Source organism: Triticum aestivum, chromosome 4A, assembly GCF_018294505.1.
Source record: "Triticum aestivum cultivar Chinese Spring chromosome 4A, IWGSC CS RefSeq v2.1, whole genome shotgun sequence".
Classification (NCBI taxonomy): Eukaryota; Viridiplantae; Streptophyta; class Magnoliopsida; order Poales; family Poaceae; genus Triticum; species Triticum aestivum.
In genome coordinates this window covers 243947433-244091611 of record NC_057803.1, presented here as the reverse complement: position 1 = coordinate 244091611, position 144179 = coordinate 243947433, and the positions used below count along the sequence as shown (strand labels likewise).

General features: G+C 47.5%; 1 pseudogene; it reads left to right on the top strand.

The window, feature by feature from the left end:
- Positions 1-63907: 63907 nt before the first annotated feature.
- Positions 63908-64624, top strand: LOC123083788 (pentatricopeptide repeat-containing protein At4g01400, mitochondrial-like; annotated as a pseudogene).
- The last annotated feature ends 79555 nt before the right edge of the window (positions 64625-144179 follow it).

Below are 144179 nucleotides of genomic sequence, written 5' to 3'. Positions count from 1 at the left end.
GAGGCGTGTTGGGCTGCAAAGAGAGTGGGGTTTCGGCGGTCACATGGTTAACCGTTGGGGCATCCAACGACCTCCAAATGGAACGAAATTTGACAGGCGGTCTACCGGTGATGTACCAAGGCCACTCGACAAATCTTGGCCCATTCCGAGAACATTTTTCTCCGGCTCATGAAACAAGATCAGGGAGGTGCAACGGGTGTATGTGTGAGTGTCAGATTCTGGTATGGACAACGGGGGAAACGACCGGATGCATGAGACGAACACAAATGCAAATGAGATGCACATGATGACATGATATTAAATGCATGACATGAACAAAAAATGCAAAACAAAGATAAAACCCAACCACGGAGGATATAACATATAACATTGCCGGAAATGGCAAGAGTTGGAGTTACAATTATGGAATGTTACATCCGGGATGTTACAACTCTCCACCACTACAAGAGGATCTCGACCAGAGATCTAGGACTGAAAGAACTCCGGATATTCGGAACGGAGGTGATTCTCGCGCTCCCAAGTAGCTTCTCGGTTAGAATGGCGAGACCAGTTAACTTCCAAGAATTTGATCGATTTGTTGCGAGTTTTACACTCGGTTTCTTCAAGAATGGCAATGGGATGCTCATGATAAGATAAATCTTCTTGGAGATCAATCACTTCAAAGTTGATAGTGCCCTCGGGCGTCTGGAAGCACTTGCAAAGCTGTGACACGTGAAACACATCGTGCACATTTGAGAAGTTGGACGGAAGCTCAAGATGATAGGCGAGGTCGCCTCTTTTGACAATGATCTTGAAAGTACCCACATATCTTGGGGCAAGCTTCCCTTTGATGCCGAAGTGTTGAGTGCCTTTCATTGGAGAGATGTGGAGATAGATGTGCTCTCCAATCTCGAAAGCCAAGTGATGGTGCTTGCTATCATAGTAACTCTTCTGGCGCGATTGCACAACTTTGAGGTTTTCACGGATGACTTTACACATTTCTTCAGCTTCTGTGATCAAGTCATTGCCAAGAAGTTGGCGTTCATCAGTCTCGGACCAGTTGAGAGGAGTACGACACTTTCTGCCGTAAAGAATTTCAAATGGGGCCTTGCCTGAAGTTTCTTGGTAGCTGTTGTTGTAGGAGAACTCCGCATATGCAAGGCAATCTCTCCACTTCATGCCAAAAGAGATGACACAAGCTTTGAGCATGTCTCCAAGGATTTGATTGACTCTCTCGACTTGGCCACTTGTTTGAGGATGGAAAGCCGTGCTGAAGCGAATGTTGGTGCCCATGGCCTTTTGGAAGGAGTCCCGGAACATGGAAGTGAAAATGCTTCCATGGTCTGAAGAGATCAATTGTGGAATTCCGTGCAATGAGATAATTCTGGAGGTATATAGCTCTGCCAACTAAGCTGCCGTGATATATTCTTTGATTGGAAGGAAATGAGCCTCTTTTGTAAGCTTGTCTATGAAAACGAAGATAGCATCATTCCCACGCTTGGACTTGGGAAAGATAGTGACAATGTCCATTTCGATATGATCAAACTTCCATTATGGAATAGCAAGAGGTTGGAGGAGACCAGCTTGTCGTTGATGCTCTTCTTTCACCCTTCGACAGACATCACATTCATTCATGAATTGAGCAATCTCTCGCTTCACTCGAGTCCATCAATACGATTGCTTGAGGTCATGGTACATCTTCGAACTGCTTGGGTGAATCGATAGAAGATAATTGTGTGTTTCATTCATTATGACCATCCTTAGATCACCTTTAGGAACCACAATCTGGTCCTCGAAGAATAAAGTGTCTCTGTCATCAATGCAATAGCACTTGTATGTGGATAAGCCCTTGGCAACACCCTGTTTCACCTCCCAGATCACAATTGAGACATCTCTTTTTGAGTGGACATTTTCACTGATGAACATGGAGACATCTCTTGTTCAGTGAAGATAAATTTAGGCTCTTGTGATCGGTGAAAATGTCCACTTGCCTTCCAAACAAGTGATGTCTCCATGTTATTAATGCATGGATAACTTCCGCCAACTCAAGATCGTGAGTGGGGTAGTTCCTTTTGTTTGGCTTCAACTGTCGAGAAATATAGGCCACAACTTTCTTCTCTTGCATTAAAATGGCACCGAGACCTTGCAACGAGGCATTGCAGAAAACTTCGTATGGCCTGGACTCATCAGGAGGAGTAAGTAGAGGAGCTATGACGAGTTTCTCTTTGAGAGTGTTGAAAGCAACATCACACTAAGGAGTCCAGGAATACTTGACTTTCTTCTAGAGGAGGTTGGAAAGATGTTTACTTGCAAGCCCAAGGAAACTGTGGAGATGCTTTACATTCTGAGGAGGCTCCCAGTTCACAATTGCGGAAACCTTCTCCGGATTAACAGTAATACCCTTGGCGGAAATGATGTGACCAAGGTAAAGAACTTCATCAAGCCAAAACTCATATTTGGAGAACTTTGCATAGAATTGATAATCTCTAAGCTTGTCGAGCACCAATCAGAAATGTTTGGCATGATCCTTCTTATTCTTGGAGAACACCAAGATATCATCGAGCTACACCAAGACGAAATCATTTGTGTAGGGGTTGAAGATGAAGTTAATCATACGAGAGAATGTTGGAGGGGCATTGACAAGCCCGAAAGACATGACAATATATTCACAAGAACCAAAGCTTGTTCTGAATGCTATTTTAGGGATATCTTCTTCATGATTGCGAATCTGATGATAACCCATACAGAGTTCAAGCTTGGAAAACACGTTTGCACCTTTGAGTTGCTCGAATAGCTCATTGATATTGGGAAGTGGATACTTGTTCTTGATTGTCTTCTTGTTCAATGGACGGTAATCGATGCAAAGTCGGTCTGTGCCATCCTTCTTCTGGACAAAAAGAACACCACAACACCACGGAAATGAACTCAGTCTGATCAGATCCAGACGCTCTTGCTCATCGAGTTGTTTCTTCAATTCATTCAGCTATTTTGGCCCAAGCTTGTAAGGGCGCTTGCAAACGGGTTCTGTGCCAGGCTCAAGATCAATAACTAACTTGACTGGTCGGTGAGGAGGCATACCTGGAAGCTCTGTTGGAAAGACAACTTGATACTCACAAACAACTGGAATCTGAGAAATTGCGTCGATCTGGCCTTTCTGATTGAGAGAGAACAACCGAATGGTTTCATCACGAGCGGCAAAGATTATCACACCCTCAGAAGGGTGCGTCAATTTAATCTCCCTGGCAGCACAATCAAGGAAGGCCTTGTGCTTCGAAAGACAATGCATGCCGAGAATGAGATCAATATCAGGGTCGCCGAGAACAATTGGGGAAGCTAGGAATTTATAGTTGCCCATCTTGATACCGACATTCGGAACCAACATACTAGAGCTCAAACGCTTAGCTGGAGAAACAACTTGCAATGCTCTAGGTAATGCCTCTGTGTCAAAATTGTGCTTAGATGCAAATGGATATGACATGAAAGAATGTGATGCACCATAATCAAATAAAACTTCTGCAGGAATATCATTAACTGGGAGATTACCCATGATCACTTCTAAAGAATCCTCTGCTTGAGCTGAAGTCATCATGTTCACCCTTGCCGACATGGGATTGTGCTTGACAACTGCATTGCATGAAGACCTCATAGGAGGAGGAGGCGGAAGGCGCCTTTGGTTGAAGCACTTGTTTGCATAGTGACCTTTCTGATTACACTTGTTGCAAGTAACCTTTGAGAGCGGATGATGATAAGGAGGATGAGGACCACCTATCCTCGGGGCCTGAGTCTGAGACTTGTTCTGATAGTCTGGGTTGGGTGGGTGGGAAGATCCATGGCCACCTTTGTTCTTCTACTGGTAGGGCTGACGAAACAGAGGCCGCGGAGGAAGCTAGAACATCTATTGCTTAGCTATCACTCGTGATGAAGAAGAAGACTGGACTGCATCCCCGATTCTATTCTTTGAAGCCTCACACTTGAGCTGAGCAACTTCTTGCTTGAGGGCCATGTTGTAGAACAGATTGAACTGAGTAGGCTCAACAAGAACGAGAGCTAACTGTAGATCCTCTTTGAGGTCACCCCTGAAGTGATAGATCATGCTCTTTTCATCAGGAACGTCTTGCCTTGCGAAGCGAGCAAGCTTCTAAACTGGATGTTGTATTGATACACGAACATGCTTCCTTGCTTGAGATTACAGAATATCTCACGCTTGCTCTCGACAACACTTGTTGGAATGTGATGAGCTCGAAAGTCTCAGCAGAAGTCAGTCTAGGTAATCTCTAGACCCCCTCTAGAATCTTTGTACTGCTGATACCAATCAGCTGTTTGGTCCTTGAGCTGAAAATAAGTGAACTTGACGTAGTCCTCGGGCCTCACATTGCTACATTCAAAATACTTGTTGATGTCCATGAGCCAATCATCTGTGTCCGTGGCTTCGGCACAAGCGCTAAAAGACTTTGGTTGATTTGCAAGAAACTGGTTGAGGGTAGCAAACTGAGGCTAATTGTTGAATTGTCCTTGACCTTGATTTCCTTGGTTTCCTTGGCATTGGTTGCGCTCTTGCAAGAGTTGCAAAAGAATCTGAGTATTGTCGTTGGTGGCTGCCATCACAGCTTGCCATGCCTCCGGAGGCAAAGGAGGTGGCGGAGGTGGAGGGTTCGCCTGATCCCCATTGTTGCGGTCCAGATTCAGATGCGTTGGAGGAGCCATCCTGAAGAGGGTGACATCTGCTAGAACCATGATAGACAGATAGAGAAGCTGAATCAATGGATAGAAATTGCAGCATACAATCTTCACAGTAAACATTCAAACAAAGATTGAACGAATGAATTCCAAAGTTAATATTACACGACCATTAAGGGTGAGAAGCCACTTAGACAAAGGTTGATGAATGAAACAACAAGGTACGACTAGAACAAATAAGTGGTAAGTATTAACCAACCCCGTACCAATTATCTATTGGAAGAATAACTAAGAGCTACTTGAATTCCCACCTATAAACTCCCGGAACTTTCTGGTTATGCAATCCGGTGTTGGGGATACATGGAGGCACAATATATATCACACAACTAACAATCCCTACGCTCCAACTGCATCCATCCGTCAACACATAACCAAGAAAACTCCGGAAATCATGTACCTCAACCTTCGAAAAGAATCCATTATGCGAGCTATGGCAATACTCCCGAACTCCCTCCCAAGTACTGGGTGGCGTCGAGGTTATCTCACCACTAACTACATAAAAGAGATTTTCAATGTCGGTGAACTCAGGTATTCTAGAACTGCAACGATAAAATTGTGACGTCAACACCTTAGAGCTCAACTCCCCGGGAAACTGCCACAACCCCTAAATGTCAGGAGGTACCAAGAACAATGTTCTCGTCACAAGAATATCGGAATGATCCCAAGATACCCGCGTGATCCTAATTTTTTTTAGTGAAAATGAGGAGAGGAAAGTCAAAACATCTACATCAGGAGACCTCACCAGAGCGATGAAGGGGGCTGAGGAGTAAAAAGAATCCTACTCTCCCATATATATAATCCTAAGACTCAAAATAGTTTTGTTCTAGACTCCACAACGTCAGCGATTCGATCAAGCAGGGGGCTCCTAAGTCGGGATGGTTCCGATTACCAACTTGTAATGCCCAAGATGTGGCTATATCTCCCACGTGTCGAGGCGCGACTTAGAGGTATAATCGCATTTTGGTATTGTCGCAAGAAGGGTCATCTTCACACAATCCCATTTAAATGAACAAGGAAGTAAATAGTTGGCTTACAATCGCCACTTCACACAATGATCAAAAAAATTCATACATCATTTGGAGTACACACAAAGTACGACCACAGACGGATCTAATAGAAAAGAAGACAACCCCAAACGCTGAATCCCGATTGTCCCAACTAGCCACCACTACTGATCATCAAGAAAGGAAACATAGTAATGTCCAAGGTCTTCATCAAACTCCCACTTGTGGTCGGTGGCATCACCTGCACTGGTATCATCGGCACCTGCAACTATTTTGGTAGTATCTGTGAGTCACGAGGACTCAACAATCTCAAAACCCACGAGATCAAGACTATTTAAGCTTATATGTTGTAACAGCCCCAAAATTGGGTTATCAATTTTTGTGCTGTTATTCTCTCCTGGCACTCATTTTCAAAATCTTTCTCCTGAGTTTGTTGGATGACTCTGAGACTTCTTGTCATTTTTAACCTTTTAAAACCTTGCTTCTGTCTTTGTCAGTGGGCAAGACCTCATTTGCATCAGCTCAAACCCTCTCAAAACCTAATTCCAAATATTTGGAATCTGAATATGGCCTTTGTGATTACAAAGGATCTATCATTTTCCTTGAGCTGTTGATCATCCCATCTGTTCCCAGAGACCCTCCTATCCTTGTAAACCTTGGATATGCAAAAATATTGCAATGTCCCATGCAATATTTTTGAATTATGATTTATTCCTTTTCTTGCCTTTCTTAGGAATAAATTCCAAAGGCATGGCTAGCCATCTCCTAAATTCATGTGAATTGGTGGAGTTTATATTTATGCCTACTCCAAGCTCTCGGAAGGAGATTGGCCATAATTAAATAAGGAAATTATCTTTTCTTATTTTATGCCAATATTGCATTTATGCCACTTTCTAAAGGAACTATCTTTTTATAGCAAAGAAAATTCCCACATAAATTGTGGAGCTTGTTCTTGCTATATAATCACCTGTTCCATTCTTGTCTCATGTTCCATAGATAAAAAATTAGGCACATGATCCAATGTAAGTTTATGCCTTCTCTGAAATTTTGCAAAGGAAGTGCCTTATTCCTAATTCCTATTGAGCTGCAATTTGGCAGGGTAATTAACATTGATAAATCACCCATGGATACTAAAGATGAGCTCAATCCATTCATCTTAGATCCCTATGCAATTTTTCCAAGTTTCTTATCAGAATGCAACTTTGTGAAGGAAGTACCTTCATAGAGTTTCCAAATGAGATGAAACATTGCCATCCTCTCAAGTATCCAAATCATTAGCCTCCACCCAAATTCAGCTCATTTCATTGATCTATGTGAGGACAGGAGCAATTCTTGTTTGTTGTCCAAATTTTCAGTTTGTGAAGCAAGTATATTTTATCTTGCTCCATTATGGCTGAAAATATTTCCAAGCCTTCTCCTATCCATATAACCCACCTACCCAAGAGTTTGTCTCATTTTATGCAGCAAATATTTTCCTGGAATTTTCCCAAGTTTCTGGTTAGAAGTGATGTTTGGGAAAAAATACCAATTTGGCAAGTCCATTTGGTATGATCTTTTCGCAGCATCTACATATGACCAAATCATCAAGATTTGCCAAGTGGTAGCCTTTTCCAACACTCCTAGTGAGTGCTCCTTCCTCATTCGTTTTCTGGTCCATATTTGACAGTTGCCCTACAGCTATGTTAAATACTTTCCCTAATCCCTTCCCACTTTCCAGGACTATAGTTTTTGTTTCCCTAAGCATCCCAGACATCAAGTTTAGCCCTTAAGCTCACCGTGTTGATCACCAAGATGTGGCCAAGTTTGCAACAGAACACTTGTCGAGCTTGATTCCCTCTGCTCCCTACACTTTTGCCTGTGCCATTACCTCATTTTTAATGAGCCTTGGAAGGACTCCTCTGCTGACAAGGTTTGGCACTAAGAAGAAGGCCAGAGCGTGTATTGTCCATGGTGATCATGAGTGATGCCGGCCAAAACGGTGGTCTCACCACTGTTGGCAACAGCAGAGCCGCTCCGGCCGGTTCTGGCTTGTCCCCGAGTGTCAAATAGCTCAACATCGTCGTCTCCGTTTGTCTGGATCCCTCGCCCCCTCTGTTTTCTTCTCCGACGAGCCGTTCCAAAGACCGAACAGTGTGCGCTCGTGAGATCGTCTTCTTCCTCGCCCCTGTCATCTTCCTCCTGTCGTCCGCGACCGTTGCTCGACTCCGTGACCCCCTGGCACTCATCCGCATCCTCCTCATCACCTTCCCGCCACTTCTTGTGAGCTTTGGCCGCGCCTGCCGACACTGCGCCCATCGCCGGCGCGCGGACACATAGCCGCACGCGTGCCACCTCGCCCCCTCCTTCTCGAGCCTTCCCCGCGGCTATAAGTAGCCTTCCCGAGATCTCTCACAGTCTACAACCCCTCCCTGAGCTCTCACTCCTCTTGGGAGCCCCTCTTCGATCCCCACCATCGCCATGGCAGCTGCCTCAGGTTCCTCTTAATTCCACCAACCCCGAGCGACCCTCGTCGTTTCTCCACCACCACTTCATCACCTCAGGTACGGAGATCCTCTTCGTGGCCTTGGCCCCCTCCTCTTCCCCACCATAGTGCTATGTCCACCGGCGGCTGAAGCCTCCCTCCACTACGGGCCCTGATGCTCTCTCCCCGGCACCACTCGGTGGTAGCAACCACCTCCATCGGATGGGCCTCTCCCTCCCGATCACCTGGATAGGCCGCACACCTCGTATGGTGGCCGGAGTCGCCGGTGCTTGCCGTCGGGACGAGTCACTCCCTCCACCAGGCGCACTCCGCGCGGGAGGAAGAAGAAGACCAGCCGGGCGGGTCCCACCCTACATGGGCCCCGCTTGTCATTGGCCAAAGAGGTGCCCAGTCAGCGTAAGTGGAGACGTATTCCGCGAAGTCCGTTTTCATTTAGTTGAAGATGTATTCCCCGTAGTATGTTTTCTGACAACTGAAAACATATTGCCTGAATTACGCTTTCTATTCTCTGGAAACATATTTTCTCAAAGGCGCTTTCTCTTTTTCAGCCCCGCCTGATGAAATGCTTATATTGTGAATGTTAACTATTTAAGCCACTTTTCCCTAAGTAGTGAACGGCCACAACTTTGCAACCGTAACTCCGATCGAGGTAATTCCAACGCTCACGTGCTCTGTTCGTCGAGCTCTTTGGACTATTTTCTTGATGTTTGCACATTCTGAAAATGCCCATTTTTCCCTAATTTAGCCCCTTTGAGAGAGAACCGTTCTCCAGCAATTTTTTCGAGAGTTGACCAAACTCATCCCCGTAGTATTTCTCGAACCCCAGGCAACCCAACCTCTTATCATCAGCCCCGAACATGCATGTTGACTTTGCTGGTACCTCATGTGTGTGCTTAGTTACAGTAGTCCTCGTCTGTTTTGTCTGCCATGTTTTCAGTTGTGCTTTATGTTAGTACTGCTTTCCACGTCATGCTTTCCTTTCATGATAGCACTTGCCATGCTAGTTATATCGTTGTTAATACCATACTTGTGTTTGGTTAGTTTCATGCCAGTAGTATCAATGCCATGATGATTTTGGTTACACCGTCGATAAGCTAGTACTCGGTATTGTCATGTTTCATATGCTATACCTGCTCACTCGAAAAGCCTGATATTTGTTAATGCATGTGTTTGTGGCATGCTCATTGTTGCATCTATGTTAAATATGCTCATAATGTTAATGATGGTGGAGAAGTTAATAACATGACTTAATAATAAACGTCCTCTGTCATCAATGGGATCGAGTCATAGTGCCGCCAAATCGAGCTTTCTCCAGTGCAACTACATTTACCTTTATGGGAGTCCTAGCTGGATCTATTTTCATGCCTCTCTCCGGTGCCTCCATCTAGGCAAGGTTATGGGTGCGCGCTACCCTGATCAGGTAGGCGGACATAAGCCTTGTGAGCCCGAGTTTCGTTATGTGCACATGTCCCCATTTGGGACCATTTTTGTTTTTCCACGACGGTGGCCATTGGTGCCTTTGGTAGGCATGGGGCTACCCATGACTTAGCCCAAAAGGGGGGGTTGGTCAGAGTGGCCGGGAGAGTGCCATGGCAGTAGGTCGGTTTTGTCGGAACGATGTTGGTCCACCCGAATGGGAGTGCGAGGCCATGGGTTCTCTGGTGTGGGTAAAGTGCGCTACCTCTGCAAAGTGTGTGTGTGTCTAATCTATTGGTAGCCGCGTCCTCGGTCATGGGCACATTTCGTAGTAGGTCACACTATCGGGTCTTCGTCAAAATGGAGGATAAATCTGCTAATAACCATTGTGATAAGTAAGATGTATAAACAATGTGGTGAGTTGGACTATGAGCAAATCGTGAGGGGTCACAATGATGTGTTGATACTACCCTGAGACGAGGTCTCGGTAAGTCATGAGTTTGCTCTGAGGAGCTATGGCAGAGTATGTGATCTTGCATGAGGTTAATGCAATATGTCATCTCGGGAGGTAACTGGTAGTTTATTTGTTAGCATACTTTCATGATGCCATGCCATGTTTTGATATGCTATGCTTTGCTATTATTATTTTAGAAGTACGTTTGATATGCCATGCTAGTAGATGATATGATGTTGTTCATGCTTAGTTTGATTTAGGATTCTTGTTAATATTATGCCATGCTTAGAAGTTGCGTTGGAGTAGATTGTTGCATATGCTTGGTTCTTGCTTTGTCATCTGTTTGTTTGGATGCTATGTATTTGGTTGTCTTGCAAGTATATTTCATATATTGACCTGGCGTGTCATGCCAGTTTTGCAGATCGTGCCCAGGTTATTCACTTGTTCCGTTGTGCTAGAACGTAATCTTGCTAGTCCTTTGAGTTGTGGATCCTAGCCAGAGTTGTTATGCTGTCAAACCAAGACTTCAGCCGCCATTTAAATAGCCTTAGGGCTATGCCCGACAATTGTATTCATCAATGATGTAATCATATACACATGTGTTTGATGAATAATCTTGTACCTGAAATGTTGTATCATGGAACTATCGTGCGTCAGGTGTTATCCTGGGCTGACGTGTGAATGCCCCCTCCTCCATGCGGATCAGGGTGCCACAGGAGATGGTATTAGAGTAGCCAGGCTGGCATAGGTTATCCTAGCATTAGATCACCGCTACCATCAACCCGTAATGACCCTAAGGGGTTTAACTCATCCCTGGCATCTGGCATGGCCACTGTTAATCAACAGGTGGCACAGTCAGGACTGACACATCCTCACCTCGTTATCCCCGCCTAGTTATCCGTGGAACAAATAGCAACCCTATCCTTTCTGGTCGGCCGCACCACTCACCCTTTGCCATTAAGGGAATGGAGCCACACCATGCGTGCATGTCCCGCATAGCTACCTATAAATCCCTTTCCGCTAGCCGTATCGCTCACTCCTCAGTCAGCCATGTCCCTACAGAGAAGCACAGCTAGCAAAACCCCAGCCATTGCTAGCGCCCTCAAAGCTCCCAAGTTTTACACCCGTACCTTTGCCGTCAACCACCCTGGCTTTCCACCTCTTCTTGCTGAGATGCTCACCAATGTTGGCTCTAATACTAGCCCCAATTACTTGGTGTTCCAATCGACACCCGTCCCTCACCTTCACCGCTATGATGCAAGAGTGCACATCCTCCCAGGTCCCGCAGTAGATGGCCAGCCTTTGGTTTTTCAGGGTAGAGCCATGCCTACCACTGATTTAGCCTTTCAGGCCACTGCTGTGGAGGCTATCCTATACCTCCGAACCAAGTTTCCGCGGGTGGCAGAAAGGCGGGAGTTTTTCTTTTTCCCCATTGTGGCAGAAGCCGGAATTCAGCCTTCTCCCGCTATCCAAGGAGATGACCCCGTAATCGCTCACCTGATCCAATATATCATTGCCCAGGGGATGGTGATTTCAAAGATGCTTGCCAAATTTAGAAGCCTGGACAATGATGCGGTACGAGTTGTCAAGGAAGCTTATCGTGAGGCTCGTAAATTCGCATCTCAAGCCGTTTTCCCAATGCCATCCAAACTAGTGCTACCCTCTTAGCCTGTGCTATGACCTAAGCCAAACATCATCACCCTCGACAAGGGTCTTTTCTTGATCCACCAGCAGTATCTGCTTGGATAAATTTTATCCACACCTCCAGCGGAACAGCCCCAACCCATAGTAGTGTCGATGATGAAGATGGAGATTGGCTCAGTCTTCGTCCTCCAGGAGAGCCCCAGCATGGCCAGTCTTCTGCATGACCTCAGTCACGCAGTCAGGTGTTTCTACGAGTAGGTCGGTCTGTCGGTTCATCCTCGATATGAGGATAGAACCATTTATCCCAGAGTGCGTAGTTTCAATTAGCGCGTAGCACATTCGTGCTTGGTTGTATGATGGTACTGTTGTAACCCGTATGATGTGGTTTATGTATGCTTGCTTGCTTTTGTTTGTGTCTTTGTGTTTGCTTGTCTCTCTGTCAAGCAGAAATGTTTGATAGGGTTGCCAATGGTTGCTAACAAGATTTTAATCAGTAGAGCACATACACTAAAAATGACATTGACTCGTTACGAGTCTATAATAAAATGCACGCTAGTGTAGGTATATGTATACCAGGAGTACATATACCCACTGGCATTAAAACTCCTTAGTGTGATTTGTTTGGTGTGTTTTTCTGTTTGATGTATGTTGCATCTGTTTGTTTGTTAGTTTAGACTACACTGCATCCTACACGCAGCCCTGGTTCACTCACGAGTAATTTTGCGCAGTACTCGGGAAATGCAAAGTCACATCCCTATCTCTATCTGTGCATTCCCGTGTGCCAGATTTTCAAACCCAGAACCTCGAGGAGACATTTTCATCTGGCCATTTCTCATCCGTAATTCTTTTTCGTTAACCCAATTGCGTTTCCGGAGAAACATTGCCAACTTTATTTCCCTCGATCCAGTACAACTCCCCGATACAAATTTCAACTCCGATTCTACCTCGACACCTACATTTCGTGGAGCTATCCGTGAAATTTTTCCCGTGCCCTAGTCTGACTCCTGAGTTGGCGCAGCCACCTCACCCGCATCCGAACCCCATCATCATCACCATCACTACCTTGCGTGTTGTCGACCAGCCGCCACCACTGCTCCACCGCAGCGTGCGATTACTCCGTCGGCATGAAGAGGAGGAGGATCAACCTTGGCGGAGGACCACCCCGTGCACCATCTTCTTCCACACCTTGATCCACCACACCCAGCCGCGCATTGTCCCAAACCTGATCATTCCTGATGAGAATCAGCAAGCGGATCGAGGAGCCGATCAGCGTGCCTAGCAGTGCCATGAGGAACAGCCATAGCGCCGCCAAGAACATTTCCTCGCCGAAGGAGCTCGGCTCGATCTCGTCCAAATGAAGAGGTAGTAGAGCGGCGTCGTGTTTGTGCATTGAAGGAGTGCTGCGCTGCCGTCTTTTATAGCCCAACTATAGTGTATGGTGAGCGAGGTCCAGGAGAACCGCTCGTCGCTCGATCACCGGCGTCTAGGAGGCGAATCCGCATGCTGTGCCGACAAGGTGTTGGCCCACGACGTGAGTGCTAGCTGCACCGGCGCCATGCACGCCGTGCACTACATCACTGGGGTCCTCATCACCCTAGTAGATAGATGCGCGATGCGCCAAGCCGCATGCAGAGCAGCAATGTAGGAGAAGCAGCAAGCCGGAGGTATAAGAAGGAGGCTGCCAGTGGGCCCTGGACCCATGTGTCAACAGGTGAATCCACTCTTCACTAGGGTGCATCTAGCAATTTTTCTCGAGAGTTTGATCTCGAGTGCCCTTAGCCATGGATAACCATGTTTGCCCATATCTCTCACTGGGTGTACCAATTATCGGTGCCCCCAACTCGTTCGAATTTGACCAAAGGGTTAAGATTAACCCAGAGGTTTTTCCCTAGAGTGGTTATCTTTTCGATTGTGCTGTAACCCTAAGAATCTCGAGGACGAGATTCTTTTTAAGTGGGAAGAGTTCTAACAGCCCCGAAATTGGGTTATCAATTTCTGTGTGGTTATTCTCTCCTAGCACTCATTTTCAAAATCTTTCTCCTGAGTTTGTTGGATGACTCTGAGACTTCTTGTCATTTCCAACCTTTCAAAACCTTGATCCTATCTTTGTCAGTGGGCAAGACCTTATTGGCATCAGCTCAAACCCTCTCAAAACCTAATTCCAAATCTTGGGAATCTGAATATAGCCTTTGCGATTACAAAGGAGCTATCATTTTCCTTGAGCTGTTGATCATCCCATCTGTTCCTAGAGACCCTCCTGTCCTTGTAAACCTTGGATATGCAAAAAATTGCCACGTCCCATGCAATATTTTTGAATTATGATTTATTCCTTTTCTTGCCTTTCCGAGGAATAAAATCCGAAGGCATGGCAAGCCATCTACTAAATTCATGTCAATTGGTGGAGTTGATATTTATGCCTACTCCAAGCTCTAGCAATGATATTGGCCAGAATTAAAGAAGGAAAATTGTATTTTCTTATTTTATGCCAATATTGCATTTATGCCACTTTCTAAAGGAACTATCATTTTCATAGAAGAAAAACTCCCACATAAATTGTGGAGCTTTTCCTTGCGATATAATCACTAGTTCCATTCTTATCTCATGTTCCACAGATCAAAAATTGGGCACATGATCCAATGCAAGTTTCTGCCTTCTCTAAAATTTTGCAAAGTAAGTGCCTTACTATTAATTCCTATTGACCTGCAATTCGGTAGGGTGATTAACATTGATAAATCACTTATGGATACCAAAGATGAGCTCAATCCATTCATCCTAGCTCCCTGTGCAATTTTTCAAAGTTTCTTATGAGAATGCAACTTTATGAAGGAAGTAACTTCATAGGGTTTCCAAATGGGATGAAACTTTGCCATCCTCTCAAGTATCCCAAATCATTAGCCTCCACCCAAATTCAGCTCATTTCATTGATCTATGTGAGCAGAGGAGCAATTCTTGTTTGCTGTCCCAATTTCCAATTTGTGAAGAAAGTATATTTTATCTTGCTCCATTATGGCTGAAAATATTTGCAAGCCTTCTCCTATCCATATAACCCACCTACCCAAGAGTTTGGCTCATTTCATGCAGCCAATATTTTCCTTGAATTTTCCCAATTTCTGGTCAGAAGTTATGTTTGTGAAACAAGTACCAATTTGGCAAGTCTTTTTGGTATGGTCTTTTTGTAGCATCTACATGTGACCAAATCATTGAGATTTGCCAAGTGGTAGCTTTTTCCAACACTCCTAGTGAGTGCTCATTCCTCATTCGTTGTCTGGGCCATATTTGACAGTTGCATTGCAGCTATGTTAAATACTTACCCAAATCCCTTCCCACTTTCCAGGACTATAGTTTTTTTTTCCGTAAGCATCCTAGAGATCAAGTTTAGCCGTTAAGCTCATCGTGTTGATGCCAAGATGTGGCCAATTTTTCAACAACTAACTTGTCGAGCTAGTTTCCCTCTGATCCCTACACTTCTGCCTGTGCCATCACCTCATTTTTAATGAGCCTTGGAAGGACTCCTTTGCTGACAAGGTTTGGCACTAAGTAGAAGGACAAAGCATGCAGTGTTCGTGGTGATCATGTGTGATGCCTGCCAAAACAGTGATCTCGCCACTGTTGGCAACAGCAGAGCCGCTCCAGCCAGTTCTGGCTTGACCCCGAGTGTCAAATAGCTCAACATCATCATCGCCGTTCGTCTGGATCCCTCGCCCCTCTGTTTTCTTCTCTGATGAGCCGTTCCAAAGACCGAACAGTGTGCGCCCATGAGCTCGTCTTCTTCCTCGCCCCTGCCCTCTTCATGCTCTCGTCCGCGAGCGTTGCTCGACTCCGTGACCCCCCCCCCCAACACTCGTCTGTGTCCTCCTTGTCGCCTTCCCACCGCTTCTCGTGAGCTTTGGCCACGCCTGCCGACACTGCACCCATTGTCGGTGCGCGGACACGTAGCCGCACGTGTGCCTCCTCGCCCCTCCTTCTCGAGCCTTCCTCGTGGCTATAAGTAGCCTTCCCGAGCTCTCTCGCAGCCCACAACCCCTCCCCGAGCTCTCATTCCTCCCCGGAGCCCCTCTCTGATCCCCACTGTCAGATTTCAGGTTCCGGCAAAACCCTTGAGGTTCGAACACTAGGGTGCGCACAATGATCTCCCCCCCCTCTCTAGCTCGCACACTCTACGATCTCAGGGCCTAGCTCGACGTACCCAAAGAACATGAGACACAAGATTTATACTGGTTCGGGACACAGTTGTGGTGTAATACCCTACTCCAGTGTGGTGTGGTGGATTGCCTCTTGGGGTGAGGATGAATAGTTACAAGGGAAGAACAGCCTCGCGAGGAGGGGCGTTCTTGTGCTTGGTGAACTTGAGTGGTTGGGGCGATATGGATCCGGTCTAGGTCCGAATGAGATGCCTCCGTATGGTGGTGGCTAGTCCTATTTATAGAGGTCCTGGTCCTCTTCCCCAAATATTGAGCGGGAAGGGATCGCAAAACGGCCAAATTCGAAGGGAGACAACTAGTACAAGCTATCCTGACAAAAGTAGTCTTCACCTGCCAAAGGCTCTGGCGGTGACACCGTCTTGGGCTCCAGGTGACCTCCATCCTACCATCCTGCTGGTCTTGGTCTTGTTGCACCGATATGGAAATATTTGCCTGATGCCTCGGGACTCCTCATCTGCGCTTGCCCCTTTAGCACCAAAGAGGAAACGAGGACACTGCGCTCTAGCACCCGCCTGCCTCCAGTCGTCACGGCTTGCATCATAGAAACCTCGTGAGGCGTCCCTTGCCTTGATATCTCCGCCCCTCATGAGCCTGCCTGGTGAGGCCGCCCCTGAGGAGGTCTTGCGTCATCCCTCTAGCAAGGCTTGGCCCCTCGCGAGAGTCTTGGATGTTTGCTGGTGAAGGTGGGCCGTACAGGGCCGCTAGTGGATCCACGCTGCGGGCCGCAGGAAGGCAAGTCTGGGGTCCCCCGTTCCCAGAACGCCGACAGTAGCCCCCGGGCCCATGGCGCGCTCGGCCATGGCTTCGAGGTGAAGCCAAAGGGCAAGCGCGGAGTGCCGCGGGCCCCAATAGCCTACGGCCCTGCTTCACATGTGGTGATCGATTGGACGTGGGCGTCTCCGCTTCCCCATGCTTCCTTGATATCCGCTTGGCTAGGCGGCCACGGCGTCCCGAGCTTTCGTCGATACGACAGCCACCGAGGTACAGTTCTTCGTCGATGCCCTGTGGGCCTGTCTGGTTCCCCCCTTCTCTGCCTTCTTCAACACCGTGATTTCGCATTACCAGATTCATCTACTGCACTTAGATCCCCAATCTTTCGCTCTTCTTGCCGTCTTCGCCTTTGCCTGCGAGGCCACGGTGGGCATCGCCCCCTCCGTGGCCCTTCTGTGCCATTTATTCTCGCTGCACCTGACCGACCCCCGCTCTTGAGGGGCTCGCGAGGGGGAGGCAGAAGGTGCGAACTCAGAGTCGGGCAAGCAACCAGATGGCAAGAAATTGAACGAATGAGAAAAGTCACCCCCACGCATAGCAATGAAAATCCAACTTCAACTTAAATCCAAAGCAAATGGTCGCGTCCGGCACCTAGTCTAGTCTTCTTGTCTTCTCACCTGCGCGGAGCTAAGTGCTGCCACTAGGCATGGGAGGGAGCCCCCGAGGCTCGAGGGTGGCGCTCCTGACACTCCAGGGCGTGTACAACCCCACTCATTATTACGTGAGAGTGTCACGAGCGGAGATCTTCACAGGCGTGAGCCTTACTTCATATCGGCAGACGAGGGGCCTGCCTTGTGCCGCCCTCGACTACCGTTGGTTCGACCGAAAACTAGGACGAGGCCAAGGGGCAAAGGGGATGCCAGCGGCGGCCTCGGCGACCACGGGTCCTTTGTCGGGGGAAGGCTCATCAGCACCTCCCCGAAAGAGGGCCTACCTCCAGGGGGAGCCTTGCTCCGTGCGATGCAGGGAGGGACCTGGCTCCCGGCCTCTCCCCTGCAGCCCCAAGTGCGCTCCGCCGTTGAGCTGGGGCCGCCGTCCGCCGTTGCGACCCGATCCTCCTGCGACCCATGGTTAGCATAAGCTTGCTCCTGAGAGATTTGTGGTACCCCGTAGCTGTCGTGGTCGGCATGGTTGGTGAGGCTCACGGTGCGCTCCGGGGGCTCCTGGAAGGCCTCAGCTTCCAGCACCTCATCCTCCCAGCCCGGCTCGAGGAACGAGCCAGGGTCGTCTTCCAGTGCATACTCCTGGTCTATCATGCGGGGCATGTAGGCCTCCGAGGCCACCGCCCCGAAGACCTCGCCAAATTGCCCCACACTCCATGTTGCTCTGCCCTGAGGATGGTAGGGCGGCACTTCGTCGAGGCCGCAGGTGGAAATGCTCGTGCCCGCGCCCATCGGAGGTGGCGCGGGCGCGAGCGGGCGCCCATCGCATCTGGTCACGCCGGTGTCGATGAAGCCTCCTGGCGCACCTAGGGGTGCGCGGGCGCAGCGAGGCCCGCCATGCGATCCGGTCGTGGCCTGAGGCGTGAGCAAGGAGCAGAAGGGCGGTGTTCCCAAGGCCGTGGTGTCTAGTAGCTTGGCTACGCGCTCTAGCAATGCATCCCAACCGCTCTCCATCAGTCGGCATCGCAGCAGCTCCCGAGCCACCGTGAGTGCGGCCCTCATGTTTGCTTGTTCCCGTCGGGTGTGCGGCGCCGTGGCCGCAACATATCTTGAGGCCCTTGTGCCCGCCCACACTTGTCGTGGTGTCAGGGTGGATGGCGTTTGACTGCACCGCACGCGCCCCGCGGCGCTTGGCGGTGCACGCGCCACCTGGGGCGCTGGGTTGAGGTCTTCTTCGGCGGATGGCGCTTCCCGGGCCGGCCAAGCTGCCCATCGGTCGGTGTTGGTCCTCGGGGTCGCCGGACATTGGACCCACGGGGCGTTGGTGGATCAACCGGGGGAAGAGAAGCTCTGGTGCACCCCTACATGGTGCGCCAAATATCGGATTTCGGGTTCCGACAAAAACCTTGAGGTTCGAACACTAGGGTGCGCACAAAGATCTCTCCCCCTCTCTAGCTCGCACACTCTACGATCTCATGGCCTAGCTCGACGAACCCAAAGAACGTGAGACACAAGATTTATACTAGTTCAGGCCACCGTTGTTGTGTAATACCCTACTGTAGTGTGGTGTGGTGGATTGCCTCTTGGGGTGACGACGAACAGTTACAAGGGAAGAACAACCTCACGAGGATAGGTGTTCTTCGTGCTCGATGAACTTGAGTGGTTGGGGTGATATGCATCAGGTCCAGGTCCAAATCAGATGCCTCCCTATGGTGGTGGCTAGTCCTATTTATAGAGGCCCTGTCCCTCTTCCCAAATATTGAGCGGGAAGGGATCCCACAATGGCCAAATTTGAAGGGAGACAACTAGTACAAGCTATCCTGACAAAAGTAGTCTTCACCTGCCAAAGGCTCTGGCGGTGATGCCATCTTGGGCTCCACGGTGACCTCCATCCTGCCATCCTGCTGGTCTTGGTCTTGTTGTGCCGATATGGAAACCTTTTGCCTGATGCCTCGGGACTCCTCGTCTGCGCTTGCCCCTTTAGCACCAAAGAGGAAATGAGGACACTGCGCGCTGGCGCCCCCCTGGCTCCAGTCATCACGGCTTGCGTCACAGAAACCTCGTGAGGCACCCCATGCCTTGATCTCTACGCCCCTCGTGAGCCAGCCTAGTGAGGCCGCCCCTGAGGAGGTCTTGCGTCGTCCCTCTCACGAGGCATGGCCCCTCGCGAGGGGTCTTGAATGTTTGCTGGTGAAGGTGGGCCGTACAGGGCCGCTGGTTGAGCCATGCTGCGAGCCGCAGGCAGGCAAGTCTGGGGACCCCCGTTCCCAAAACTCCGACACCCACCATCGCCATGGCCGCCAGCTCGTGTTCCTCTTGATTCCACCAACCCGGAGCGCCCCTCGACGTTTCTCCACCACCACTGCATCACCTGAGGTCGGGCGAGCCTCTTCGTGGCCTTGGCCCTTCTCTTACCCACCATAGCGCTGTGTCCACCGGCAGCCGTAGCCTACCTCCTCCACGGGCCCTGCTGCTCTCTCTCTCCGGTGCCCCTAGGTGGCAGCAACCACCTCCATCGGATGGGCCTCTCCCTCCCGATCACCTGGATAGGCCGCACGCCTTGTATGGTGGCCGGAGTCGCCGGCGCTTGCCGTCGGGACGAGTCACTCCCTCCACCAGGCGCACTCCGCGTGGGAGGAAGAAGAACACCAGTCGGGCGGGTCCCACCCTACGTGGGCCCCGCTTGTCATTGGCCAAAGAGGTGCCCAGTCAGCGTAAGTGGAGACGTATTCCGCGAAGTCCGTTTTCATTTAGTTGAAGATGTATTCCCCGTACTACGTTTTTTGACAACTGAAAACATATTGCTTGAATTACGCTTTCTATTCTCTGGAAACGTATTTTCTCAAAGGCGCTTTCTCTTTTTCAGCCCCGCCCGGTGAAATGCTTATATTGTGAACGTTAACTGTTTAAGCCACTTTTTCCCTAAATAGTGAACGGCCACAACTTTGCAACCGTAACTCCGATCGAGGTAATTCCAACGCTCACGTGCTCTGTTTGTCGAGCTATTTTCGATGGGACTATTTTCTTGATGTTTGCACATTCTGAAAATGCCCATTTTGCCCTAATTTAGCCCCTTTGAGAGAGAACCGTTCTCCGGAAATTTTTTCGAGAGTTGACCAAACTCATCCCCGTAGTATTTCTCGAACCCCAGGCAAGCCAACCTCTTATCATGAGCCCTGAACATGCATGTTGACTTTGCTGGTACCTCATGTGTGTGCTTAGTTACAGTAGTCCTCGTCTGTTTCGCCTGCCATGTTTTCAGTTGTGCTTTATGTTAGTACTGCTTTCCACGTCATGCTTTCCTTTCATGATAGCACTTGCCATGCTAGTTATATCATTGTTAATACCATACTTGTGTTTGGTTAGTTTCATGCCAGTAGTATCGATGCCATGATGATTTTGGTTACACCGTCGATAAGCTAGCACCCGGTATTGTCATGTTTCATATGCTATACCTGCTCACTCGAAAAGCCTGATATTTGTTAATGCATGTGTTTGTTGCATTCTCATTGTTGCATCTTTGTTAAATATTCTCATAATGTTAATGATGGTGGAGAAGTTAATAACATGACATAATAATAACCCTCCTCCGTAATCGATGGGATCGAGTCATAGTGCCACCAAATAGAGCTTTCTCCAGGGCAACCACATTTACCTATATAGGAGGACCTAGCTGGATCTATTGTCATGCCTCTCGCCGGTGCCTCCAAGTAGGGAAGGTTATGGGCGCGCGCTACCCTGATCAGGTAGGCGGACATAAGACTTGTGAGCCCGAGTTTGGTTATGTGCACATGTCCCCGTTTGGGACCATTTTTGTTTTTCCATGATGGTGGCTGTTGGTGCGTTTGGTAGGCACGGGGCCACCCATGACTTAGCCCAAAAGGGGAGTTGGTCGGAGTGGCCGGGAGAGTGTCATGGCAGTAGGTCGGTTTTGTCGGAACACCGTTGGTCCACCCGAATGGGAGTGCGAGGCCATGGGTTCTGTGGTGTGGGTAAAGTGCGCTACCTCTGCAGAGTGTGTGTGTCTAATATATCGATAGCCACTTCGTCGGTCATGGGAACAGTTCGTAGTAGGTCACACTATCGGGTCTTGGTCGAAATGGAGGATAAATCTGCTAATAACCATTGTGATAACTAAGATGTGATAAACAATGTGGTGACTTGGAGTATGAGAAAATCATGAGAGGTCTCGATGATGTGTTGATACGACCCCGAGACGAGGTTTCGGTAAGTCATGAGTTTGCTCCGAGGAGCCGTGGCAGAGTAAGTGATTGTTGCATGTGGTTAATACAATATGTCTTCTCAGGAGGTAATGGTAGTTTATTTTTCAGCATACTTTCCCGATGCCATGCCATGTTTAGATATGCTATGCTTTGCTATTGTTATGTTAGAAATAATTTTGATATGCCATGCTAGTAGATGCTATGACGTTGATCATGCTTAGTTTGATTTATGATTCTTGTTATTATTATGCCATGCTTAGAAGTTGTGTTGGAGTAGATTGTTGCATATGCTTGGTTCTTGCTTTGTCATCTGTTTGCTTGGATTCTATGTATTTGGTTGTCTTGCAAGTACATTCAATGTACTGACATGGCGTGTCATGCCAGTTCTGTAGGTCGTGCCTAGGTTATTCGCTTGTTCCGTCATGCTAGGCCGTAATCTTTCCAGTCCTGTGAATTGTGGAGCCCAACCAGAGTTGTTATGCTGTCAAACCAAGACTTCCGTCGCCATTTAAATAGCCTTAGGGCTATGCCAGATAATTGTATTCATCAATGATGTAATCATATACACATGTGTTTGATGAATAATCTTGTACCTGGACTGCCGTATCATGGACCTGTCATGCATCAGGAGTTATACTGGGCTGACGTGCGAAGGCCCCCTGCTCCATGTGGATTAGGGTGCCACATCAGTAGGATGTGGTTATAAGGTGGAGCTGCAGCAAGCACTAAGCAAATATGGTGGCTAACATACGAGTACAAGAGTAAGATGAGAAACTACGGAACGGACGCAAAGGCTAGAAGTGATCCTGAACTACTTACATTCATACATAACCCAACCGTTTTCACTTTCCGAACCTCGTCGAAAAGAGACCATCACAGTTACACACGATGTTGATGTATTTTAATTAAGTCAAGTGTCAAGTTCTCTACAACCGGATAGTAACAAATTCCCATCTGCCACATAATCGTGGACATGGCTCTCAAAAGTTTATATCCTGAGGGGTGTCCCAACTGATACCATCACAAGCTCTCAAAATCAACGAAGGATATTCCTTCTCCCGGAATAACCCGATCAGTTTCGGAATCCCGGTTACAAGACATTTCGGCAATGGTAAAACAAGACCAGCAAGACTGCCTGAATGTGCCAACAAATCTCGATAGGAGCTGCACATATCTCGTTCTGAGGGCACACTAGATGGGACAAGCTACGAGTAAAACCAACCCTCGAGTTTCCCCGAGGTAGCCCCACAGGCTGCCCAGTTCACACCAACACTCAGAGGAGCACTGCCCCCGAGGGGGTTGATTAAGAAATCCTCTAGTTAATTACTCCCTATGCAAATTTTAGTTGTTATTAAGAAATTGGTAAAACCAATGTTGGGCCTTGCTGGAGGAGTTTTATTCAAAGCGAACTGTCAAGGGGGTCCCATAACCCCAACCGCGTAAGGAACGCAAAATCAAGGAACATAACACCGGTATGACAGAAACTAGGGCGGCAAGAGTGGAACAAAACACTAAGAAAAAAGGCCAAGCCTTCCACTCTTTGCCAAGTATATAGATGCAATAATTAAATAAGAGATTTTGTGATATCCCAACATATCCATGTTCCAACCTGCAAGGCACCTACAACTAGCAACTCTATAAGAGGGGCTGAGCAAAAGCAGTAACATAGCCAATGAACGGTTTGCTAGGAAGGTGGATTAGAGGCTTGACATTGCAATACGGAAGGCTTGATAAACAAGTGGTAGGTAGCACGGCATAGCAATAGAACGAACAAGTAGCAAGCAAAGATAGACGTGCTATCGGGGTAATGATCATCTTGCCTGGAAAGTTTTCAGGGTTGGAGAATGCTTGATCCTAATAAACATACTCGACAGGATGCTCGTTCACGAACTCGTATCCTGGGTCTACCCAAAGAAAGAACAGAAGCAACGGAACGAAAATCAATCATGGTGCAATGCACAAGTGTGACACCCCAAGACCAGAGCTTCAGATGCCTCCCAGGGTTTCCGAGATTCGTTGTGTGATTAGTTTTGTCTGTTGCATTCATCTTTGCATCATGTGCATTGCATCATGTCATCATGCCATCTTTTCTCAACAATCAAACCGTATGGACCTTTGGTCCATTTAAACCGAGGAAATTCACATGGTGATTCTATTTATAACATATTCACCCAATATATTAGGGAGCTATTATCAAATATTCCATTTTTTGGAATCACCCATAAACACACTTGCAAATATTCCGCGGGCCTTTTCTATTTCAAGTTTGTTCCCCAAACCTTGCCATATTTTTCTTTCATCATATTCCAGAGCTTCCCCAAAAATCCGAACATTTTGGGACCTTCCCAACCCTCACTTCCTATTCAAATCATTTGAATTTAAATCAAATATGTTTGAATTTAAATATCTCAATCTTGGCATTTTCTATTTTCTCGGAACAAGCACATTTTTGCGAGCTCAAGAAAATTATCTGTTGCCCAAGTTCCTTCCCTAATCTTTCATGTCTCTCTTTTATTTCTTTCTTTCCTCTGCTAAAAAAATAAGATATTTTAGAGAGAGAGAGATAGCAGCAGTGCCCTTGGGCCTCGCTGTCAAGCACAGCAGCCTGGGTTTCCCTCCCTCTCGCGCCGACCCAAGGCCAAGGCCAAGCCAGCCCCACTACGTAACCCTAGCCCGACTCCACTCTCTCCCGATCGATCTCTTCCCTGCTCTCCTCCCTTGTGCCGCCACTCCCTTCCCTCGATCCCATCTCTCCCTCCCGCAGAACCCACTCCTCACCTCTCCCACTCGCGTTGCACCCCTCACCCCGATCCCCTCGCCTCCTTCCTCCCTGATCTGGCCTGCCGCCGGCGCCCTGCAGCCGCCGCCGTCTTGCCACTGTGCTGCGCCCCCACCTCCTGCGATTGATCTTGGTTCATTGTTGCTTTGCTGCTGGCGACCTCGCCTAGAACCATCTAGCCCCGACACCCAGCGGAAAGATCATGTCCCGGCCTTCCCCGCCACCGGCTTCTTCTCTGCTCGAGGAGCTCCGCTGCTAGGAATCCTCATCGCCTGCGCTGCTCCCCTGCATCACCACCACCTTCTATTGCATCCCGTGCACACCTTTTTTTCTTACAGTCTTGGAGGCCTAGATCACCTAGTAATTATTGGACTCAAGGACCATCAAGACCGAGACCGCCCCAAACCACGTCGTCTCACCGGATCATCAAGACCATCTCTGTTTTTGCAAGTACCTCTACGCCCGAAGGCATTGGATGCACCAAGTTCCACTACCATCACAAAAACCTGAGATGAAGTACCCCTACGGTTCGTCGAGACCGGCAAATCACAAAATCGTCCTGGATATCGTCAAGTACCACGACGACCCTCGAAGAGTTCGGGTTCATCAAGTTCAACTATCGTGGCGTGGACTACAACTCCCACGATGACGTATGTATCACTACCGTCGACCCTCCAAGACCTCGTGGACGTCAAGTTCCTCGTCGTGACCCCGAACATCTACGAAAACTTGTGTGACTAAGAACATGAACAACTACCGTCGCCATGAGAAGGACTACTTCCCACAATGAACCGTGAACGACTACTTCCACTACGACTGTCCCGAGAACGGCTACTTCCTCTACATTGCATCGACCCCAAACCGTCCCGTTATGCATGCTTCAAAGGTATAGCCGCCAAGAACGGCCGTCTGAGAACGAATGCTTGTGTTGTATGAGATGCACCCTTTATTTGCACCGTGTCCGAATTGTCACTCGTTTCCATGCCAGTAACCCGTGGGAACCCGGTAGTCGGGAGCACCCCACCATCTTGCTCAACTCTCTCACGCCCTATCTTTTCCACCGGCATCTCAATCGAGTTACCGGAACCGGAACGTTTCCGTGGCACCGTTTTCGTTATCATCGCCGTGGCACCCTTTCTTTCCACCACGGTGACAAATGCTTCATATAATGCTCTTATCAACATTTTCATAAAACTTGCATAAACTTGCACATGACATTCGCATCATGATAATAACATTTAAAATGTTTAAAATTGTTGTTTGCATTAAATTGCTAAATGCCTATGGGGATTTACCGGAATTGTTGTTTGATGTTTCCGGCCTCACTTGAAATTGCCTAAAATGTGTAGTTTACTTTTGCTTCACCACTTGCCATGTTAAGAACATGTATTTTTTGTTGAGTAGTTTAAACGAGAGAGAACTAAATAATCCAACATGGTGTTTTGTCAATATGCAACTCATTGCATATTGAGCTGCACTTAACTTGTAGTTTTTCTTGTTGCACTTTGCCTTTCCTCTTTAAACCGGACATGCATCATACTTGGTTGTGCATCATGCCATGTTTATGTGATGGTTGTTTACTATGTTGCTTGCTTCTTTCCGGGTTGCTTCTCTCGTTAGCTTCGGTTTCATTCCGGAGTTGTGAGTATTCGTTCGACTACATCCGTTTATCTTCTTCATGGACTCGTTCTTCTTCCTTGCGGGGTTTCAGCAAGATGATCATACCCTCAAAATCACTTCTATCTTTGCTTTCTAGTTTCTCGATCTATTGCTATGCCGCGATAACTACCACTTGCTTTATCATACATCCCATATTGCCATGTCAAGCCTCTAACCCACCTTTCCTAACAAACAGTTGTTTGGCTATGTTACCGCTTTGCTCAGCTCCACTTATAGCGTTGCTAGTTGTAGGTGAAGCTGAAGTTTGTTCCCTGTTGGAACATGGATATTGTTGGGATATCACAATATCTATTATGTTAATTAATGCATCTATATACTTGGTAAAGGGTGGAAGGCTCGGCCTTATGCCTGGTGTTTTGTTCCTCTCTTGCCGCCCAAGTTTCCGTCATACCGGTGTTATGTTCCTTGATTTTGCATTCCTTACACGGTTGGGTGTTATGGGAACCCCTTGACAGTTCGCTTTGAATAAAACTCCTCCAGCAAGGCCCAACCTTGGTTTTACATTTGCCTCACCTAGCCTTTTTCCCTTGGGTTTCCGGAGCCCGAGGGTCATCTTTAGTTTAACCCCCCCAGGCCAGTGCTTCTCTAAGTGTTGGTCCAACCTGAGCGATGTCCGGCGCCCCTGGGCAACCAGGGTCTATGCCAACCCGATGTCTGGCTCATCCGGTGTGCCCTGAGAACGAGATATGTGCAGCTCCTAATGGGATTTGTCGGCACATTCAGGCGGCTTTGCTGGTCTTATTTTACCATTGTCAAAATGTCTTGTAACCGGGATTCCGAGTCTGATCGGGTCTTCCTGTGAGAAGGAATAACCTTCATTGACTATGAGAGCTTGTGATGGGCTAAGTTGGGACACCCCTGCAGGGTTTTGAACTTTCGAAAGCCGAGCCCGCGGTTATGGGCAGATGGGAATTTGTTAATATCTGATTGTAGAAAACCTGACACTTAACTTAATTTAAGATGCATCAACTGCGTGTGTAGCCGTGATGGTTTCTTCTCGGCGGAGTCCGGGAAGTGAACATGGTTCTTGTGTTATGCCTGAACGTAGGCGGCTTCAGGATCACTTCTTGATCACTTCTAGTTCATGACCGTGCTTTGCTTATCTTCTCGCTCTTATTTGCGTATGTTAGCCACCATATATGCTTAGTGCTTACTGCAGCTTCACCTCATTACCTTTTTCCTACCCATAATCTTAAATAGTATTGATCACGAGGGTGTGAGATTGCTGAGTCCTCGTGACTCACAGATACTTCCAAACAGTTGCAAGTGCCAATGATAGCAGTGCAGGTGACACAACTGAGCTCAAGTGGGAGCTCGATGAAGACCGTGTTCGTTGTGTTGTTTCTTTTCATTTAGATCAGTAGTGGAGCCCAGTTGGGGCGATCGGGGATCTATTGCATCAGGGGTTATCTTTCTTTATTTGGTTATATAGTCGGACCTTGATTGTTTCTGGATGATGTAATGCTATATTCTTGTATTGTGTGAAGTGCCGATTGTAAGCCAACTCTTTATCCCTTTCATATTCAGTACATGGGATGTGTAAAGATTACCCCTCTTCCGACATGCCTACTATGCGGTTATGCCTCTAAGTTGTGCTCCGACACATGGGAGATATAGCCGCATAGTGATGCAAGACATGGCATGGGATGCAAGATATGATGTGCAATGCATATGGGTACTCCGGAAGGGAAAATATGATTGTCGGTGTACAAAAGTAGGGGCTCTTCTTTTGACCCCTTTACTTGTGCATGGGCAATCAGAGCTGCGTGCCATGGCCACACTTAGGAGGGCAGAGAAGGGAAGCTGGAGAGAAGCCGAAACATGAGGCAACGAAGGCAACGCCGAGACCAGAAGCGCAGGAGATCAAGAGGGCGAGGTGGACTCCCTCGGCAAGATCCTTGCCGAGGCAGCCTCCACAGCCCCGGCAAGAGCCTTGCCGGGGCAGCTTGCCAAAAATCAGCAGAGCGAGCCACCCTTGAGCCCACAGGCTCCAATCCAACCAACTACATTGAATCAAGGCTCAGGAGGTGCCTCTGCGGTGGCATGCAAATCTTCGTCAAGATCATAAACATGTGAGATTAGATGAGGACCAGAAGACGATGACCCTCGGCGGGAACCTAGCCGAGGAAATCAACAAGACCCCCAGCAAGACCCTTGCCGGGGACGACTGCAATGCCACAGCAGCACCCTTGCCGGGCCCCGGCAAGACCCTTACCGAGGGCATCAGCAGGGCCACTACCAGGCCCGCACCAGCCAATACTCCACCACCATCCCCAAGCAGCTGCTAGCTCAACCAGCTGGGTAGGCACTTGCGTGGCGATAGGCGGCCTCTACACCGACTCACCAAGCACCTGCGTGGCGGCATGCGACCCTTCATGAAGGCTCCACCACTGCACCGGCCCAGCAGCCAGCCAACGTGGCACGACGATGCCTCATCAGCTCGGACGCGTGTCGAGGCCAGGCGAGGTGGCGACAACTGGGACGTGCTTCCCTGGCACCCCCGATAAAGCAAGGAGGGCACGTTGGCAGTGCATTAAATACGTTTGTCCGACGGTCCCAGAGGTTAGGCTTTTCAACTGTAGACTTTTGCACCTCCTGTGTGCCACTGTGGCAACCCCTTTTTCCTATAAAAGGAGGCCCGAAGCGACCAAGAGAGGGATTCTGCTCTTTTGGGCAAGTTGCATCCCGTGGCTAGCCCTAGAAGACAAGAACACTCAAATACATCCACCAAAGTAGGACTAGGGTATTATGCATCTTCGCGGCCCGAACCTGGGTAAATGATCCATGTGCTCCCTGTCAGACCCGCTCTTCACACAACCTTGCGCCCTCCAACCGTAGAAGGGATCCTAGTGACCCCATAGGTGTCGTTTCCACCGACATCTCTGGCGCGCTAGGTAGGGGGTGCAGTTGTGAGAATCTAGTCTGATCGGGGCAGCGGCTTAATCGTGGCCGTCGTTCCAAGGAAGAACACGACCGAGCTTGGCGGACCATCTGCGGATGCGGTGGACGCCCGTGCAACGACAGAAAAGCTAAGTCATGCGAAACTTTAAGCAATTTCTTTTTATATATATGGTTATTATCCTCGAAGGTCCTGCCCTGTGTATGGAAAACCTGCATGCAAGGGGGCCCTCCCGCAATTGGCAACGCCCTTGTTCTGCTTCGAGTCCGCTCAATAGCTCAAGTGTCCGCATCGAGAATGGCAGGGTAGCCTTCCGCAATCAGCAACGCTCTTGATTCTGACTCGAGTCAAGCTCGACAGTTCGAGCGGCCGCATTGAGAGCGGTAAGGTGGTTCGCCTGGCAGCAAGCATACCCGGCAGGCTATTGGGGATCCGTCCTCGAGGCACCGTGGCCTAGGTTACGCGCCGGCAAGCTTACCCGATTAACGTAGGGTGGACATACAAAGGGGGATCAAATAGGAAAATAACTTGCATTGTTTTCAAAAGTACTGTAGAGTTATATTACATCAATTGTTGCCGTGGTTCTAACTAAAGATATAAATTGTCTTGGCCATGAACCTGCAACGGCAATGAGAAATGGGGTGCCTAATCCCGGCGATGGCCTTCCACCCTCTCGATTCCGCCGATGCGGTTGATGATGGTCTTGATACGCTCCTTGAGCGTCGCGAGGTCTGCATCCTCCGGCAAGCTCTCCAGCGCGGCGTCTAAGTAGAGGTTGGGGTTCCAGTGCGCCACCATGGTTAGAACCTTGGTCATGGCAACCCGGAAAAGCATCCGGGCCTCATCGCGCAGGGAGGCCGCCCGATTGGAGTGGAACTGCTCCAGGGCCCCGAGGACGCCCTCGAAGAAGATGGTCAGCTTGGCATGGGGGCTCGCGTTGTGCTCCGGGGTATACCTCACATTTGGCATCCCCATAGTAGCCAGCTACATGGTGATCCTGCCGGCGACGCCTTCGAGGCGCCTGATCCAGTGGTTCTCGCCTTCCAAAAAATCCTTGTGGTTGGCGGCTTTGTTCTTTCGTAGCTGCCTCCCGGCCTCAAGATACTTGTCGAGGGTCTCCTCCCGTGTTTTGGCCTCTAAGAGCATCCCCTCGAGACCCTCCAGCTTCAGCTTAATTGAGGTCTTTGATGGAGTCGTTGGCCTCAGAAAGCTGCCCGGCCTTGTCGAGGACTGCACCCTACGGCTCAACCAGGGCACCGTTGAGCATGTCCTTCCCCTTGGACAGCTTCAGGACCTGATCCTTCAGCTCGTCCCGCTCCAGCTCCAGCTCCTTCGCCTTGCCGGCGTGAACCAGAGCATGGGCATCGAATGCGTCCCTGTGCCTCTGCTCCAGCTCCTGGGTCTGCTACACGATGAGCTTCTCCACCTCCTCGTCCTTGCCGCGGAGCGTTGCGGCAAGCTTCTCCTCACGCGCGGCAAGGTCCTCCTCCTTGGAGTTTAGGGCGGCATGATGCTGGGCTCGAGCGGCCTCGGCTGCGGCGGCTAGGTTCTTTGTCGTCTCCTAGGCCTTCTCGATCTTGGCCTGCTCCATGGTGAGCTCCACCTCATGCTTGTCCAGCATGCCTTGGGCGGCCTTCAGCTCCTCACAAGCTTGGCGGAACCAAGTTTGTGCCTCGGCGAAGCGTCCCTTGAGGTCCGCCTCCTCCTTGTCCACCGTCGCCATCCTAGACTTGGCCTTGTCCAGGTGGGTGCCTGGAGCATCTGGAGCTTCCGAAAGCTGGCGCCCATGGCCTAGAGAAGCCGCTCCTCCTGGGAACCGTCACCATCGGCGCTTGGCTCATCAACGACCTCGAGCCCGGCGGTGGCAAGCACCTCCTCGTCGAACACCTCTCCCTTGATGGGCGCCCTAGAGCTCGACGCGCTTGGAAGGTGGACGAAAAGGTCGTCGCTCACCTTCAGATACCTGCCGGAGCCAGAGGCAGCGTAGGAGGAAGGCTGGTCATCAGCCATCTCCTCCTCGGCAGCGGACTTGCCGGCACCCCGGCAGGTCCCTTGCCGGCCTCCTCGGCAGTAGCCTTGTCGGGCTCCCCGGTAGGCCCCTTGGCAGCGTCCTCAGCAGCGCCCTCAGTGGCCACCTCGGCGGCGATCTTCTCGGCCTCCGCCTCCTCGGCCTTGGCAACATCCTCGATGACGGTGTCTATGTCCTCCTGGTCTGCCGACGGAGGATCTGGATATCGAGAAGGGGATGAAGCAAAGCGAAGCCAAAGATTCAGAAAGAAGGAGAAAGTGCAGGGATGCGAGGCAAATGATGTACCCGTGTCGGGCTGGGAAGAAGCAGCCCCTTCCTCACCAACATTTGGCGACAAAGTGGAGCCGCCGGCGCCCAAGTTCTCCTCCTCCTCCTCCATGTGCATGTGCGTGGTGCTTGGTGCCCTTGCCGGGGATCCCCCTAGGGGCGGCGTGGTTCACGGAGGCGGCGTGTTGGGGGTAGCCCTCAGTGGCTCCCCTTGCTGCTATCCTCCTCCTACGATCACAGCAAAGTCAACACCAAGGATCGTGCCCCCGACACACATTGACGAGGGGCGAGTGGCGAACTTACGGTGGGGGCTGCTGTCCGGGCTACTCATCACCACCAGCGGTGTACCGGAAGTGCCTGCCGAGGGCTGGCCGCCCGCCGAAGACCTGGCCCTCTTCACCCTCTGGGCCTGTGTTTCCGTATCCCTGCCAAGATTAAGACAAGTCAAGAAAATAGGTACGGCCCGGAGGGACGGAGATGACAAAAGTCGAAGCACTTACTCATCCTTCACATCTTCTTCCGCTGCCTTCCTCTTCCTCCTCGGGCTGAGAGACACGAGGTCGAAGAAGACACAGGGGGTAAATGAGCAGCGCACCCACGGTCGTTCCTTTTTACGGGGAAGGCGCGGGCTGCCTCTTTACCACGATGTGACACATGCATGCAGAAACCGCCCCACGGATGACCCCCACGTCACGCACGACCCTCCATGTCGCGCGTTCAACACATAGCGGGGAAGCGCAGCGGACGAGAAGTTACTACGGTAAAATCCGCCATACCTGCCCGCGCACCATTCTGGGCCTAGCCCAACAACGCAGCGTGCTTATGTGTGGCCCAGGCCCGGGGGCTCTTGTCGGTGTACAAAAGTAGGGGCTCTTCTTTTCACCCCTTTACTTGTGCACGGGAAGTGAGAGCCGCGCGCCACGGCCACACTTAGCAGGGTAGAGAAGGGAAGCCAGAGAGAAGCTGGAACACGAGGCAACCAAGGCAACGCCAAGACCAGAAGCGCAGGAGAGCAAGAGGGCGAGGTGGACTCCCTCGACAAGATCCTTGCCGAGGCATCCTCCGCAGCCCCGGCAAGAGCCTTGCTGGGGCAACATGCCCAACACTAGCAGAGCGAGCCACCCTTGAGCCCACAGGCTCCAATCCAACCAACTACATTGGAACCATGTGACACCCCAAAAATTTGGCCTTGTTTTATTAAGTTAAAATTTTGCCAGGAATTAAAACTTTGGATTTCTGAGCTCCATTTTGATTTTTTAAGTCATTTCCTTCCCTGTTATGATGAGTTTTTCCCAAAGAGAAAACTTTTCAAATATGTTATTGGACTTGTTTAACCTCTCAAGAAAAACTTTCCTTTTATCAGTATAACTAATTAACTAAATTAATTGCTTGATCTTTACTTTCTTGAAAATAGTTTTTCAAGGTTAAATGGCCATATTTGAACTACAACCATTTGATAGATTCACTTAATATTTCCACAAAAATTTGGAGATGTCAGGTGATGTTTTTAAATCACTTTTATGCAAAAATATATTTCATTCATGAAATATTTTGAGCCCTGCACTCAATTTTTCTTCTCTGGTCCAGAGTGCATTTTGCACTACAACCTATTTAAATATTTCTTTAAAACTTCTACCAAAATTAAGGGAGGTCAGTAGGAGCCTATTATTCCACTTTGTGCAAAAATCCAGGGTTGTTCTTTGAAAATATTGAGTGTATCAACCTCTTTTCCATTCTGGTCCAATTTGATGGTTTGTACATCAACACCCATTTTAGTTGCTCCTATATCCATGGTTATTTCTCCTACTTGTAGTCCTCCATGTTAAACCCTTAAATCCAGGAGCATGCACCCATTAGATTAATTTTGGTTCATGAAATAATGTCATTTATTTCCTGTCCAGAATTGTAGTTTTGCAAAACTTGCACTAACAAGTTTGTGCATTTCACCAACTAACATCACCACCCTCTCTTTCATCCACAGAGACCCCCATCTGGAGTTTTTGGCCACTCCAAGACTTGCCTAAGTGCCTGTGGCATTTTGTCAAACACCTGGAGAGCATGACCAGTTTTGACATAAGTTTTGGCATTGCACTGTGAACTTGCACCTTTGATCAAACTAGCATGTCCACTAGACTCCACGTTGCTCCTAACCTCGATCTGGTAAACCCCACCCTCACCTGCGACCTATAGCATGCCGCGGCATTGTGTCGAACATCTGGTGTGCGTGCACTGGACGCGCCCAGAGCGCGCCAATTGCAGCCACGCGCCCGAGCCGACACGCTGGCCCCACGGCTTTGGCCCGCTCTGCAGCACCACGCCACGCGCTCCCCTCCTCGCAGCAACGCGCCAAGCAGCCGCCGCCGCCCGACAGTCCTGCGCCGTTCAGCCCCGCCCAAGCCTTCCCCGCTCGCCACCTGGCCCCTGGAACAGCGCGTGCTCATCCGCGAGTGTGTCCTCTAGCGCTCGTCGCCGCCACGATGCCCTGCTGCTACAGAACGACGGTTCGCCGGCCGCCCTTATCCACCGCCGCGGAACCGACCTCGGCGAGCTATAAATGGAGGCCCCCGAGCCTCCCCGAGCACGCAGGCGACCTCATGCTACCCCCACGGCGCTCCCCTGCCTCGCATTCGACCCGGGGAGGCCTCCTTCCTCATCTCCGGCAACTCCTGCCGCCGCCACCGCCCCGGCCAATCCGGCACCTCCAGTACCTCCCCCTCTCCGTTCTCTTCGCCAGTAACTTCCTCATTCCCCTGCGAACCCAACCCCCTACTTAATTTTGATCGGGAGCCATCGCCGCCAACAAATCACTTTGTCACCGGAGCTTCCCTCCGCCGCGGAGCTCGCCGCCGGCGATTTCCTCCACCTCCAACGACCCTACGACCACCGGGAGAACCGCCCCAGCCATGCGGATCCATCCCTACCCTCGGGGGCCCGCGAGGAGCAGCCAAACACCGGCGACGATCGCCGGAGCCCCGCTCCGCTCGGGCAGAGGAGGGAGACGACGCGCGGCGACTGGTCAAACCTGACCAGTGGGCCCCTGGACCCACTGTCAGCGACCCCGCGCCGTCCACACTAGAGTAAGTGGAGGCGTCATACCCGTAATACGTCTTCTCTGCGCGAAAGCGTAATCTCTTCAAAACGTTTTCTTTTCTGTTTTAATTTAAAAACAGATATTGACCAGAACTTTGACTGGCTATAACTTTTTAAATATAACTCCAAATGAGTTGATTCTTTTTCCTACCTTCCTCAAATTTGGTCTAGTTTATTTTAAGATTTATTTGAAAAAATTTCAAACAACTTTTGGTGCTGTTTTTGAATTGTGTGTTAATTCATTATATTGCTAAATAGGATTTTGGGAAGAGAGAAGAAACTTTCAAAAGTTTGGAGAGCACCCTGCCTTTCCACACATTGAAGGCAAGCATTCTGAATCCCGGCATAATATTTTGGTGTGATCGTTGATGCATTTATAACACCACCGCGTTTCGAAGGACTTGTTATTTCATGTGATGTGATCATATGCATGGGTGCATGTTATTGATTTCCATGCTGTTGGAAATGAGCACACTTGTGATAATAATCACCCTCATGAGCCTTGCATGCATACCGGCAGGAAACCGGGAAAACCTCTGCCTTGGGTAGGCATGAGTTTGTCGCCGGTCTCCGTCGGGACGGTTATGTCTGGTATGGCATGGTAAGGTGATATGAGTGGTGACTCTGTTGGATGAAATATATTCGTTATACTAATCATGCAGGGAATACTTGAACCTCCTGAGTCGACCGTAGATCGAGTCTTGTTCCAGTAAACCCCATACTTGTTTCGTACTACCACTCGTCTCTACAGCAAGTAGAGTACGGTTTAGTAAGTTGTCAACCTCTTTCTAGCACACACCGTATAGAGAGGCCATGGTGGATGATACCGGTTGTAGCTGGTAGGCAGGCCACCTGGTCCGGGGGCATGGGTGTTTCCGGTTGGGACCGAGAGGGGAGGCCACCCCTTAGAGCGCGCGATATAAGTTTGATCCCATGCTACGCGAGGTTGTAGCCTCCCCACTTAGAGTTGCTTAACAGGTGTCGTGGGTGATTCCAGACACGTGTGAGTTAAGCTGGTGTGTGCAAGTTAGGTGTGTTTTCAACAAAAAGACCGTAGACGGAATTAGTCCCGATGGACTAAAGAAATCCGTTACTCGTGGGTAAAGAGTACACCCTCTGCAGAGAATAAACCTATTCGAATAGCCGTGTCCATGGTTAAGGATTACAGTCTGGGATGGGTCAGGTGTCGGTCTTAGTGTCGGTCTTCGGAGGTGAAACTGTTAACCAGAAATGGAATTACTACTCGTGACTTGTGATATCTATGATTATTATTATTGTTGACTAACCCGTGATATTATTGTTATTACCGAGTATCTCTGGGATGGTTCTACCTCCGGGATATTCATTATGATTGTTTCTTTTAAAGCCCTTTATGTGGTGTCGCTCAGACGCCCGACTGTGGCATTTCTTTTAAAGCCCCTTTATGTGGTGTCGCTCAGACGCCCGACTGTGGCATTTCTTTTAAAGCCCTTTATGTGGTGTCGCTCAGACGCCCGACTGTGGCATTTCTTTTAAAGCCCTTTATGTGGTGTCGCTCAGACGCCCGACTGTGGCATTTCTTTTAAAGCCCTTTATGTGGTGTCGCTCAGACGCCCGACTGTGGCATTTCTTTTTAAGCCCTTTATGTGGTGTCGCTCAGACGCCCGACTGTGGCATTTCTTTTAAAGCCCTTTATGTGGTGTCGCTCAGACGCCCGACTGCGGCATTTCTTTTAAAGCCCTTTATGTGGTGTCGCTCAGACGCCCGACTGTGGCATTTCTTTTAAAGCCCTTTATGTGGTGTCGCTCAGACGCCCGACTGTGGCATTTCTTTTAAAGCCCTTTATGTGGTGTCGCTCAGACGCCCGACTGTGGCATTTCTTTTTAAGCCCTTTATGTGGTGTCGCTAAGACGCCCGACTGTGGCATTGCTGGTTATTCGTTTTCATAAATTTTAATACTACTATGTTATTGCAATTTTATAAATAACCGCAGGCACGCATCAGAAATTTATTTACTATTTTCGACTGACGTCATGAGCATAAAATGTTTTCAGCACATCATTGTTATATTATACCTGTGTTCATAATGTTTGCGAGTACATTCAAAGTACTCACTGGCTTGTCCCTGGCTATTGTCTTGGCCAGATTTTCTTGCACGGAGAGGAGCGACGCGATGCCAGCCCCGGAACCCACACAATGGAGATAGCAGCCTCGCGAAGATAGGAATTAACCTGGTCAGCTGTTCCCGTGGGAAATGGAGTCCCATAGACACTGATGTTTCACAACCCGCTTCCGCCATCAACCACTAGAAACCATTTGTTGTACTCACAGGCCAGAATGGTCTTGTACTACATATTTTGTATTTTGCTTGGAATTTCTGTATCAAGTTGGAGCCTCATCAGCTAACAGTAATCCTGGGGCTGATGAGCACGACGGTCTTTTCTGGAAATTTATTACCCGGAAAACCGGTCGTGACAGGCTTGGTATCAGAGCCAGGCTGACCATTGGCTAATCCTATCTTAGCCAGGTCAATAAACTTAGGCAAACCAACCCACTAGACCTTAGCCAAACCCAGCCAAGCTTCTCGTACAAGATAGCCACACAGTGACCCAACACCTTTTGGCAGTCGGTGCCCAACCTATCAACCTAACCTGTCGCTCATGCGCCAGTGACCGGCCCCTAAATAGTCCTTTCTCGCAAGCGTGCGAAGGAAGACTCCGTCCCCTTTTTCTTGTAAAAATGGCACGCTAGCACCAAACCAGCACAACACAGCCGCTACCCCAAACCGAGCCACAATGCCTGGCCCTGTCGTGCACAACGAAACCACAGCAACCAACCTTGGAGGTTTTGTGACCATCCTCGCAAACCTCACCCGTCGTGCCTACGCGTTAGAGGAGCCACCAGAATATGTTGTGTATCAAGGACCCATGAGTGGTGAAGACCGTCAATTCTGGGCCACTGTGCACATCTACGGTAGGGGTCTAGCACCCGAGCGCCCCTACAGGTTCACTGGAAGGACAACTTCCTTTGAGCCACAAGCCATCCAGCTAGCCGCTCGAGAGGCTATAGTTCATCTCAGGCACTTGTCGCCCAGAGTTAACTGTCGCTCGTTCCACTACTACCCCAGACGTGAAGGGTATGGTAGACCACCCCAAGTTGCCAACGGAGATCATGAGACGGACCCCGCATTGTTGCACCTAGTGCGCTATGTAAGTGCACTGGAGGCACTGTTCGACCAGATCACTATTGATCTAATCGCAGCTCGTGGAGAGCTGGTTCGTCGAGCCCCGGCGAGAGGAGAAAACGAGCCCAACGCCGACAACCCAGTCGTGCTGTTTGGACAACCGATCGAGACCCCAAGATCTGCTCCAGCCATCGGCCAAGGTGCTGCGATAACCCCAGAGGTGCTTCGTCGCATTTTGGGAGCACACTCCAACGGGGTTGTGGCCAACAATCCCCGCGATGGTCATCATCACTACCCCGACCCTGCAGTTCCCCCGCCATCTCCGACTAATCCCGGCAGAGAGACACGTGGAGAAGCCTCGACATCCACCAGGCACGCCCGTTTAGACATAAACGAGGTAGACTAAGCCGTATGAGTAGCACCGAGTCTCAGTGTATCCTCGCTTTGTAATCATGCGACCGTGTATATTAACGCAGCCTGTCGTTGTGCCTCTGTTTTAATAGTAGCCTTGCATATTTGGTCAGCGCATAGTTGCATATTTTCCGGGCACAACTACCAAAACCAACCCGGCGACAACCACAGTAACACGTCTCTTTATGAGATATGTGTATCTCTGACACTGACCCGACCTTTGGAGCTAAGCTGGCAAATTTTTTACCTTTCACCACGGTAAAAATGATCCAGCTCCATTTCTATATAAAGGCCATCTTGTGCCCTTACCCAGCAACCCTCACCTTGTGCACCACATTCACGCTTTTTCCTGTCATGCCGAGCCCCAGCATTCATCTGAGAACCCCAGATGCAACCCTAGGTAGCTTTGTCAAAATATTGTGGGATTTTACCCGCAGTACCATGGGTTCTACCCAACCACCCCAGTACGAGCTGTTCAAATCGAGGATCACCCCATCCATCTCGGAATATTGGGCAGCAGTACACATTCCTCCTGTAGACCCCAACCAAGATCCAACAGAAATTTCCTTCATGGGGAAATCTATGCCAACCCCACACCTGGCCATAGAGGCTGCTGCGAAAGAAGCGATTGCTCGTCTTCGATCCGCAGTACCCTATGCCCGCGAACGAGGATATTATTACTTTCCGAGCCGTGCAGCACCCGGAGAAGTAACATCTTTTCCCGGTGGACGTATTGAGAGAGACCCAGTTCTGGCCAACCTTATCCAGTACATCATTGCTCAAGAGCATTTGAACCAGCGAGTGATGGATTATCTCCAGAGCCTCGCAGATTTAAATCCTCAGATTGCCATCGGCAGACCACTGAGACCCGACCCGGAGAGACGCATACATCGACTGGTCAATCCACTTCCTCCAATAGAAGAGGAGTGTATTCCTTTACCAGAGACATTTTATCAGGACCCCGTCCAGTTACCGTTTTCATTTTAGACGTCACTATTGTATTTGTTCCTTGCAGCATTTATTTATGTATGTGACTTATGCGTGATACCCTGAGTTTGTACGGCAAGTCAATTATTTGGCTTCTACTAATGTGTGTAGTTTTTGTTGTGGTTTATGCTCCTTTAAATTAACTGTTTTTCCCTCGCGAAATCCTGGAGCGAGATTTCTTTTCCCTGAGTTGCTACACCTGCCCCTTCTCACGACGCAGATTAATTTCACACAGCACTATGCAGCAGACTCACAACCATAATCATTCAGACACATACACTGTTTGCAAAATTTTGCAACGGTGTTACATCCAGCTAATCACCCCCTAACTACAGTTAGCACCCGGCACACTCCATCTACTCTTCATGATCACCACCACCGCGGAGAGCCAACACCCGAGCCGCAGCATCGCGATACTCGTCGAAGATCATCGCGCACAGGAGCACAAAGAGCCCCAGCAGTGTCGCCAGCCCTCCGCATATCAGGATCACAAACCAGTCCGGCATCGCCTCCGCCATTAGAGCCTCACCCAATCTTCTGTAAGCAGTAATGGAGGAAGAAGGAGGAGGAGAAGTGAGGCCAGATGTGAGGAAGAAGAGAGAGGCACCCCGGCCGTTTCTATAGCTCGAGCTAGGTGTGCGGTGGGCGAAGTCCACCAACGCCGCTCGTCGCCGATCGCCAGTGTTCGGAGTCGAATCTGCGAGCAGTGCCGACAGTGCGCCGGCCCGCGAGGTGAGTGCACGCTGCACCGGTAGCTAGCACGCCGCGCACTACCACGGTACGGCCTAGATGCCCTACACACTAGGCGTCGCTGGTGGAGAAAGCGCGCGGGAGAGAAGAGGTAGAAGGAAGAGCCAGAGAGAGAAGAGGAGACTGACAGTGGACCCGGGGTCCACCTGTCGGCCAGAGAGAGCACTGTGCTCTCGGGTACGACCAGCGTATATTTAAATTTAGGTTATTCTAAATTTTTATCCAGCGTAGAAATCACCCGATTTTGTTCCGAACCATAGACTTTTCCACGCGGCACCAGTTTTCACACTGTGGTTTTTCACCACTTATTGCCCTCTCACTATAGCCACATCTTTATTGCGTAAATATTTTCCTAACACCGCTTTTAGCAAATCTCGAGGACGAGATTTTTCTTAAGGGGGATAGTATTGTGACACCCCAAAAATTTGGCCTTGTTTTATTAAGTTAAAATTTTGCCAGGAATTAAAACTTTGGACTTCTGAGCTCCATTTTGATTTTTTAAGTCATTTCCTTCCCTGTTATGATGAGTTTTTCCCAAAGAGAAAACTTTTCAAATATGTTATTGGACTTGTTTAACCTCTCAAGAAAAACTTTCCTTTTATCAGTATAACTAATTAACTAAATTAATTGCTTGATCTTTACTTTCTTGAAAATAGTTTTTCAAGGTTAAATGGCCATATTTGAACTACAACCATTTGATAGATTCACTTAAAATTTCCACAAAAATTTGGAGATGTCAGGTTATGTTTTTAAATCACTTTTATGCAAAAATATATTTCATTCATGAAATATTTTGAGCCCTGCACTCAATTTTTCTTCTCTGGTCCAGAGTGCATTTTGCACTACAACCTATTTAAATATTTCTTTAAAACTTCTACCAAAATTAAGGGAGGTCAGTAGGAGCATATTATTCCACTTTGTGCAAAAATCCAGGGTTGTTCTTTGAAAATTTGAGTGAATCAACCTCTTTTCCATTCTGGTCCAATTTGATGGTTTGTACAGCAACACCCATTTTAGTTGCTCCTATATCCATGGTTATTTCTCCTACTTGTAGTCCTCCATGTTAAACCCTTAATCCAGGAGCATGCACCATTTAGATCATTTTGGTTCATGAAATAATGCTATTTATTTCCTGTCCAGAAATGTAGTTTTGCAAAACTTGCACTAGCAAGTTTCCCCTTTGTCCAAATAACCACACCACCCTCTCTTTCATCCACAGAGACCCCCATCTGGAGTTTTTGGCCACTCCAAGACTTGCCTAAGTGCCTTGGCATTTTGTCAAACACCTGGAGAGCATGACCAGTTTTGACATGAGTTTTGGCATTGCACTGTGAACTTGCACCTTTGATCAAACTAGCATGTCCACTAGACTCCCCGTTGCTCCTAACCTCGATCTGGTAAACCCCACCCTCACCTGCGACCTGTAGCATGCCGCGGCATTGTGTCGAACATCTGGTGTGCGTGCACTGGACGCGCCCAGAGCGCGCCAATTGCAGCCACGCGCCCGAGCCGACACGCTGGCCCCACGGCTTTGGCCCGCTCTGCAGCACCACGCCACGCGCTCCCCTCCTCGCAGCAACGCGCCAAGCAGCCCCCGCCGCGCCCGGCAGGCCAAGCGCTAGCCGCCGCCGCCGCCCGGCAGCCCTGCGCCATTCAGCGCCGCCCAAGCCTCTCACGCTCGCCACCTGGCCCCTGGAACAGCGCGTGCTCATCCGCGAGTGTGTCCTCTAGCGCTCGTCGCCGCCACGATGCCCTGCTGCTACAGAACGACGGTTCGCCGGCCGCCCTTATCCACCGCCGCGGAACCGACCTCGGCGAGCTATAAATGGAGGCCCCCGAGCCTCCCCGAGCACGCAGGCGACCTCATGCTACCCCCACGGCGCTCCCCTGCCTCGCATTCGACCCGGGGAGGCCTCCTTCCTCATCTCCGGCAACTCCTGCCGCCGCCACCGCCCCGGCCAATCCGGCACCTCCAGTACCTCCCCCTCTCCGTTCTCTTCGCCAGTAACTTCCTCATTCCCCTGCGAACCCAACCCCCTACTTAATTTTGATCGGGAGCCATCGCCGCCAACAAATCACTTTGTCACCGGAGCTTCCCTCCGCCGCGGAGCTCGCCGCCGGCGATTTCCTCCACCTCCGACGACCCTACGACCACCGGGAGAACCGCCCCAGCCGTGCGGATCCATCCCTACCCTCGGGGGCCCGCGAGGAGCAGCCAAACGCCGGCGACGATCGCCGGAGCCCCGCTCCGCTCGGGCAGAGGAGGGAGACGACGCGCGGCGACTGGTCAAACCTGACCAGTGGGCCCCTGGACCCACTGTCAGCGACCCCGCGCCGTCCACGCTGGAGTAAGTGGAGGCGTCATACCCGTAATACGTCTTCTCTGCGCGAAAGCGTAATCTCTTCAAAACGTTTTCTTTTCTGTTTTAATTTAAAAACAGATATTGACCAGAACTTTGACTGGCTATAACTTTTTAAATATAACTCCAAATGAGTTGATTCTTTTTCCTACCTTCCTCAAATTTGGTCTAGTTTATTTTAAGATTTATTTGAAAAAATTTCAAACAACTTTTGGTGCTGTTTTTGAATTGTGTGTTAATTCATTTATATTGCTAAAATAGGATTTTGGGAAGAGAGAAGAAACTTTCAAAAGTTTGGAGAGCACCCTGCCTTTCCACACATTGAAGGCAAGCATTCTGAATCCCGGCATAATATTTTGGTGTGATCGTTGATGCATTTATAACACCACCGCATTTCGAAGGACTTGTTATTTCATGTGATATGATCATATGCATGGGTGCATGTTATTGATTTCCATGCTGTTGGAAATGAACACACTTGTGATGATAATCACCCTCATGAGCCTTGCATGCATACCGGCAGGAAACCGGGAAAACCTCTGCCTTGGGTAGGCATGAGTTTGTCGCCGGTCTCCGTCGGGACGGTTATGTCTGGTATGGCATGGTAAGGTGATATGAGTGGTGACTCTGTTGGATGAAATATATTCGTTATACTAATCATGCAGGGAATACTTGAACCTCCTGAGTCGACCTAGATCGAGTCTTGTTCCAGTAACCCCCATACTTGTTTCGTACTACCACTCGTCTCTACAGCAAGTAGAGTACGGTTCAGTAAGTTGTCAACCTCTTTCTAGCACACACCGTACAGAGAGGCCATGGTGGATGATACCGGTTGTAGCTGGTAGGCAGGCCACCTGGTCCGGGGGCATGGGTGTTTCCGGTTGGGACCGAGAGGGGAGGCCACCCCTTAGAGCGCGCGATATAAGTTTGATCCCATGCTACGCGAGGTTGTAGCCTCCCCACTTAGAGTTGCTTAACAGGTGTCGTGGGTGATTCCAGACACGTGTGAGTTAAGCTGGTGTGTGCAAGTTAGGTGTGTTTTCAACAAAAAGACCGTAGACGGAATTAGTCCCGATGGACTAAAGAAATCCGTTACTCGTGGGTAAAGAGTACACCCTCTGCAGAGAATAAACCTATTCGAATAGCCGTGTCCATAGTTAAGGATTACAGTCTGGGATGGGTCAGGTGTCGGTCTTAGTGTCGGTCTTCGGAGGTGAAACGGTTAACCAGAAAGTGGAATTACTACTCGTGACTTGTGATATCTATGATTATTATTATTGTTGACTAACCCGTGATATTATTGTTATTACCGAGTATCTCTGGGATGGTTCTACCTCCGGGATATTCATTATGATTGTTTCTTTTAAAGCCCTTTATGTGGTGTCGCTCAGACGCCCGACTGTGGCATTTCTTTTAAAGCCCTTTATGTGGTGTCGCTCAGACGCCCAACTGTGGCATTTCTTTTAAAGCCCTTTATGTGGTGTCGCTCAGACGCCCGACTGCGGCATTTCTTTTAAAGCCCTTTATGTGGTGTCGCTCAGACGCCCGACTGTGGCATTTCTTTTAAAGCCCTTTATGTGGTGTCGCTCAGACGCCCGACTGTGGCATTTCTTTTAAAGCCCTTTATGTGGTGTCGCTCAGACGCCCGACTGTGGCATTTCTTTTAAAGCCCTTTATGTGGTGTCGCTCAGACGCCCGACTGCGGCATTTCTTTTAAAGCCCTTTTTGTGGTGTCGCTCAGACGCCCGACTGTGGCATTTCTTTTAAAGCCCTTTATGTGGTGTCGCTCAGACGCCCGACTGTGGCATTTCTTTTAAAGCCCTTTTGTGGTGTCGCTCAGACGCCCGACTGTGGCATTTCTTTTTAAGCCCTTTATGTGGTGTCGCTAAGACGCCCGACTGTGGCATTGCTGGTTATTCGTTTTCATAAATTTTAATACTACTATGTTATTGCAATTTTATAAATAACCGCAGGCACGCATCAGAAATTTATTTACTATTTTCGACTGACGTCATGAGCATAAAATGTTTTCAGCACATCATTGTTATATTATACCTGTGTTCATAATGTTTGCGAGTACATTCAAAGTACTCACTGGCTTGTCCCTGGCTATTGTCTTGGCCAGATTTTCTTGCACGGAGAGGAGCGACGCGATGCCAGCCCCGGAACCCACACAATGGAGATAGCAGCCTCGCGAAGATAGGAATTAACCTGGTCAGCTGTTCCCGTGGGAAATGGAGTCCCATAGACACTGATGTTTCACAACCCGCTTCCGCCATCAACCACTAGAAACCATTTGTTGTACTCACAGACCAGAATGGTCTTGTACTACATATTTTGTATTTTGCTTGGAATTTCTGTATCAAGTTGGAGCCTCATCAGCTAACAGTAATCCTGGGGCTGATGAGCACGACGGTCTTTTCTGGAAATTTATTCCTCGGGAAAGCCGGTCGTGGCAAACCAAGGCTCGGGAGGTGCCTCTGTGGTGGCATGCAAATCTTCCTCAAGATCATAAACATGTGAGATCAGATGAGGACCAGAAGACAAGCGACCCTCGGCGGGATCCTAGCCAAGGAAATCCATAAGACCCCCGGCAAGACCCTTGCTGGGGACGACTGCAACGCCACAGCAGCACCCTTGCCGGGCCCCCGACAAGAACCTTGCCGAGGGCATCAGCAGGGCCACTACCAAGCCCGCACCAGCCAATACTCCACCATCGTCCCCAAGCAGCTACTAGCTCAACCAGCTGGGCAGGCACCTACGTTGTGATGGGCGACCTCTACATCGACTCAGCAAGCACCTGCATGGCGACATGCGACCCTTCATGAAGGCTCCACCCCTGTGCCAGCCCAGCAGCCTGCCAACATGGTGCCATGATGCCTCATCAGCTCGGACGCATGTCGAGGCCATGCGAGGCGGCGACAACTGGGACATGCTTCCCTGGCGCCCCCGATAAAGCAAGGAGGGCACGTCGGTAGCGCATTAAATGCGTTTGGCCAATAGTCCTAGAGGATAGGCTTGTCAACTGTAGACCTTTCCACCTCGTGTAACCCCTTTTTCCTATAAAAGGTGGCCCGAAGCGACCAGGAGAGGGATTTCGGCTCTTTTGGGCAAGTTGCACCCCATAGCTAGCTCAAGAACACAAGAACACTCAAATACATCCACCAAAGCAGGACTAGGGTATTGCGCATCTTCGCGGCCCAAACTTGGGTAAACGATTCGTGTGCTTCCTATCAGACCCGCTCTTCGCACAACCTCGCGCCCGCCAACCGTAGAAGGGATCCCAATGACCCCATAGGTGTCATTTCCACCGACAGTGATCATGGCATTGACTTGGCAAACCCAGGATGCCACTTGAAAGGTTAGGAGATTTCTTTCGAAATTGATATAAAGATCACCGAAAACGGATGCACGGTTTGCAAATGACGAGCAAAACAAGAACGATGCAAAACTGCGCTTAACGGCAACATAGCACTTAAGATGCATCGTGAAACTATGCTACAACACTCCAACATAGCAAAAAAACACATGCCAGTGAAGTATAGGTGAAGCGCTACAAAACATGAACACTGAGTTCCTGCTATAACTCAGTAGAACAAGTCTAAACCAGCATGGCAAAAATGCAAATGACAACAGTTCACAGACTTAGTGAAAATACTAAACATGACATAAACAACATCAGGTTGCAATGTTTAGAGCTAGTAAACTACATGCTATAGGAACATATCATGGCAAGAAAGAGCATGGCAAGCTAGTACTAAAGTCAAAGAACAAAAATCCCTTACCGAAATTGAGCCAAAAATGCACAGAAAACATGGTATCATCAATGCAAACATGGCAAGTGATATGAACAGATTCAGACTTAGTAGAAAAAACATGGCATGGTAGAAACAGATTCATGATAGCAACTTCGCAAGCTCATGCAACTCCCCACAAAGCATTTCATGGCATCACAAGGTAACCAACAGTAAGAAGACACATTTATGAAGCTAGGAATGGCAATAGCATAGTCATAGGGTGCATGTATCACAAACTGAAAGCAACAATATTTTACAAAAGGAGAGCATGGTAATGACAAGCTACTCTACCCCATAATTACAACCAGAGGAATGAATGGATAGAGCATAACCATATCTTCATAACACCCTTAATGAACTTCATCAAAATGTGCATGGATTTACTTGTGGCAACAAGTCAACATAGCAACACAATGTAACAGGAAAAGACTTAGCAGAAAAACTAAGTAGCTGAAAAACTAAGTAGCAGAAAAACATCATGTGGCCTACTTGGCATGCTTGTGCTAGTCACCACAGGGCATATAAAAATACAAGGATTGCACCACTGTAAATATGGCATGAAGATGCTCCTAAAACATGTAGACATGATGCTCAAAGGATGAACACACAAAGTGCTATGAAAAAGACAAATCAACAAGTTATGATGGATTCCAACAGACAACATCATTTATCACTTTTGCATCAAAGATTAGGGCATGAATGCGGAGAGTAACATGTATGAAAATGACACTAGCATGTATATCATCACGAGATGAACATTTCGATATAATATATGCAGAAAACTGAGCTACGGACACGAAGATATGGGATGATGAAGGGGCACACATAATGTCAGAGAAAAAGGAATTTGGGGAAATATTGACCTCCGGATCTAGGGTTCATCCGGGCGCACACGAACAGAGGTGGCCGCGCAAGCACGCCAGCGAGGTCAGGATGCGGCGGCAAGGCTCCTCCGGGCCGGATCTCGCCGGATCCGGCAGGCGGCGAGCGCGAGAGGCCGCGGAGGCCTGCGGGGTCCGGCTCTGGGCGGCAGCGACCGACGACTCAGGCGCAAGACGGTGCTGGTAGCGGGTGGTGTAGGCGGGCACGACTGGAGCGGAGGGCGATGGGCAGCGGCCGAAGCGGAGGGCGGCGACTCAGGCGAGGCGGCGCTAGTGGCGGGGGGGGGGGGGGCTCGGGCGCGCGGGTCGGGAGGGACCCACGCGGGCCTGGGGGGCCGGTGGCGGTGGAAGCGGTTGGGGGACACGTGGCGCGACGCGGTAGCCCCGGGGCGGTGGCTGGACGCGTCCGATGCCAGGCGGACGTGTCCGGCGCGCGGATGAAGGAAAGGCTAGGGTTTGCTCCGGGATTTGGATGGGGGAGGCCTATTTATAGGTAGAGGGAGCTAGGAGAGTCCAAAAGAGGTGCGGTTTTTGCCCACGCGATCGTGATCCAACGACGGAGAGCCTGGAGGCGGTTTAGATGGGCTAGTGGGCTGTTGTAGAGGGGTGTTAGGATGCAAAGAGAGAGCGATTTCGGCAGTTACACGGTTAACCATTGGGGCTTCCAACGACCTCCAAATGTAACGAAATTTGACAGGCGGTCTATTGATGATATACCAAGGCCACTTGAAAAATCTCGGCCCATTCCGAGACGTTTTCCTCCTACTCACGAAACGAGATCTGAGAGGTGCAACAGTGCATGTGTGAGTGTGGGATTCTGAAATGGACAACAGGGAAAATGACCGGATGCATGAGACGAACACGAATGCAAATGAGATGCACATGATGACATAATATGAAATGCAAGACACGAACAAAAATGCAAAACGAAGACAAAACCCAACCACGGAGGATATGACATATAACATTGCCAAAAAAGGCAAGAGTTGGAGTTACAATTATGGAACGTTACATCTGGGACGTTACAAAACTGCAGTAGTGTACATTGGGAACTATTTACCCTTAATCACCGTTTGGTAACTGGAGTGGAGAAAAACAGTGGTGGTGTATGTGATACCGGGCTGCCGAGCTGTTGGGAAACGTAGCGTGGAAAACAAAAAAATCTACGCACACGCAAGATCAATCCATGGAAAAGCATAGATATGAGAGGGGAGAGTATGCCTACGTACCCTCGTAGATCGTAAGCGGATGCGTTTATTAACACGGTTGATGTAGTCGAACTTCTTCGCGATCCAACCGATCAAGTACCGAATCTACGGCACCTCCGCGTTCAGCACACGTTCAGCTCAGTGCTGTCATCGCCTTCTTGATCTAGCAAGACGGGAGAAGTAGTTGATGAGTTCCGGTAGCACGACGGCGTGGTGACGGTGGTGCTGATTCTATCTCCGCTAGGCTTCGCCTAAGCACTCCAGAAATATGAATGAGGGATGAAACTGTGGAGAGGGGCGCTGCAAACGGCTAAGAGATTGTCGTGGTTGTGTGGCGCCCCTCCCTCTCATATATATATATATATATATATATATATATATATATATATGTGGGGGGGGGAGGAGGGGAGGTAGCCAGGGGCGCCCAAAGGGGGCTGGCGGCCGCCCTATGGCTCCTGCCTTGCCCACCCCCCTTCCTTCGTGGGCTTGCGGGGAGAAGGCAGGAGGGGGTGGCGCCCCCTTTCTTTTCTCTTGTCTAGAGGAAAGGCAGGAGGGGGCACCACTCCCCCTTTTCCTTCCACAGGTCCGGCCAACCTAGAAGTGGGGTGTTCCAGCCCCTTGTGGGCTAGTGTGCTCCACTCATTTGGCCCATATGGCTCATTAACCTCCCAGGGCCTCCCGGTACCCCTTCCGGTGATCCAATGAATACCCGATACCTCACGAAACTCTTCAGATGTCCAAATTGCATCGTCCTATATACTAATCTTTACCTCCGGGCCATTCCGGAGCTCCTTGTCATTTCTATGATCTCATGTGGGACTCCGAACAACATTCAGTCACCAAATTATATAGCTCAGATAATACTATATCGTTAACGAACGTTAAGCGTGTGGACCCTACGTGTTCGAGAACTATGTAGACATGACTGAGACACCTCTCCGGTCAATAACCAATATTTTTTCCTACATATTCTACCAAGACCTTTATCGGTCGAACCTTATGACAACATATGTAATTCCTTTTGTCTGTCGGTATGTTACTTGCCCGAGATTCGATCATCGGTATCCTCATACCTAGTTCAATCTCGTTACCGGCAATTCTCTTTACTCATTATGTAAATCATCTCATAACTAACTCCTTAGTCACTTTGCTTGCAAGCTTCTTGTGATGTGTATTAACGAGAGGGCCCAGAGATACCTCTCCGATACACGGAGTGACAAATCCCAATCTCGATTCATGCCAACTCAATAGACACCTTCGGAGATAGCTGTAGAACATCTTTATGATCACCCAGTTATGTTGTGATGTTTGATAGCATACAAGGTATTCCTCCGGTATCCAGGAGTTGCATGATCTCATAGTCAAAGGAATATGTATTTGACATTAAGAAAGCAATAGCAATAAATTGGACGATCATATGCTAAGCTAATGGATGGGTCTTGTCCATCACATCATTCTCCTAATGATGTGATCCGTTATCAAATGACAACTCATTTCTATGGTTAGGAAACATTGACCATCTTTGATCAACGAGCTAGTCTAGCTCACTAGGGACATGGTATTTGTTTATCTATCCACACACGTATTTAAGTTTCTGGTAAATACAATTCTAGCATGAATAATAAACTTTTATCATGATTAAGTAAATATAATAATAACCATTTTATTATTGCCTCTAGGGCACATTTCCATCAGTCTCGCACTTGCACTAGAGTCAATAATCTAGTTCACATAGCCATGTGATTTAACACCAATAGTTCACATCGCCATGTGACTAATACCCAATGAGTTTACTAGAGTCAGTAATCTAGTTCACATTGCCATGTGATTAATACCCAAAGAGTACTAAGGTGTGATCATGTTTTGCTTGTGAGAGAGGTTTAGTCAATGGGTCTGCTATATTCAGATCCATATGTATTTTGCAAATTTCTATGTATATAATGCTCTGCATGGAGATGCTCTAGCTAATTGCTCCCATTTTCAATATGTATCAAGATTGAGACTCAGAGTCATCCGGATTGGTGTCAAGGCTTGTATCGACGTAACTCTTTAAGATGAACTCTTTATCACCTCCATAACCGAGAAACATTTCATTTGTCCTGTTTAGGTACCTAAGGATAATTTTGACCATTGTCCAGTGATCCTCTCCTGGATCTCTATTGTGCCCCCTTGCCAAACTCATGGCAAGGGACACAACTGGTCAGGTACAAAGCATGGCATACTTTATAGAACCTATGGCTGAGGCATAGGGAATGACTTTCATTCTCTCTCTATCTTCTACCATGGTCGGGCTTTGAGTCTTACTCAACTTCGTACCATGCAATTCGGGCAAGAACCCTTTCTTTGACTGATCCATTTTGAACTTCTTCAAAACTTTTGCCAAGGTATGTGCTTTGTGGATGTCCTAGTAAGCGTCTCGATCTATCCCTATAGATCTTGATGCCCAATATGTAAGTAGGTTCGCCGTGGTTTTTCATTGAAAAATTCTTATTCAAGTATTCTTTTATGCTATCCAGAAATTCTATATCATTTCCAATCAACAATATGTCATCCACATATAATATCAAAAATGCTACAGCACTCCCAGTCACTTTCTTGTAAACACATGCTTTACCATAAGTCTGCATAAAACCATATGCTTTGATCACCTCATCAAATCATATATTCCAACTCCAAGATGCTTGTACCATTCCATAGATGGATCACTGGAGCTTACACACTTTGTTAGCACCTTTAGGATCGACAAAACCTTCTGATTGCGTCAGATACAACTCGTCTTTAAGAAATCCATTAAGGAATGCAATTTTAACGTCCATTTGCCAGATTTCATAATTATAAAATGCGGCAATTGCTAACCTGATTTGGACCGACTTCAGAATCGCTACAAGTGGCAAAGTCTCATTGTAGTCAACCCCTTGAACTTGTTGAAAACCTTTTGCAACAAGTCAAGCTTTGTAGATAGTGACATTACCATCAGCATCTGTCTTCTTCTTGAAGTTCCGTTTAATCTCAATGGCTTCCGGATCATCGGGCAAGTCCACCAAAGACTATACTTTGTCCTCATACATGGATCCTATTTCAGATTTCATGGCCTCAAGCAATTTATCGGAATCTAGGCTCATCATAGCTTCTTCATAGTTCGTAGGTTCGCCATGGTCTAACAACATGACTTCCAGGACAAGATTACCGTGCCACTCTGGTGCGGAAAGTTCTCTGGTCGACCAACGACGTCCAGTAGTGACTTGATCCAAAGTTTCATGATCATCATCATTAGCTTCCTCTCTAGTTGGTGTAGGCATCATGGGAACGATTTTCTCTGATGTCCTACTTTCCAATTCGAGAGAAAGTATAATTACCTCATCATGTTCTACTTTCCTCCCACTCACTTCTTTCGAGAGAAACTCCTTCTCTAGAAAGGATCCATTGTTGGCAACAAAGATCTTGCCTTCGGATGTGTGGTAGAAGGTGTACCCAATAGATTCCTTAGGGTATCCTATAAAGATTAACTTCTCCCATTTGGGTTCGATCTTATTAGGCTAAAGCCTTTTGACATAAGTGTCGCATCTCCAAATTTGAGAAACAATAGCTTAGGTTTCTTGCCAAACCATAGTTCATACGGTGTCATCTCAACGGATTTAGACGGTTCCCTATTTAACATGAATGCGGTTGTCTCTAATGCATAACCCCAAAATGATAGTGGTAAATCGGTAAGAGACATTATAGAATGCATCATATCTAATAAAGTATGGTTACGACATTCGGACATGCATTACACTGCGGTGTTCTAGGTGGCGCGAGTTGTGAAACAATTCCACATTGTTTTAAATATAGGCCAAACTCATAACTCAAATATTCGCCTCCGCGATCAGATCGTAGAAACTTTATTTTCTTGTTGCGATGATTCTCTACATCACTCTGAAATTCTTTGAACTTTTCAAATGTTTTAGAGTTGTGTTTCATCAAGTAGATATATCTATACCTACTCAAATCATCTGTGAAGGTTAGAAAATAACGATACCCACCGTGTGCCTCAACACTCATCAGACCGCATACATCGATATGTATTATTTCCAACAAGTCATTAGCTCGCTCCATTGTTTCGGAGAACGAAAAGTTTTTATTCATCTCGCCCATGAGGCATGGTTCACAAGTATCAAATGATTCATAATCAAGTTATTCCAAAAGTCCATCTACATGGAGTTTCTTGATGCGCCTTATACCAATATGACCTAAATAGCAGTGCCACAAGTATGTTGCACTATCATTATCAACTTTGCATCTTTTAGCATCTATATTATGAAAATGTGTATCACTATGATCGAGATTCAGTAAACCATTCACATTGGGTGTATGACCACAGAAGGTTTTTATTCATGTAAACAGAACAACAATTATTCTCTGACTTAAATGAATAACTGTATTTCAATAAACATGATATAATCATATTCATGCTCAACACAAACACCAAATAACATTTATTTAGGTTGAACACTAATCCCGATGGTAGAGGGAGTGTGCGATGGTGATTACTTCCAACACACATCGTCACCCCGCCCTAGTCTTGTTGTAGGGTGAAACCCTAGGAGGGATCTTTTCACACTTGGAGGGGGGAAGTTATGAACACACAAGAACACAAGGGGTAAACAACGCAAATAAACCCAAATCACACATCCACTAGATAGCATACATGAGATCCACAAGCATACAAGAATAATTCAGGGAAAATAGCACTAGGGTAGAGTTCTTCCCACTCCAAGGAGATGAGGTCTTGATGTTGATATTCTCCGAGATAAAGCCTTCGTAATCCCCAAGGATTCTTCCCAAAGAGGGGTCTTGAATGTTTATCCAATACTTCGCTGACCTCACAAATGAGCTAGATGGGGAGTACTTATAGGATAGGGACGAATTGGGGGTAAAACAATGGTTCATGGGTAATTTATCCTCAAAAACACAGGCACCCGGGGCGCACCTGGGGAGGAGGGCCGAGCACCTGGGGGTGTGAAGCCTGAGCTCCCGGGGCGTCCAGGAGGTCGGGTGGTGTTGACACCCGATTTTGGCTTGGTCAAAAACACAATTAAGATGAACTCGAATGGAAAAGTGCTCAAAGTGAGAAAGTTCTGTATTGTCAAAAGGAGAAACTTTGATATTTGGGCCATAGCCATCCGATCTCATCTCTAAGGCCGAAGTTGTGTTCGAAGTACTAAGATTTTGTATTCAGGACACTATTCGGCTGATTACGCCCCCAAGACGACCTCATATGGAAAAACGATCTACATGAATTGTCTTCGTCTCACTGAAACAATTAATTTTGGTACAAGAATCGTCCCAATTCGAGTTCGTATGCAAAAATTAGAGCTATCGGAATGCAGCCCTGTCATGAGGCAAAATATGGCGCGCCCCACCAAACACATGTCTGATGGGTAGCGCGAGCAAACAGATGTTTTGCGTGACCGTTTTGCCTTGCAAGATAACTTCGAATCGACAAACTTTCAACATGAAAGTTTTTCATCTCGTCGAAACGACTAAAGATGCTTTTGGGTGCCTTTTCTTGCGAGGTCGTTTACTACAAGCAAAAAAGACCCGCGAGGTGCAGCCAGATTAAACCGAACAATTTTGGGAAGTTCGGACAAAACCAATCAGAATTTGACTAGGGTTTTGGTCATGAATCCAAATATTCTCCTTGCATGAGAAGTCTAGCCACCTCTTATATACCTAAGGGGTGACGGCCGATTGAACAACACACAATCGAACAAAGCATCTACCACTTTTTATCTCTTATCTTAGTTCTCCTTAACCCTAGTTCTTCTTCTCCTTTGTTCTTCGTCTGTTCTTCTTGTTGCAGGGCGGCACACCTCAAGGACCTTGGGGCGATCAGGTCAACCTAGGGCAGCCCATAGACGCCGCGCGGCCTGACGGGGTCCTTCCCGAGCATGTGGGATTTCGGGTCCTCAAAATCACCTGCCAGCTTACCTGCATATCGCGGTTCTGGTCGGGTCTCCTTCGACGTGAGCTGGTGCATCACCTCCGGCGTCGAGAGTACACGGTGACGTGTTCATGTGCGAACACACTTTTTGGTGACTCTGCTGGGAACGAAGCTTTGAATGGTCTCCGGCCCATTCTTGCTACAAAGAGATCGTCATCAAGTTTCTGCAATCTACAAAGGTAATATGAATACCCAATTCCCCTTTGTAGAAGCAAATAATCCATATGTTGTTGCTAGATCACCTAATGAGCATAATGTATCTGCTAGCCCTATTTTTATCAATCATGCATCTAATTATGCGCAAGGGCTGATTGAAAACAATCTTCATGCTTCAAATTTTTATGATTTTAGCAACGTACAACATATGTATCCAAACTCCAATGCATCGGCAACCCCACAAATCCATATGCCGATGAACAACATGATGGGTTTGGCTAATCAATTTGAAACACCCTATGTTAAAATTTCCAATAGCATACGTGAAAGTGTTTCACCCTTTTATTCATCGGCAACAAATTTGCAATATGTGAATCCAACTTTGCCGGTGGATGGGAGAGTTGGCCATGCTACTAGTAGCTATTCGTCCAGTTACTCTCAACCATCATATGCTACAGCTCATGTTAGAAATTTTTTAGCACCGTCTGCAACTGTAGAAGTTCATAATTCGGCTCCGCACCTTCATGGTGATAGATGAATAAGTGAAAATTTGGTAGGAAGAAACGTGTCATCATCTAATACTGTAGCATATAATGCATGCTCTATGCAATTCAAGAATTTCGGCAACACTCACGAATCATTGCTGAAAGAATCTGAAAGTATTGCAGAGCAATCCCTTCTAGAGGCAGTTGTGGCTGCATTAAAAAGAGCTTGTCATAAAACAAGAGGATTAATGCTCTTTTCCTTGAACAATATGAAAAGTGATTATTTCCTGATTATGCTGGAATAAAGGCTGGAGTTTTGCAAGAAGATGAAACTTCATCAATTGATAGAATTGGCGAAAGATCATATGGTTATACAGCAGTGCATACACATGCATCTTGTACCGCAACATATTATACACCCCCTACACAATTGCAAAATTTTGGCAACACTAACAATTCATTCTCAAAATATCCTAAAAGCATTGGCGGTGGCAACTGATCTAGAGCGGGCTGAAATTGAGAAGGGATTTAAAGCTTTGCGCGATAGGGTGCAAGTGCTTCGCCAAGAGAGAATTAACAGGGAATTGGCCCAAATAAAACAAGTCTGGCCAATTTGTAGAATCAATAAAAAGAAGGATGATTCGGAACAAGAAAGTGCTTCAGTTGAAAAAGCTGAATGAAGTAGTATATATTTCGAATCCATCAAATCCAAAGAGGCAAGCATCATTGAGAAAGGGAATGGCAAGCATAGGAAAATAGTCGTGCTTGATTTTTCTGAAGTTAATTGAACCTACTTCCTGCCCTATGAATTTCGTGCCGTAGAAATTGACAAGCCTCAATGACAAGAGCAAGTAGCCGAACAATGTTCAACTGACAAGAATCTTCAAAGAAATGATGCACGGAATCAAGAATAATATGATGACACGGCATTGGGGAGCCATCCAAAGACAGAGCAAGATGTTCTTCAAGTCACACCACCATCATGCTCTCCCAACATACTTGAGGAGGTATTGCTTGCAAGTAATTTACCTGCTTTCAGATTTGGTCACAACTTTATTGTTGATGCATCTATTAGAAAAATCCTCATAAGTAATTTTGAAAGACCAATGAAGAAGGGTAATTTACTTGTTAGGAATAAAATTGTTATTGAGCATATCGGTCAACCCATTGCGCCATTTATAAAGACCGATAGTGACTTATTTTTGCAGACAAGGCTTTCCTCATTGCTTTATCTAAAGTTCATATCTATTTGGGTAGCTTTGCTTATTTATTACTTGGCTTGCATTTGTTCTCAATTGAGACATGTATATTCTAACTATCTTCGTATCAAACATTCAAAGCCAAGGTTAAATTCTTTTGAGAAAACCGATGCTATTATAATATCTCATCAGAACACATCGGATATAGAGTGCAAAACACATTGCATTGCTAGATGGAGAGATTCCAAATTTGAACCATTCGTTTCCTTACCTCCAAAGCCGTTCTCACACCAAGATCGGCTAGAAAATAAGAAGTATACCTTCAATTCAAGCATGTGTGATCAAATATTTGATTTGTGGCTGAAGAATAATTACATAATAATTCTTGATCACCATGTCAAGCCATCGATTCAAGGACGAATGTATTGTAGGTTGCATCATTCATTCAAACATAATTTCAAGGATTGCAACATGTTTCACCAAATAGTCAAATCGACCATTGATAAGGGCCGATTGAGAATTGTTGAAACACCAAAGGATGACCAGTCTATTCCGATTGGTCTTGATGGAAAAAGTTTTTGAACCGGCTACTTCAAGCCAATCCATCTAAAGAGAAGGTAAAAACTATAGGTGACGGGATCAAGCTTTCAAGTAAAGAATTTGTTGAGGAGCACAATGAACCTAAACTTGATGGTGAGAATTCCAATGAAGCTACAATGAAGATGCCAAGGATTGGGGGCAACAAGCAAATCCAATGATCGACGAAACAAAACCAAAAGAATATAGAAGCCGGAATAAGTGCAAGTGTAAGAAATCAAAAATAAATTTCGCTAAACTATTGGATAAATATCAAAAGAAGACTGAAGAGAAGAATGCTTATCGACCAAATCATGCAAAGAAACCAAGATCACCCCCAAGGCGCGAATATGAGGATCGGTATTGGCAAAGTGAGAATCTTCATGCAACATATTCATATCCTTATTTTGGGCCGCCAATGCCATAGCCGTGGATGCCTCCCTATGCTCATGTAGATCCATATCGATCATGGGATAGGTATGATACTGATACGTCTCCATCGTATCTACTTTTCAAAACACTTTTGCCCTCATTTTGGACTCTAAATTGCATGATTTGAATGGAACTAACCTGGACTGAAGCTGTTTTCAGCAGAATTGCCATGGTGTTATTTCTGTGCAGAAATAAAAGTTCTCGGAATGACCTGAAAATGAACGGAGAATTATTTTGGAATATATAAAAAATACTGGAAGGAAGAACCACGTCAGGGGGGCCTCCACCTGTCCACGAGGGAGGGGGGCGCGCCCCCTACCTCGTGGGCCCCCTGACGCTCCACCAACCTCAACCCTGACTCCATATATTCACTTTCAGGGAGAAAAAAACCAGGGAGAAGGATTCATCGCGTTTTACGATAAGGAGCCGCCGCCAAGCCCTAAACTCTCTCGGGAGGGCTGATCTGGAGTTTGTTCGGGGCTTCGGAGAGGGGAATCCATCGCCATCATCATCATCATCCATCCTCCATCATCAATTTCATGATGCTCACCAACGTGCGTGAGTAATTCCATCGTAGGCTTGCTAGACGGTGATGGGTTGGATGAGATTTATCATGTAATCGAGTTAGTTTTTTCAGGATTTGATCCCTACTATCCACAATGTTCTGAGATTGATGTTGCTATGACTTTGCTATGCTTAATGCTTGTCACTAGGGCCCGAATGCCATGATTTCAGATCTGAACCTATTATGTTTTCATCAATATATGAGATTTCTTGATCCTATCTTGCAAGTTTATAGTCACCTACTATGTGTTACGATCCGGCAACCCCGAAGTGACAATAATCAGGACCACTCCCGGTGATGACCGTAGTTTGAGGAGTTCATGTATTCACTCTGTGTTAATTCTTTGGTCCGCTACTCTATTAAAAGGAGGCCTTAATATACCTTAGTGTCCAATAGGACCCCACTGCCATGGGAGGGTAGGACAAAAGATGTCATGCAAGTTCTTTTCCATAAGCACGTATGACTATATTTGGAATACATGCCTACATTACATTGATGAACTGGAGCTAGTTCTGTGTCACCCTAGGTTCTGACTGTTACATGATGAACCGCATCCAGCATAATTCTCTATCGCCGATCCATTGCCTACGAGCTTTCCATATATTGTTCTTCGCTTATTTTCTTTTCAGTTGCTACTGTTATCATCACTACAAAACACCAAAAAATATTAGTTTTGCTACCGTTACCTTTTAGTACCGTTACCACTACTATCATATTACTTTGCTACTAAATACCTTGCTATAGATATTATGTTTCCAGGTGTGTTTGAATTGAAAACTCAGATGCTAATACTTGAGAATATTCTTTGGCTCCCCTTGTGCCGAATCAATAAATTTGGGTTGAATACTCTACCCTCGAAAACTGTTGCGATCCCCAATACTTGTGGGTTATCAGATACAAGGGCACATTCTCCTTGTTATTTTAGACCATCTCACCTGTATTATGCAGCTCCGAGAAGATCAACATTTGAACAATCACATGTTAAAGACTGTTTCAATCATAAGGAATCGGTCTGAAGCTCAAGGAATGAGAAAGAGGTCGTCAAGCAAGTTTACCGTGTTAACAGAGATGGTCATAACAGTGCAACTTCAGATTTGATCTGAAATGAAAAAGAGCCAATTATAGTGTTGACTTTGGCTACTAAAGGCAATGAGATGAAGCAACCACTTATTGAGAGTCAAAGTGCCAAATCTGAAGAAAAGAAGTTGAGTGCACAAGTCCAAAAAGGAATTGCCATTGGTCAAGACAGAATCATAGCCAAGATGCCCACTCGGCTTATCATATTGGCAAAAGAAGAAATTACAAAATCTTAGCGCACAAGAGCTGAGACAGGAGAACATGGCATGGGTTCACAAGACGATCAATCATAACAAAAATGATGTGCATACTTCTATTGCAAAAAGTAAAATAAAGAGAAGAAAGAGAAGAATGGAAGCAACAAACACTTAAGCCGAAGGTGTGCATCACAACATCAAAATCTTCGGTTAGCACATCATCCATTTTCTTCAACAATGCCATTGATGCCTTTGCCATGGAATTCATCCATAAGTATGATCAATTACCCTTCATGGATTTTATTTTGATCCATGGATGCAACATAATTTTCTATATGATGACATGGTATTACCAAATCACTATACATTTGGTTAGTTACATTTTTGTTGCTAATACAAAGGGCCGAAATATTTTATTGCTATTTCATTTGTTTATTTTGGCTATACATACTTTGGTGGGTGAATTCTACATGGACCTCAGGGTAATGGCCAATATTTATCAATCGCCCTAAGAATATATCTAAGAATGGCCGATGTGGTATTCTAACATCGTACTTAGTTTGAGTTGAGATTGAGATAAGTGCTTGCATAGAAATTTGTCAAATTGATGCCATTGAAGATATTATGCATAGACCAATTCACCAAAATTGCAAAGTGTAATTATGGTTTTATTGGGTGTGCTTTGGCTTACTAGTTTTCAGAATTTACGTAAGGCCAAATCATGGTTGATTTTATTACCGATCATCATATTGACATCATGGATAGTATTGGTTTTAGCTTTATCTCTCTAGTACCATGGAGATTTTATATTGGCGGTTAAATTTGTAGCAATGACCAAGGTGCGGGTGTTGTTTATATATCTTCTTATGGTGCAATTTTGTGAAGCCTCATGCCGCTTAAAATATTTAGGAACAAATGATCAAAGCCCAATACACATTGTTATTTGGATTGGAGCTTTTCCTTGCTATAGATACTATACATATTGCGGCTTCCGGTAATTCGTTATTAGTAGTACAACAAATATCCAATGGTTATCAATGTTTTGACGAATCACCTTTAGTTTATCTTGAGGTATGTCTAGACGTAAAAATTGCCTGGGGTTGTTTTAATATTCATCATATATCTAGGCATGAAAATTGGAGAGTGTTGGCATAGCAAACATACGGCTACCATGTTGGTCATGGTGTATTGCATGTCTATCTCATTAGCCGATGCTTGTTCTTGCCAACATAGGTAAGGTCGAGTTGGAGCTCACCACCTCGGCCACTAATGAAAGTTTTATGCAGATGAAGTAAGGATTGGAGGAAGTTCATTCTTTATTATCTCCAAAACCCTAGCGAAAGGATGAACAATATGGTTCGGAGGATGACTTTGATCGATGGAACCTTATCACCGGATTGTTATAGAAGTTGAGAAGTTGAGAAGTTTTCACCCAAGTTTGCATCAATAGGTTCAAACAAGCAATGGCTGATATATACTTATCGTCCTAAGAACAGGAAAAATGGCCGATGGAGTGTTGACATCGTCCTCAGAACAAGCTATGTGTAAATTATTTTTCGGCACACAAGCTTTGCTGAAAAACAGAGGGGCACGTGTTGACACCAGATTTTGGCATGGTCAAGAACACAATTAAGACGGCCTCAAATGCAAAAGTGCTGAAAGTGAGAAAGTTCTATATTTTCAAAAGGAGAAACTTTGATATTTGGGCCATAGCCATTCGATCTCATCTCTAAGGCCGAAGTTGTGTTCAAAGTACTGAAATTTTGTATTCAGAACACTATTCGGCTGATTACGCCATCAAGACGGCCTCATATAGAAACACGATCTACACTAGTTGTCTTCTTCTCATAGAAATGATTGATTTTGATATAAAAATGTCCCAATCCGAATTCATATGCAAAAGTTAGAGCCATCGGAAGGCAGCCTGTCAGGAGGCGAAATATGTCGCGCCCCACCACACACATGTCTAATGGGTAGCGCGAGCAAACAGATGTTTTGCGTGACTGTTTTGGCCTAGAAGATCACATCAAATAGAAAAATGTTCAACATCGAAGTTGTTCATCTCGTCGAAACTAGTAAATATTCTTTTGGGTGCGTTTTCATCCGAGGTAGATTACTGCCACAAAAAAGATCCGCGAGGTGCAGCCAGTTTAAAACGAATAATTTTGGAAAGTTCGGACAAAACCAATCCGAATTTGACTAGGGTTTTGGACGTGAATCCAAGCCTTTTCCTTGCATAGGAAGTCCACCCGCCTCTTATATACCTAAGGGGTGACGGCCGATTGAACAACACATAATCGAACAAAGCATCTACCACTTTTTATCTTTTATCTTTTCTCCTTAACCCTAGTTGTTCTTCTTCCTCGTTCTTCGTCTGTTCTTCTTGTTGCAGGGCAGCGAATCTCGAGGCCCTAGGGGCGATCAGGTCGACTTAGGGAAGCCCATAGCCACCGCGCACCCTAACATGGTCCCTCCCAGACGTGTGGGTTTTCGGGTCCTCAAAAACACCTGCCGGATTGCCTGCGTACCACGCTTCCGACCGGGTCTCCTTCGACGTGAGCCGCGGTGCATCACCCCCAGCTACGAGGGTACACGGTGAGATGTTCGTGTGCGAACTGGTGGCTGATGGGTCCATTCACCTGGGTCCATTTGGCTGGGCACTTGGGCGGCCACAGCCAGCGCCAGGCAGAGGGGCGGGGCACCTGGGGCCTCCAGGTCAGGCACTCGGGGTATCCAGGGGCGTTCCCCAGCCAGCGACCGGCCACCCGAGGCCATGGATGGCCGGCCCCCCAGAGTCTCCAGGACCTCCACGTCCTCCTTCTTCGCGTTTCCCTCTTCCTTCTTCTCCTTCCCAGATGCTTGGGTCTCCCTCCTAGCTTCTTCATGGGACTCTTCTTTGTACCTAAGAATGCACAACATTTCCGTTTGAGGTAGAACCCATTTCCCATGTGAATTCGAACAAAGATCGAAGAGAAAAGAGTTAACCTCGATTTCAATGGCACGTGCACGATCTCTCGCCATTGGTCCTCTTAGTGCTTGTGGTTGCGAGGGGATGTCCATGGAGATGGTCGAAGGATGCTCCGCATCATCTTCCCCTCCCCCTTGGGAGAGATCCGTCCGCGCATCGTGATCTTCATCACCATGGTACTTGGCCAAGTCCTTGACGTTGAAGATGTCGCTTACGTTGTACTTGTCGCATGGAATGTCGATGTTGTAGGCATTGTCATTGTAGCACGCGAGCACCTTGGAGGGTCCATCGGCTCTCAGAAGTAGATTGGACTAGCGCTCCTTGGGGAAGCGGTCCTAGCGGAGATGTAACTATACGAGATCACCTGGTTGAAACACCATCGGTGACATGTTGATGTTGAGCTTGGAGGTGAGGCAGTGTATTTGACGTTGGATCATGGACCTTGTTTCTTCATGCATCTTCTTCAGGTAGGTGGCTCTTGCGCTAGCGTCCATGTTCACTCGTTCTTGGAGTGCTAGAGGAAGGATGTCCAAGGGAGACAAAGGGTTGAAGCTGTAGACAACTTCGAAAGGGGACTTGCCGGTAGTAGAGTGTCTTGCACGATTGTAGGTGTACTCATCGATGGGTAAGCATTCCTCCCACTCCTAGATATTCTTCTTGGTCAATAGGCGTAGGAGAGTGGAGAGCGTCCGGTTGATAACTTCCATTTGGCCATCGGTTTGAGGATGATAAGCCATCGAGAATAGTAGCTTGATACCGAGCTTGGCACATAGCGTCTTCCAAAAGTAGCTAAGGAACTTGACGTTGCGGTATGATAAAGTTGTCTTTGGCCCTCCATGTAACCTCAAGATTTCCCTACAAAATAGATTTGCAACATATGAAGCATCATCTATCTTATTTCATGGGATGAAATGTGCCATTTTATAGAATCGGTCCACAACAGCAAATACGGAATCCTTGCCATTTTGAGTCCTAGGTAATCCGAGCACAAAATCCGTGCTAATATCTTTCCACGGTTGATGTGGGATAGGAAGTGGCCTATGTGAACCATGGGATTGAGGTTGTGACTTAGCTTTGCGGCATGTAGAGGATCGGTTGGTGAAGCATGAGACATCGCGGAACATCTTGCCAAAAGTAGTTCTTGGAGAGCGTGGCAAATATCTTCTCTCGTCCAAAATGTCACATAAGTCCTCCTCCATGAGCCTCTTGCAAAATTAACAAACAAAGAGAAGACTCAGAGATACATAGTTTGTTAGCTTTCATTAGATAACCATTTTTGATATAATATTGCTCCCAAGATGTATGTGTCATACACTTAGCATAAGGAGTAGCAAAAGTAACATCGTGCTCATATAAGTCTTTGACATGTTTGAGTCCAACAACATTCAATTCAAGTTGAGTAACTAACATGCATTTGCGGGAAAGAGCATCCACCACAACATTTTCTTTGCCCTTAATGTACTTGATCACCTAAGGGAAAGATTCAATAAATTCACTCCATTTAGCATGCCGTTTATTCAAGTTGGTTTGACCTGTAAGGTACTTAAGTGTCTCGTGATCGGTATGTATGTCAAATTCATGTGGGCGAAGATAATGCTCCCAAACATGCAAGACACGCACTAAAGCATACAATTCTTTGTCATAGATGGGATAGTTAAGTTGAGCACCAAAAAGTTTTTCACTAAAGTATGCAATGGGTAACTTTTTTGCATCAACACTACACCAATTCCATTACCACTAGCATCCCAATGAACCTTAAAATTGTTGTCAAAATTAGGCAAAGCAAGAATCGGAGCATGTGTAAGCAAAGATTTGAGCTCATCAAATGCGGTAGATTGCAAAGGTCCCCAAAAAAAGGGTGCATTTTTCTTACTCAAGGCATGCAACAGCGTGCCAATAGTGCTAAAGTCTTTCACAAAGTGACAATAAAAACACGCTAGACCAAGGAAACTACACACTTGTTGCAAGTTAGTGGGTTGAGGACAAGTTTTAATCATGAATATGAACACCCTGTTAGTACACAACGAAGCCCAAGAAAAAAGTTTGTCAACGCCGAAAATGCATTTGTCCATATTAGCATAAAGACGTTCTTTCCGAGGAGTTTGCAAAACAACTCTAAGATGGTTAACATGATCTTTTAGGGGAAAAGCTAACATGCAACCGACCGATCATGTGTGCCGCATCCGCCGGCTCCGCGTATGTCAGGTCATCTCTTTAATCGGATGGACGAGAGCGTCCCTGCTCCCACGTCATGCGCGTTCGTTTTCTGAAACCGACCAATTCACCCCAACCATTTCCTGAAACAAAGCCGTTGTTTTGGGAAAACGCCCTTGTAGCTGAAGCCGCAACGTGTTCTTACTAGGTTGGGAGAGGCGACGAGGTCTGGATCTGGGAGGGTGGCAGCGCGGCCGGGGCTAACCTACCGCCGTGATGATGACTTCATCTTCGGGAGCAATGGCGGCCGCCGATAACCCAAGCAGGTACGGATCTCCCCCGGTGATTTCTCCTCCTTTCCTCCATTTTTTCTCGCTGCCGCGACCACATTTCCCACGCGCTTGCCCTGCTCCGCCGCCTCCCATCCCGGCCCTCCCTGCGGCACCTCCTCCCACTACGCCTCTCCGTCCTCCGCTTCCGCCGCCTGCCCCACTTCTTCCTGTCCACCTTCAACACACTCTTCGTCGCCGGCCCCAGCCCCCTATCGCTCCACCCGCAGCTTCTCCTCTGCCTCCTCTCCTCCACGCCGCCTACTTCTCGTTCACGCTCAATCTCCTCCGGCTCATCTCATCCCGCCTCCCCATGCCGGCGTCGCTCGTCCTCGCCTCTCACAACCTTCTCATCGAGGCCGCCGCCCGCTCCGGCCACCTCGCCGTGTTGCTATCGCTCTTCCACCGCCCATGCTCCCTCCACGTGTCGCCAGACGCCCACACCTTCCGCATGCTTACCCAGTCGCTCTGCCGCTGCGGCCAGGTCCACACTACCACTACCCTGCTCGATTAAATGTTGCACACGGGCATCCCTGCCGATCCTCTGCCATACACCACCATACTCAACGCCCTCTGCCGCAAGAAGCAGCTCCGAGAGGCCTACCGATTGATGTGCCTCATGCGAGGCCGTGGGGTCTCGCCTAATATTGTGCACCACAACACTGTCATTGTTGGAATGTGCCCCTGAAACAGAGCCGTTGTTTCAAGAAAACGCCCCTGCAGTTGAAGCCACAGCGTGTGCTCACGGGTTTGGGAGAGGCAACGAGGTCTGGATCTAGGAGGGCGGAGGCGCGGCCGGGGCTAACCTACTACCATGACGATGACGAGATCTTTGGGAGCTGCGGCGGTCGTCGACAACCCAAGTAGGTAAGAAATCTCCCTCGGATCCCCGTGATTTCAATATTTCCTTCCATTTTGTCTGGCGGTCGTGTGATCGAGGGATAAGGTTGTAGGGATGGCGGTGGGTTTGTGCACCCGTTGTGGTGGTGGGCACTGGTGGCAGTGAGCCGTCGCGGCGGCTTTTTTTGGTGCGGTGGAGATTTGTGGTGCTCCGCTGTTGTTCTAGGATTACATGGGTGGTAGTTTTGTACTAGGAGGAGGAGGTCGCCGGTGTAGTAGGAAGAGGTGGTCGCCAGTGTAGTGGGAGGCCAGAAATTGCCGGCATTGCAGGAGCTCATAACATTTTTTTGCTGGGGTTGTAGAGTTTCAGAATTTTTGCATCTCATAACATTGTTGAACTTACTTATCTCTTTCATAGGGAAAATTCTGTGTAGGCCATAGCAAAGTTTTTGATTTATGCAGTTGATTTCTCCCTGTATCCCTTCATGCGTTATGTGAATTTTTTGTAGTAGTGGATTGCGTGAAGCATCATAGATTATGTTTCAGATTTGACAGAACCACAATTTTTCTGCAACAGTCTATGAAAAATGCTAAGAGTTGTGAGAGCTTGCTGGTGTTGCATATTTGGAGTTCACTATAATTCATTATTGTTCAAATGAATAGGGTGAGACTTGTGAGAGGTTGCTGGGGTTTCCTGTCCATTTTGCTTTTATAGCTAAAATGGATGCACAAGCTATGCGAGTTGCACGAATGAAGGCAGTAATTGGTTTTCCTGGAGCTTATTGTTTTATTTCTTGGAGCTAAAATGGATAGCTCATTTATTTTATTTTATTTTTTCTTATTCTTGTAGTTGTGTTTCTTGTAGCTTCATAGCATCAAAGCTCGACTTATTTTTGTTTTTGTTTCACAGCATGGCCATCTACCAAACCCGATGGTCAACAAAGTGGTTGCGCAACATAGGTAATTCCATCCAAGGGAAGAAGAGAGATGTACTAAGCAAGTGCAGCTTTGGGGATTTGTTGCACATATCTCCTATGCCTCCTCCGCCAGAAGGGCTTCTGGATTTCATAGTTATGAGTATCGATCCCAAGGAGCATCTACTCAAGTATGTTTCTTTTGAGCATCTTCATTTAACCATGTGTTTTTTCTATTTTTAGTCTGTTGATAGCATTTTTCTCTTTTTTGCAACATCTACTAATTTCATTTTCATGTTTCTACGTAGGATTAATGATCGCAAGGAAATACACTTCACAAAAGACATGGTTAAGAAGATTTTCAATGTCCCTTCTGGTAGTAGGCCATTAGGATTCGGCAAGAGGGGAAAATCAGATTCCCGAAATGTGTATTTGGGTGTTCATAGGGCTCCGATAGCCACCACAAAAGTTGTTCTATCAAAAGGGGATGATGACGATGAGGATACCATTAGTAGATCATGGGTTTTACTGTGCTTATCATTGGTCCTAGCTCCTGGGATAGGAAACATGGTGCGTCTTGATTATCTCCACACCTTACGAGACATGAGTGTTGTCCATGAGTTAGAATGGGATGAGCATATTCTGTCCGATATGATGAAGGAAGTTAAAAAGTACCAGGGTAAGAGGTCTAAAGGTAAAGGGAAATTCCTAATTGGCGGCTGTCTACCGATGCTTCCGATACAGACCATCATTCCCATAACAATTCTATATTCTTTTCTAGACAATAATTTTTTATAGGCGCTCATGTTCTGTTTTTCTTTTTGTTTGTGTTTGCAGGTAATTTACATGGACCACCTCGACATTCCAAGAGCATGCATAGTTGATCATACCATCGACTACTCATTGCGACGAGCTTGTTTTGTTCATGAAATGGACTTCACCGCTGTTGTTGCAGTCGACACACTAGATGATGGATTTGGGAAGCGCCTTGTAAGTAACTTATTTTTTTGATTTTTTGGAAACATGACCTTTTGTTTTCTTTGCAAATTTCTTAATCCTTGTTTCACTTTTTCAAATGCAGTTCAACTCTAGTACACCGTATGCAACACCCAAGTTTATGTCATATGTAGATCAGCTTGCCCAAAGATCAATACAAGGCATTGTCACAGAGGATATGCCGGAAACAAATACCAAAGGCGGAGATGTTGCTTCCGTAGAACCCATTATGGATGTGCCGGAGAGCTTACACACACAAGCCAATCCAAAGGGGGAGCTGATGTGGGCTCTTAAGAAAAACCTAAGGGTGGTATGGAGGGTACTGATGACAGAGAAGAGACAGTGCACGAGCCACCTCTGGATAACATGGGGGATGGTGATGATGTGCGCAGATCTTTGGAGGAGTGGCTACCTGCATTGCCTACATTCGATGAGTTAGAGGTGAGAGCCATACAACATTTCTTTGTATCCATATCTTGCATGAGTGCCATGTCAAAACTACTTACAAACAACTAATGTCCTTTTCCTGCACTCATCTTTTTTTGTTTTTGTTCATTCACAGCTGCCCCCACATCTTCGTGACATATACAACAAGCACAAAGAGCTACATGCTACAGAACTTAATGCCGCGTTAAGCTCATTTGGGAGGGTGTTGCAGGTCATGTATTGCAAACGCATGGGCCTAATGTTTTTGAGGCAGTCAAAGCTGGATCCAGGAGGGATGAGGACAAAGACGAAGTGGCAGATGTCAATTTCAGTGTATCAGGAGCTCCCACTACAGGCATGTGTGATGCCACTAAATTGTTTCCGTAGCAGCCTAAGAAACCAGATGGCGTTCATGGGACTACAGCAACCGCTACTGCCACCGAATCTTCTCCGCAACAGCCTCAGAAACCAGATGGAGTGCACGGGAATACAATAACCTCTATAGCCGCTGCCACCAAACCTTCTCCGCGGAAGGCTAAGAAACAAGATGGCGTGCATGGGACTACCACAACCCCTACATGTAGTGCCACTGAATTTTTTCCGCAGCAGCCTAAGCCACCAGAAGGGACAAAGAGTGGGGATCCAGTAGCTGAAGTGGATCACACAAACGTTGTCCCAGGCCAGAAGAGTGAACACAACAATGGCAGTGTTCATAGCAATGCAAAGGGAGAAGATTCTTGTAGCAAGGTAAACATTGAACAGAAGTCGCCTCGCAGCCCAAGCTCCCCATTTGTGAATTTGACAAGAAGGCAAGGGACACTTGAAGATGGGCCTTCATTTGGCTTATTTGAACCTGGAAGTGGCGACGATTTACTTTTTCAGGATCCATGACAAGTTAGTAATTCACCTGCACGATCATCTCGTCTTTTTGATGTGGACTCTTTCTTGGAGATTCGAGCGAGAAGTCCTTTATTTGATAGTTCTCCTGGCAGTTCAACTGGTCCAGTTTATGATGTGACCTCCCTCGCAACATATCCCCCATTATCGACAAGCCCTGCAGGTTTTTACAAGTCATCCCCGCAACTTTTTGTTACGCAACATATCATCATCTGTTTTTGGAACTTTAGTACATCAATGCTCCAATTTGTTACTCACAAGTTCTTATTGCTTTCTCTTCCTTTTTTGTTGCAGAAGCAGGTGTTGATGAGACAAGAGAGAAGGAGGAGGTGGTTGAAGTCAGCAGCAGTCAAAGCCATGATGGGAAGAAGCCTACACTTAAGAGAGTTGCACCGCCTGCACCAAGCGCACGCAAGTTGCAAAAGATGAAGAAGATAAGAGTTGATGCAATAGAAGATGTCATATACCAAAGGTACTATTGTACTAATTATCGTATAAAGGACCCACTCGAAGGCGAGCCTCTATAAGTGTTTTTTTGCACTTTTTATATGTGTGTTGAGAGAAAAAATCCATCCATTTTTATCGACACCTCCTAACCGAGATATTGTTTCTTTTTGCAACAAATAGCCCTGCATTTATCAGGATAGGTGGTTTTGATATTTCCTTCAAACATTTCAGTAATTGGCTCAAAAAGCGCGGACATTTGAATAATGCGGTGATGTCACTTTACATTGAAAGTTTCAACATTGAGCAGACATGCAACTCAACCAAGCCAAGGAAGTTTGCGTTCTCACCACATGTTGTTGTGAGTTAACTAACATGTTTTTGTTTGCTTTTTTTGTCACTTGAGTTTTCCACCCGCAACATAGTAGATTTTTACATGATAGTTACTAGGTTTTCACCTTTTTGCTGTGACCATTTTTTTGCTTTTCATACAGACCAAGCTTTGTGTTGATCCAAGTTCATTGAAGACAAGTACATGCATTTGAGATTTGACCAGGGTCTGCGAGAATAATGACATCATGGAATTTGATCAAGTAAAGCTATCGCTCAACTATCGCTTATAGTGCAAACTTTTTCTTGTAGCGCAACAATGTTTCCGTTTTATTTATCTAATTTTTTTAATTTTTGTAGCTGTTCTTCACCATAGTCCAAAGAGACCATTGGGCAGTTGTTGTTGTAAATTTCATGAAAAAATAGTTTAATGTCTTTGACTCCAGGAGCTTAGACCCTGACTATGTCAGCATCCTTGAGAAGCCTTGTGGCAATCTAGTATGGAGTTGAACACATCTTTTTTATGTTATTTTCCCTTTTTGTTTTTTCAAATCAATGTTGCAGTTCTAATCAATTCGACATTTCCAGATAACAAACTTCAAAGCACTAGTCAGAGAATTTAACCCATGGAAGCAAGATTTTGGCACATTTGAGATGTTCAGTCCACCAAGCTACCCGCAGCAATCAACACCGTACAATTTTTTTCTATTTTATTCATTTGTGGATTTTTGGAACTTTACAACCTGTTTAGGAAGTATTTTCATCTCTTATTTGTGATCTCATGTTTCCTCTTCATCCTATTTCCATGGCAGATTTGATTGCGACATCTTTGCTATTCTATACTTGGAGAATTTAACTGCGAGGGGGATGAAGCCATTCAATACAGTACGGCTCAGAATCATTTATTTTATTTTTCTTCTTTTGCAATCTATGAAACACTATTAGTAAATAAATTCTAGCAGTCGACTGCTATCATATATTTATGAAATTTTATGTTATTACCCACCTTTATTTTCATCCCCTGCTAGTAGTGTCTCACAATGTGTTTTTTCTCTTGTTGTGTATGCTCAGTATGCAAAATCGTTGCTCAATTTCTGGAAGTACATTGCAGCGAAGTTTTTCAAGCGCCCTCAAAACACCCTTAACTCAGAGGATGAGGTTCAAGCTTTGCAGAAAAACTCATAGATTGATGGTAACCGCAACAAGACTTCTCTAGTAGTTTTGACCTCTTTTTTGCGGTGCATGTGTGTGCGACATGTTTGTAACCGAGCTCTCTAGTAGTCTACGAAACGAAAGTTCTTCGGAAGTTTATCCCTCAATTTTGTATGGTGGAGACATGATGTTTCACTACTGATCTGGTGTTTTTGCACACCTATATATAATGTAGACATGATTCCAATGGCAGTTGTTACCTTTTCCTGAAAGTGTGTTCTTTTTTCTGCACACTGGTGTTGTATTCGAGCCATTTGTTGCATTAGAAATCTTTTACTAGAAAAATGTCAAAATTTTCTATAATGATCATCATCTCCATAACATTTTTTTAGTTACACTAGCAAAATGATGAACTCAAGGCATTTTCTCATCACAATATCATGTCCCTATAACATAAAATGAGAAGTGCTCATGTTCCTGTAACATGAATACATCTTGTAACATAACCAAAATGAAAAGTGCCCTTCGTGTGAAGATCATGTTTTCATGTAACAGGAAAACATTATCTTTTTTTCCAACTGGTGAGACCACACAAGCTTTTTTTCATGTAATATGGATTAATATGGGATGTATATGCATAGAAACAGTGAGGTTGTATATCCCAAACCCAAGCAACTACATGGAGTAAACATAACACATGTTTCAAATTGAAATTAAAGCTTGCACATCATCAATTTTTGCAAAAAAGAAGTTAGAAATGTAGCTCAAACACAGGGAGCAAGTACAGCTTCCTTAGGAGATGAATACGAAACACCCAAAGCTGGCTGATGGGGGATCTTCTCCCAAATGAAAAACATTTTTCTTAGGAGGATCTTCCCCCCTATTTCTCTCATATCTTTTTCCAGAGCTTTAGTTGCGTTGCTTGGGAAATGTTTGGGTCACTTTCCTTCACGTCTCTCATGTATTGACAAGCTGGGACTGCATGTCCAACTTCAGAGCAGAACTGGCATTTAGGGGGTGTTGTCCCCTCCATTGCAGCTTTTAGTGGCCCACATGTCTGAATATTGTGTCCTTCTTCATGGCAGTACTTGTAGTGGACAATCCTTTTTCCAGCTCTTGGCTTTCCTGCTGTCGTAGGCTTCTTCTCTTGTAGCTTCACCTTCTTTTTTGCTCATTGTCTCGTTGCTCTACCAGTGTTTTCTTTCTCTTCTCTCTTTCAGTTGGCCGACCTTTCTTAGGGACACGAGCTACGTTTTGTAGCATCTCCGAGCTTTGAGCCTGTGGTAGGTCGGCATTCAATGTTCCCTTTGCGGCAGTGAGTGGTGTTGGGGGTTCACTGTGCTGTGTTGCTTGTTGTCCTAGCAGTGCTCCTCTCTTTGCCGCTACTATGGCAGGGTCAAGAAGAATTATTGCTTCATCTAATATCTTGTAGGCATCATCATTGCAACATGCACTAGAGGAAAGCCATGTCAACCTTCGACACAAGGAGTTGTATTTCAGCGTGTTCGGTGAGGGATGCCCGAAGTCCAGCAATCGGCCAGTCCTGCCCATGCTTGTTTGTGGCTGCTTTAGACCACCTCTCCAACAAGTATTGCCGCAGAATTTCTTGAACATTCAGATGCACCATTGCCCTTATTATATGTGCACAAATCAGGCCATTCATCTCAATGTAGTGGCAACTATAATCAAACAACCCGTCATCCATAATAACATGCACATAATGGATTTTTGAGTTCTCATAGGAGCTTGCCTTTAGCTCAAACATCAGGCCTTCCCCTTGATACTCAGTGTCTTGGTTGATAACAAAGCCGGTAGACGTGATCACCTACTTCTAGAACTTGCCAAAGACGCTACAGTGTAGTAAGCAGGAGGTTGGCGCTCAATGTTGTACCTGCAACATCACAAGAAACAGGTCACAAACCACATCACACACAAACTTGGCCCAACAACATTTTTTTTCTTTTTTGGTAAAGAGCAAAAGTGTGAGTACCAAGAGTTTAGTGGCGGAGCTGTTGTTTCACCAGTGAATCCAACATTGTCTTCACAATCAAGCATAGTTTCTTGGCACATTTCATATTGCTGGACAAACCTCCAAACGGAATCAGCATGACGAATCAGTGTCTTCAAATATGAGTTGAGACCCTTAGACCTTCCCGTTGTGCTTGTGAATGAGAAGAATTTGTTCTTGATGTACGCTGGAGCCCAAATGTGCCTTGTTCGCCACATGTTCTTCAGGTGTTTGTTCTCAGCCACTTCAAAACAATGCAACATTTGTTGCCATGTTTCCTCAAACTCCTCAACATTATCCGATTGATTGATACAAGTGTAGACCACATCTGTAAACACTTCATCTCTGCTCAACAGCCTTCCCAACTTGGAACGTGCATTGCTAAACACATGAAACTTGCAACACCTATGGCAGGTGTTTGGCAACACATGCTCAATAGTTGGTGCCATCACTTGGTCCTGGTCGGTCATGATGTTTGTGGGATGCTCGTTATCCATCACAACCATCCACTGCTGGAAGACCCACTTAAATGTTTCAATAGTTTAATCTGGTAACAAGGCACACCCGAGTGCAATCATGTAGAGGTGGTTGTTGACCCCAACTATAGGAGCAAATGGCATGTTGCATCTGTTGGTGCAGAAGGTTGTATCGAAGAACACACAATCTTTATATTTCGGGTAAAATGCCCTTGTTCTCCCATCAACCCAAAATAAGGCAGTCACAGAGTTTGTTGCAGGATCCTTTTGCTTTGCATAGAAAAACTCTGGATTCTCAACCTTTCTCCTCTCAAAGTACTTGACTGTCATATCCATGTCTCGGAATGTTAGCCCTCTTTGGAGCTTTGCACATTCATTCAGAACAGCTCTCTTCACATATGGGAGTATCTTGGTGTCACCTCCATGGAACCTACCAAGGACACCCATGCAATCTGAAATTGATAGGTTCACATCATGCAACGTATACTACGGTGTTCCACCAATGGATACTATGGTGTACTGCGGTGCGACTGGTAGTACCTAACACGCTCCGGCTGTTCCACCAATGGATGTGTATGCTCCGCAATAAAACAAGTCACTATCCATCACAAACAGAAAAATTGCCTTGGAGACAACTCCCTTCCCCTTCAGTCCCATGGTCCTGCATCAGAGTTGTTGCACAACAGCCATTTTCATCTCCCCATGGAATCAGTAAAAAAAGAATCCTATTTCAGAAATTCATGTACCCAACAAAAACATGCAACATAATCAAACCAACATAAATTCTACATGTGCAAGGGTGTCCCATGAACACGCAACATGCACATTCAAATCACACAGTTGGAGCAAGGCATTAACAGAAACATGCAATGTGTTTTTTCTGAAAAAAACATACACAGTGAAACGAAAGCGAAGGCATTAACAAGTTTCATAAAATTTAGAGCAGGGGGCAACTAACCAATGAAACCAGAGGCATCAGCCAATGCAACTAAATTTTTCTGAGTCTCATGTTGCATGGATACAAACATGTAGGACATGTTGAATAGAGTTAATGTTTCAGAAAATATGGAGGCTAATGTGTAACTAAAATTTGGGAAGCTCATTGCACTATTTTTTCACACAGGTGTTCATGTTTTTTCAGAGTGGAACAGAGCTAGTGTTTTAGAAACATGATCTCACCGAAGATTGTTGATGGGATCTACTCGATGGAGCTTCAAGAAACACCACCGGGGGATTTGTGAACCAAGTCAAAGATCTAGCCCGCGGTAGAAGGCCCCGTGCAGTGCTGGGAGCTGACAAAGATGGACGCGTCCATTCTGCAAGCAGTCCTCGATGAGCTAGATTGGCATCCGATCCGACCATCTGGTGCGCGATGTGGTGTGCCATGGAGGTCCCCCATGCTGGCGGCGGCTGATTTTGTTGTGGTTTGGGGGTGGCACCGCGCTAGGCGCGGGTCGGTCGGGGCCGGGACAGAGGCTTAGTTTCTGCAACTGGACCATTGTTTCAGGAATTAATTAGTGGGGGAGGCGACCGAGCCGCGTGGTAGGAGATCGATCGGATGGCTACGCGCCTAGATCGAACGGCCATCTAGGTGGCGGACATATCACGCTAATCGGCCGGTGGACTCGTAGCAGCGCCCATCTTTTAGAGACTTACTAAACATGAGTATGTAGTCAAAGTAGACCACAACAAATATGCCAATGTATGCACTAGAAAAAAAGACACATCCGTGACATTTTCGGCCGAACAAATTTTTTTTCGGTCATACCTATGACACTTCTATGACGATAATTGTGACAAAACCCGGTATCATCATAGATGTGGTGGCTCCTACTTCTATGACAAAAAATCATGACATAAAATGGGCTTTTCGTCCTGGGAGGGCCGGAGACGTAGCTGAATGACATTCTTTACGGTGGGTGGTCGGGGCCAAGCGATGCACATTTCTCTCGTACGTACGCGCGTGTGTGCGAGGCGTTGGGCTCAAACTGAACCCGAGCGAGGCGTTCGGCTCTAACTGAACCCGAGCAATTGCACTACCGGTTGTGCGTTAGTGAACCGACTGATCAATCGATCCCTTCCTGTTAACTGAACCCGAGTGATTCCTTCGCTACTGTTGCGAACTGAAGCCAATCAATGCTACATCTGGATGAACAGTGAGCATTGTTGGGGGGGTTTGGATGAACAATTCCCGGTGGGGGTCGGATGAACAGGAACCCGTGGTTGAACAGTACCCCCGTCGATTGAGCCGGTGGATGAACATGACCCCGTGGAGGGCTGGATGAACAGGACCCCGTGGAGGGCCGGTTGAACAGTATCCGGTGGAGGGCTGGATGAACAGTAGCCCGTGGAGGTGTGGTTGAACAGGACCCCGTGGAGAGGGCTCGTTGAATAGTAGCCGGTGGAGGAGCGTGCGATGGAGGCTGGATGAACAGGAGCCCGTGGATGAACAGTCGCAGGTGGAGGCTAGAGGAGGTTTACGGTGGATGAACAATAGCCCGTGGAGGATGGAGGAGGTCGACGGTGGAGATGAACAGTATCCCGTGGAGTCCTGTTTTGCGGTACACCACACCCCTCTCGATCCACAGGACCCCGTTTCCACCGTAGGATGTCAGTTTCCTCTGTTTTGCGGTACGCCAGACCCCTCCCAATGAACAGGATCCCGTTTCGACCGTGGCCGGTCGAACACAAGGCCGTTTCCTCTGTTCTGCGGTACATCAGACCTCGCTTCCATTAGCTGTTCCATCCAAGCCGGTTGGCTCCCGATGAATAGCACACGTTCCATTGCCTCTTGATGAACACGATGCATTCCGTTGCCTCCCCATGAACACAACGACGACGCAGTTTCTCCATTCCGACCCAGCCATGTACACAAGCCCTGGCCGTACATATGCGCGAGTGGGCATTCAAGACCCCGCCTGTATGTACGTACGTGGCCATATTTTCTTTCTTGCACCCTGGTCACTATACATACGTGTACATGCTACGTGCGCGCCTCTACTACGACACGTGCTCTTGCTTACTCGTCCATGTTTCATCGCTACAGCCTGCAGACAGACCGATCGACCAGTACGTACGTACACGTTCGCCACCAGAGTAACAACGCTACGTACGCTTCAAACAGGTGGGTCCTGACTGTCAGACACTTCCTTGTGTGCGAAGATGTAGCTGGTGTGTCCCAACAGTCAGGGGGGAAATATTTTTTTGTGATATACCATGGCCCATCCGGTGGGTCCCTGCTGTCAGGTGGAGGAATAATTATTTTGCATGTAATAAGGAGGCACTTCCTTACTGCGGCCGTGGACCCAGTTGTCAGCCTCTCCATGTATAGAACTCTTTCGACGGAAGTCGTTTGTTGCCACATTAACCACGCCACGCCGAGAGCCGGGGAAGACGCGATAGTGGATGCCCACGGGAGGGGTCTACGTGGGTTGACTGCTTCGACTATGGTGTGAGGCAGCCGTCGCCGGAGAATAACAGGAGGTGTGGGTGAGTATACAGGGATAGCATGGCCAACGGTGGTAGCACAGCCAGACACGGGAGGCAGGAGCAGGCAGCACGGCCGACGCTTGTTTGGGCGGCTGGAGCAAGAAGACCGATCTTAAAGAAGCACTACGGATGTTGGATGGACATCGTACGGTCACTGGAGCTAGAATCATTCATATTGACTAAGTTGACAAAGCCCTCCATCCCCGTCATCTTAGTAGGCCCACAAGTCAGCCTCCGACTATGGTGGGTACTATATAGCAGGGGGAGTATTCATTTTTGTGCGTAATAACGAGGCACTTCCTTGCATGCGAAGATATAGCTGGTGGGTCGGACCTGTCAGCGGGGAGGGGGGACGTTTTTTTTGTGAAATACAGAGGCCCTTCCGATGGGTCCCAGCTATTAGGTGGAGGAATCATTATTTTGTGCGTAATAAGGAGGCATTTCCTTGTGTGGGCTCCTACTGTCAGCCTCTTCTGATGGTTGTTGTATGTTGACCATGTTGACCTCACCGCGCAGAGAGCACAAACGTGGTGGACGAGGGAGAGGCCCAGGAAGGGAACGACCCGGAGTTGGCGAAGCCACCGGAGCGGATGCCCACGCTGAGGGGAGTACGAGCGTTGATTGGTCGGCTGCGGGGAGAGGCTAACGTCACCAGAAAATAACAAGATGTGCGGGTGGGTAGAGGGATGGCCTGGCGGCAGCACAGCCAGCCACGGAGGAGGGAGCAGGCAGTCCTGCCGGTGCTGGTTTGGGCGGCTGGAGCAGGAAGATCAGAGAATGAAGAAGCACGGCAGCCGTTGGATGGACATCCAACAGTCACTGCTCTGTGTTAACTAAGTTGACAAAGCCTTGCGTACTCGTCAAAAAAAATTAGGACAACGTCATCGTCAACCTAGTAGGCCCAGAAGTCAGCCTCCAAATATGTGGAAAATAGCATACAACCCATTTGCCATTATTTTCAATAATTTACAGCCCATTTTCTAATTCTTGAGGATATTTAAAGACCATATTAATTTTTATTAGCACTACAGACCATATATTCTGGGCACTGCTAAAAAAGTCAACGAAATTTTGCATATTTCGGTGGCATCATAACTCTTTTAATCATGAAATTTCCAGTCAGGTTAAAAATATTTTTAAAAAAATTATATCAAAATAATATTCAAAAAACAATTCTCCACAAAAAAATGAATGAAATTTAAAATCTTAACTAGCAAGATGCTCGTGCGTTGCACGGAACATGAAGATGCATTTGTATGAGTAGTTTATCTTGTGGGAGAAAAGACAATATTTTAATGTAATTGCCAGTTGACTTTGGTTTTTATAATAGTAGAGAGTAGAGAAATCCAGAAAAAATGATATTTTAATTTAATTGCCGGTTGGCTTTGGTTTAAAACTTTACAGCCCATTTCTTACAACTTATAGACCATTTTCTGGGGAAGCCCATTTCTTACTACGTACATCCATCCTCGTCTTGAAAGATTTGCAGCCTAGCAGGGCTGAGAAAAGCAAGTAGGCCTCGGTTTTGGTATTCTCCAAAAAAAGAACCGGGCTAGAAATTTTCATAAAGAAAAAAGATATCAACTAGGCTCGTCATGTGCTTAAATAAAAGCATAAGCGTGGGCTAGATGGGCCACAGCCCCCGCACAGCGCACAGTTGAGCTCCGTCTATGAAACTAAAAAATAACTAGACAAGCTGCTGGGTCCCTGGTGTTATCCGCTCGTTGTGTAATTTTCTCTTTTATTGACTACATTGACAATGGCGTGGGACCTAGTTCTCAAACAATTTGGAGGAAGTATTTTTTTTGCTTGTAATAACGATGCACCTGCTTGCGTAATGCAATGACCTTGGTGGGTCCCTACTGTCAGCCTCTCCACGTATAGTCATCTCCTGATTCCTCTTGGTTGTTGACCATGTTGACAATGCTAGACGGTGGCGGGCACAACGAGCAAACCAAGGCGGAGAACGACGGCGAGGCCTCGGACGGGAACAAATAGCCGCCGTGGAAGATGCGACAGTGTAGTGGCAGGTGGAGGGGAGTACGAGGGCAACAACATGCAACTCAAGCTTACAAATAGTACAAAAAGCCCAAGGATTAATTGTCAATCAATTTTTTAGACAAAACACAGATTGAACACGGTAGTAACATCTAACCCAACCACTCTTTTTCGCAGTCACAAACAAATGGATCAGTCTTATCCATAAAATCAACATCCTGTGCAAAAAAAATTATTTCAAGATGACTACAACTTGTTGTAAATAGAAGTCGAGCACGTTTAGAAGCCTATTTGTCCACTTGAAACTTCTTTTTTGATGTTCAATGTGTCCTTCCATGAGAAATCTCTTGTGGTAAAACTTAATCCTCATCGACAATTGTAACCTCACATTCAACAGGAAGAGTGTGACAAAGCTTCTGTTTGCCTGGTTGGATGCATATCCTTCAATTGTTATTGTCCTCAAATGAATGTCATGAGAAGTGAGAAAATCCTGGTGGTTATTACACCACTGATTGGTTATACGTTTTTCTCCATGTGGTCGCAGTCCCTAAGTAGACACGAAGATTGAAAACAGTTAATGTCTGAAAATATAGTATGTCAAAAGAGCGACTGCTGGACGGTTAATTCTAGTACAATATATACGGTCTTTCAATGTGCATGAAATCATCACCTTTATATATAAAATCTCCAAAGACCGAAAGCATCACAGCAAGCCAATAATTATGTTCAGATCATAACTATACATTCCGGTATATAAGATCTTGATAGAATCCAACAACATTGATAGGCTATCCATGGACAAACTCTTCATTCAGCATATAACATAATATTAGTAGCCAAAGTGTACTCCAAGATGATATAAAAGTTATGTGCACAAATGAAAAATATAGCTTATAATTACAAATGTGTAGATGATAATATACGGTACCTGAAAAAGTGAGGACCCAAACACCAACTTGTTGTGATCATCAAACGGAGCACTAATTAGACCCAAGGTCTCCAGTTTGGGTGCAGAGATGATAGTTATTTGCGAAGGTCTATAACAATTATCAAGGAGCAACCTTTGAAGTGAAGGGACATCTTCGATGATGAGCTGTTGTCCTTCAAAACAAATTCCAATGCTTTTAAGGTGAGGCAAATTTATTTGGAGACAACTGATAGGGATTTATATTCCCAAAACAATCAGCAAGCGCTCTAGGGCAGGGCAACTGGAGTGGATGATGCTGTGTAGTGAGGCCTCCGACAGATAAACCACCACAAGCGAAAAAAATTTAGCAGTGGGAGTCGAAGCATTTGTACCAGATCATCTGGTAGATGGCATCGGGGAAAGGTGGCGGTGTGGAGAGAGGAGGAAAACAACGAGATGGACAACAGTGGTGTGGGCACGAAAGTTACATACCACGAACCACTGTTGTCGTTCAAAACAAATTCCAATGCTTTTAAGGTGAGGCGTGTTCGTGGTATGTAACTTTCGTGGTAATGGTAGAACTCAAATTGCTGGAGTTTTCCAAATTCAGGGGATGTCAGCCAAGCGTCCACCATGCCGGGTATGGACAGTAGGTAGTGTGTCGGGATGCTGAGGCGTTGAACGGGGCCCTGCTGGTGAGAGGAGACGATGGCTCTGAGGAGATCAAATTCAGGAAGAACAGATATCTAACGATAGTCGAGATTGTGGGGCGCGGTGCACCATAGAGGGCGCCACCGAGTTGAGAGGACTTGTGTGCGGCAGCAATCCTTGGTGGGGAGAAGCGAGATGATCTCCTCAAGGATGACGTCCGGGAGATCGTTGATGTGGTCCACCATAGATTCTACCGGTTACTCAAATCCGGGTGGTGGAGGGGGGGGGGGGGCTCGCCGCTTCTCCCCGCGCTGCCGGGTGCGGGATCTACAACTAGCATCACCGATGGCGGGAGCCTCATCTTCTGGGCGCTGGGGCCAGTTGACTCCATTTTCCTTGTGGGCGTCGCGCCGAGCTCACAGGTTTGAGCAGAGTAGCCAGAGACATGCCTAGTGGCAGTGCGAGTGGGGAAGAAGGAGGGCTAGGGTTGTCTATAGGTGTGGAAGAAAAGGAGAGGCATTTTCTATATGAGTGAGGAAGAAGGTGAGCGGGGGTCTTCTGGACGAGTGAGGAAGATAGGGAGCAGGGGGAATTGGGGGGCGACGGAAGCGGGAGAGTCCAGCGAGCTGAAGTATAAGTGGATCACACCCTCTTCAAGAAATATGGGCTTCGCCTCGCGAAAAACAAAAACAAATGGGCTCTAAGATGGATAGGCTTTTGTATCGGCCCAGTCAGCTGCCCGTGTTTCGTACTGGAGGGCCTTAACACTAGAGGCAGCCCGAGACACTCTCCAGCTTATTGCCCAATCGAAAAAATAGACGCCTCCAGCTTATGGCTACTCATCAGTAACCTTTTTCAACTTGGCATCAACCAAATTAGAGGACGCGGTACTGGATGCAGACACTCACACTGATCGCGTAGCACGGCAAAGTGAGGTGTCAAATAACAGGCCTACAATATACTTACTAGATTGTAAAGGTTCACAGGCTAGTCAACATTCACATTAAACTAAGCTTCAGAAGATACGGCATGCATACTAACATTCAGAAGAACAAAAGTTCAACATGTTTATGCGTCTCAATGATTCACCATACTATAACCAATACAAAGCTGTGAGAAGGTGTGGAAATAAAGGAAATCGGTCGATGCTTCTCTGAGCAAAAGGCCTCTCTGCGCATGCATTAATTTCCTGGGCATGCTTGTTTCTTCCCAATGTTGCGAGCACTTTCAGCATGTTGGCAACTCCACATCTAGCTAGCTGCCTCATCTTGCAATTGATGCTGACACATTTGCAGCAAACACATGAGGCAATAGAGATGACTCAACATGAGTCCATATTGTGCAGTTCCCTTGAAATCATCTTCATTGTCCTGAATCTGAAAAGATAGGAAAACAATAGCTATACTTCAGTGTTGCAAAATAGTAGCACATATCAATAGCTCGGAATGACAAAACACGATCATCTGGACGAAGGGGATACTGACCAGCCTAAGGAAGATTATATATAATTTCATAAGTCCTTGGTTGATTTCCACCTTCGGCTGCACTACTTGTCTGCTACTCCACACATGACAGGATCGTTCCGCACTGCAATCAGCAAGTCAACGTACAAATGAGCTTATTTCATCTTGCGGTGGTCATTGTACCTAGTTACGAATGTAGGAATACCTGGAGCACCATGAGGTTAGCTGACAGCAAGTAGATGCAGCCATATAAATTTTGCTCTTGCCTTCTCTTCGAATTCAAGAGTGCGAATGAGATCCGAAACGGAAAAATCATGTCTCTTGTTTTTCCAGAGAAGTAGCAAAATCATTCCACGAAGGTGGAAGCTTGGCAATGATGGTCCCAGCAACAAATTTGTCCGGCAACACACACTTAAAGTACTCAAGTTCCTTAGCGAGTGACTGTATCTCAAGAGTCTGCTGAACAACAGAGCGGTCATCAGTCATCTTGTAGTCATAGAATTGCTCCATGACGTACAACTCGTTGCCAGAGCCCGAGGCCCCAAACGTTGCCTCGAGCGGAGCTCATGTCTCTTTGGCGCTGTCAAACGACATATATGAATTTACAATGGAATCGTCAAGAACACTCAGCAGGGCGGCTTTGAAGAGGGTATCCATGTTCTCAAAAGCTTCCTGCTGCATAGGATTAAGATCGCCCTCAGGCTAACCATTAGCGGCGTCATATCAGTACATGATGTGAAACCAATATACTAGTCTTGTGCGCCACCTTTTATATTGCACCCCTTAAAAGTAGGCGGCTTCAAAAGCGCAGCAAAAACACTCGGAGTAAATTGCCTATAATCAGATTTTTGGATTGGATTGTTGAATATATGAGAAATTTACTATGAGATTTAATATGAATCAACAGTAAATAGATCATGACAACAATTGCAAAGATCAAAGTAATGATGAGGACTAAACCAGGAGGACAGAATCACATACTGTATAGCGGGAGCAGAACTGTTGTGGTTGATATTGTCACTCATGTCATTGATGAAGAGGTTACCGAGGTTGGGGGAGAAGGCTATCGTTGATGAAGTCGTCGCTGGCAGCAGTCACAGGAGTGTGCCCCCCAAAAAAGTGATCGTCCCTCTCCCATACATGATCATGAAAGGCGGGGTTCAGAGGACTGTTGTCCCTTCTCGCGGTGCACGCTGGAAGGAGGGATGGAGAAGAATTGCATGGCGGTGCTAAGATCTGGAACGGTGCGAAACAATATGATACAACGGCGGCTAGGGTAGAGCCTGTCAGGTCGGCCGTGCAAGTAAGACCAAGTATAATAGTAGGCCTTTGGCCCAAACCCCACGACCAAGTCAATAATAGCCCCACTATCCAAAAGAATAAGAAATAGATCAGTAATTAAGGTGTCTGTTAATTATTAATTAATGACTTAATAAATTTTCCGACCAACAAAAATGTAGACCACATGGATAGATTTTGTCCTTGGACAGGCTCATTCCCGAAGAGTGTGCGTGTAGGTTTCCTATTATCATGCTCATGCAAATGCTAGAATAGATCACATTATAAAGTGGTGCAACTCACACTCACCTAGGAGTGTGGGACTAAACTTTAGTCCCACTAACAAAACACTTAGAGCATAGTTAATAGTATAGCCAACATCTGGCTATATGAAGTTGACTCATCATCTAGAACCAACCTAATAGCCTGCTAGTACAATAGTTAGTCCCTTTAGTATAATACTATATCATTAATAATGGCCCCACCTTTTGTCTCACAAAGTATGTTGGAGCTCCTGCTACAACTGGCTACAAGTTTACAACCCACTTCTCTTCTCTCTCCTCTTCTCTCTCCTCTTCTCTCTCCTCTTCTCTATCCTTGAACTAAGAACAAATACTATATTTAAATCCTTATGTCATCTAATTGTAGTACTTGATCTAAAGTTACTCTCCACTGTGTAGTCTGAAATGCCAGGCGTGCAGCAGGCGGTGCTCTCGGTCGGCGCGTCGCTTCAAGGCAGAAGCAGTGAGAGGTTGCATTGCCCTAACTTCCCATCAATGTGGAGCGGCGGGCTCAGCTGGCGCCGGGCAGGAAGCGCGCGCGGGAGGGGGGGGTTTGTTGGCCCAAGAAGGTGAGAAGCCACCTTGAGATTGGTCTGGACGGGGAAATATCATGTGCTCCCATACTCACTAGTACTTTCATGCAATGAGACTAGTCTATGTTACTACTCCCTCCTTTCCGGTTTATAGGGCTTATCTCAAAATCTTAGTTTTTCCACTTTATAAGGATCAATTTGGTTGTTCCCCATCACAAGTTTATATTTCAAGGTGCATTAAATAATTGCATGCAAGTATTAAGAGAAAATTGACCAATGCATGTACTTTATTCCTGCATGCATTACAATTAATACAATGGTAAACATAATTTTTTTGAGGAAAACAAGAGCATTAATTTGTTGCTTGTGCAAATACAAAAAGTATTCCACCACTCATCATCTACCTTGGTTGGTGAGATTTTTGAATTGAGCCCTATAAACTGGAAAGGAGGGAGTAGTACCGTAATGTTATGATGGCTTCATTTATTACCTTGTAGACTCATCTTGTCTTGGCAAACACTATGTTACAGTAACATATTATGTTACCACTTCCCATTAACTAGTTGCCACATAAGCAAAATTTTCTTGGAGTGCACTAAGTGACTCCCACTATAAATAGTTGTACAAAGTGTGGGCTATGTAGAGGGCGTAGTAAGCAAGCTTCTCATCATTCTGCGAGTTGACATGACACATCAATGTAGTAGTTTTTTTAAATTGTACATCAAAGTACCAGTGTAGTAGTCTCCAAAAAGGGTCGACCATTTGCATGGCTACCATCCCATCACATGCTCCGTCATTGAGTATGTGCACGATTCACGTGCCATTCAAGAAAAAAACTGCGCACGTTCCATTAAAGAAACAAATTAAAAACAAACACGCCATCGCGTTATGGTCGAACTTTGATTTGTCCATGCGTGGTTCCCAACCCTCCACTAAGTGAAGAACTACCAAACGCATCAAATTATCACGTGAGCTGCCTCTTCATCCAGAAATGAGCTCCACCGTGTACCCGCGCACATGTGTGTAACACCCCCGGATGTAATTTACCTTATATGTATCCCAACTCTTTCCGTTTCCGGCCTAAGTTATTTTATTTTCCTCGGGTTTGGATTTTTGTCTCTGTGTGTTGTTGCCTTTGTCATGCATCTCATATCATGTCATCATGTGCATTGCATTTGCATACGTGTTTGTCTCATGGATCCGAGCATTTTCCCCGTTGTCCGTTTTGCATTCTCGTGCTCCTATCTCCTCCGGTGCCCCTTTCTACCTCTTTTCGTGTGTGGGGGTTAAACATTTCCGGATTGGACCGAGACTTGTCAAGCGGCCTTGGTTTACTACCGGTAGACCGCCTGTCAGGTTTCGTGTCATTTGGACTTCGTTTGATACTCCAACGGTTAACCGAGGGACCGAGAATGCCTCGTTTGTGTTGCAGCCCAATACCCCTCAAATTTGGCCCAAACCCACCAAAAACCTTTCCATCATCTAGAGCGTTCGATCACGATCACGTGGCCGAAAACCGCACTCCATTTGGAGATTCCCAACATCTTCTACCCCTATATATAGTTCATCTCCCGAAATTCGCGGATCATCCTACCCTAACCCTAGTCCCGCTCCTCTCCGCGCGGCCGGACATGTCCGTCGCCGCCCGGACGCACCACCGCTGCCAATAGGAGCCCGCCACCCGTCCCTCCGCCACCGTCTCTCTCCTCCGGCCCGCCGGGCCCGAGGTCGGCCCTCCTCGCCGCACCACCGGGCCGCTCCCTCCCGCGCCCGACGCCGCTCCAGCCCCACCGCCGACTTCGCCGACCGGCCGCCGCCCCGCCACCGACATCCGCCGCCCCGATCGCCGGCACGCGCCGCCCCGGCCACCGACGCCTGCCACTCCGGCCGCCGCGTCCGCGGCCACCTCGCCGCCAACGTCCGCCGCCCTCCGCCGCCTTCCTCTCTGGCCGGCGAGCCGCCCCGGCGAGCTTCCTCAGCTCCGGCCGCCGCGCTGTTCGTCCACGCCGATGATCCTCATTTTCCGCGCCTGCTACAGTGTTGCTATAGTAGATCTCCAGATCTGGATCGGTTGACTTCTTCCACGAGAAACCCTAGCTAATTTGCATTATTCATCATGCTATAACTCCGCATCCATAGCTCCGATTTGTGCGTGTAGCATATCAAAATGTTCGTCCCAAAGAGTACATCATTTCATCTCATTTTATCATTTTCATTTAAGCTCATCTTGATGACCAAAATGCTGTTGGAAGAGGGCTATTTGATAAAATTCTCAGTTCTGTTTCATCAAATAGCTATTTGTCATTTTTGCCATGTTTAATGTGTGCATGATATGCTCCTGAGCTCTACATGAGTTTTGTTATATGTCATGCCATTTTTACAGAGGTGCTTACCATGTATTTTTTTGATATGTGTGGTGACTAGCACAAGCTTGAAAAGTAGTGCAATCGGTAATGCTGATTTCAGGGACATAGAATTTCACAAAGTCCTTGTCCTGATTTTGTCATTATGCCATATGTTCATGTTGTTTCCTAGTGATCCGTGCCTCTTTTGAGGATGATTAGTAAGGATGATTTGTTAACATTGTGGTGCTCTATCCATCCATTTCTTTGTTTGCATTTGTGGAGCATCCTAGCTTGATTCAATCGAGCTCTACATTTGCTATTTCGTGAATCCTGGCAGCTTGTTGACTTGTTAGCAATTTTGCCGAGGATGTTGCTATTGATCCGTGCGTGATATGTTGTTGTTATTGCCATGTCTAGCTTCTATGCCATGTATTATTGATGGGTGTATGCTTAGTTTGTCATGCCATGCTCTGTAGTGAGTGCATCGAGCTCGTAAACATGCCTACTCGCTAACTGATTTGCATGCTCCAGTTTTTCACAAAGTCTGAGATCTGATTATGTTTTTGCCATGTTCACATGCTTGCAATTGTATTTTCTGATCCCTTTTGGCTCAAGGTCACTAAGGGACTTTTGTTAAGTGCTTTGAGTAGCTTCATGCCATGCCTTGCTTTGCCATGTTAAGTTCCTATAGCATGTAGTTTTCATGCTCTAAAGTGTTCTACCTGATGTTAAAATTCCAGACTTGTGTTAATTTCACAAAGTCTGAAACTTGTTATCATTTGTGCTTGTTTGAACTTGTTAATGGATGAATTGACCGTAGCTCAGTGTTCATCTTTTGTCAAGCATCATGAGTGGATCCCTGCCATGTATTTTATTGTCATGTTTGAGTGTTGTAGCATAATTATCTTGATGCTTTTAGATGGCTACTTGCTGATTATCGCAGACCGGTGCCATATTTGTTTTGCTTGCCATTTCCAAACCGTGCATCCGATTCCGGTGATCTTTATATCGGTTTCAACCGAAATCACCTCACCTTTCCAGTGGCACTCTTGGATTTCCAAGTTGAGGCCAGGTTCGATCATTCCTTGTCAAATCTTGCATATGCATCACATATCGCATCCCGCATAGCATACCATGTTGGCATCATGTTGTTTGAGCACTGCACGTGGTTGATTGTGCTCCTTTTGCTTGTTTGTCTTGTTTGGGTAGAGCCGGGAGACGAGTTCGCTAACGAGGAGCCCGTTGAGTTTGCTTACGAGGATCAAGTCAACTCTGACAACTTTGCAGGCAAGATGATCATACCCTCGAAATCACTTCTATCTTTGCTTGCTAGATGCTCGCTCTTTTGCTATGCCTATGATTCGATGACTACCACTTGCTTATCATGCCTCCCAAATTGCCATGTCAAACCACTAACCCACCATGTCCTAGCAAACCGTTGATTGGCTATATTACCGTTTTGCTCAGCCCCTCTTATAGCGTTAATAGTTGCAGGTGAAGATTGGAGATTGTTCCTTGTTGGAACATTGTTTATTGTTGGGATATCACTATATTATCTTGTTATATTAATGCACCTATATACTTGGTAAAGGGTGGAAGGCTCGGCCCTATTCCTAGTGTTTTGTTCCACTCTTGCCGCCCTAGTTTCCATCATATCGGTGTTATGTTCCCGAAATTTGCGTTCCTTACGCGATTTGGTGATAATGGGAACCCCTTGACAGTTCGCCTTGAATAAAATTCCTCCAGCAATGCCCAACCTTGGTTTTACCATTTTCCACCTAGCCTCTTTTTCCCTTGGGTTTCCGGAGCCCAAGGGTCATCTTTATTTAAAGCCCCCCGGGCCAGTGCTCCTCCGAGTGTTGGTCCACCTCGTCAGCCGCCGGTGGCCACCAGGGGCAACTCTGGGCTGGCCTAACGAAAGTTTGGACAATCTGAGTGTGCCCTGAGAACGAGATATGTGCAGCTCCTATCGGGATTTGTCGGCACATTCGGGCGGTGTTGCTGGACTTGTTTTACCATTGTCGAGGATGTCTTGTAGAACCGGGATGCCGAGTCTGATCGGAATGTCTCGGGAGAAGGAATATCCTTCGTTGACCATGAGAGCTTGTGATGGGCTAAGTTGGGACTCCCTGCAGGGATTTGAACTTTCGTAAGCCGTGCTCGCGGTTATGGGCAGATGGGAATTTGTTAATGTCTAGTTGTAGATAACATGAAACTTAACTTAATTAAAATGAATCAACCGCGTGTGTAACCGTGATGGTCTCTTCTCGGGGGAGTCCGGGAAGTGAACACGGTGTTGGAGTAATGTTTGACGTAGGTTGTTCTAGGATCACTTCTTGATCATAGTTCTTCCTTCGTGCTTTGCCTTCTCTTCTCGCTCTCTTTTGCAAACAGGATAGCCACCATATATGTTAGTCGCTTGCTGCAGCTCCACATATTACCTTGCCTTACCTATAAGCTTAAATAGTCTTGATCGCAAGGGTGCGAGATTGCTGAGTCCCCGTGACTCACAGTTTACTTTGAAAACCAGATGCAGGGACTGATGATACCGTTCCAGATGATGCGCTTCAGCTCAAGTGGGAGTTCGATGAAGACTCTCGTCGTTACTATGTGTCTTTCCCAGATGATCAGTAGTGGTGCCCAGTTGGGGCGATCGAGGACCGTGTCGCATGTTGGGGTTGATCTTTTATTTTGGTACCGTAGTCGGACCATGAGTGTATTGGATGATTGTAATGTTATTCATGTATTTGTGTGACGTGGCGAGTGTAAGCCAACTATGTACCTTTACCCCTTTTATCTATTTACATGGGTTGTTGTGAAGATTACCTTACTTGTGACATTGCTTTCAATGCGGTTATGCCTCTAAGTCGTGCTTCGACACGTAGGAGATATAGCCGAATCGAGGGCGTTACAGTGTGTTAGGGAATGAGGCACAGAGTACGTGTGTCCGTGCCTGCAATTTTTCTCTTATTGCATGTACTCCTTTTTTGTGGGTGATTCGTGCAAGTACTCGGCCTACGTTGGTGACCATTGGTGAGTCTCACTTATCTGTACATCTCAACATGCACATCTACATCTGCATCTACGTCTACACTACATCTACATCTACATATACCTCTAGTATAGTGCAGCAAGTTTTAAACATGAGATCAGCCATTTTCTTGCATGACACGACCAACCTGTGTTGCTTCTTGCTCCTCATCTCTCTCAAAGTGCGTCTGGAAGGCGATTTTGCCGTCGATTGAGGTCCATTCGCTCACACTCGGTCCCACATGTTATAAATCTGAAAAGAATACTCTGACCAGCAAACCATTGAAAAAAGAATATTTTTCACCCTCAAATGTAAGTTGATGGACAAATAACCCCCCAAAGTCAATTTCGTTATGATTTTTACCATCAAATATCTAAAATTGGGCATATCACCCCCTTGAGCGGTGTCGGTGTCAAAACCGGCGGATCTCAGGTAGGGGGTCCCGAACTGTGCGTCTAGGCGGATGGTAACAGGAGACGGGGGACACGATGTTTTTACCCAGGTTCGGGACCTCCCGATGGAGGTAAAACCCTACTCCTGCTTGATTAATCTTGATGATATGAGTATTACAAGAGTTGATCTACCAGGAGATCGAAGAGGCTAAACCCTAGAAGCTAGCCTATGGTATGATTGTTGTTCTTGGTCCTACGGACTAAACCCTCCAGTTTATATAGACACTTGAGGGGGCTAGGGTTACACAGAGTCGGTTACAAGGAAGGAGATCTATATATCTGTATTGCCAAGCTTGCCTTCCACGCCAAGGAGAGTCCCATCCGGACACAGCCAAAGGATACACGAAGTCTTCAATCTTGTATCTTCATAGTCCAACAGTCCGGCCAAAGGATATAATCCGGCTCTCCGGATACCCCCTAATCTAGGACTCCCTCAGTAGCCCCTGAACCAGGCTTCAATGACGATGAGTCTGGCGGGCAGATTGTCTTTGGCATTGCAAGGTGGGTTCCTCCTCCGAATACTTCATAGAAGATTTTGAACACGAGGATTGTGTCCGACTCTACAAAACAAGTTCCACATACGACCGTAGAGAGAATAAAATTTTCACAAATCTAATCTGCCGACGCATTCCGTAGTGTGACATCACACCACAGCTAGGTCACCATTCGAATCGTTTTTCACAACCAACCTCAACATGTTTCGCGAGGCAGTTTCCTTGGCACGTCTTGTCGAAGCAGAGATCGTGTCCCCTTATTACGGGATTCCCATCAATACGGACGTGAGTAACCCAACCGCGCCATCAATTATGACGCTTGGGGGATAAGCGAGTTTTACCAGGCTGGTGGGGGCGCATAGTTTCGTCCGCCCTTATAAAGGGATAAGGGTTCACCTTTTGTTACCCACGCCTTCTTCCTCCTTGCTCATCCATTCTCGCGCACTCGAGCTCCAGCGCCCAAGTCCACATCCTTCTCCTCAACCCTTTCCAAACATGTCCGGAGCGGGAGGAAAGTGGATGGTCTCCTCCGTTATGGAGGGAGACATCAAAAAGCTGCACAGGGCCGGATACTTAGCCGTGGATATTGCGCACCGGCTGCCAGCCGCGGGGCAGATCGTCCCTACCCTGGAACCTTACGAAAGGGTGGTTTTCCTCACCCACTTCATCCACGGACTGGGGTTTCCCCTCCATCCATTCGTCCGCGGCCTTATGTTCTATTATGGGCTGGACTTCCATGATCTAGCTCCGAATTTCATCCTCAACATCTCGGCATTCATCGTCGTGTGCGAGGCTTTCCTTCGCGTCCGGCCCCACTTCGGCCTGTGGCTGAAGACCTTCAATGTCAAACCGAAGGTAGTAGGCAGCTAACAAGCGGAATGTGGCAGACCAATGGTGGGAAAAATGCCCAACGTTACATGGCTCGAGGGCTCCTACGTGGAGACCATAAAGGGGTGGCAATCGGGGTGGTTCTACATCACCGAGCCGCACAACACCAACTGGGTGGCGGCCTCCGAGTTTCGATTCGGAATCCCCACGCGGCTCACTTCCTGGAAGGAGAAGGGTCTGTCCTGGGGCTCATCGGTGGATCTGGACGGGCTCCAGAAGTGTATCCGGAACATGATAGGAAAGAAACTCAAGCTTGTCAACATAGTCCAGGTCATGCTCTTCCGTCGGATCCTCTCGTGTCCACAACGGGCTTTCTACTTATGGGAGTTTGACCCGGCCCAGCACCAGACTCTACGTGAGCTCTTCGACACGACGCATAAGGACGTCTGGAAGGTGATGTTCAAGGCCGATCGAGGTTCACCCTCCCCTTACCGAGGACCGCGGGCTAAGCGCGACGCGCCCTATGAATCTCGTAAGTTCTATACATCTCATAGGGTATTTATTTTCCATAGTTTAACCATGTGCGGGGTCTGAGCTCCCGTGCCTTTGACAGGACTGGGTGGAGACATCAGAGCAGATTGACTGTCCGGCCCCTCTGCCCGAAGACCCTGCAGGCGCTCTCCTAACGGAGATGCGGACTCCGGCTCCTTATGAGGTGCCGGAGAAGAAGATCAAGAAGAAGGCCACGGGAACCCGAAAGAATTCCCGGCGCCATGTGCTATCGGACTCATCGTCCGCTAACTCCGAGACGCACTCCTCCCGTGAAAACGAGGAGGAGGAAGATGACGGTTCTCCCCCTCCAGCCGGGGGAGACAAGAAAAGGAAGGCCGCCCCAACCGGGGAGGCCGGAGGGTCCAAGAAGGGAAGGACTCTCCTTCCGGACTGTTCCACCACCGCCGCTGACAGCGAAGACAAGTGGTTACTCAGGGCCAAGCCCCTGGCAAAGTCATAAGTATTCGGATACCAGAGTTACTCATAGCATACTTTTATTGCACTGCTTCTCCTAACGTCGAATATGATCATGCAGTCCGCCCCCGAGCCCGCATTGACTTATCCTCGTTGGACGGTTCCTTGGACTCGTCAGATATGAATAGCGAGTCACTTCCAACCGCCTCCTCTCCTTGCCCTACGGACAATGTCGAGGTATTGTCTCAAGGGGCACCGAACCGAGGGGAGGTAGTCCTGGAGGTGCCTCAAGGTGACCTTCCGGACTCCAGGCGCAAAGGGAGCAAGACTCCCAAGGGCTCCAAGTTCGGCCCTCAGCCGAACACCGCGCCAGAACCCCCAGTGGTTCCGGACTCCCGCAGGCGGCCCCCTACCAAGAGGGGGCAAGCCACCCATGCCGGTGACCTCTGTCTATCCAGAGGCACCGGACAACCTGCTGGGAGCGCTTCACGGCGCTTCCATCGATGAAGAGCACCGCACTATTATGAGTGCGGTGATCAAGTAGGTTCAGTCCGCCAAGAGCGGATTGACTGAAGCCTGTGTCAGCCTTCTAACAGGCTTTAAGATAAGTATTAAAATATAGGAAAATATTACCGCATAGACAGTAGCCCCTAATGCTCTGTTTGTTGTTCACAAAGATAAGCCAAATAGAGGATCAAATAATATCTACAGGAGTCTAATACAAGTATGTCTATATGCGTATGCAGGCTTCGCTGCTGACCTCTGCGCACTGACTGCAGAGGTTGCCGGACTGAAGCAGAACCTCGAGCGGTCCGAGAAAGAACTCGGCCTTGCCAAGAGGCAGCTCGACGATAACAAAGGTAAGTAATACCTTGTATATATATATAAAGATGTGGTTGCAAAATGATAGGATCATCATGGATGTGCCAGGGGCCACGACCGAAGTGGCGACCCTGAAGCGAGCGATGTCCGAGGCGGAAAACAAAGCGGCCGAGGAGTGCACCGAGCAGGAGAAACAAGAGGCACGGGTGGGCGAGGTGCAGCAAGAGCTCCAGGCTCTCGTGAAGAAGCACGAGACTTTGGAGCTTGACTCGAAGACGCGAGAGTCCGAGCTTGCCGTGGCCCTCGAGAGCACAAAGCATGCCAAGGCTGAAGCCCAAAAGGCCCTCCAGGAAATTGAGGCGATGAGGAAGATAGCGGTGGGTAAGGCATTCATTATGCAAAGAAAGCATGTGAAAGTAAATTACTTGTTACTTACCCGAGTCCGGAGCTCTCCAGGAGCATTCGCAGATTTGCCCCGCAGCGTGTCGGATGCCGCAAAGTACTACCAGGCCGAGGAGGGAAGCTTGACGGAGAAGTTGTTCTGGTATCAGTATACTAGGACCAAACACCCGATGCCTGTGAGCGACCAGCTGAAGCAACTGGTCGAGCAGCACAAGGCGGCGGAACAGGCCATGAGGGGCCTTATAGTCCGGATGTGGCCTGGCGACTCCCTTCCCAACAGCTACTTCGGACTGGTGAGTCGGCTTGTGGATGCCTGCCCACGGCTGGAAGTCATAAAGCGGTCCATCTGCATCGAAGGTGCACGCCGGGCTTTTGACCGTGCGAAGGTGCACTGGGCCAAGATGGACGCGCGAGAAACTGGTGAAGGAGGGGCCGCCGCAGGGCAAGGAGCATCGCCACACTGAAATGTATAATGAGGGTGTCCTGAAGGGTGCCCGTCTTGTGGCGGACGAGTGTGCGAAGGATGTAATTTTTGAATGAACTTGCTCGTGCGATCCTTTATTATGAAAACTTGTTCATGTGCGCTATGCAACGCTTGTTTGAATTTAAAATATTACCTTCTGTGCGGCTCTTTATCAAATCTGAGAGATGGCCAGTCGTCGGCTTCTGACCCCATGCCACGAGTGCTGGGGTGTTCGGGATAAATCTGAGAACACTTTTTCCCATTGTTGGGTCCTTCGAGGGAGGTGCTCAGCACAATGAACAAGGAAATCAGACTATAATGCTTTATCACTCTCACTTAGCCATACAAGTCTACAATTTTAAATTTTGGCGAAGCCCCCAGTATTCGGAAGGCCGAATTCGGGGCACTATACACGCCTAAGCCGGACAAAGCCGACTCCTCGCCCTAAGCGGCATAAGTCTTTAGGGACTCGAGACCTCTCGAACAGCGACCAGCTCTCGCCTTATCATGACAGTCAGTTTTAGCTTTCTCTGCTGAGGTACTTGCCCAGATGAACCGGGGCACAATCACAGTAGTTCTCCCTGTGCTACCTTAGCCGATATAGCGGAACGTAAGGAACCAAAACATGGGAGCCGGGCAAACCCAACTATTGACCCAAGGCATGATTCGGAGCTGATGCATGGGGTGCCGCACTGTCAAAAGTGTTCGGACTTCTCACGCCGTATTATGGGGTACACTTAAGCCCCTGGCGTATTGGCCGTACCAGACTGTACGGGTGCTGAATGTCATGAAGGAACATATATATATATAAAAGAAAAGGGAATGTAGTAATAGTCTAGTGCTATGCATTGTTCATTCAAAATGGTGCATCGAAGCAGAATGATACAAGTAGTGCGATAAGCAAAAAGTAGTACTATTTGACATGTCCCCTCCAAGGGCAAGCTGAGGAATGGTATTTAAAGCAGGTATTTCACTCATTATCAGAGACCACCTGGGAGTTCCATGGTGCGACGTAGCTTTCTGCCTCCTTGGTTGTTGTATCATGTGTCCGGCAATCGTACTGCTGGACGGGGTTTCCAGAGAGTAAATTCCTGAAAGAGAGAAGAAATAACAAATCGGGAAGCCCCTAGTGCGGTTGAGCCGCGTTTTGGGGCGTGTCGTAGTCGTGCCCCCCCACTTATGCCCATGGTATTTTCAATGCGTAATTATGTATGCATGGCACGGATTTCTCCATTTGGCTGGGACTGGGGTGGGGGCCGCATTGCTATGCGAGTTCGGAACGTGCCAGGCGGTCTTGTTGCAGATGACTGCGGGCGCGCTTCACGGTGTACCGGTGTTTAATCACCGAACTGGTGGATTGCGTGAAGAGGCTGCTTTGTGCTTCTTCTGCGAGGGCCGGAGTGTGCTCCTCCGTGCGGAGAGAGCGCTCTTTCTTTCCATTGAATGTGATGACCCCCCCGAGGTCTTGGCATCTTGAGCTTGAGGTATGCATAATGCGGTACCGCATTGAATCTTGCAAATGCGGTTCCCCTAAGCAGTGCATGATAGCCACTGCGGAATGGGACTAAATCGAAGATTAATTCCTCGCTTCGGAAGTTATCCAGGGATCCAAAGACCACTTCCAGTGTGACTGAGGTTGTGCAATGGGCCTCTACACCTGGTATGACGCCTTTGAAGGTTGTTTTTGTGGGTTTGATTCTTGAGGGGTCTATACCCATTTTGCGCACTATGTCCTAATAAAGCAGGTTCAGGCTGCTGGCGCCGTCCATAAGGACTCGAGTGAGGTGAAATCCATCGATGATTGGGTCTAGGACCAGTGCGACGAATACGCCATGACGGATACTAGTGGGGTGGTCCCTGCGATCGAAGGTGATCGGATAGGAGGACCATGGGTTGAACTTTGGGGCGACTGGCTCCAATGCATATACGTCCCTTAGCGCACGCTTCCACTCCCTCTTGGGGATGTGGGTTGCGTATATCATGTTCAACGTCCGCACTTGTGGGGGAACCTCTTCTGTCCTCCGGTGTTCGGCGGCCGGGGCTCCTCCTCGTCATTGCTATGTAACCCCTTATATTTGTTTTCGGCATTTAACTTGCCGGCCTGCTTGAAGACCCAACATTCCCTGTTGGTGTGGTTGGCTGGCTTGTCGGGGGTGCCATGTATTTGACACGAGCGATCGAGTATAAGGTTCAAACTGGACGGTCCCGGAGTGCTTCTTTTGAATGGCTTTTTCCGCTGACCGGGTTTTAGAGCCTCTGAATCAGGCATTGACTGCCGTATCCTCGGTATTGTCACTATTGATGCGGTGCTTGTGTTTGTTGCAATGTGACTTGCCATTGCTATCCTTGGCATCTGAAGTACCATGGTTCTTTGATATGTTATTGCTGCGAGCCAGCCAGTTGTCCTCTCCCGCGCAAAAGCGGGTCATGAGTGTCGTGAGGGCTGCCATAGATTTCGGCCTTTCCTGGCCAAGGTGCCGGGCGAGCCACTCATCGCGGATGTTGTGCTTAAAAGCTGCTAGGGCCTCTGCATCCGGATAGTCGACGATTTGATTTTTCTTTGTCAGGAACCGTGTCCAGAATTTTTTGGCCGATTCCTCTGGCTGCTGAATTATGTGGCTCAAGTCATCGGCATCTGGTGGTCGCACATAAGTGCCCTGGAAGTTGTCGAGGAATGCAGCTTCCAGATCTTCCCAACATCCAATGGATTCTGTTGGCAGGCTGTTGAGCCAATGCCAAGCTGGTCCTTTGAGTTTGAGTGGGAGGTATTTGATGGTGTGTAGATCATCACCGCGGGCCATGTGGATGTGCAGGAGGAAGTCCTCGATCCATACCGCAGGATCTGTTGTACCGTCATATGATTCTTTATTTACGGGTTTGAAACCCTCTGGGATTTGGTGATCCATTACTTCGTCTGTGAAGCATATGGGGTGTGCGGTGCATCTGTACTGGGCTATATCACAACGCAGCTCAAATGAGTCATGTCCGCTGTGTTCGGCCTGGCCGGATTTACTTTTACTATATCTGGCGTGACGGTTATCATCTCGCATAGTGGCGCGCCCTCATGATCCGTAGATCGATCTTGCGTGTTTCGCTTTGTCCTCCAATACATCTCGCAGGTCTAGCGTGTTTCCCCATGCCTTGACATTTTTATTTGAGTGGCATCGGGGTGTAGGCTGAGCTTTTGGCTGAAATGCCTCTCTATCGCGGCCACAAGGTCGCTGATTAGCCACGTCATACGCTGGAGATGTAGGTTTTAATGCTTCCTCCTCTAGTCGGGGTAGCAACCTGCGCTTTGGGTAACTCTTGGAGGGGCGTTCGAGTTCATTTTCCTCGGCCGCAAGGACTTCAGTCCATCTGTCAGCTAGCAAATCTTGATCAGCTCGAAGCTGTTGTTGCTTTTTCTTAAGGCTATTTGCCATGGCTATAAGCCGGCGCTTGAAGCGCTCTTGCTCGACGGGATCCTCAGGCACAACAAACTCGTCATCATCGAGGCTTGCCTCGTCTTCGGAGGGAGGCATGTAATTATCATCCTCCGCCTCTCCATCTGCCGCTCTCTCGGGAGGGCTGGCTTCTCCATCCTCCTGCTCTAAATCTTGCTGGAGGGGATTGTCATCATCTTCGGCACTGTCCGGAGTGCTATTATCTCCTGTGCCGGTATCACCGCTTTTGCCTTGGCAAGACTTAGAGCGGTGCCGCTGACGTTGGCGCTTGGGTTGCTTCTTGGAGGGGTCATCCTCCGCTGTCTCGTCGCCATTGCCTTCTTTGGGTGTGTCCACCATATATATATCATATGATGAGGTGGCTATCCAGTGCCCTGTGGGCAGTGTTTCTTGTTCGTCTCCTACATCGTCGTCCATACTGTCGATGTCTTCGGAGTCGAATGTTGGGACCCCGATTCTAAGTCACACCGATCTAGCATGTAACACCTCATATCACTTTGCGGCCTCACGCACGGTATTCCCACGGGTGTCGCCTTACCAAGGCCCGGGACCGTTTGCGCCTTTTGGCTCACGTATATGACAGTGTCGCTAGCGTCCATATGACAGAGAACCCGGGATGACATGACTAGTCGTGAACCCAAAGTGGCACTAACTTACGGGGACATGCATACATGAAACAACATCGAGCATGTCGGTCAACAACGTGTGAATCCGGGCTGTAGCAACTGGGCTAATAGGACTCTGGGAACCTGGGCTGTAGCAGGCTAGGCAGGACTCCGGATGTCACCGCGTGACATTTCCTCGAAGGGACAGACACAGGAACAAAGTGAATCACATGCCGGCCAGCCTAAGTGTTCCAGAGCAGTAGTGCTGGGCTAGCAGGACTCCGGTAAACCGGGCTGTAGTGGACTACCATGGCTCGGTGGAAGCACTAGACTACATTTCCCCATAAGAGAGGCCACCAAGGATAGACAACTAGGTTGTCAGATCTCACACATAGCAATACACGTTACGCGTACGCATAAAATGCAAGTATGTGATGTACAACATGGCATCACAACATAACGCAAACTCATATAGATAAAGGCCCAGAAGAGGCACATAGCATTAAATACAAACAGGGGTCACATGACCCATCATTCAGAGCATACAAGCAATGGAAGCATTACATGTCTGAGTACAGACAACTACAAAAGCAAAAGGCTGAGAAGCCTGACTATCTACAAGTCCCTCCCAAGGGTACAAGACCGTAGCTGAGGTAACAAGCTACTCGTCGAAGTCCAAGCGGTACTACTAGTGAGACAGAGGTCTCACCTGCAAAACATAAATAAAGCAAATGTGAGTACAAAGGTACTCAGCAAGACTTACATCAGATCCTATCATACATGCATTTGTATCAAGAGGGTAGTGTGGGGTTTAATTGCAACAAGCCAGCTTTGAATCAGTGGCTATCCTGTTCTACGACTACGAGAAACTTCTTTGAGGTGAGGCAGCGCACACGAGTCCACTAATCACCACATCAATACACTACAATGGATTCATCCCCGTCTCTCTACGAGAAGGCCATCCATAGCACTCACACTTGTCTTGAGCATTTTAGAGTATCCACTTTAAGTTGTCTATGTACCACTTAAGCATCCAAGAAGTCCATAACCGAGGACACGGCTATTCGAATAGATCATGATAACCCTGCAGGGGTGTACTTCTTCACACACGCTCTCGCCACTTACCTCCATGTACATGTCAGGTACCTCGGCCACCTTCAAGCGGAAGCCTGGCAAGGGTGTCGGCCATGACCTGACTAACCACACAAGTCTCTCATCCAGGTTTATCGCCTATTCGGGTTCCATCCGCAAGGAGATCCGACCGGGGTGTGGCTCACGGCCACAAACGATGTGAGCAGTGTTCCCAAGCCCACCATCCGGGTGCCACTTGGTACACCGTGCCATTGTGCCTAGTCTGTCCCAAGCCCACCTGGCCGGGTGCCACTTGGTAGACTACTAACACTACCTACAAACACCAGAAACTATTTGCAACTCCTGGACAGGGATCAAGTTGGTTAATAAGTTGAGAGGGGCACTTAAGCATTCCAATGTGTGGTAGTAGCTAGTCATTGGACAACATACACTGAACTCGGTGCTTAAGGACGGTTCCAATGAGACAACCCACCATGTACTCCTACATGGCCTCTCACCGCTACCTTTACCAAATCATGTTCACACACTTAACTCTCAACATCAGAACATAGCACTGCACTCCAATTCATGCCCAATGAATCAGACCTGACATACTCTAAGCAATAGCAGGCAATGCATGGTAGGAACACAACATGGCTCAATCAACTCCTACACATGCTAGTGGGTTTTAACTATTTACTGTGGCAATGACAGGTCATGCAGATGAATGGGTTCAACTACCGCAGCATAAAGTAGCAGTTGAATCGTTGTTGTCCTAATGCAATAAATCAGAGCAGGAGTGAGAGAGTAGGATTGTATCGGAATGAACAAGGGGGTGTGCTTGCCTGGTAGATCAACAAAGGGGGCACTGCTCCTCTGACAGGTACTCTGGATCCGTCTCCGGAGCAGGACCTATCAAGAAGGAACGGTGTCGACAATCAAACACAAGCATATGCAACAATATGATGCATGAATATGGCATGAATATGTGATGTGTTTTGAGCTAATGCATTTAGCATTCAACTTGGAAGAGGTCCATTTGAACGAAAGGTTCAAATGCAACTCAAATTTAAATCCCTTTAAATGCCATAAGTGTGTTTTCATATATACAGCATGTATAGGTTGGTTTGTCATGCATGAAAATGGTACAGATGGATAGATTGAATTTTTCTGATAATTTTTCATATATAAATTATTTCAATCTAAGCTGCGGTTGAATTTCTATGAATTTTTGAAGTTTATATCATTTTCTGGAATTTCCTGATTTATTTTTAAACCAGAAAATGATATATTGCGTCAGCACAGTGTCATGCTTATGTCAGCAGGTCAATGGCACTGACCAAGTCAAACCTGACGTGTGGGGTCCACATGTCAGTGACTCAGTGTGGGGACCCCGACTCATAAGTCGAGATCACCGAATGCACGTGTACAGTGATCCCAGAGATCAATGCTCACTCAACACACAGAAGCTGAATAACAAGAGTCTTACATCCATACATATCGTCTTACACAAATTATGACCATTATGGTCAAGTCTTACATAGATAAAGCCACAAGAGCTGAATACCAAACAAACTTAAGTAGCGGAAATCTTCGTTGATAAGTAGAACCCATGCCATATGCCTTAACCCTACATGCATTCTGACTGGGAAACGCCCCAGTTCGCATGTTCGTCTCCAAAGAACTCTTCTTTGAACTCATGTTCTTCCATGCCTGGCCAATTAAATAACCAGTGGCAAGCCAATGAGTACTTTGAATGTACTCGCAAGCAACCCACGATTGGAATAGGGCACAATGATGCAATGATATAACACTAAGTAGGTAGTTTGCAGAAAGCTAGTTTTGAGTGCAATGTCATGATCTATCAACATGTAAAGTATGCATCATGAGAGTACAGACATCCGTATGAACAAGTAACAGTTATCATAGTTGGACACCAATCCAACTTGATCATCGTGTCAAGTCATCTGACTTAACCCATTTAGCTTCATCAACACACCCACACACACACGCGCGCGCGTGGTTTGTAAAATTTTGGACGTAGTTTAAGCAGCACCGCCCAACTGTCCTTGACCGTGGACACGGCTATTCGAATAGTTTTACACTCTGCAGAGGTTGCACACTTTACCCACAAGATCCGGGGAACTTCCGTGTCATCCACGACCCGTGGTACCTCAAGTACCCGGGGTAAGCACCCGATCACTATCTTTCCCTAGACGACACTAACAAGGAGTCCACTCATTGTTCCATATCCTCACGATGTACATCATACGAGACTCACTCGAGATCGTAACATCCAAGAGGGGACACAATGGTGTATCCGGTGCCCTGTGAAAACAGTCATGGCCGCCCTACCTGGCACGACCCCGTCCTGAGAGAGAGCACCAACTCTCCCCCATCACTATTAATGTGGGCTCCAAGCTAGTATCATCCTAGGTAATCAATAATGCCCTTTCCCATACAAGGGTAGAGTGGTTGCGCATGTAAGGTTGGGACAGTCGACAAATCATAAATCTAATCCGTTTTCGAAAACAACACACACACTTGCCTCAGTACACCACTTCATCATCAAGTGGTTACCCATCTCATTATCTACCTCGGGCATAAGTGGCACCTGACGGGGTTTTCGAAAAGTCTTTTGAAAATACTTTGTCTCCATCACCATGCATATTCTCGTCCCTTTTGCGTAGCAACTACTTTAGCATCCTATCTACTCCCGCCGGCATAACCCTCATAAGAAGGTAGGGTGATGCACAATGCAAGTATCAACAAGGAAGTAACGGTGGCGAACCACCCCATGTGGTCACCACAGTATCATGTCTCCGATGCAAGCAATAAAAGTGCTATATGACATGCATAAAAAGGGTTTCATAGACATGGTCAAAGGGCTGCTTGCCTGGCTCAACAAAGTCTTCTTGGTCTTCAAAGTCTTCTGGTCCAACTCCTTCGTCAGCAACGCAATCTATCGTCGCTAAAATAATAGCAAGAAAAATAAGGCAATAATAAAACAGAAAAACCAAAGTGCTCAGAAAAATGTCAACTCATTTTTGTTAAATACTAGGGTGAAAACTAAGAAGGGGAAAATTCCTAGTTTTGGATTTGGAGTCATGGAAACAGTGCTAGGAATTTTAAATGACAGGCATAAATGCTCAAATTCAAATTTAAATTTGAACAGTGAAGAAAAGTTGGTTTGATAAGAGTGAAAACTGCACCAATAAATAGGTGGGATTATTACAAGGATTTAGGAGTTGGAATTATTGCATTTGGGTGAATATTTAATCCTGTGGAAGTTTTACAGGTTTGACAAAAAAGAAAAAGGGGAAGGGGCACTATGCCTGCTGGGCCAGAACAGCCGCAGGGCAGGGGCCCAGCCAGCGACGCGGCCCAGCCAAGCCGACGCGCGCGCGCCGGATTTTTAAACCTGACAGGCGGGGCCCGGCGTCAGTAAGAGAGGGCGCGGGAGAGGGAGAGGACAGAGAGGCTGACGGGCGGGGCCCCTTGTCAGGGTCGTCGTCAACCCTCGTCCGACGGCGGCGAGGCTTACCGGCGACGATGCAGGGCACGGCGAGCTTGGACAAGGGCAGGGATGGACTTAGCGTGGCATCGTCGTTCGGGTGGAGGTGGAACCGGTCGCCGGGGTGGCCTGATTTGCCGGCGATGAGGTCACGCGGTGGAGGGGCTTCGGCGGTGGCGGTTCCGGCCGTTTCCGGCAGCTACAAAGAGAGGAAACAAGGGGGAAAGGATCAGAGAGCTGCAGGGGTTCCAGATCGAGAGGAAAGGGGGGGGCAGGGACGACCTGCACCTCGTGAACTCCGGCGAGCCGAAGCGGCGGTGCTCGAGCTCGATCTCGAGCTCGGGAGGCTCTGGAAAGGAACTGGGGTTCAGGGGGATGGTTAGGGGAGTGAGAGAGCGAGTGGTGAGGATAGGAGGGCTCGGGGAGGCCCTTAAATAGGCGGGCGACAGTCCACCGAGGACCCGTGCGCCGGCGAGCCTGTTGCGGTCGAAGCGGGTCACGGGGGCTCGTCGAGGCGTGTCTGAGGCGTTTGTGGGGTTGGTCTAGGGTGAGGGGAGAGAAGAGAGGGAAAGCAGGGGGCCAGGGCACTGCGCGTGTGAGCGCGCTCACTGGTGCGCTCGGGTGGCCAGCGCGCGTGCGGGCTGGGGCGAGAGGAGGGAGAAGAAGGAGGGGGACAGAGGCGTGGCGTGTCGCAGACATCGAGGCGCATCCTCGGGCGCGCTGGGGAGGCCCGAGGTGGCAGGAGGCGGTTGGAAGGGGGCGGCTACAATGCGGGAGCGCACTGTAGCGCGCTCCAGAGCATGCAAATGGCCGGCATGCCATTTTTTGGTAAAGTGGGCACGGCCAAGCATGTCTGGTAGCTCTAGGGAGGAGTAAAGAAGTAGGAGATGGCCTTGGATGCCCTGGGTGGCCAGTAGGAGAGGAGAGAGGTAGAAGAAGAGGGAGAGAGGGGCTGTCCAGTGAGGTAAATGGGGGCATTTTACCCCTCAATCGTTGAGCTGAGGCCAGGGAAGAGTTACTGGAGGTAGGAGAGGACTAGGAGGAGCTGTGGTAAAAAGTTGAGCTCAAGGAGAATAGTTTTAGTGGTCAAAATGGTGATTTTTGAAAAGTGGCAGAAGGTGTTCGATAATGGTTTTGGTAAGCAAAATATTTCCAATTGCCATGAGACTCCACAGGGTGAAATGACACATATAATTAGAGCCTTCCACCAATTTGGAGCTTATTTGGGCAAAGTTGCCAATGCAACTTTTGTAAACCCTAGAAATTAGCAGAAATGGACTTGCGTAGATCTAGTTGAACAAATCACTACCCCTTGATGGACCACTTGGTTTAGTGGCCTCATTTGGTCATGTGAACATGCTCACAAAAGTAGGGATCAAGGAGAGAAAGTTGGTAGTACAAACTTGTTCAAATTTGATTCTGGTCAGAGAGGGTTTTGGGGCATTTTGGTGAACCAAAATGACCTTGATTGACATGAGGCTTTGCAAGGTGATCACAATATGCATTCGCGACTTGCTAGATTTCCCTTGGATTTTTATGAAAATATTTCCTGTAGAAATATTTCAAATCCTTGAAATGGGCAGAAATGGTTTTGGGAGGTTTTGTCCAATATTTTGATCATGGCCATATGTTGAAACTTTTATATATGGGAAATATGTGCCCACTGAGTTCCCCTGATTTTTGTCAAATATTTTTAAAATAATAAAATAATTTTTCCCTATTAAAGACCATTTCTGGCCTTAAGAAAAAGCTTTTAAATAAAATAGGAAAATAACTTTTAAAATTATCTTTTTGTGGTTTATGGGAATCCTATATCTAATAGGTTTCAAATATGCTCTTTGAAATATTTTTCATACCCCAAATCAGGTACTTGCAGTGCTAACCTCAATCTAGGGGGTTTTGGAAAAATAATTTTTGAAAATACTATTTGGCCAAATTATTTTTGTAAGAAAATACTATACTGCACTATACACATGGCATGATCATTGGGCAGAAGTTTGGGGCAAGGAGATGAAGTACATAAGGTGGAGTAGTTGGCTTTAAAGAGCACTTGAAAAACCACACAGAGAAATCCAACTCCAAAATAAAAGCCAAATAATGCAGAAGTTTTTGTTGGTCCAAATTTGCATGCTTTATTAATGCAAATGACAAGTTACAAAATGCAGGGTGTGACACTCAGTTAGTTAACAGGGGGGTTTATTTAGTCTAATTAGGATTAGTGGGCGTCGGGCCCACTGGTCAGCGACTAACTAGCTAACTAACCTAGGTTAATTAGTTTTAAACTAATACTAACTAAAAATGTTAGGGGGGTGGCCCACACGTCAGTGACACAAGGGGGAAGGTCAAACCCCGGTCAGTGGGGTCAAACCCGCCGGACCTAGTCCACGGCTCATCGCCGGCGACGACAGAGATGGCGGAGGGCTTTGGAAATCGCCTACAGACGATGGTTTTGGGCATGGGGAGGCTCTACGAGGAGCTGCTGCTCGCGTGCAGCTGATGGCGCAGACGACGGAAGCTGGGGTGGCCGGAGACGACCGTGGCGAGGTCATCCGCGGCGGCCGGAGTTCGGACACGCGCGGGTTTAGTGCTACGGAGCTCGAGTAGGGAAACCATTGGTGGCTACGTGCTTGTGGAGGGACGCTGAGCACATTGGCATGCGCGACCGCGAGCTGTGGTGGCCAGGGCAACGGCGGCGGCATGAACGGCGGCGAGGAGCTACGGGCGTGGTGGCAGACGGGGCTAGAGGGTGCTGAAAGAGCAGGGGAGAGGGGGGGTTGACGGCGGGGCTCACAGCGGATCCTGCGGAGGCGTCAGCGAGCTCGGGGAGGTCCAACGGGGGCGGAATGGTGATGGCGATCTCCCGTGGCCGGAGATGAAGAAGACGGCAGTGACAGTGTTCCAGGCCTCCCGAGGCACGTGGCTCGGCGGAGAGGTAGACGGAGACGTGGCGAAGCTTGTGGACTCGAGGGATGGGCGAGGGGACAGCGGGGAGCGCGTCAGCGGGGAGCTGCGGCGACGGCAGCGCTTCGGCTGTCAAGGGAGAGAGCGAGAGAGAGGAGGGGAAGAAGAACAGAGGAGGTGGGCGTGATCCAAACGCAAGGGGGAGCTTATCCCCTCATCGAGATGTCAGCAGAAGCAGGAGGTGGCGCAGCGCGTGCGTGCGCGCGGCGACCACGTGCCCCTGGCCTCCTAGCGAGAGGTAGGGGGTGACTGGCGTGGCCAGCTGGCTGGGCTGGCCTGCTGGGCCCCTGGGCTGCCAGGTAGGAGGCCCAGGTAAGTAATTCCCTTTCTTTTGTTTTCTTTTCTAATTTTTCTAACATTTGTTTGATTTAAAAACAATACCAAACTAATTTATCTACTTATGCCAATTTTTGTAGGAGCTAGTGATATTATTCCAGAGCTCCTCATCAACTAGCATAATTTTTGGACATATATAAAGTATATAACACTTATATATCCAATGCAAATAAGTATTGCATTAATTCCGAATGGCCAAAATAAATATTTATGAGCTCAATAAAATATTGGTTTGAATTTTACCTCTGACCAATATTTTCAGGGAGCAACATGAACATTTTCTTGGACCCCTTTGGAGCAATTTTTATCTGGGTCATTTCCAGAAATTATTTCTGAGGGTTTCAAAAATCCCCAATTCAAATTTACATGGAATGTAAACATAATGCACACATGACTAGCTAGCCTTGAGCATACCAGAACTAGGGATGTGACATCGAAGTCGAGCATGTCGGTCAAATTGTCGACAGTGGCTACTAAGTGGGTGGTGGGTGGGCAGCGAATTTCTTCGTCATCCGCATCCCAATCCTGCTAGACATAGTTCGGCCAGGACTCTCCTAACAAGGAGAGAGACCTTAATGAGTTCAGTATGTCGCCGAAGGGCGAGTGCTGAAAGATATCCACGGAGGTGAACTCCATGATCGGCGCCCAATCGAATTCGATAGGCATGGGCGCAGGAGGTTCGGATTCCATGGCCAGGGAAAAAATACGGCAGTTTGGCGTCACGGCTCTCGTGAAGGGTAAGGTCGATACTCGGCTCGATCCCAGCTGAGAATGCGGCCTCCGTGGTGGGGTCTATCCACCCGTCCATGGATGGCGCAATTGGCTCCGAATTGAGGGCCGGAGCGGTTGCCGGTGCGGTCTCCTGAACACTGTCCAATGGTAGAGCTAAACCATGCTCCTCGGGACCGTGCGGCGCACTCGGCAGGGGTTCGAATGCGTCAAAGATCAAGTCTCCGCGGATGTCGGTCGTGTAGTTTAAGCTTCCAAACCTGACCTGGTGGCTAGGGGCGTAACTCTCGATCTACTCCAGATGGCCAAGCGAGTTGGCCTGCAGTGCGAAGCCGCCGAATACAAAGATCTGTCCGGGGAGAAAAGTGTCACCCTGGACTGCATTGCTATCGATGATCGAAGGAGCCATCAAGCCTGACGATGACGACACAGAGGAACTCTCAATGAAAGCACCAATGTCGGTGTCAAAACCAGCGGATCTCGGGTAGGGGGTCCCGAACTGTGCATCTAGGCGGATGGTAACAGGAGACGGGGGACACGATGTTTTTACCCAGGTTCTGGCCCTCTCGATGGAGGTAAAACACTACTGCTGCTTGATTGATCTTGATGATATGAGTATTATAAGAGTTGATCTACCATGAGATCGAAGAGGCTAAACCCTAGAAGCTAGCCTATGGTATGATTGTTGTTCTTGGTCCTACGGACTAAACCCTCCGATTTATATAGACACCGGAGGGGGCTAGGGTTATACAGAGTCGGTTACAAGGAAGGAGATCTATATATCTGTATTGCCAAGCTTGCCTTCCACGCCAAGGAGAGTCCCATCCGTACATGGGACGAAGTCTTCAATCTTGTATCTTCATAGTCCAACAGTCCGGCCAAAGGATACAATCCGGCTGTCCGGATACCCCCTAATCCAGGACTCCCTCAAGCGGTTTTAGTGTTCACATGTTAGAGTTTAGGCGGTTTTGGTTGTTGACAAGGAATTGACTAATTATTTACACCAATAAAATGGCAACGACGACATCGGAAGCCGCGGATGTCGTCGGAGATGTACCCAATGGACCCCGACTTTCCCTACGATAAGAGGAGGTCATGCGGGTGCCTTTCAAGCTCAAGGGGTCGTTAGGTACCTCGTCGGCTCATCATCCGCCTCATAGTGGGAGTAACTTAGGTACTAGTAACATAGCGCACTCCAAGAAAATTTTGCTTATGTGGCATGTAGTTTATGAGGAGAGAGATCTTTAGAGTAACATAGTAATATGTTACAGTATAAGTTACTCCGCACTATGACCAGCCTTGGCCTCTCCCAGTGCACCACCATGTATAGCTACTAAGCCTGCCACATAGGCATAAAATATGATGTGGTAGGTTAATTAAGACGAGAGAGACAATTTGGTGACCCCAGCTAGAAATGGTGGAGAGATAGTTTTGAGTCTATAGCTAATTAAATGAAGCAAGCATAGCAGCAACAAACTAAGCACCTATGCATAGGAGACTTGAGTTGCTAAGCCATTTAATGCACTTAGCACCTCATCTAAGCACATTTGCATTGGAAGAGGTCTTAATTCCATACGGTATCATAATATGATACTCAACTCTCTCTTTCTTCATTTAATTCCATACGGTTTCATTGCACGTAACATCAAGATGCATTTGAATGACTAGTTTATCTTGTGAGAGAAAAGGATGAACGAAGTAAGGCCTTATTTGCAAATGTGGAGTGGTGTGTGGGTACCTTTTTGCAAAATTGCCATAGTTTATTTCCTATCCGTCAGATATAAATTGGACGGCCTATATTGCAGGATGGCAGGCACACTATCATCACCAACTATGTTTTCTATAAGAGTGTAGATGTTACTCCCACTGTGGGGTAGTCTCAGTGTGTGCTTCTCATCATTCTATGAGTTGACGGGACACATCAAAGTTAATATGTAGTACTATTTAGTACTCTCTCCAAAAGGGCCGACCATGTCCATGGCTACCATCCCGTGCTCGGTCATTGAGTACATGCACTATTCACGTGCCATCGAGGAGGAAAAATATTGCATAGCACTAGGTGCCATCGTAGCACGACTCACTTACGCACTGCTTATCTCCATTTTCTTGCATGACACATGCACCTTGATGCTAAATGTCCCGCGTGTTGGCAAAAGGATGAACAAAGTGCGGCGGGCTGGCGTTTTCGCCGTCTATTGAGGTCGGTTAACACATCACATGTTACCGACTCTTGAATTGATTCTGGCATTTCTATCAATCCTTCAAGAGTTGTTTATATGTACTCATAATTTGAATGAAGTTGTACTGTGATGCTATGAAGGTTTCAACTTTGGTTCCCGCAGGAAAAAAAGGTTTAAACTTAGGATTCATGTGTCCTCTTGCCTCAAGATTATCTCGTTACAACATTCCATCAAATACAAATGAAACAACCATGGCTGCTAATGCATCTCAATGGTTCGCTGAGCAGTGCCAATATTCACATCACAATTGAAGACAAAGTTGTGAGAAGGTGTACAAATAAAGAAAAATATATAACTGATTGATGTTGTTCGTAGGCATGGCTCCATTTCCTGGGCATAGTGTTCATTGCTTCGCAGCTAGTTTCACCCAACTCTGTAGCCAAATAAGAGGTTTATGGAGGACACCACAATCTGGTCATTTTTGTGCAGCTCCACTAAAATCGAGCGGACCATCCCTATTTGCAAAGATATCCAGTCAGTGTGATTACAATAATAGTGGAACTAAATGATGAAACATAACACACACAAATAGAAGCCGATCACCTCTGCGATCTCTCTTCAGGACTAGCTACTTGTTGGAGAAGATTAGGCACGGAGATGGATGAGGAGGATAGCAAAACCAATCTCCCTTTCTGCAGTCCCACCGAAATGTAAAAATTTGCTCCTGTGAAATTTTGGCGGAACTACACAAAACACTCTTAAGAAAAAAGTGATTTGTGCAGTTGACCAAAAGGTCACAATAGCAACAAGGTGAAAATGGATAGCCCTATTTGCAAATGGATGTAGAAAGGAAACAATTACTGCCCAATAACATGAGTTAAAGATACATATGTCGACAAAAAATAAGCATATTCCATGTACAAAGGAAAGATAGCAGCATGGTGGTTTATCAAAAATGTTTTGAGGACGAGATTGCAAGATCGAAAGTACGCTGGCCGAGATATGTTTTAAGGAAACAACTAAAGAAGATCCACATGCAGCAACGTGGGAAGACAGGTAGTGGAGCAAGGTCAGAGGAAGCTGTACCTGAGGGTCGTCGAGATGTTACTAGGAGGGCGCCGGCGGCCGGGATCTGCCCATACTGCGGCAGCGAGCAAGTGGCGAAGGCCCTACCACGCTGGAGCTTGGTCAAAGAGAACGGCAGGTACCGCAGATCGGGACGGGCTGCCTCAACGCCGTCGAACAGAGAAACGATGCACATCCTCCCTTTCCGCCGGCGGATGAGATACGGCCGGATCACTGACCAATGGTGAGAGAGAGAGGCCACCACCGCCTTGTGTGAGATGGTGTGACGAGAGACAAACCCCGGCATGCAGGCTCCATTCTATATAGCGGAGCTGATTTTTCCATTTTCCCCACGACAATCATTTTACATTCTGTACATGTCATTGAGGAATATATAACTTTATTTAATACTAACGCATCAAGTCAATATTTGTTCTATCTAGGCGTGGTACACGACCCTCCTTCGAGTAAAAAACCGCTACACGTGTCAAATTATCATGTGGGCTGCCTTTTCGTACGGGAACGAACTCCACCGTGTACCCGCGCGGGTGTGGCCGGGAACAAGATGTGAGTACGTGCATCCTGCGTGCACCTCTTCTTTAGGTGCAGGTCGCGCACCTCTTCTTTAGGTGCAGGTACATATGTGGGTGGGTGTGTGAGAGATGGTTTGTGCGAAACAAAGGCAATTTGTCGATTATATCTCAAAGAAAAAAATGTAACATATGCAATGTGTGTGAAACAGAGTCATGGACGTGAGATATCGATAGAATCGAAAACAGGGACGAAGTGTGTTGCTGCGTGATCGACAAAAAGTGCCATTGAATTTGTGATTGCCCACGTCAAAGATACATGGCGGCTGGCCTACTGGAAATTGAGAGGGCAGAGGTGCAGTTTTTCTCTGTGGCATGGATACCTACCAACAATGTTCAACTATCAGTGTGTGGGGGGAGGGGGGCAGGGACCGATCGACTAGTATATGTGCGGGGAAGGAGAGGGACCTAGCTATGTATTTAGGGAGATTGATCGGCATCCAGATATGTCTAGGAGAGGAATAAGGTTGGGAGAAAGATAAAGGTAGAGCGTCAGAGGGTTGGTGGTGGAGTGGCATCTCACAAATGGTTGGAGAGGCCTGCTAGACAAACGGAGGGTATGAGTGCAATATCAATAAGAGAGTGCGGGGGATGTCTGCCTGTCTATGCACATGTGTGTGAGAGACGGGTCGGGCGGTAAGCAAGGATGATTAGGGGAGACGATATGGTTGTGGTAAGCGTACATAACTACATAGGAAGATCAACCGTCGTGTGTCTGAGAAAGGGGAGACATAACTAGTGAGGTAAGTCTATCGGTGCGTGGGGAAAACGAATTATAATCGACCTGGCTATATGTAGGGAGATCGATACATATACATGCATGCATGTGTTAGAAGAAAATAAGGTCTGGAGAAATAGATAGGGGGAGAGGAGTGCGGCTAGGAGGTGGTGTGAGAGGCCTACCATGTCGAGGGGGGAGGAGTGTGTGAGTATGAGATCGATGAAAAGAGGGGCGGGAGTGTGCACCTGCGTGGAACCTTATTGGACATAGGGGGCATGGATGGTGAGAAGAGAAGAGGGGAAGTATGTGTTTTTTCTAGGCACACTTGGCTAGAGAGGTATATCGATCGGTGTGTGCCGGAAAGAAGGAGCCGGGGGGGCCTACACACACCACCGATGAACGACCTAAAGAGAAATAACAAACGTGCACGATGGAGGGGACGCTGAGGGAGGGTGAGAGGGGGCGGGAGTGTGCTTGCATGATAGAAAGTTAGCGCTAGCTAGATACAAAGAGTAGAGGATCATGAAGGTGTAAAAGACGAACAAAGATCATAATTCATTATGAAAAGTGGATATGAATACTTGAAGAAGATATCATAATGTAGAACACTAATTATAATTTGGGCTAATGTGTAGCTTTTGCAGCTTAGGGCTAAATATTTGTCATAATGTTGGTGGCGGGGCACTATACTTTGTGTGATAAACACGGTGTACATATGGACCATGGTTTAGATTATGAATATATAGTTAGTACATCAAATGTACTATTATTTGGAAGCAACATCAATTGAATACATAATATTGAATTTGAGTTCATATAGTACACATAGTTCATATCTATCTCTATAGTAATCACGTGGTCTGTTGTTAAGGTAATACACAAATGATGGTTGAAGTTGGCAACAATCATGATTGTAGATTCTTGTTGAAATAGAGAAACAAATTTGAATTTAGTTTGAATTGCAGAGGTAGTATAGACATTTGGAATGCACTAAAATGTTGGTATGAGTAGGTTACATGCATTATACATCCAACAAAAAAAATTAATTGGACATAACATGTTCGTATGAGTAGCTTTGAATAGCATTTGTATAGTAAAATGGGACAAGACTCTCCCTTTGTGTGGTGTGAATAGTTTTATTTTTTCGTTTTTTTCGTTGAGGGAAGTGCGAATTGATTTTGTACGTACAAGTACAATATTACACGTTAGGCTTGTCCCTAAAATTCAACCCGCGCCTTGTTATATCCCAAAAATTTAGAAATCGTGCTCCCAAAACTGGCGCCTTGCTATCCAGAATTTACAACGCGCCCGAAAACTCCATCTAGCTGCCAAATCCTGACATGTGAAATCACCCTTCTAACCCTGAGCTGAATGGGCCGCTAGTGCGAATCGATGGGGGTACTTTTGTAACACACCATACATTTTGGACAAGCGCGTCCCTAAGTCATGGTTCCCCCTCCCATCGCCTCCTTTTCGCCATTCGAAATCCCAGGCTGCCATAACCTCTCCGCTCCAGGCGTGAAACCCCACCCTCCTCCGTCCGCCACATCACCGCTGCCCAGCCAGAGCCTCTTCCCCGACGATGTAGTCCACCGCAATAGCTCGACATGCCTCATCCACCTCCCCACACGAGGATCCGTCGTCCATCTCGTTGTCCTGCCAGTTTAGCCGCCTCGTCCTCCGCCTCCAAGGAGCTACTCCGATGATCGCCTCGTCTATCGCGGCTGCTCCAACCCTACAGCGCCGCCTTAACTAGCTCCACCGGAACCGCAACATCCTCACCGACTCCTTAGACGAAGCCGAGGCCTACTCGGCACCACTAAAGAGGTTGTACACTCATCCCATCGCACCTTCTCCTTAACTCGACCTCCCGGCGCCGACAGTGCTGCATCCCGCACCCCCATGGAGCGGCTACCTCGAAGCCGGCGCGGCAGGCAACATGTCCACGACTGCTCTCCCCCAGTGCGAGGCCCCTTCGGCGACGGTGTCCATGCCAGCCGGATCTGCTGCTCCTACTCTGGCTCTCGCTCGCTTGTGCTGCTGCTGCTGCTGCTCCGTCTCTCGCTCGCTCGCCTAGCTGCTGCTGCTCTAGCTCTGGCTCACTCGCTCGCGCTGCTGCTGCTCTCCCCCTCGCCCTTGCTGCTACTCTGCTCTGATTTAGCTACACTTTAGTCGACTGAATCGACTTTTGGGTCAGTCGATTTTCAGGGGGTGGGGGGGCTCACCGGAGTTAAGGAAGAATCACCCGTAGTGGGGAGGGGGGCTCGCCGGAGAGGTACCCCACTATCTATCTTAGGGTTCAGGGTGGGGGCAGTGGTAGCCGGCAGTGGGGGCGTGGTGGTGGGGCGGTGGCATGGGGATCTTTGGAGAAAATGCTTGGCGTGGGGGGGGGGGCTATAGGGCTGGCCGGGGCGGCGGCAGACCGTCGGTGGGGAGTTGTTTCGGGGTGGCGGGGCGGCGGTGGACCGGCGGTGGGGAGTTGTTTCGGGGCGGCGAGGCGGCGCAAGGGCCGGCGGTTCGGTCGGTTGTGGCTAGCGGCTCAGGGGGTGCAGGTTGAAGATGAACTGCAGTCCCTCCCTAAACTATCCCATGTCAAGTGCCTCTCTGCTACCATTGCATTCAGTTTCAACAATAACATTCAGATTCCACAATAAGTTTCAGTTTCAACAGTTAAGTTCAGAGTCAACAATTTTTACCTCATCTGTTGTAGTTAGGTGGTTTTTGGCGATGTAAATTTTACATCTATTTTACATCATCTATTGGAGATGCTATTAGAATCCCACTTGAGATTAACGATGTCTATCTTGTGCTGCTTCAGCCTTGACGTCTTACGGCTCACCGGAGCTGCTCCAACGACAGAACGATCCATCACAACAGAGCAGTGCCCTGGATGCCGTCCACAGATTCCCCAGATCTTCCTCCACACCTCTGACAGCCACCACTGCCCCAACTTCTTTAGCGACCAACCCAATGATGCCGAGGTCAACACGGCTATGGCAAAGAGGTTGTACACTTGTTGCATCACTTATTACTCTACATTCATGTAGATCCATTAGGGCTATTTTGGTTCAATAGAAAAACATAGCAAGAGGAAATTTTCCTATGGCACTCTACTATTCAATTAATTATGTATTTTGTTGAAAGGAATGGACCAAAACATCCGCCTGGACCTACTTTCCAAAATCATATGCATGAAAGCAAGACCAAGTGCATTAGTAGCAGAATAACATTCTAAGTGTACACATTTTTATATGGTTTCACTTTATTTTGGCCATGTTTCTTTGCATTCCTCTGCTCTTCCAATTCCTGTGAACCAAACGCCCAAGTTGACAGAAATCTTGTGTTTACAAATGCTCTGTTTACCATGTGCATTCCTATCCTATATCGTGTTTTTCCTATCCCTGCATTTTTAGAATCATGCAAGCCAAATGAGCCCTTACAGAATTACTTCAGTTACAGGTAGGTGTCGAAGGAAACTTTGTGTGGTTTGTCCTGCTCCTGCCGCGACGTCGTCCACCTCACCTGAGCTACTCCATCGACAAAAGCATCCACTGAACCGGACATCACGACTCTTGACCATCTTTCGCCACCTCAGATCTCCTTTCCTGCCACCGGCACCCACCGCAACGGCATCACCATCATCGACTCAGCAGATGAACCTGAGGAATACACGGGTGTCAGTGTCAAAACCGGTGGATCTCGGGTAGGGGGTCCCGAACTGTGTGTCTAGGATCGATGGTAACAGGAGACAGAGGACACAATGTTTTACCCAAGTTCGGGCCCTCTCTATGGAGGTAATACCCTATGTCCTGCTTGATTGATCTTGATGAATATGAGTATTACAAGAGTTGATCTACCACGAGATCGTAATGACTAAACATTAAAAGTCTAGTGTGGCTATGATTATGTGGATTTGGCCTATCTACGGACCTAGCCCTCCGGTATATATAGACACGCGAGGGATATAGGGTTACACAAGGTCGGTTACAAAGAAAGGAATCTTCATAGTTGGTCGCCAAGCTTGCCTTCCACGCCAAGGAGAGTCCTCTCCGGACACGGGTGGAGTCTTCGGTCTTTGTATCCTTACGGCCCATCAGTCCGGCCAATATCTGTCACACCCTAGCTAGTCATGCATTAGAGTGTTGCATCATGTTTACTCTTTCATCAGAAACTTGAAATGGGGATGACAGAACCCCAAGTCCCCTCTGAAACCAACTAGGGTTTACTAAAATAATTTTCAATGAACCTGAAATGCCCTTCTAAAATGCCCATCATTTTTGCCTTGGTTCAGAACCTCTGCCAAAAGTGGTGCACATTTTCCTAGGCCATCCTAGGGTTTTTGAATTAAATCATAGATATTTGAATTTGGGCATTTAAAACAATATAAAATATTTAAATGCTCAAATATCTCCAAACTAAAATGTTTCATGTTGGAAATAATCCAACTTTGGACCAGGAGTAGTTTGGTGATTTTTGGAGTTGCCTAGGTATTTTATTTAATTCAACAAAGTTGCAGATATATTAAATAAAAACAGAAAACAGAAAAGAAAGGGGAAGACTTACCTGTGCGGCCCAGCCAGCCGGCCGGCCCAGCCAGCAACCGACCCAGCCCAGCACTGTAGCTCCCCGTCGTCTTCCTCCCCACGCCCCGAAGCTGCTGCGTGCTCGCGCGCGCGCGGCCGCGCGGCCACCTCCTGCTTGCCGACGCCCTCCTGGCCGCGTGGACGACGCCCGCAGCCCGTCCCGATCCCCCCTGCTCTCTCTCACTCTCCCCGGCTCTCTCCTTCCTCTCTCTCGCTCTCTCTCTCGCTCGGCCGAACACGACCGTCGCTGCCGTTCGCCATAGCCATCGTCCCCGGCCACCCCTCGCTCCCCCGGTTAGCTCAGAAGCTCCGCCACAACTCCCTCTTCCTCCCCACCGCTCCACGGGTCCCCGGAAGCCCTGCATCGCCGCCACGTCGCCGTTCCCCTCTTTGGACTCCGACCACCGTCGCCGTCAAATTCGTCGTCTCCGGCGCGTCCCCGAGCCCGCTTCGACGCCCACTGCAACCGCGGTGAGCCCCCGGAGCGTTTCCCCCTTCTTCCCTGGTCTCTCCCGACCCCTAGGCCCTAGCTCCACCTCGACCGAGAGCTCCACGCCGCCGGCGATGTCGCCGTCGTGGCCACGGTCGCCGTAGCGCCCAACCGAGCTCACCATCGTGCTCCACACATCACCAGGAGCACGTAGAACGCACCAACGCCTCCCCAAACCCCCTGCAACACTGATCCCGACCGCACCCGAACTCCGGCCGCCGCAGCCGAGCTCGCCGCCGTCAACTCCGGCCACCCCGAGCCCAACCACCACCACCAATAGACGCGGCTCAGCCTCAGCAACACGTAGATGCCTTCCGCCGTCCATTTGGTCGCCGGAATGGCAAAAAGCACTCTCGCCGCCGTCTCGGATCTCGCCGGCGTCATGTCGCCGGTGGGGTTTGACTTGACCGACCTGGGGTTTGACCCCCCAGGGTCACTGACGCGTGGGCCCTGTCGGCCAGGTGGTTAGGTTAGCGCTAACTACTGTTAGTCAACCCCCCCTGACACTGACAGTGGGCCCCAGCGCCACTAATTAGTAATTAGGATTAATTTAAATCTGTTTAACCCCCCCTGTCACTGACGTGTGGCCCCCACACGTCAGGTTTGACTTCAACCAGCCACAGTTGACCACTGACGTCATGCTGACGTCATGCTGGCGCAATAATTATATTTCTGGATTTAAATTAAATCAGGAAATTCCAGAATATTAATTAAACTTCAAAAATTCATAACTTTTATTCTGTAACTCCAAATTGGACAAATTATATATGAAAAATGATCAGAAAAATCCAATCTATCCATCTGTACTATTTTCATGCATGATCAAACAAGTTAAATTGATGTTTTAATCAGAACAAGGAAAAGCACTTTAAAAGGCCATATTTGAATTTGAAATTTGAATCTTTGATTCAAATTTGTTCAAACCCTTCTGGTTTTAGTTGCATTAGCCCAACACACTCATATTGCCATGTTTCATGCATGCATCATATTGTTGCATATTGTTTGGTAATGTTTGTGTATCGATGTCCTTTGCGACAGGTTCTGTCCCCGAGGAGTACCGTGATTACCCTAACGAAGAACCGTATCCGTGCATCGAACCATCAGGCAAGCAACCAACCATTTGATCATATCGATACAATCCCATGTTCTCGCTCCTGCTCTCTTTTACTGCATTAAGACAACGCGATTCAAACTGCTGTGTGCTACGGTAGTTGAACCCATTTCCTCTGCATGACCTGTCATTGCCACAGTAACTAGATGAAACCCACTAGCATGTGTAGGAGTTGATTGAGCCATGTGTATGTGTTGTTCCTACCTTGCTATGCCTGCTATGCTTAGAGTCGTGTCAGGTCTGGTTCATCTGGGTGATGGGCTAGAGTGAAATGTTAATGTCGGTAATGAGAGTGGTGTGGTGAACACGATTTGGTAAAGGTATCGATGAGAGGCCATGTAGGAGTACATGGTGGGTTGTTTCATTGAAGCCGACCTTAAGCACTGAGATCTGTATGTGTGATTTAAGAATCAGCTACTACCATACATTGGGCCCTGAAATATGACCCCGCTCGACTTCTTATTCACCCTAGCTCTCTGTCCAGGAGTTGCAAGTAGTTTCTGGTGTTTGTAGCCTACTGGAGGCCGTGGACAGCGCTGACCGTAGGGGTGGGCTGTGATGCGGTAGGTACGTGGCACGGTGTACCGAATACCCGTTAGGTATCTCGGGAACCCTGTTCACATCGTTCGGGGCCGTATGGGAAACCTCGGCCGGACTCCCTGCGGATGGAACCTGAATAGGCGATAAACCTGGACTAGAGGCTTAAGTGTTTAGGTAGGTCGTGGTCTACACCCACGTCGGCTTTCGCTTGAAGTCTGCCGAGCACATGTCGTGTGCAGACGCTAAGTGGTGGAAACATGTATGACGAAGTACACCCCTGCAGGGTTAACATGATCTATTCGAATAGCCGCGTCCGCGGTAAAGGACTACTTGGTTGCCTATACAGTTCATAGACAAGTAAATGGAAACTACTAAAAGCCTCAAGATAAGAGTGAGTGCCGAGGATGGCCCTTCCGTAGGAAGACGGAGGTGGATCCTCGGTAGTGTATTGAAGTGGTGAGTAGTGGACTCGTGTGCGCAAAACTATTTCAAGTTGGAGTATCATAGGATAGCCTAGCCAAGAGTCAAAGCTGGCTTGCTGCAATAACTCCACCAACCCTTCTTGATACTGTGCATGTATGTAGGTTCTGATGTAAGTCTTGCTGAGTACCTTTGTACTCATGTTGCTATAATCTACATTTTTACAGAAGACGCTGCAACCCCTTCTGATGGGTTCTATGTAGACGTTGACATCAACGAGTAGGCTAAAGACCCAGGTCGTGACCCTGAGCTTGTGATGGACCACGTAGTATAGTTAGGCTTCCAAGCCTCTTTTATTTTACTAGTTGTCTGTACCCAGACAAAGTACTTCCGCTGTTGGCTTGTATGACTGTATGACTTGTATGTTGGGTCGTGAGACCCGTACCTTTGTGTATGATATGTATGGCTCCCTGAGCCTTTAATAAAGTACTTGTGTCATAGAGTCATGTTGTGATGCTTCGTTGTATTTGCACATATCGAGCATATTGTGTGTATGATTGAAATGCTTGGTATGTGTGGGATCTGACTATCTAGTTGTTTATCTTGAGTAGCCTCTCTTACCGGGAAATGTCTCCTAGTGTTACCGCTGAGCCATGGTAGCTTGCTACTGCTCTGGAACACTTAGGCTGGCCGGCATGTGTCCTTCTTCGTTCCTGTGTCTGTCCCTTCGGGGAAATGTCACGCTTTGAGTACCGGAGTCCTGTTAGCCCGCTACAGCCCGGTTTACCGGAGTCCTGCTAGCCCAGTGCTACAGCCCGGACCCACTTGCTGATGACCGACACGTTCGAAGCTGGGTCATGGATGCCTGTCCCTGTAAGTCTGTGCCGCTTTGGGTTTACGACTAGTCATGTCAGCCCGGGCTCTTTATCATATGGATGCTAGCGACACTATCATATACGTGAGCCAAAAGGCGCAAACGGTCCCGGGAAAAAGGTAAGACGACACCCGTGGGGATACCGTGCGTGAGGCCGCAAAGTGATATGAGGTGTTACCAGCTAGATCGATGTGACATCGAGTCGGGGTCCTGACAGCGTTGGCATCAGAGCCGGACTGCCTGTAGGTTCTCCAAGCCAAACTGGTCGATGTTGAGTCTAGAAATTCTTTAGTTATATGTAGGGGAATTGTTTGTGGGTTGGAACGTAAGGCTCTTTTACTCCTTATACCTTATGACTTTCTGATCTGAGTCAGTCCATTCTTCTACCGGGGGTTAAGGAATTAGGATCTGTTCTCTCTATCAGGTTCACGTGTTACTAATCAGTAGTACCTTATAAGTTTGATGGTTATCAGCCTAGTTCAGTTCTACTACCACATTATGTTGTTAGAATGGTTCCAGAACTTGGATATGGTGATGTTGAGTGTGTACGAAATCCTTTGTCAAATGTCTCAAATCCTTCTTGAGCAATTACAGCTGTTATGCTGCCGAAATTTTGCTAGAAGTCCTAATGCCTTTGCATTATGATTGTGCTTTCAGATGGCCACTCGCGACCTCAATCAAGTGGTTCGCCTGACTCGATGCCTAGATGTACCCGGCCATACTGCTAAGTTGGTCAGGGTAATGACCGAGGCTGGATACCGTTGGTATCCTGAGTACACGGTCGAAGAGCAATTCCGGGACTTCAATCAAAGCCAGTATCTCTGCACTGTCAGGATATTTCCATCTTATCCTGGATCCACCGAGCCTCTTCACTGCTCCTATGGACTCGGGGTTACTATTGAGATGGCTGTGCAGGATGCCGCCTACTCTATGATGACCATTATGCGAGTCAGATCTGGTTTATTTCGGGACTCTGACTTCCGGTATATGCCAGGATCACTTCCGGGAGCACAAGGGTATCTCCAGGCTATCTATGCTGACTCCACTCAGGAGGATTCACGGACTCGCACCACTGCTGAGATGCTCGAGGATAAGGACCGTGAAAATCGGGCCTTAAGGTTAGAGCTCTTCAATACCCGTGCTGACCACTGGGCCACTTTGACTCGGTTCGCACCGGCGGTGCAAGCTGGATATTCAGATATGCGCGATCTCTATCCTGTGAGATCTGCTCTGCCAGACGTGATGGTTTGGCGTGATGTAGGAGGCATCACCCCACCTCGCGGTCCCCGCAGGCCACCGTTTGTTGGTCCACGACCTCATCCTAGTCCCTATGGACCACAAGCTCCGCGAGACCGTCTGTTTCCGGATGAACATGTGGAGCTTCCAGGCTATGGAGGTGACTTCTACGAGGACTACTACGGATCGGTCTGAGTTAGTGGTAGCATCACTAGTTCTCACTAGCTGTGTCATCTATCATCCCGCGTGACTCGTGGGTTATGACCTAGTTTGTACTCCTTTCGGAGGTGTAGAAAAATAATGTATAGGAGCTTGGAATGCCTCCGATGAGATGTAATCCTCTTTTCACTGTATTAGTACTTTGCTTGGTCTTGTACTAAACCTGTATGGTGTGTATGACGATGGAATAAAGAAGCAGTTTCTGTATCTACCATGTCATACGGATGATCATCTTGCATTTCGAGTTATTCCTTACATTATGTGTCCTATGTCGGAATTTTACCATCCTGACTAAATCATTGTCTTGTCTACCTAGGATGGTCAACACGCGCGCTAATCCTGCTTCCCAAGAGCAGGCCGAAGGCAGTGAAGCCAGGAATGAAAATCTGCCTCATCCTCCTTCACTAGCCGAGGTGATGATGGAAGCTGAGAGAAACAAGCGGGAGACAAACCGTTTGTTGGAGCGTATTGAACGGAATACAGCACACCATCAGAGGGCTAACGTGGTGTCACTCAGTGATTTTATCAAATTGCATCCACCCACGTTCCACCACTCCGTCGAGCCTCTCGACGCCGATGACTGGCTTCGCAGTATCTCTCACAAACTGCGTTCTGCGTTGGTAGCGGAGGCTGACAAGGTCACCTTTGCTGCATATCATCTTGAAGGCCCCGCCAGTCTATGGTGGGAGAATTATGGAGCCATGCGCCCAGCGGGCCATGTCACTACTTGGGCTGAGTTCAGCGAAGCTTTCCGTGAACATCACATTCCGGAGGGTCTCATGGACCGTAAGCGTGAAGAATTTTGCAATTTCACCCAAGGCCGACTTTCTGTGGATGTCTATAGCAGGGAGTTTGGTAATCTTGCACGATATGCAACCGAGGAAGTTTCTACTGACGCCAAGAAGCAAGCAAGGTTCCGCAAGGGCCTTAGTCCTGAGCTTCGCCGCGACCTCCGTCTGCATGAGTGCACATCTTTTTCGAAACTTGTCAACAAAGCCATCAGTGCTGAAACTGGTCAGACTGACTATGACGCAACACGCAAGCATGGACGTGACATGGGTTCCTCATCCGGTGCTGGTCCTCAGAAGCGCCGCGTGTGGGTACCCAACACTGCCTTGCCACCCAGGTTCACACCGAGGCCATCTTTCCAGGCGCCTCGCCTCGCTCAACAGTCTGCTCCAGCCAAGCCCTATGGGGGTCCAACCAATAATGCTCCTCCACGTACCACTTCCGTGACTTGTTTCAAGTGTGGGGAATCTGGTCACTATATGCGTGAGTGTCCCCAGACCAACCCCAATCAATCTGCTAAAGCTGTTGGCCGTGGCAAGCCGACAGGGAAGGTGTTCCATGCTAAACCGGTCACCGCTTCACGTGGCCATGTCAACTGTATCTCTGCCGAAGAAGCTCAAGAAGATCCCAACGTCGTTCTCGGTACGCTTCTTGTTAATTGCCACCCGGCATCTGTTCTTTTCGATACAGGAGCCTCTCATTCTTTTATATCTGAAAATTATGCTCGTTTGCATAACGTTGCATTCTGTGACTTGCCATCCTCCATGGTAATTCAAACTCCGGGATCCAAATGGCAAACTTCTAGAGTAAGCCATGGAAATGAAATCCAAGTCGATAGACTTGTTTTCCTTGCATCTTTGATAGCCCTTAAATCTTCAGATATTAATGTCATTTTGGGTATGGACTGGATGTCAGCTCATCAAGCCAAAATTGATTGCTTCTCTAGGACTGTTCAACTCACCCATCCTTCGGGAAGATAGTCAATGTTTTGACTCGAATAGCCAAGCGACAATTATATTCTCTTAACGCCAGCCCTTTGCCAGACCTTGAGGACGTTCCGGTAGTCCGTGACTTCCCGGATGTCTTTCCAGAGGAATTGCCAGGTGTCCCACCTGACAGGGATGTTGAGTTCGTAATAGACCTCATTCCAGGAACCGTTCCGATTGCTAGAAGACCTTATAAGATGGCACCCCTAGAACTAGCCGAGCTTAAGAAACAACTCGATGAATCCTTGAAAAAGGGTTTCATCCGACCTAGTTCATCTCCGTGGGCTTGCCCCGTTCTATTCGTCAAGAAGAAGGATGGTACGGACCGGATGGTTGTAGATTACCGACCTGTCAATTTGGTCACAATCAAGAACAAATATCCACTTCCCAGGATCAACGACCTGTATGATCAGCTCGCTGGATCCTCAGTCTTCTCCAAGATGGATTTGAGGTTGGGCTACCATCAAATCAAAATCAGAAACGGGGACATTCCTAAAACGGCCTTTGTTACTCGTTATGGCCAATACGAGTACACCGTTATGTCCTTCGGATTAACCAATGCCCCAGCCACCTTTTCTCGGTTAATGAACTCAATCTTCATGGAGTATTTGGATAAATTCGTCGTAGTTTATCTCGATGATATACTCATCTACTCCAAGAACGAGGAAGAACATGCCGAACATCTAAGGCTAGTGTTAAAGAAACTTCGAGAGCATCGCCTTTATGCCAAATTTTCTAAATGTGAATTCTGGTTGCCAGAAGTGACCTATCTGGGTCATGTAATATCTGGTAAAGGTATTGCTGTTAACCCTGAGCGAGTTCAAGCCGTCCTTAATTGGACTCCACCTGAATCGGTCAAGCAAGTTCGGAGTTTTCTAGGCTTAGCGAGCTATTGTCGTCGCTTTGTCGAGAACTTCTCCAAGGTTGCCAAACCTCTAACCGAACTCCTCAAGAAAGATAAGAAGTTCGAATGGACTCCACAATGTGAGCACAGCTTTCAGGAACTGAAAAGACGCCTGACTTCTGCTCCCGTGCTGGTACCGCCAGACTTCTCCAAGGACTTTGTTATCTACTGCGACGCCTCGCGACAAGGACTAGGTTGCATTCTCATGCAAGATCGACACGTAATTGCCTACGCTTCACGGCAGTTGCACCCACATGAGGAGAATTATCCTACTCATGATTTGGAACTTGCAGCCGTAGTCTATGCACTTAAGACCTGGCGACATTACCTCCTCGGTAATCGTTGCGAAATATTCACTGATCACCAAAGTCTGAAGTATATTTTCACCCAACCGGATTTGAATCTCAGGCAGAGACGTTGGGTTGAATTGATCACAGACTTCGACTTAGGGATAACCTATACCCCAGGGAAAGCCAACGTCATGGCTGATGCGCTAAGTCGTAAATCTTATTGTAACAACCTGATGTTACAACAAAGTCAACCGCTTCTCCATGATGAATTTCGGAAGCTTAACCTTCACGTTGTACCTCAAGGTTTTCTTTCCACCTTGGTGGCAAAACCTACCCTTACGGATCAAATCATCGCTGCCCAAAAGCGAGATAAGGGAATATCTAAAATCAAAGAGAACATTGCTAGCGGAGGTGCTAGTTGTTTCTCCACAAATGATCATGGTGCTGTGTACTTTGAGAACCGTCTAGTGGTTCCCAAGAACCAGCATCTACGGCAGTTGATCCTTAAAGAAGCTCATGAATCTCCTCTCACTATTCATCCCGGTAGTACTAAAATGTATCAGGACCTACGCCAGAGGTTCTGGTGGACTAGGATGAAGAGAGAAATTGCTCAGTATATTGCAAATTGCGACGTCTGTCGTCGTGTAAAAGCAGAGCATCAACGGCCTGCTGGCACCCTTCAACCCTTAGCTATTCCTGAATGGAAATGGGATAAAATTGGTATGGATTTCATTACCGGTTTTCCCAGGACCAAAAGAGGGAATAATGCTATTTTCGTCGTGGTCGATCGTCTTTCCAAAGTAGCTCATTTCTTACCTGTTCGTGAGAGTATAACCGCTAGTCAGCTGGCAGACTTATACATCTCCCGAATAGTGTCCCTCCATGGTGTTCCTTTGGAAATCAATTCGGATCGAGGAAGTCTTTTCACCTCTCGATTTTGGGAAAGTTTCCAAAATGCTATGGGAACCCGTCTCTCCTTTAGCACCGCTTTCCACCCTCAGTCAAGTGGTCAAGTGGAACGCGTCAACCAAATTCTAGAAGACATGCTTCGAGCCTCTGTTATCTCTTTCGGAATGGACTGGGAGAAGTGCCTTCCATTTGCCGAATTCGCTTACAACAACAGCTATCAATCTAGCTTGGGTAAAGCCCCTTTTGAAGTTCTCTATGGACGACGATGTCGAACACCCCTTAACTGGTCAGAGACCGGGGAAAGACAATTCTTTGGCCCGGATATGATTCAGGAAGCAGAAGAACAAGTTCGTATCGTTCGTGAAAAGTTGAAAACAGCCCAATCTCGTCAAAAGAGTCAATATGACCGAAAACATAAGGCTATGACTTTCGAGGTTGACGAGAAGGCTTATCTTCGGGTCACCCCTCTGAAGGGAACCCATCGTTTCGGTATCAAAGGCAAATTGGCTCCTCGTTACATTGGACCTTTTCGCATTCTTGCCAAACGAGGAGAAGTTGCCTACCAGTTGGAACTACCTCCGCACCTCTCCAGAGTTCACGATGTCTTCCACGTTTCTCAACTCAGGCGTTGCTTCTCGGATCCTATCCGTGAAGTGGACCACGAAACGCTTGATCTCCAAGATAATCTTACATATCGAGAGTACCCCATTCGTATCCTCGATCAAGCCGAACGTACCACGCGACGTCATAATATCAAGTTTCTCAAGGTTCAATGGTCGCACCATTCTGAGGATGAAGCAACTTGGGAAAGGGAGGATCGTCTTCGACTCGAGTATCCCGCCTTCTTCTCGGAGGAACCCAAATCTCGGGACGAGATTCTTTTGAGTGGGGGTGAGTTGTCACACCCTAGCTAGTCATGCATTAGAGTGTTGCATCATGTTTACTCTTTCATCAGAAACTTGAAATGGGGATGACAGAACCCCCAGTCCCCTCTGAAACCAACTAGGGTTTACTAAAATAATTTTCAATGAACCTGAAATGCCCTTCTAAAATGCCCATCATTTTTGCCTTGGTTCAGAACCTCTGCCAAAAGTGGTGCACATTTTCCTAGGCCATCCTAGGGTTTTTGAATTAAATCATAGATATTTGAATTTGGGCATTTAAAAACAATATAAAATATTTAAATGCTCAAATATCTCCAAACTAAAATGTTTCATGTTGGAAATAATCCAACTTTGGACCAGGAGTAGTTTGGTGATTTTTGGAGTTGCCTAGGTATTTTATTTAATTCAACAAAGTTGCAGATATATTAAATAAAAACAGAAAACAGAAAAGAAAGGGGAAGACTTACCTGTGCGGCCCAGCCAGCCGGCCGGCCCAGCCAGCAACCGACCCAGCCCAGCACTGTAGCTCCCCGTCGTCTTCCTCCCCACGCCCCGAAGCTGCTGCGTGCTCGCGCGCGCGCGGCCGCGCGGCCACCTCCTGCTTGCCGACGCCCTCCTGGCCGCGTGGACGACGCCCGCAGCCCGTCCCGATCCCCCCTGCTCTCTCTCACTCTCCCCGGCTCTCTCCTTCCTCTCTCTCGCTCTCTCTCTCGCTCGGCCGAACACGACCGTCGCCGCCGTTCGCCATAGCCATCGTCCCCGGCCACCCCTCGCTCCCCCGATTAGCTCAGAAGCTCCGCCACAACTCCCTCTTCCTCCCCACCGCTCCACGGGTCCCCGGAAGCCCTGCATCGCCGCCACGTCGCCGTTCCCCTCTTCGGACTCCGACCATCGTCGCTGTCAAATTCGTCGTCTCCGGCGCGTCCCCGAGCCCGCTTCGACGCCCACTGCAACCGCGGTGAGCCCCCGGAGCGTTTCCCCCTTCTTCCCTGGTCTCTCCCGACCCCTAGGCCCTAGCTCCACCTCGACCGAGAGCTCCACGCCGCCGGCGATGTCGCCGTCGTGGCCACGGTCACCGTAGCGCCCAACCGAGCACACCAGCGTGCTCCACACATCACCAGGAGCACGTAGAACGCACCAACGCCTCCCCAAACCCCCTGCAACACTGATCCCGACCGCACCCGAACTCCGGCCGCCGCAGCCGAGCTCGCCGCCGTCAACTCCGGCCACCCCGAGCCCAACCACCACCACCAATAGACGCGGCTCAGCCTCAGCAACACGTAGATGCCTTCCGCCGTCCATTTGGTCGCCGGAATGGCAAAAAGCACTCTCGCCGCCGTCTCGGATCTCGCCGGCGTCATGTCGCCGGTGGGGTTTGACTTGACCGACCTGGGGTTTGACCCCCCAGGGTCACTGACGCGTGGGCCCTGTCGGCCAGGTGGTTAGGTTAGCGCTAACTACTGTTAGTCAACCCCCCCTGACACTGACAGTGGGCCCCAGCGCCACTAATTAGTAATTAGGATTAATTTAAATCTGTTTAACCCCCCCTGTCACTGACGTGTGGCCCCCACACGTCAGGTTTGACTTCAACCAGCCACAGTTGACCACTGACGTCATGCTGACGTCATGCTGGCGCAATAATTATATTTCTGGATTTAAATTAAATCAGGAAATTCCAGAATATTAATTAAACTTCAAAAATTCATAACTTTTATTCTGTAACTCCAAATTGGACAAATTATATATGAAAAATGATCAGAAAAATCCAATCTATCCATCTGTACTATTTTCATGCATGATCAAACAAGTTAAATTGATGTTTTAATCAGAACAAGGAAAAGCACTTTAAAAGGCCATATTTGAATTTGAAATTTGAATCTTTGATTCAAATTTGTTCAAACCCTTCTGGTTTTAGTTGCATTAGCCCAACACACTCATATTGCCATGTTTCATGCATGCATCATATTGTTGCATATTGTTTGGTAATGTTGTGTATCGATGTCCTTTGCGACAGGTTCTGTCCCCGAGGAGTACCGTGATTACCCTAACGAAGAACCGTATCCGTGCATCGAACCATCAGGCAAGCAACCAACCATTTGATCATATCGATACAATCCCATGTTCTCGCTCCTGCTCTCTTTTACTGCATTAAGACAACGCGATTCAAACTGCTGTGTGCTACGGTAGTTGAACCCATTTCCTCTGCATGACCTGTCATTGCCACAGTAACTAGATGAAACCCACTAGCATGTGTAGGAGTTGATTGAGCCATGTGTATGTGTTGTTCCTACCTTGCTATGCCTGCTATGCTTAGAGTCGTGTCAGGTCTGGTTCATCTGGGTGATGGGCTAGAGTGAAATGTTAATGTCGGTAATGAGAGTGGTGTGGTGAACACGATTTGGTAAAGGTATCGATGAGAGGCCATGTAGGAGTACATGGTGGGTTGTTTCATTGAAGCCGACCTTAAGCACTGAGATCTGTATGTGTGATTTAAGAATCAGCTACTACCATACATTGGGCCCTGAAATATGACCCCGCTCGACTTCTTATTCACCCTAGCTCTCTGTCCAGGAGTTGCAAGTAGTTTCTGGTGTTTGTAGCCTACTGGAGGCCGTGGACAGCGCTGACCGTAGGGGTGGGCTGTGATGCGGTAGGTACGTGGCACGGTGTACCGAATACCCGTTAGGTATCTCGGGAACCCTGTTCACATCGTTCGGGGCCGTATGGGAAACCTCGGCCGGACTCCCTGCGGATGGAACCTGAATAGGCGATAAACCTGGACTAGAGGCTTAAGTGTTTAGGTAGGTCGTGGTCTACACCCACGTCGGCTTTCGCTTGAAGTCTGCCGAGCACATGTCGTGTGCAGACGCTAAGTGGTGGAAACATGTATGACGAAGTACACCCCTGCAGGGTTAACATGATCTATTCGAATAGCCGCGTCCGCGGTAAAGGACTACTTGGTTGCCTATACAGTTCATAGACAAGTAAATGGAAACTACTAAAAGCCTCAAGATAAGTGTGAGTGCCGAGGATGGCCCTTCCGTAGGAAGACGGAGGTGGATCCTCGGTAGTGTATTGAAGTGGTGAGTAGTGGACTCGTGTGCGCAAAACTATTTCAAGTTGGAGTATCGTAGGATAGCCTAGCCAAGAGTCAAAGCTGGCTTGCTGCAATAACTCCACCAACCCTTCTTGATACTATGCATGTATGTAGGTTCTGATGTAAGTCTTGCTGAGTACCTTTGTACTCATGTTGCTATAATCTACATTTTTACAGAAGACGCTGCAACCCCTTCTGATGGGTTCTATGTAGACGTTGACATCAACGAGTAGGCTAAAGACCCAGGTGGTGACCCTGAGCTTGTGATGGACCACGTAGTATAGTTAGGCTTCCAAGCCTCTTTTATTTTACTAGTTGTCTGTACCCAGACAAAGTACTTCCGCTGTTGGCTTGTATGACTGTATGACTTGTATGTTGGGTCGTGAGACCCGTACCTTTGTGTATGATATGTATGGCTCCCTGAGCCTTAATAAAGTACTTGTGTCATAGAGTCATGTTGTGATGCTTCGTTGTATTTGCACATATCGAGCATATTGTGTGTATGATTGAAATGCTTGGTATGTGTGGGATCTGACTATCTAGTTGTTTATCTTTAGTAGCCTCTCTTACCGGGAAATGTCTCCTAGTGTTACCGCTGAGCCATGGTAGCTTGCTACTGCTCTGGAACACTTAGGCTGGCCGGCATGTGTCCTTCTTCGTTCCTGTGTCTGTCCCTTCGGGGAAATGTCACGCTTTGAGTACCGGAGTCCTGTTAGCCTGCTACAGCCCGGTTTACCGGAGTCCTGCTAGCCCAGTGCTACAGCCCGGACCCACTTGCTGATGACCGACACGTTCGAAGCTGGGTCATGGATGCCTGTCCCTGTAAGTCTGTGCCGCTTTGGGTTTACGACTAGTCATGTCAGCCCGGGCTCTTTATCATATGGATGCTAGCGACACTATCATATACGTGAGCCAAAAGGTGCAAACGGTCCCGGGAAAAAGGTAAGACGACACCCGTGGGGATACCGTGCGTGAGGCCGCAAAGTGATATGAGGTGTTACCAGCTAGATCGATGTGACATCGAGTCGGGGTCCTGACAATATCCAATAGATCGGACACCTGAGGACCCCTTAGTCCAGGACTACCTCAGTAGCCCCTGAACCAGGCTTCAATGAAGACGTGTCTGGCGCGCGGATCTGTCTTCGGCATTGCAAGGCGGGTTCGTCCTTCCGAACTCCAAGATAGTCCTTCGACGTAATGATCGTGTCCGGACCTGTAACATAACTACCACAGCCGTAGAGCATAGTATTTTACGAGTCCAATCTGCTGATAATTTTTATAACGTGACATCACGCTCGCCCAGTTATTTATTTCGAACCGTTTCCTATCCCACCATTCCGCATTTCAAGGCATGGTTGTTATTGGCACGTCCTGTCGAAACAGAGATCGTGTCCCCTTATTGCGGGATTCTCATTAATACGAGTGTGGGTAACCCAACCGTTCTGTTGGAAATATTCCTTAGGAATAGGTAAGTCCTCGGGCACAGGAGGAGGCGTTCAATACCTGGTGCCTTTATAAAGGAACCAAGGGCCGTCTTTTTACTCCAAACCTCTCCTCAGCCTTTCCAACCTCAAGTTCTAGCACCCAAGGTTCGACTCCATCGCTCCAAGCTTACCAACATGTCCGGACCCAGCCCTCAAGGTCGATGGGTGGCCTCCTCCTTACAGGCGAGGATATCGCAAAGCTTCGGGCGTCCAGATACCTGACCGCGGAGATCCCCCACGGGCTTCCTGCTCAAGGATAGGTTATTCCGACCCCCAGATCCGGTGAGCGGGTCGTATTCATCTCTCACTTCCTCCGAGGGCTAGGGTCCGCTCTCCACCCCTTTGTCCGAGGGCTAATGTTTTATTACGGACTAGATTTTCACGATCTAGCTCCGGATTCTTTCCTCCACATCTCAGTGTTTATCATCACGTGCGAGACCTTCCTCCGAATCCTCCCACACTTAGGCCTATGGCTCAAGACCTTTAGTGTGAAGCCGAAGATAGTCGACGGGGAACAAGCGGACTGTGGCGATGTTGTAGTAAGCAAGCTTACCAACACTCTCTGGCCAAAAGGCTCCTTCATAGAGACTTCCAACCAATGGCAGCGAGAGTGGTTTTACATCACGGAACCCTGTAGCACCAAGTGGGCAGCTATACCTGCGTTTCGTACTGGTCCTCTGTTACAGCTTGCATCATGGATCAATAAGGGGCTGGACTGGGGATCAGTTGATGAAGTGCAGACTCTACAGAGCGGCATCCGAACCCTCCTTGAGAAGGACATAGATCTTGTCGACGTGATTAAAGTAATGCTAGTCCGCCGAGCTCTGCTATGCCAGCGTAGGCCTCTCGGCATGTGGGAGTTTAATCCGGAAGGACCACGGACCCTCTAACACTTCTTCAGCATTACGCACAAAGGGAAGTGGAAGTTTTTTTTCGGAAAATAAAAACATTGGCCGGACACCACTGAGGACGCCGGCCTCGACTGCAAATGTCCAGATACCCCAGTAAGCACTTGACTTCCAAACACTTTGTAGTTAAGTATGCCGCAATACGTTACAGAGAAAAATATCCTCTTTCAGGGATGGATAAAGAAAGCGGAATTAATTAGGTGTTCGGCCCCCCTTCCCGAAGGTTCAGCGGATCCCGTGATAACAATGATGCTGGCCCCGGCACTATACCAAATGCCTGTGAAGGAGAGCAAAGCAGAGAGTGGGAGGACCAAAGATGGCCTCCATTCCGAAGGTATATTAGACATTGTGTCTAGGGGAATCAAGATTCCATCATCTGAAGACAAAAATGAAGGGGAAGTCAATGTCTCTTCCCCCCATGTAAAGAAAAGGGCCACCTCCGAAGATTGGGAGGAAAAGGCTCCCAAGCGAGGCAAGTGCCTCTGGCGGGTGGCCCGGGCTTGGAGGACGACGTTATCGCGCAGTCCCACGATGAGGACAAGCCTCATGCCAAATAGTAAGTGAACAAGGGTGTTTTAAATATGTCCCATTCCTTTTTTGTAACGTCTAGAATACATATATTTGTTTTTGCAGTTCGGCACACAGTCTTCTCCAACAACCCTCTTCCTCGGGGGAGCTTCTCCCGGAGATGATGAAAAGCGAGACGCCTCCACCGGTCTCCTCGCCCAATAGGGTGAACGACTTCGAGGTGTCGTCACGGAGGGTCTCCCCCGATCAAAAAGTGGTGCAAGGTATGATGAAGATGGTACCCGAAGGTGATACTTCGGTGGCCCAGGGCCCGGAGACCAACAATGGAGGTCCCGAACAGTCCGGTCTGCAGCCGGACATGAATAAATGTATCCCTTCAAAGGGAGGCCGTACTCCTATAGTAGCTTTCGGAGACCTAGAGGCACCGGATATATTGATGAACATGCTGTGGCAGGTGTCCGTCTCAAAGGAACATCGTACCTTGATGGGCATGGTGTTCGAAAAGGTCATGTCCGTGAAAAGCGGATTGAATGAGGCCTTCATGGGCCTGCTAAGAGGCTTCGAGGTTTGTACTATAATATGTTCGATTATGTTTTATTCACAGACTACACATGTGTATAGATAGTAGCCCCTGAGACTCTGATTGGCTTCCCGAGGGAGGCTATCAGAAGATCAAAAGATATGCCCAGGAAATAATATGATTAATTGGAACACAGGCTGTGACCTCCCCGGAAACTGTCCGAACTATAGAGGTTGTAGAGTTGGAACACAAGATTGATGAGGCAGATAATGATATCGTGCTTATCAACAGGCGACTTGACGAGGCGTAAGGTATGTTTTTAGGGCAGCCATACTATGCACGTGTTTACAATATAAGCATGATGCAAAGATTTTGTGTAATAAGATGTACATATCTGCAGATGGTGCTGCCGCGGTCGAGATCCTTCGAGCTGAACTTGCCCGGGCCAAGGAGCAGGCCTGGATTAGTAATGCGGCTGCCGAGAAGGCATCTGCCGAGTTAAAGGCCAAACGGGCTGCTCGACACCAATATGAGGAGAAAATATCCTCGATGACGCTTGAACTAAAGGAGGCCGCTAGCCGCTGCACATTTATCGAGAGGGATAATAAAGCCAAAACGGTTGATCTTGACAAGGCCTTACGAGAGGCAAGAGAAACCCGGTCGGAATCTAGAGCGGCCCGGGAAGAGATCCGGCAAGCTGGGAAGATCACGGCTGGTAAGCTCTTTTTATTGCAAACTAAGTTCGGCAATCCGAATTATGCTCAGCTTAACCAAGTGTGGATCTCTCCAAAGGTGTTTTTGCACCAGCCGAAGAGTTCTTCCGATGCGGCGCAGTTTTACCAAGCGCAAGAGGGATATGCAACGGAGAAGCTTTTCTGGTCACAATTTGGTGCATCAAAACGCCCTCTGTTGCTGAATGAATAGATGTCCCAATGGACCGAGTTTCACAGGATGTCCTATGCTGCCATGAAGAACGTCATACTCTGATTGTGGCCGACTGAGCCTATTTCGAATAGCTACTTCGGTTTAGTGCAGCGGCTTGCTGATGCAGTGCCATGTGTCGAAGTTGTGAAGCGGTCAGCGTGCATTGAAGGTGCACGGATGGCCTTTGCCCGACTCAAGACATACTGGGGGAAGATGAAGGCCATTGATGTTGCAGCGAAGGGTCCACCGAAGGGCAAGGACCATCACACACGAGAGCATTACTTTGAGGACGTCTTAGAGGCTGCCCGCTTAATAGAGGGTCAATGTTCGAAAGGCATAATATTCGAGTGAACTCTTTATGAATTGTAAAAGACAATTTTTATAATCAGTCTATATTTTAGTTTTGCATAAAGGTTTTCATTCCTCCTGTGTGTCTGTTTGTATGTGATCTGAAAGTTTTCCAGTCGTCGGCTTCAGCCCCTCGTGGGAAATACGGGGGTGTTCGGAAAAGCATCTGATCACTCTTGACCCAACGTCTTGGTCCGTGAAGGAGGTGTCAGTGCGGCGAACCAGGCAACCGGACTATAGGGTGTTAACACTTTCACTTAGCCATGGTAGTTCTATGTTGGGTCTATGATATAGCCCCTGGTATGTACGCGGCATATTCTCATATAATGTGTTTACATATTTGACCTAAAATAGGTCCTTCGTGTGACACGACAAGAATAGCGAAAGATTCCAATAAGTCATCGAGTGGTTGACCAGCTCCCGCCGCATCATGACAGTCAGTTTTTGGCTTTCTCTATTGAGGTGCTTAACCAGGTGAACTTGAGGCACAATCGCAGTAGTTCTCCCTTTACTACCCTAGCCGATAGAGCGGAACATAAGGTAGCAAACACAGGAGCCTGGCAACCCAACTTTTGACCCAAGACATGATTCGGAGCTGATGCATATAAGGCCAAAACTCGCGATGCCAAAGTATGCTATAGACTTGTTTGGACTTTGTCGGCAATTCATTTGTTCCCATACCGAGCCCCTGGCAAGTTCTGCCGAGGTGTATGTTTGAGACCACCGTAGGGGTAAAACTTGGTTCTTTAGAAAAGAGTGGATTATTTTACTGGGATCTGAGTGATGTGCCAATCGTTTATATAGAAAACAAAGCCGCAACCCCGACTATTTTACATGCCAAGGGTCGAAGGCAGAGGAAAAAGGCACTTTACAGGCTCGAAATAGAGAGTGCGGTCTACAAAAAGCTATTTTGGACCTCCTCTCGCACGTCTGCGCCGCCTTTCCTCGGTGGAGGGCCTCCTTAACATGGATTTATGAACCCAGACTCTGATATAGTCCATGATATGGCCAGCTTGTGCACTACTTGTCGAAAAGGATAATGAAAAAACAAAGAGTAATTTAGAAAAAAAGGAGTAGTTTATGGGAGTACTTATGGATCCGTCCGTGTTATGCTTCTGCCGATGTCCAGGCTATTTGAAGTGCATAGTTATGTATGCGCAGTACAAATTTTGCAGGTATATGCGGTGGACGGCGGAAGCCGAACTGCTAGTCCTCCTCTGAACTTGGTTGATCCTATTGAATGGAGACTAGTGGCTTAATGGCCTACGAGGTATGCGGTTTAATGAGACCGCTTTGTGCTTTGGTTAAGGGAGCTGTAGTGTGATCCTCAGTCCGGAGGGAGTGTTTCTCCTGTTCCCCTGTAGAGTCGTATGTCATGTATACCATATTCACTGTTTTCACTTTAGGGGGAAATTGCTTCTGACCCCCGGTATTTGGTTGGTGAGCATCTTCGTCATCGCTATCACACGGCGGCCTCCTCCCCTTGTGTTCAGCATTGAGCTTGCCAACCTGCTTGAAGACCCAACAGCTTCTGTTGGTATCATTAGCTGGTTTGTTGGGGTGGCCATGAATCTAGTAGGGCCGGTCCAATATCTTGCCCAAATTGGATGGTCCATCTCTATTTGCCTTAAATGGCTTCTTCCATTGAACGGATTTGGGGCCGCTGAATCCAGCGTTAACCACCATGTCAATCGTTCTTTCGTTAGCATTGCGGCATTTGTTTTTGCTGCATCGTGGTTTACCATTGCTGTCCCAGACTTCGGAAGTGCCCGGGTCACTAGCACTATGGCTTCTACGAGCGAGCCAATTGTCTTCGCCCGTTCAAAAACAGGTCATCAGAGCGGTAAGGGATGGCATAGATGTTGGTTTTTCTTGACCGAGATGGCGAGCGAGCCACTCGTCCCGGACACTATGCTTGAAGGCCGCTAGGGCTTCCGCACCCAAACAGTCGATGATTTGGTTCTTTTTAACAAAGAACCTAGTCCAGAGCTTCCTAGATGACACTCCGGGTTGCTGGACAATGTGACTTAAGTCGTCGGCATCTGGTGGCCGGACATATGTACCTTGGAAGTTGTCAAGGAAGGCCTCGTCCAAGTCATCCCAGCTGCCAATAGCATTTTTAGGAAGACTGTTTAGCCAGTGCCGAGCTGGCCCTTTGAGTTTTAAAGGTAGGTATTTGATGGCGTTGAGGTCATCTCCACGAGCCATATGAATGTGGAGAATAAATTCCTCGATCCACACCACGGCGTCAGTTGTTCCATTGTATGATTCAATATTTACGGGTTTAAACCCTTCAAGGAATTTGTGATCCATTACTTCGTTAGTGAATCAAAGAGGGTGTGCGGCTCCTCTATATCGGGCCGCATCTGGACGTAGCTCGGATGGAGTCCGTCCACGGTGGTCGGCCCGTGTATGACTAGGTTTGTCATGGCCGAATAGATAGTTGTCGTCACGTGTCGAGGTACGTCCTCGTGATCCGTAGATCGATCTGGTATGTCATGCTCTATTATTCAGGTCCTGCCGAAGGTCATATGTATGGCCACGAGGTGTTTTATCTCTGCCTTTATAAAGAGGCGGAGCGGGCTGGTACTCGGCTTGAGTTGTTGTTTTATCCCGACCTCATGGTGGTCGGTCAGCCTCATTGTGTGACGATGGTGTGGGCTCTAGTGCCTCATCATCAAACTGAGGTAGCAATTTGCGCTTCGGGTAGCTTTTGGCTGGGCACTTGAGGCCGTATTCTTCGGCTGCTAGGACATCGGTCCATCTATCATTGAGCAGATCTTGGTCATCTTGAAGCGGCTGCTGCTTCTTTTTTAGGCTCCTTGTAGTGGCTATTAGCTGGCGCTTAAAGCGCTCCTGCTCGAGGGGTTCTGTAGGTATGATAAGATCTTCGTTGCCGAGGCTCACCTTATCTTTGAAGAGTGGAAGATAATTACTTTCCTCTCAATCTTCTTTTATGGCCTATTCGTCGGGGCTAACTTGCACATCTTCCCGTTCTTCTTGTTCAGAAGTTGCTTCAACGGGGTCTTCATTATCGTCGGCACCATCCGGAGTATTATCTTCTCCCATGCCGGTGTGGCTATCTTTTGAATGACGTGACTTAGAGCGGTGCCGAGGACACCAATGTTTTTGCTGTATCTCAGGATGTATATTCTTGAATGGATTTCCTTTGTCATCGTCGTTGGTTGTTTTGGGTGTGTCCACCATGTACACATCGTATGAAGAAATGGTTGTCCAAAGTCCAGTAAATGGTGGATTTTCATTTTGCACCTCATCAGCATCGTCGTCCATACCGTCGATGTCTTCGGAGTCGTAATCAAGCATGTCAATTAATTCTTCGATAGTGGCTATGAAGTGGGTGGCGGGTGGGTAGCGAAATTCACTGTCATCAGCTTCTAGTTCGAACCGAACATAGTTCCGCTGTGAACCCCCGCTAAGGATAGATTTTTTAATGAGTTTAGCACGTCACCCAAAGGCGAGCACTGGAAGATGGCTGTGGTGCTGAATTCGAAGATCAATAAACGATCAAGTTCGGCGTCCGCGGACTCACACTGTTGGGAACTTATTGCCGGAGACGAGTCCGGAGTTCCGGTGAAACAGGTATCGTGTGAGGTTAATTCCATGTGCGACTCCAACACCGGGAAATATGTGGCCTCTGTCGTGGGGTTGAGCCTCCGGTCCTTGGATGGAGCAGTATGCTCCGGATCTAGGGCCAGGGCGGTTATAGGAGCTATCTCCTGGATGTGGTCCGATGACAGATTTAGGTAATGTCCATTGGGGTGACCTGGAGTGGTTGCCCCGGTCTCAAATCTGGCGAAGATCAAGTCTCCACGAACGTCTGCAATGTAGTTCAAGCTCCCAAATCTAACCTGGGGGCTAGGGGCATAGCTATCGATCTGCTCCAGATGGCCAAGCGAGTTGGCCCGCAATGCGAAGCCGCCGAACACGGAGATCTATCCAGGGAGAAAGGTCTCACCTTAGACAGCAACGTTGTTGACGATTGAAGGGGCCATCAAACGTTTTGGGGATGGCATAGTGGAACTCTCAATGAAAGCACCAATGACGGTGTCAAAACCGGTGGATCTCGGGTAGGGGGTCCCGAACTGTGCATCTAGGATCGATGGTAACGGGAGGCAGGGGACACAATGTTTTACCCAGGTTCGGGCCCTCTCTATGGAGGTAATACCCTACGTCCTGCTTGATTGATCTTGATGAATATGAGTATTACAAGAGTTGATCTACCACGAGATCATAATGACTAAACCCTAAAAGTCTAGTCTGGCTATGATTATGAGGATTCAGCCTATCTACGGACCAAACCCTCCAGTTTATATAGACATGAGAGGGATCTAGGGTTACACAAGGTCGGTTACAAAGAAAGGAATCTTCATAGTTGGTCGCCAAGCTTGCCTTCCACGCCAAGGAGAGTCCTATCTGGACACGGGTGGAGTCTTTGGTCTTTGTATCCTTACGGCCCATCAGTCCGGCTCATATCCAATAGATCGGACACCCGAGGACCCCTTAGTCCAGGACTCCCTCAACGGGTCCACAAGAGAGGTCACACTCTTTTGTTTATGCTTATGTTATGCATTTATTAAAATTACCCGCTACTTTATCGTCCTGTTGACATCTTAGACTCCAAGTCAGGTCCAAATTAATGTTCAAACTTGAGTTCTATATTAGTTGTGGGGCACATATCGAGGCAGCAATGAATAGTATCTCTGTCTAATATCTGGTTCACCTAGGGTATGCCTATGTTGTTCATCTTGGGTGGGAAACAAATAGTAAAGCAATCATCATCTGTCTTTTTATTAAATTAAAGCAATAATCAGCCTGCTATCATTATTTTTGGATCCATCCACTGGTTGTTACCATTACTCTAGATTTATGCATGCTCTCCTTACATAATCTCAACATATTTTTTTCATATGCATATCAGATATTGTACACAGTCATGCTGAACATGTTGAGAAAAAGAGAAGAGTTTTGTGTGGCCATACAATGTCATGCAGACATTGCTCCATGGTGGGTTCAATGGCAAACACTCCCCCTCTCCAGATTGTAATCCAGAGGAAGATATATGTTCTTCGGTGGATTCAGATGAAGCTGACCACTCCTATTTACCCCCCAAGGTGTTTGCTCTACCTTGGCATGATGAAGTTAGTCATATCATGCATATGTTGCCTTGTCGTGCCTAGTTTTGACATCAGATACGTCATCTGCTTAGTTTAGACATGTTCTGTAATGCCACCTGTTTAGTTTCTATATCATATATGGGAATTATGCGGTCTCATGTCTTTTAGCCAGCCATAATATATGTGAAATGTGCAATGCCATCCTGTTTAACCAGGCATCATATATTTGAATGATATCTTGCCCATCCTTTTCTTCATTACATTTCCATTTGTCGACAATGTTTGTACAATAAACTACTCTTCATGTGAATCGGCCATTTGGGTGGGAGATGGAAAACTCTGGAGTGAAAGCAAGGCCGTCAGAGCAGACAGTGCTACCTGTTGAAGTAGATCTCTTGTTGGGTCCTGATAGCTCCTCAGAGATGGAATCAGAGACAGATGACCAGTCCTATTCCCCCACCGAAGTGTATGCTCTAACTTGGCATAGTTATACTACTCATATCATGCATATGGTGTCTTGCATTGCATAGTTTAGACATCATATACACAATATTCAACACCATGTTCTTAGTTCAGACATCATATCGAATGCCCTCTGTTTAGCATATAAATCACATATGTGAATTAAATCATGCGATCCTAATTACTTAGATAACATGTATGTGAATTATGTCATTATTCATCATATCTTTGAATTATGTTATGCTATGCTATCCAGTTTAGATAGACATCATATATGTGAAATTATGTCATGCTATCCATTTAAGTTAAACAATATACATGTCAACTATTTCATGCCCTCTTTTTGCACACTATCTATTGCATATGTCTCTCATACAATGTCTGTACATTCATCTATGTTTCCTGTTTATCAGCCATTTGAATTGGAGTGGGTGATGCCAGTATCTATGGGAGTAAAAACAGGGTCTTCAAATAAAACAATGCTACCTCTTGGTGGAGATAGCACCCCGATTGTACATAAAGGAAATATGCCCTAGAGGCAATAATAAACTTATTATTTATTTGCTTATATCATGATAAATGTTTATTATTCATGCTAGAATTGTATTAACCGGAAACATGATACATGTGTGAATACATAGACAAACAGATTGTCACTAGTATGCCTCTACTTGACTAGCTTGTTGATCAAAGATGGTTATGTTTCCTAACCATAGACATGAGTTGTCATTTGATAAATGGGATCACATCATTAGTAGAATGATGTGATTGACTTGACCCATTTCGTTAGCTTAGCACTTGATCGTTTTAGTTTACTACTATTGCTTTCTTCATGACTTATACATGTTCCTATGACTATGAGATTATGTAACTCCCGATTACCGGAGGAACACTTTGTGTGCTACCAAACTTCACAACGTAACTGGGTGATTATAAAAGGTGCTCTATAGGTGTCTCTGATGGTACTTGTTGAGTTGACATAGATCAAGATTAGGATTTGTCACTCCGATTGTCGAAGAGGTATCTCTGGGCCCACTCGGTAATACACATCATTATAACCCTTGCAAGCATTGTAACTAATGAGTTAGTTGCGGGATGATGCATTACAAAACGAGTAAAGAGACTTGCCGGTAACGAGATTGAACTAGGTATTGAGATACCGACGATCGAATCTGGGACAAGTAACATACCGATGACAAAGGGAACAATGTATGCTGTTATGCGGTTTGACCGATAAAGATCTTCGTAGAATTTGTGGGAGCCAATATGAACATCCAGGTTCCCCTATTGGTTATTGACCGGAGATGTGTCTCGGTCATGTCCACATAGTTCTCGAACCCGTAGGGTCCGCACGCTTAAAGTTCGGTGACGATCGGTATTATAAGTGTTTGTGTTTTGATGTACCTAAGGTAGTTCAGAGTCCCGGATATGCTCGCGGACATGACGAGGAGTCTCTAAATGGTTGAGACGTAAAGATCGATATATTGGATGGCTATATTCGGACACCGGAAGTGTTCCGGGTGATTTTAGAGAAAACCAGAGTGCCGGAGGGTTACCGGAACCCGCCCGGGAGAAATAATGGTCCTTATGGGCCTTAGTGGATAGAGAGAGGGCTGGCCTAGGGCAGGCCGCACACCCCTCCCCCTCTGGTCCGGATTGGACTAGGAGAGGGGGGGCAGCGCCCCCCTTTCCTTCTCCCTCTCCCCCTTCCTTTCCCCCTCCTAGTAGGAGTAGGAAAGAAGGGAGTCCTACTCCTACTAGGAGGAGGACTCCTCCTCCTGGCGTGCCATAGAGGGCCGGCCGGCCTCCCCCTTGCTCCTTTATATACGGGGGCAGGGGGCACCTCTAGACACACAAGTTGATCATTGATCCCTTAGCCGTGTGCGGTGCCCCCCTCCACCATAATCCACCTCGATCATATCGTAGCGGTGCTTAGGTGAAGCCCTGCGTCGGCAGCAACATCATCACCGTCAACACACCATCATGCTGACGGAACTCTCCCGTGAAGCTCTACTGGATCGGAGTTCGTGGGACTTCATTGATCTAAACATGTGCTGAACTCGGTGGTGCCGTGCGTTCGGTACTCGGATCGGTCAGATCGTGAAGACGTTCGACTACATCAACCGCGTTCTCATAACGCTTCCGCTTAAGGTCTACGAGGGTACGCGGATGATACTCTTCTCTCTTGTTGCTATGCATCACCATGATCTTGCGTGTGCGTAGGAATTTTTTTGAAATTACTACGTTCCCCACCAGTACATGGACGAGAACCAGCCCTACCACACATAACCCAGACTCTCGCAGATTGTACCCCTACTGTGATAGTCAGAGAACCCGCTTCACCCAATCTAACCCCAACCCCAGCAGATAGTAACCCAGTTCCTGTTGACACAACACCATCTCCAGCATAGAGCTCCCAAGCAAGAGCAGTTAGTAAGGCAGCTACAGTGCCAAAGGGCCAGTACTACCACGGCGAACCCCAACTCCACTAGTTAGTACGCCTATTCCTATGGAGGAAGCACAACCAGCCAATCATAGTTTAGCATCTATCGCATCTCATGTTGTTAAATCCTATGTGCGTATCTACCCATCTTGTAAATATTATACTTAAGATGAAGGAAAATGCCAGTTGCAGGTGTTTGTCCAGGAGTTATGTGTAAGTAATGTTATTCATGGCAATTACTTTGCTTTGTCCCATACATTCTACCTCCATGATGGTTATAATACAGCAAATTTTCTCATTTTTCTCTATAAAGAAGGACCAATTTGGAAACTCAGGATGAGGTAACCTGTGCTAATACCTCTGCTATCTTCAAGAATGCTTGGTGGCAGTATCGGAATTACCTGAAGAAAACATACTTCACTGGAAAAGGAACTCATCAAATTCCCTTACGTTCTCCTGAGACACATTTACTATACGATGACTGGGAACGCCTTGTTCTGTACTGGTCCCGAACCAAGAATGTGGTAAGGTCTATGAGCTCATTTTTAAGTACTATTTCTTGTGTCTTACTATACTCTATTCGTGTAGAACAAGTGCTTAAACATGAAGAACAACTGTTCTAATTTAAGATTCCATTGCTATCGTGCATACTTCTTTGCTCTTGTATCACTGTATTTACTCACAGAAATTGAAGGACCCAATAGAAACTCCAATGGCACAACAGGTATATTCACGCATGTTTCTTTAATAGGTTTGCTCTTATCAATAACTCTGTTGATTTCAATTTCAATTGTGTATACAGTTGACTTCTCATATCATGCACATTACTAGCATCACAACAGAGACAATAGTGTTGCTGTACATGTAGACCCGTGGTACCCATCTAAAATCTTGTTGTGCCATGTAGTTTCCCACGCTTTGTATTCTTTCACTTCTGCTTTGTCTTGAACTGATATGATTTGAACCATGTCTCTATTGTGATTTGGCACGACAATGCAGTGACCATAGGACATAGATATATGTTTTTTTGATGCCTTTATTACGTACTATTACTTGGCAATAGAAGACTTGGTAGTTTAATCCTGTCCACCTTACTAATGAACTGGTTCACCGAAATGAGTTTCATATACTAGTACATGCTAAACCTGTTATGTTTCTACTTGTTTCTTCTTTTAGAATGCTGACAGAATATTGGGGAAGAGTGCCTTATTAAGCAATGGTAAAGGAAGTAATGCAGATAAGGTTCAGGATAGTGAGATATCCTTGTTGGTCTCCAACAAAGCTGATAAAACAGCTATGGACTATCTTGAAGACAGTGAGACAACCGCAAAGTCCTGTCTTGGTTTAGTGTTCAAGTTACTGGCCACTACCGCTTGCACAAGCTATTCAAACTCACTGTCTGAATAAGTTCGGTTTCTTCAGTCTCAACTACAAGCCGAAAGACATCGATCAGTTGTGCTGCGACAAGAAGCCGAAGGACTGGGGAAGTCCCTGGAGCATTCGGATGCATACTTTCTAGTGCAAAAGCAAGCGTTGGAGGATTTTAGTGCCAAATAGGACAAAGCTAATAAGCTTGCTAAGCTTATTGCCAGCATGGTGGATACCCAAGATAATGTTTCTGGAGCTTTTCTGAAGTTGTTTCAGTTATGCTCTTGTTTTGCTGCCGTGTTTATTTACACTGGTGGCCAATTTTGACGGCCAGTGTATGTAATATGTTGCTTTGTTCCCTATATTTGCACGGGTGGCGAACTTTGATGTGGATGTAATATGTGTAATAGCTGTAATAGGCTAGCGTTAGTTGCTTGCTTATTTATTTCCTTATTGTCTTGTTTAGTTGTTTGCCTGTAGTCACTAGAGTTCTTTTTCCGTGTTTTTCTAGTGGACACAATAAACTATTTTTGGTAACTAGGCCACAATAATCGTGCCAACACACGGAATGTTGTAGCCATGGGACAACTACGGGCCATAGGATCCATGGGCCTTCTACGGGCCGTAGGATCCATAAACTTTCTACGAACCATATGATCCATGGGCCTTCTACGGGTCGTAGGGTCCATTGGTCTTCTACGGGCTGTAGGATCCATGGGCCTTCTACAGGGCATATAATAATTTCATTAAACATGAGTCGTACTATTCGTTGACCATAATGGGCCGTTAATAGGCCATATTTGATAACGCTATGAAAATAGCTCAATGGGTTAATGGGCCACAAATGGGCCGAATGTAACCATGGGCTAAATTTGGTCCACAAACGGAATAGGCCAGTAACAGAGCGTAACTAACTGAATTCTAGAATGGTCCCAAGAATAAATGGGCCCTTAGAAGGCTGGAAGTTAACATGGGCTGGAAACGGCCGACGGAATAATGGGCCGTTAATGGGTATTAAGCGATACACTATTAATTATGGGCCAGTTTCATCTCGGGCCTTTATTGGGCCTGAAGTTACGAAGGGCCTCATATGGGCCGAAAGACATCATGGGCCATACATGGGCTAGAAGTAATAACGGGCTGGAATCACATAGGACGGCCTAGATGAAGATACTGGGCTTAATTCCGATAGGCTATAATGGGCCAAGACGTAGCGGGCCGTACATGGGCGATATACGAACATGCCGTTAATAGGCTTTCTGTTGGGGATATGATTACTAGAGGTAAACCGTCCAGGAGTGGCCGGGTTAGCTCCATGAAGATAGAAGCCCATGAAGATGTGAGGATGGTGGTGCCTTACGAAGGCCCAAGGCCCAAAGGCGGGTTAAGGCCTGTAGATGTAAACCGACTCTTTCATGTAACTTGTATTGTAAGTTAAAGGAATAAAGACCGAGTAGGACACATTTATGATCCGGCCTCAGTACTCTGTAAACCGGCAGGCGTCAATCTATGTATATAAAGGGACACCCCGGCCGCGGTTTAGGGACAACAGACAACTACTAGAGAGCCTGGCAAAGCGGATTCACTCCCTGGTCATCGAAACCCTAGCAATACCAATCACAACTAGACGTAGGCTTTTACCTTCAACGAAGGGGCCGAACTAGTATAAAATCCCTCTTGTCCCCTTGTCCGGTTTAACCCCTTTAAGTTAACCCGTAGTGATGGCTCCATGACTAAGTCCTTTCACGAGGACATCTGCCGTGACAAACCCACGGCAGTTGGCGCCCACCGTGGGGCTATCGCATGATGGTTTCGAGTTCTTGAAGGGCAGCTTTGATGGACTCAAGGGATACATTGTGGGCCGGATGAGAAGAGTCGTCGTGGCAAGCTCTACATCGACGACGCAGGATGGGGTCCCAAGGCCGATTCGATTGAATACGGGTACCGGGTCCCCTTTGGTGGGATTCACGTCTTCATCGGCAAGATCGGCGAACCGGGCCCTGAGCCGGACACCTGCACCGACATCATCGAGATGGCTCAGTGTGCAAGCCCTTCTCCGCTTCAGCCCGCAGCGAGGCATGTTTTCGTAGGTGTCATCCATGGGGCGGAATATGAGGACGGACCGGCATATGATGGAGAAAATGTTGTCTGTTCTGATGACGATTCTTCAACTGGAAAGACCGAATCATTGTATTAGTTGCAGGACGGCCAGATTAGCGGAGGTTCCGACGGCAACAGTATTCCGGACCCCCTCGATCTACCAAACCTGGTCACTGTTTTCATGGCCAGTACATAACCAGTGCATCACTCCTCTACCGCCGCGGCAATGCTCTCCGGTTCAGCAACAACAACGCCAGCAAGGGCAGGGGGCTCTGTGCCGCCTCCAGCCCATGTTTTGTCTGATTTGTTCGACGCTTTGGCAATGTTGATGGCAGCAGAGGTCGACGCTGCAGCCCGGGATCAGCACAATGTGGAGATCGCAAAGGTGAAAGACCAGATAACTCAGGCTAAAGCGGACTTGGCAGCAAAGAACGCCAGGATGGCTACAGAACGGGCCGAGTTGGAAGCTCAGGCCTACCGACTTAGGTTGGACCAGAATGCTTCAAATGATGTCATGAGGAGAAGATATTGGTCGCACCTCCCGTCGGGCTATGAGCCAAGAAATCACTTCAACATGCCAGGAGCGAGAA